The 144,179-nt window shown below is 48.9% G+C and overlaps 1 protein-coding gene across 1 annotated transcript; it reads left to right on the top strand.

Annotated features, from left to right (window-relative positions):
• The first annotated feature begins 64,118 nt into the window (after window positions 1-64,118).
• On the top strand, window positions 64,119-141,903 carry LOC123448450 (ubiquitin C-terminal hydrolase 12-like). Its single transcript, XM_045125347.1, has 32 exons — window positions 64,119-64,269; window positions 64,454-64,529; window positions 64,668-64,818; window positions 65,084-65,241; window positions 67,633-67,898; window positions 67,974-68,192; window positions 68,262-68,370; window positions 68,462-68,577; window positions 69,824-69,922; window positions 88,259-88,368; window positions 89,208-89,282; window positions 104,789-104,867; window positions 104,958-105,104; window positions 105,184-105,264; window positions 105,355-105,474; window positions 105,561-105,683; window positions 106,285-106,362; window positions 106,463-106,551; window positions 106,647-106,755; window positions 106,921-106,989; window positions 107,082-107,192; window positions 122,279-122,334; window positions 122,421-122,598; window positions 122,703-122,804; window positions 122,888-122,959; window positions 123,861-123,926; window positions 124,209-124,274; window positions 126,893-126,976; window positions 127,058-127,174; window positions 127,612-127,686; window positions 127,775-127,861; window positions 141,500-141,903. The coding sequence occupies exons 1-32, from the start codon at window positions 64,240-64,242 to the stop codon at window positions 141,539-141,541; spliced, it is 3,360 nt and encodes a 1,119-aa protein (XP_044981282.1). The 5' UTR covers window positions 64,119-64,239; the 3' UTR covers window positions 141,542-141,903.
• Window positions 141,904-144,179: the final 2,276 nt, after the last annotated feature.

The raw sequence follows: 144,179 nt of genomic DNA, 5'->3' as shown, positions 1-144,179 counted from the left end.
CTGGTTGTGTTTTATTTTTTAAAGAAAAACCTAGTTTATTAATGAGAGGGAGTGAGAGAGTAGGATGGGCTCCTGTTCCATCTTCTTTCTTCTCGTCGTAGCCCAGCCGCCCGTGGCTAGCCTAGCGACAGGGGAGAGCGCTGCGATCCCCCTGCTCTCCCTCTCGTTCCTTGCCCCGCCGCCACTGACGAGAGATCGAGGCTAGGCCTCGATCCTCGCTCTCCTCCCGATCCCCTCGCCCCCTCCTCAACTCCCATCGCCTCCTGCGTGGCGTCCGATGTCCCCAGCCCAAGTCACTGCGAGGCCCTCCATGCCTCGCCTCCTCCCGCCGTGTTCTGCCCCGTGCTCGAGCGCAGTGTCTACCGACCCCCAGTTGCCCCGCAGCCCCTTGGCACCACCGTTCCTGTCCTCCTCCGCCGACCTCCGCGCCGAGTCAACCCGCCGTCATGTCAGTCGCCTCGCGAAGCTTCTTTGCCCAAGCCGACCCTCGTCTACCTGCTAGCAACCTCGACCCGGCCGTCGCCTCGCGCCTTCCGCCCGCTGCGGTGCGTTTCGCCGACCCTTGCAGGCCTGCATCGGTGTCGCCGCCTCGATCCCTGCGTAATGTTCCCCCGCCATGGCTTCACGTTCCTGGCTGAGGCATGCGATTCCACCCATGCAGTAGCCCCAACACCGTCCCACGCTCGTCCTCGCAGCGCCGTGCTTCCGCGCCCGCTCGCCTCCCAATCGTCGCAAGGAGCAGCAACCAGGGCGCTGCCAAGCCCTCTCTATGGCGAGCCTGACCCTGTCCCTAGCCAACACTCGTGCCTCCATGTTTCAGATGCCATTGCAGGCTATGGTCGTTGCTGCCTTTTTCCTGCCACCTGCAGTATCTCTGTAGCGTTTGACCAACCAGGCTGCTGAGGGGTTTTGAATGGCTGCCCGCGCAGTGTCTCGTTGCCCTGCCTTGCTGTTTTTTTGTGTTGCCAAGACCACCGGTACGTTGGTTCATCAAGACCCTCAAGTCCGGCCTCGAACCATCGACCATTCAAGGCTGCCTCGACCATGTACGACTACCGTCACCATGGAACCGACAAGATCGTCGAGTACCAATACTTCCACGACGTCCTCGACGACCCCGAACATCTACGGAACCGTGGACGACTACCATTGGTGAAGACTCATGTACCACTACTTCAACTACCGTCGCGGGAATTGATACGTCCCCAACGTATCTATAATTTTTTATGGTTCCATGCTATTATCTTGTCAAACTTTGGACGTTTTGTATGCCTTTTATTTCTTTTTTGGGACGAACTTATTAACTCAGTGCCAAGTGCTAGTTCTTGTTTTTTCTGTGTTTTTGACCCTTTTCAGAGGAGAATATTAAACGGAGTCCTAACGGAATAAAACTTCCGAAAAGATTTTTTTCCGAAACACAAGATACACAGGGGGCGTGAGAACCAAGGCAGAGGCCACCAGGGGAGGCCACAAGCCCCCTAGGCGCGGCCACGGGGGCCGCGCCTAGCAGGCTTGTGGGCCCCTTGTGGCTCGTCTGCCCTACTTCTTCGCCTATAAATCCCCAAAAAATCCAAAACCATGAGAGAGATCCACGAATATACTTTTCCGCCGCCGCAAGCTTCTGTATCTGCAAGATCCCATCTGGGGCACGTTCTGGTGCCCTGTCGGAGGGGGATTCGGATACGAAGGGCTTCTTCATCAACACCATTGCCTCTCTGATGATGCGTGTTTAGTTCACCATAGACCTTCGGGTCCATAGCTAGTAGCTAGATGGCTTCTTCTCTCTCTTGGATCTTCAATATAAAGTTCTCCATGATCTTCATGGAGATCTATCCGATGTAATCTTCTTTTGCCGTGTGTTTGTCGAGATCCGATGAATTGTGGATTTCTGATAAGATTATCTATGAATATTATTTGAGTTTCTTCTGATCTCTTATGTGCATGATTTCATATCCTTGTAATTCTCTTCGAGTTGTGGGTTTTGTTTGGCCAACTTGATCTATGACTCTTGCAATGGGAGAAGTGCTTGGTTTTGGGTTCATACCGTGCTGTGACCTCAGCCAGTGACAGAAGGGGTAGCGAGGCACGTATCGTGTTGTTTCCTTCAAGGGTAAAAAGATGGGGTTTACATCATTGGTTTGAGTTTATCCCTCTACGTCATGTCATCTTGCTTAAGGATTTACTCTGTTCGTCGCTGTTTGGATAGCCCTTGTCGTCCTGAATCCAACAAGCTTGGGTTTGCTCGATTCGGAGCTCGTATGCGAAAGTTATGGTTGTTTCAGTGGCGAGCGGTAGTACCGCTGGACCAAGCGGTAGTACCGCTGGAGTTGGCGGTAGTACCGCTGGCCCTAGCGGTAGTACCGCTGGCTGGCGGTAGTACCGCCCATGGTCAGCGGTAGTACCGCTCCAGGAGCTTAGTACCGCCTACCTAGCGGTTGTTCGTGGACGGACCTTTTTGCGAAGACTTTCTTGGCGGTGGTAGTGCCGTTGCACTACCAGGAGCCGAGCGGTAGTACCGCTGGAGCCAGCGGTAGTACCGCTGGAGTGCCAGCTCGGGCAGAAAGTGGGGGTAACGGTCTGATTCCTTCCCCCACTATATAAAGGGGGTCTTCTTCCCCCTTGGTCTTATCCATCCGTTGAGCTCTTGTTCTACCTCCATTGTTGACATTCTTAGAGCTTGATTACTCTCTATCCCTCCAATGATTCTTGCCAAAGATTCTTGCTTGTTCTTGAGGGAAAAGAGAGAGGAGATCTAGATCCACATCTCCACCAATCACTTTCTCCTCTATGTGAGGGGAACCCCTTGGATCTTGATCTTGGAGTTCTATGTGAGCTCCTTGTTCTTCCTCTCATATTTCTCCATAGATTTTGTTGTTGTGGAGGGATTTGAGTGTGAGGGACTTGACCACTTCGTGTGTTCTTGCCATTGCATTAGTTGCATCGGTTTGAGTTCCCCACGGTGATACGTGGAAGTGAGAAGTTGAGAAGCTTACTACCTTTGGTACTTAGTACCCTTGATATTGTTCTTCGTGGATGCTTTGGCGTCCTAGAAGCTTGGTGGTGTCTCGGAGCTCAATCATTGTGGTGTGAAGCTCCGGGAAGCGTCGGGGTCTCCAATTAGGTTGTGGAGATTGCCCCGAGCAATTTGTACGGGTACCGGTAACCGCCCCCAAGGGTTACCACGTGTACGGGTTCGGTGACCGCCCCAAAAGTATTTTTACTTGACAAAAACTCTTTTCTTTTCCCCTAGCTTTAAATCCCAAAGCTGGTTGCGTTTTATTTTTTAAAGAAAAACCTAGTTTATTAATAAGAGGGAGTGAGAGAGTAGGATGGGCTCCTGTTCCATCTTCTTTCTTCTCGTCGTAGCCCAGCCGCCCCTGGCTACCCTAGCGACAGGGGAGAGCGCTACGATCCCCCTCGCTCTCCCTCTCGTTCCTTGCCCCGCTGCCACTGACGAGAGATCGAGGCTAGGCCTCGATCCTCACTCTCCTCCCGATCCCCTCGCCCCCTCCTCAACTACCATCGCCTCCTGCGTCGCGTCCGATGTCCCCAGCCCAAGTCACTGCGAGGCCCTCCATGCCTCGCCTCCTCCCGCCATGTTCTGCCCCGTGCTCGAGCGCAGTGTCGCCCGACCCCCTGCTGCCCCGCAGCCCCTTGGCGCCGCCGTTCCCGTCCTCCTCCGGCAACCTGCCGCGCCGAGTCAACCCGCCGTCATGTCAGTCGCCTCGCGAAGCTTCTTTGCCCAAGCCGACCCTCGTCTACCTGCCAGCAACCTCGACCCGGCCGTCGCCTCGCGCCCTCCGCCCGCTGCGGTGCGTTTCGCCGACCCTTGCAGGCCTGCATCGGTGTCGCCGCCTCGATCCCTGCGTAGTGTTCCCCCGCCATGGCTTCACGTTCCTGGCTGAGGCATGCCATTCCACCCATGCAGTAGCCCCAGCACCGTCCCACGCTCGTCCTCGCAGCGCCGTGCTTCAGCGCCCGCTCGCCTCCCAACCGTCGCAAGGAGCAGCAACCAGCGCCGCTCCCAAGCCCTCTCTATGGCGAGCCCGACCCCGTCCCTAGCCAACACTCGCGCCTCCATGTTTCAGATGCCGTTGCAGGCTATGGTCGTTGCTGCCTTTTTCCTGCCACCTGCAGTATCTCCTTAGCCTCTGACCAACCAGGCTGCTGAGGGGTTTTGAATGGCTGCCCGCGCAGTGTCTCGTTGCCCTGCCTTGCTGTTTTTTTGTGTTGCCAAGACCACCGGTACGTTGGTTCATCAAGACCCTCAAGTCCGGCCTCGAACCATCGACCATTCAAGGCTGCCTCGACCATGTACGACTACCATCACCATGGAACCGACAAGATCGTCGAGTACCAATACTTCCACGACGTCCTCCACGACCCCGAACATCTACGGAACTGTGGACGACTACCATTGGTGAAGACTCGTGTACCACTACTTCAACTACCATCACGGGAATTGATATGTCTCCAACGTACCTATAATTTTTTATGGTTCCATGCTATTATCTTGTCAAACTTTGGATGGTTTGTATGCCTTTTATTTCTTTTTTGGGACTAACTTATTAACTCAGTGCCAAGTGCTAGTTCTTGTTTTTTCCGTGTTTTTGACCCTTTTCAGAGGAGAATATTAAACGGAGTCCAAACGGAATAAACCATCCGAAAAGATTTTTTTCGGAAACACAAGATACACACGGGGCGTGAGAACCAAGGCAGAGGCCACCAGGGGAGGCCACAAGCCCCCTAGGAGAGGCCACGGGGGCCGTGCTTAGCAGGCTTGTGGGCCCCTTGTGGCTCGTCTGCCCTACTTCTTCGCCTATAAATCCCCAAAAAATCCAAAACGACGAGAGAGATCCACGAAAATACTTTTCCGCCGCGGCAAGGTTCTGTCTCTGCAAGATCCCATCTGGGGCACGTTCTGGTGCCCTGTCGGAGGGGGATTCGGATACGAAGGGCTTCTTCATCAACACCATTGCCTCTCTGATGATGCGTGAGTAGTTCACCATAGACCTTCGGGTCCATAGCTAGTAGCTAGATGGCTTCTTCTCTCTCTTGGATCTTCAATATAAAGTTCTCCATGATCTTCATGGAGATCTATCCGATGTAATCTTCTTTTTCCGTGTGTTTGTCGAAATCCGATGAATTGTGGATTTATGATAAGATTATCTATGAATATTATTTGAGTTTCTTCTGATCTCTTATGTGCATGATTTCATATCCTTGTAATTCTCTTCGAGTTGTGGGTTTTGTTTGGCCAACTTGATCTATGACTCTTGCAATGGGAGAAGTGCTTGGTTTTGGGTTCATACCATGCGGTGACCTCAGCCAGTGACAGAAGGGGTAGCGAGGCACGTATCGTGTTGTTTCCATCAAGGGTAAAAAGATGGGGTTTACATCATTGGTTTGAGTTTATCCCTCTACATCATGTCATATTGCTTAAGGCGTTACTCTGTTCGTCGTTGTTTGGATAGCCCTTGTCGTCCTGAATCCAACAAGCTTGGGTTTGCTCGATTCGGAGCTCGTATGCGAAAGTTATGGCTGTTTCAGTGGCGAGCGGTAGTACCGCTGGACCAAGCGGTAGTACCGCTGGAGTTGGCGGTAGTACCGCTGGCCCTAGCGGTAGTACCGCTGGCTGGTGGTAGTACCGCTCATGGTCAGCGGTAGTACCGCTCCAGGAGCTTAGTACCGCCTGCCTAGCGGTTGTTCGTGGACGGACCTTTTTGCGAAGACTTTCTTGGCGGTGGTAGTGCCGTTGCACTACCAGGGGCCCAGCGGTAGTACCGCTGGAGTGCCAGCGGTAGTACCGCTGCAGCCAGCGGTAGTACCGCTAGCTGGCGGTAGTACCGCTGGAGTGCCAGCTCGGGCAGAAAGTGGGGGTAACGGTCTGATTCCTTCCCCCACTATATAAAGGGGGTTTTCTTCCCCCTTGGTCTTATCCATCCGTTGAGCTCTTGTTCTACCTCCATTGTTGACATTCTTAGAGCTTGATTACTCTCTATCCCTCCAATGATTCTTGCCAAAGATTCTTTCTTGTTCTTGAGGGAAAAGAGAGAGGAGATCTAGATCCACATCTCCACCAATCACTTTCAACTCTATGTGAGGGGAACCCCTTGGATCTTGATCTTGGAGTTCTTTGTGAGCTCCTTGTTCTTCCTCTCATATTTCTCCATAGCTTTTGTTGTTGTGGAGGGATTTCAGTGTGAGGGACTTGACCACTTCGTGTGTTCTTGCCATTGCATTAGTTGCATCGGTTTGAGTTCCCCATGGTGATACGTGGAAGTGAGAAGTTGAGAAGCTTACTACCTTTGGTACTTAGTACCCTTGATATTGTTCTTCGTGGATGCTTTGGCGTCCTAGAAGCATGGTGGTGTCTCAGAGCTCAATCATTGTGGTGTGAAGCTCCGAGAAGCGTCGGGGTCTCCAATTAGGTTGTGGAGATTGCCCCGAGCAATTTTTACGGGTACCGGTAACCGCCCCCAAGCGTTGCCACGTGTACGGGTTCGGTGACCGCCCCAAAAGTATTTTTACTTGACAAAAACTCTTTTCTTTTCCCCTAGCTTTAAATCCCAAAGCTGGTTGTGTTTTATTTTTTAAAGGAAAACCTAGTTTATTAATGAGAGGGAGTGAGAGAGTAGGATGGGCTCCTGTTCCATCTTCTTTCTTCTCGTCGTAGCCCAGCCGCCCCTGGCTACCCTAGCGACAGGGGAGAGCGCTGCGATCCCCCTCGCTCTCCCTCTCGTTCCTTGCCCCGCCACCACTGACGAGAGATCGAGGCTAGGCCTGGATCCTCGCTCTCCTCCCGATCCCCTCGCCCCCTCCTCAACTCCCATCGCCTCCTGCATGGCGTCCGATGTCCCCAGCCCAAGTCACTGCGAGGCCCTCCATGCCTCGCCTCCTCCCGCCGTGTTTTGCCCCGTGCTCGAGCACAGTGTCGCCCGACCCCCTGTTGCCCCGCAGCCCCTTGGCGCCGCTGTTCCCGTCCTCCTCCGGCGACCTGCCGCGCCGAGTCAACCCGCCGTCATGTCAGTCGCCTCGCGAAGCTTCTTTGCCCAAGCCGACCCTCGTCTACCTGCCAGCAACCTCGACCCGGCCGTCGCCTCGCGCCCTCCGCCCGCTGCGGTGCGTTTCGCCGACCCTTGCAGGCCTGCATCGGTGTCGCCGCCTCGATCACTCCGTAGTGTTCCCCCGCCATGGCTTCACATTCCCGGCTGAGGCATGCCATTCCACCCATGCAGTAGCCCCAGCACCGTCCCACGCTCGTCCTCACAGCGCCGTGCTTCCGTGCCCGCTCGTCTCCCAACCATCGCAAGGAGCAGCAACCAGCGCCGCTGCCAAGCCCTCTCTATGGCGAGCCCGACCCCTTCCCTAGCCAACACTCGCGCCTCCATGTTTCAGATGCCGTTGCAGGCTATGGTCGTTGCTGCCTTTTTCCTGCCACCTGCAATATCTCTGTAGCCTTTGACCAACCAGGCTGCTGAGGGGTTTTGAATGGCTGCCCGCGCAGTGTCTCGTTGCCCTGCCTTGCTATTTTTTTGTGTTGCCAAGACCACCGGTACGTTGGTTCATCAAGACCCTCAAGTCCGGCCTCGAACCATCGACCATTCAAGGCTGCCTCGACCATGTACGACTACCGTCACCATGGAACCGACAAGATTGTCGAGTACCAATACTTCCACGACGTCCTCCACGACCCCGAACATCTACGGAACCGTGGACGACTACCATTGGTGAAGACTCGTGTACCACTACTTCAACTACCGTCGCGGGAATTGATACGTCTCCAACGTATCTATAATTTTTTATGGTTCCATGCTATTATCTTGTCAAACTTTGGATGTTTTGTATGCCTTTTATTTCTTTTTTGGGACTAACTTATTAACTCAGTGCCAAGTGCTAGTTCTTGTTTTTTCCGTGTTTTTGACCCTTTTCAGAGAAGAATATTAAACGGAGTCCAAACGGAATAAAACTTCCGAAAAGATTTTTTCCGAAACACAAGATACAGAGGGGGTGTGAGAACCAAGGCAGAAGCCACCAGGGGAGGCCACAAGCCCCCTAGGCGCGGCCACGGGGGCCGCGCCTACCAGGCTTGTGGGCCCCTTGTGGCTCGTCTACCCTACTTCTTCGCCTATAAATCCCGAAAAAATCCAAAACCACGAGAGAGATCCACGAAAATACTTTTCCGCCGCCGCAAGCTTCTGTCTCTGCAAGATCCCATCTGGGGCACGTTCTGGTGCCCTGTCGGAGGGGGATTCGGATACGAAGGGCTTCTTCATCAACACCATTGCCTCTTTGATGATGCGTGAGTAGTTCACCATAGACCTTCGGGTCCATAGCTAGTAGCTAGATGGCTTCTTCTCTCTCTTGGATCTTCAATATAAAGTTCTCCATGATCTTCATGGAGATCTATCCGATGTAATCTTCTTTTGCCGTGTGTTTGTCGAGATCCGATGAATTGTGGATTTATGATAAGATTATCTATGAATATTATTTGAGTTTCTTCTGATCTCTTATGTGCATGATTTCATATCCTTGTAATTCTCTTCGAGTTGTGGGTTTTGTTTGGCCAACTTGATCTATGACTCTTGCAACGGGAGAAGTGCTTGGTTTTGGGTTCATACCGTGTTGTGACCTCAGCCAGTGACAGAAGGGGTAGCGAGACACGTATCGTGTTGTTTCCATCAAGGGTAAAAAGATGGGGTTTACATCATTGGTTTGAGTTTACCCCTCTACATCATGTCATCTTGCTTAAGGCGTTACTCTGTTCGTCGCTGTTTGGATAGCCCTTGTCGTCCTGAATCCAACAAGCTTGGGTTTGCTCGATTCGGAGCTCGTATGCGAAAGTTATGGTTGTTTCAGTGGCGAGCGGTAGTACCGCTGGACCAAGCGGTAGTACCGCTGGAGTTGGCGGTAGTACCGCTGGCCCTAGCAGTAGTACCACTGGCTGGCGGTAGTACCGCCCATGGTCAGCGGTAGTACCGCTCCAGGAGCTTAGTACCGCCTGCCTAGCGGTTGTTCGTGGACGGACCTTTTTGCGAAGACTTTCTTGGCGGTGGTAGTGCCGTTGCACTACCAGGGGCCCAGCGGTAGTACCGCTGGAGTGCGAGCGGTAGTACCGCTAGCTGGCGGTAGTACCGTTGTAGTGCCAGCTCGGGCAGAAAGTGGGGGTAAAGGTCTGATTCCTTCCCCCACTATATAAAGGGGGTCTTCTTCCACCTTGGTCTTATCCATCCGTTGAGCTCTTGTTCTACCTCCATTGTTGACATTCTTAGAGCTTGATTACTCTCTATCCCTCCAATGATTCTTGCCAAAGATTCCTGCTTGTTCTTGAGGGAAAAGAGAGAGGAGATCTAGATCCACATCTCCACCAATCACTTTCTCCTCTATGTGAGGGGAACCCCTTGGATCTTGATCTTGGAGTTCTTTGTGAGCTCCTTGTTCTTCCTCTCATATTTCTCCATAGATTTTGTTGTTGTGGAGGGATTTGAGTGTGAGGGACTTGACCACTTCGTGTGTTCTTGCCATTGCATTAGTTGCATCGGTTTGAGTTCCCCACGGTGATACGTGGAAGTGAGAAGTTGAGAAGCTTACTACCTTTGGTACTTAGTACCCTTGATATTGTTCTTCGTGGATGCTTTGGTGTCCTAGAAGCTTGGTGGTGTCTCGGAGCTCAATCATTGTGGTGTGAAGCTCCGGGAAGCGTCGGGGTCTCCAATTAGGTTGTGGAGATTGCCCCGAGCAATTTGTACGGGTACCGGTAACCGCCCCCAAGGGTTGCCACGTGTACGGGTTCGGTGACCGCCCCAAAAGTATTTTTACTTGACAAAAACTCTTTTCTTTTTCCCTAGCTTTAAATCCCAAAGCTGGTTGTGTTTTATTTTTTAAAGGAAAACCTAGTTTATTAATGAGAGGGAGTGAGAGAGTAGGATGGGCTCCTGTTCCATCTTCTTTCTTCTCGTCGTAGCCCAGCCGCCCCTGGCTACCCTAGCGACAGGGGAGAGCGCTGCGATCCCCCTCGCTCTCCCTCTCGTTCCTTGCCCCGCCGCCACAGATGAGAGATCGAGGCTAGGCCTCGATCCTCGCTCTCCTCCCGATCCCCTCGCCCCCTCCTCAACTCCCATCGCCTCCTGCGTGGCGTCCGATGTCCCCAGCCCAAGTCACTGCGAGGCCCTCCATGCCTCGCCTCCTCCCGCCGTGTTCTGCCCCGTGCACGAGCGCAGTGTCGCCCGACCCCCTGTTGCCCCGCAGCCCCTTGGCGCCGCCGTTCCCGTCCTCCTCCGGCGACCTACCGCGCCGAGTCAACCAGCCGTCATGTCAGTCGCCTCGCGAAGCTTCTTTGCCCAAGCCGACCCTCGTCTACCTGCCAGCAACCTCGACCCGGCCGTCGCCTCGCGCCCTCCGCCCGCTGCGGTGCGTTTCGCCGACCCTTGCAGGCCTGCATCGGTGTCGCCGCCTCGATCACTCCGTAGTGTTCCCCCGCCATGGCTTCACGTTCCTGGCTGAGGCATGCCATTCCACCCATGCAGTAGCCCCAGCACCGTCCCACGCTCGTCCTCACAGCGCCGTGCTTCCGTGCCCGCTGGTCTCCCAACCATCGCAAGGAGCAGCAACCAGCGCCGCTGCCAAGCCCTCTCTATGGCGAGCCCGACCCCTTCCCTAGCCAACACTCGCGCCTCCATGTTTCAGATGCCGTTGCAGGCTATGGTCGTTGCTGCCTTTTTCCTGCCACCTGCAGTATCTCCGTAGCCTTTGACCAACCAGGCTGCTGAGGGGTTTTGAATGGCTGCCCGCGCAGTGTCTCGTTGCCCTGCCTTGCTATTTTTTTGTGTTGCCAAGACCACCGGTACGTTGGTTCATCAAGACCCTCAAGTCCGGCCTCGAACCATCGACCATTCAAGGCTGCCTCGACCATGTACGACTACCGTCACCATGGAACCGACAAGATCGTCGAGTACCAATACTTCCACGACGTCCTCCACGACCCCGAACACCTACGGAACCGTGGACGACTACCATTGGTGAAGACTCGTGTACCACTACTTCAACTACCGTCGCGGGAATTGATACGTCTCCAACGTATCTATAATTTTTTATGGTTCCATGCTATTATCTTGTCAAACTTTGGATGTTTTGTATGCCTTTTATTTCTTTTTTGGGACTAACTTATTAACTCAGTGCCAAGTGCTAGTTCTTGTTTTTTCCGTGTTTTTGACCCTTTTCAGAGAAGAATATTAAACGGAGTCCAAACGGAATAAAACTTCCGAAAAGATTTTTTCCGAAACACAAGATACAGAGGGGGTGTGAGAACCAAGGCAGAGGCCACCAGGGGAGGCCACAAGCCCCCTAGGCGCGGCCACGGGGGCCGCGCCTACCAGGCTTGTGGGCCCCTTGTGGCTCGTCTACCCTACTTCTTCGCCTATAAATCCCCAAAAAATCCAAAACCACGAGAGAGATCCACGAAAATACTTTTCCGCCGCCGCAAGCTTCTGTCTCTGCAAGATCCCATCTGGGGCACGTTCTGGTGCCCTGTCGGAGGGGCATTCGGATACGAAGGGCTTCTTCATCAACACCATTGCCTCTCTGATGATGCGTGAGTAGTTCACCATAGACCTTCGGGTCCGTAGCTAGTAGCTAGATGGCTTCTTCTCTCTCTTGGATCTTCAATATAAAGTTCTCCATGATCTTCATGGAGATCTATCCGATGTAATCTTCTTTTGCCGTGTGTTTGTCGAGATCCGATGAATTGTGGATTTATGATAAGATTATCTATGAATATTATTTGAGTTTCTTCTGATCTCTTATGTGCATGATTTCATATCCTTGTAATTCTCTTCGAGTTGTGGGTTTTGTTTGGCCAACTTGATCTATGACTCTTGCAATGGGAGAAGTGCTTGGGTTTGGGTTCATACCGTGCTGTGACCTCAGCCAGTGACAGAAGGGGTAGCGAGGCACGTATCGTGTTGTTTCCATCAAGGGTAAAACGATGGGGTTTACATCATTGGTTTGAGTTTATCCCTCTACATCATGTCATCTTGCTTAAGGCGTTACTCTGTTCGTCGCTGTTTGGATAGCCCTTGTCGTCCTGAATCCAACAAGCTTGGGTTTGCTCGATTCGGAGCTCGTATGCGAAAGTTATGGCTGTTTCTGTGGCGAGCGGTAGTACCCATGGCCCTAGCGGTAGTACCGCTGGCTGGCGGTAGTACCGCCCATGGTCAGCGGTAGTACCGCTCCAGGAGCTTAGTACCGCCTGCCTAGCGGTTGTTCGTGGACGGATCTTTTTGCGAAGACTTTCTTGGCGGTGGTAGTGCCGTTGCACTACCAGGGGCCCAGCGGAAGTACCCTGGAGTGCCAGCGGTAGTACCGCTAGCTGGCGGTAGTACCGCTGGAGTGCCAGCTCGGGCAGAAAGTGGGGGTAACGGTGTGATTCCTTCCCCCACTATATAAAGGGGGTCTTCTTCCCCCTTGGTCTTATCCATCCGTTGAGCTCTTGTTCTACCTCCATTGTTGACATTCTTAGAGCTTGATTACTCTCTATCCCTCCAATGATTCTTGCCAAAGATTCTTGCTTGTTCTTGAGGGAAAAGAGAGAGGAGATCTAGATCCACATCTCCACCAATCACTTTCTCCTCTATGTGAGGGGGACCCCTTGGATCTTGATCTTGGAGTTCTTTGTGAGCTCCTTGTTCTTTCTCTCATATTTCTCCATAGCTTTTGTTGTTGTGGAGGGATTTGAGTGTGAGGGACTTGACCACTTCGTGTGTTCTTGCCATTGCATTAGTTGCATCGGTTTGAGTTCCCCACGGTGATACGTGGAAGTGAGAAGTTGAGAAGCTTACTACCTTTGGTACTTAGTACCCTTGATATTGTTCTTCGTGGATGCTTTGGCGTCCTAGAAGCTTGGTGGTGTCTCGGAGCTCAATCATTGTGGTGTGAAGCTCGGGGAAGCGTCGGGGTCTCCAATTAGGTTGTGGAGATTGCCCCGAGCAATTTGTACGGGTACCGGTAACCGCCCCCAAGGGTTGCCACGTGTACGGGTTCGGTGACCGCCCCAAAAGTATTTTTACTTGACAAAAACTCTTTTCTTTTCCCCTAGCTTTAAATCCCAAAGCTGGTTGTGTTTTATTTTTTAAAGAAAAACCTAGTTTATTAATGAGAGGGAGTGAGAGAGTAGGATGGGCTCCTGTTCCATCTTCTTTCTTCTCGTCGTAGCCCAGCCGCCTCTGGCTACCCTAGCGACAGGGGAGAGCGCTGTGATCCCCCTCGCTCTCCCTCTCGTTCCTTGCCCCGCCGCCACTGACGAGAGATCGAGGCTAGGCCTCGATCCTCGCTCTCCTCCCGATCCCCTCGCCCCCTCCTCAACTCCCATCGCCTCCTGCGTGGCGTCCGATGTCCCCAGCCCAAGTCACTGCGAGGCCCTCCATGCCTCGCCTCCTCCCGCCGTGTTCTGCCCCGTGCTCGAGCGCAGTGTCGCCCGACCCCCTGTTGCCCCGCAGCCCCTTGGCGCCGCCGTTCCCGTCCTCCTCCGGCGACCTGCCGCGCCGAGTCAACCCGCCGTCATGTCAGTCGCCTCGCGAAGCTTCTTTGCCCAAGCCGACCCTCGTCTACCTGCCAGCAACCTCGACCCGGCCGTCGCCTCGCGCCCTCCGCCCGCTGCGGTGCGTTTCGCCGACCCTTGCAGGCCTGCATCGGTGTCGCCGCCTCGATCACTGCGTAGTGTTCCCCCGCCATGGCTTCACGTTCCTGGCTGAGGCACGCCATTCCACCCATGCAGTAGCCCCAGCACCGTCCCACGCTCGTCCTCGCAGCGTCGTGCTTCCGCGCCCGCTCGCCTCCCAACCGTCGCAAGGAGCAGCAACCAGCGCCGCTGCCAAGCCCTCTCTATGGCGAGCCCGACCCCGTCCCTAGCCAACACTCGCGCCTCCATGTTTCAGATGCCGTTGCAGGCTATGGTCGTTGCTGCCTTTTTCCTGCCACCTGCAGTATCTCCGTAGCCTTTGACCAACCAGGCTGCTGAGGGATTTTGAATGGCTGCCCGCGCAGTGTCTCGTTGCCCTGCCTTGCTATTTTTTTGTGTTGCCAAGACCACCGATACGTTGGTTCATCAAGACCCTCAAGTCCGGCCTCGAACCATCGACCATTCAAGGCTGCCTCGACCATGTACGACTACCGTCACCATGGAACCGACAAGATCGTCGAGTACCAATACTTCCACGACGTCCTCCACGACCCCGAACATCTACGTAACCGTGGACGACTACCACTGGTGAAGACTCGTGTACCACTACTTCAACTACCGTCGCGGGAATTGATACGTCTCCAACGTATCTATAATTTTTTATGGTTCCATGCTATTATCTTGTCAAACTTTGGATGTTTTGTATGCCTTTTATTTCTTTTTTGGGACTAACTTATTAACTCAGTGCCAAGTGCTAGTTCTTGTTTTTTCCGTGTTTTTGACCCTTTTCAGAGGAGAATATTAAACGGAGTCCAAACGGAATAAAACTTCCGAAAATATTTTTTTCCGAAACACAAGATACACAGGGGGCGTGAGAACCAAGGCAGAGGCCACCAGGGGAGGCCCCAAGCCCCCTAGGCGCAGCCACGGGGGCCGCGCCTAGCAGGCTTGTGGGCCCCTTGTGGCTCGTCTGCCCTACTTCTTCGCCTATAAATCCCCAAAAAATCCAAAACCACGAGAGAGATCCACGAAAATACTTTTCCGCCGCCGCAAGCTTCTGTCTCTGCAAGATCCCATCTGGGGCACGTTCTGGTGCCCTGTCGGAGGGGGATTCGGATACGAAGGGCTTCTTCATCAACACCATTGCCTCTCTGATGATGCGTGAGTAGTTCACCATAGACCTTCGGGTCCATAGCTAGTAGCTAGATGGCTTCTTCTCTCTCTTGGATCTTCAATATAAAGTTCTCCATGATCTTCATGGAGATCTATCCGATGTAATCTTCTTTTGCCGTGTGTTCGTCGAGATACGATGAATTGTGGATTTATGATAAGATTATCTATGAATATTATTTGAGTTTCTTCTGATCTCTTATGTGCATGATTTCATATCCTTGTAATTCTCTTCGAGTTGTGGGTTTTGTTTGGCCAACTTGATGAATGACTCTTGCAATGGGAGAAGTGCTTGGTTTTGGGTTCATACCGTGCGGTGATCTCAGCCAGTGACAGAAGGGGTAGCGAGGCACGTATCGTGTTGTTTCCATCAAGGGTAAAAAGATGGGGTTTACATCATTGGTTTGAGTTTATCCCTCTACATCATGTCAAGTGGATAGCCCTTGTCGTCCTGAATCCAACAAGCTTGGGTTTGCTCGATTCGGAGCTCGTATGCGAAAGTTATGGCTGTTTCAGTGGCGAGCGGTAGTACCGCTGGACCAAGCGGTAGTACCGCTGGAGTTGGCGGTAGTACCGCTGGCCCTGGCGGTAGTACCGCTGGCTGGTGGTAGTACCGCCCATGGTCAGCGGTAGTACCGCTCCAGGAGCTTAGTACCGCCTGCCTAGCGGTTGTTCGTGGACGGACCTTTTTGCAAGGAATTTCTTGGCGGTGGTAGTGCCGTTGCACTACCAGGGGCCCAGCGGTAGTACCGCTGGAGTGCCAGCAGTAGTACCGCTGCAGCCAGCGGTAGTACCGCTAGCTGGCGGTAGTACTGCTGGAGTGCCAGGTCGGGCAGAAAGTGGGGGTAACGGTCTGATTCCTTCCCCCACTATATAAAGGGGGTCTTCCCCCTTGGTCTTATCCATCCGTTGAGCTCTTGTTCTACCTCCATTGTTGACATTCTTAGAGCTTGATTACTCTCTATCCCTCCAATGATTCTTGCCAAAGATTCTTGCTTGTTCTTGAGGGAAAAGAGAGAGGAGATCTAGATCCACATCTCCACCAATCACTTTCTCCTCTATGTGAGGGGAACCCCTTGGATCTTGATCTTGGAGTTCTTTGTGAGCTCCTTGTTCTTCCTCTCATATTTCTCCATAGCTTTTGTTGCTGTGGAGGGATTTGAGTGTGAGGGACTTGACCACTTCGTGTGTTCTTGCCATTGCATTAGTTGCATCGGTTTGAGTTCCCCACGGTGATACGTGGAAGTGAGAAGTTGAGAAGCTTACTACCTTTGGTACTTAGTACCCTTGATATTGTTCTTCGTGGATGCTTTGGCGTCCTAGAAGCGTGGTGGTGTCTCGGAGCTCAATCATTGTGGTGTGAAGCTCCGGGAAGCGTCGGGGTCTCCAATTAGGTTGTGGAGATTGCCCCGAGCAATTTGTACGGGTACCGGTAACCGCCCCCAAGGGTTGCCACGTGTACGGGTTCGCTCACCGCCCCAAAAGTATTTTTACTTGACAAAAACTCTTTTGTTTTGCCCTAGCTTTAAATCCTAAAGCTGGTTGTGTTTTATTTTTTAAAGAAAAACCTAGTTTATTAATGAGAGGGAGTGAGAGAGTAGGATGGGCTCCTGTTCCATCTTCTTTCTTCTAGACGTAGCCCAGCCGCCCCTGGCTACCCTAGCGACAGGGGAGAGCGCTGTGATCCCCCTCGCTCTCCCTCTCGTTCCTTGCCCCGCCGCCACTGACGAGAGATCGAGGCTAGGCCTCGATCCTCGCTCTCCTCCCGATCCCCTCGCCCCCTCCTCAACTCCCATCGCCTCCTGCGTGGCGTCCGATGTCCCCAGCCCAAGTCACTGCGAGGCCCTCCATGCCTCGCCTCCTCCCGCCGTGTTCTGCCCCGTGCTCGAGCGCAGTGTCGCCCGACCCCCTGTTGCCCCGCAGCCCCTTGGCGCCGCCGATCCCGTCCTCCTCCGGCGACCTGCCGCGCCGAGTCAACCCGCCGTCATGTCAGTCGCCTCGCGAAGCTTCTTTGCCCAAGCCGACCCTCGTCTACCTGCCAGCAACCTCGACCCGGCCGTCGCCTCGCGCCCTCCGCCCGCTGCGGTGCGTTTCGCTGCCCTTGTAGGCCTGCATCGGTGTCGCCGCCTCGATCCCTGCGTAGTGTTCCCCCTCCATGGCTTCACGTTCCTGGCTGAGGCATGCCATTCCACCCATGCAGTAGCCCCAGCACCGTCCCATGCTCGTCCTCGCAGCGTCGTGCTTCCGTGCCCGCTCGCCTCCCAACCGTCGCAAGGAGCAGCAACCAGCGCCGCTGCCAAGCCGTCTCTATGGCGAGCCCGACCCCGTCCCTAGCCAACACTCGCGCCTCCATGTTTCAGATGCCGTTGCAGGCTATGGTCGTTGCTGCCTTTTTCCTGCCACCTGCAGTATCTCCGTAGCCTTTGACCAACCAGGCTGCTGAGGGGTTTTGAATGGCTGCCCGCGCAGTGTCTCGTTGCCCTGCCTTGCTGTTTTTTTGTGTTGCCACGACCATCGGTACGTTGGTTCATCAAGACCCTCAAGTCCGGCCTCGAACCATCGACCATTCAAGGCTGCCTTGACCATGTACGACTACCGTCACCATGGAACCGACAAGATCGTCGAGTACCAATACTTCCACGACGTCCTCGACGACCCCGAACATCTACGGAACCATGGACGACTACCATTGGTGAAGACTCGTGTACCACTACTTCAACTACCGTCGCGGGAATTGATATGTCTCCAACGTATCTATAATTTTTTATGGTTCCATGTTATTATCTTGTCAAATTTTGGATGTTTTGTATGCCTTTTATTTCTTTTTTGGGACTAACTTATTAACTTAGTGCCAAGTGCTAGTTCTTGTTTTTTCCGTGTTTTTGACCCTTTTCACAGGACAATATTAAACAGAGTCCAAACGGAATAAAACTTCCGAAAAGATTTTTTTCCGAAACACAAGATACACAGGGGGCGTGAGAACCAAGGCAGAGGCCACCAGGGGAGGCCACAAGCCCCCTAGGCGCGGCCACGGGGGCCGCGTCTAGCAGGCTTGTGGGCCCCTTGTGGCTCGTCTGCCCTACTTCTTCGCCTATAAATCCCCAAAAAATCCAAAACCACGAGAGAGATCCACGAAAATACTTTTCCGCCGCCGCAAGCTTCTGTCTCTGCAAGATCCCATCTGGGGCACGTTCTAGTGCCCTGTCGGAGGGGGATTGGGATACGAAGGGCTTCTTCATCAACACCATTGCCTCTCTGATGATGCGTGAGTAGTTCACCATAGACCTTCGGGTCCATAGCTAGTAGCTAGATGGCTTCTTCTCTCTCTTGGATCTTCAATATAAAGTTCTCCATGATCTTCATGGAGATCTATCCGATGTAATCTTCTTTTGCCGTGTGTTCGTCGAGATCCGATGAATTGTAGATTTATGATAAGATTATCTATGAATATTATTTGAGTTTCTTCTGATCTCTTATGTGCATGATTTCATATCCTTGTAATTCTCTTCGAGTTGTGGGTTTTGTTTGGCCAACTTGATCAATGACTCTTGCAATGGGAGAAGTGCTTGGTTTTGGGTTCATACCGTGCGGTGACCTCAGCCAGTGACAGAAGGGGTAGCGAGGCACGTATCGTGTTGTTTCCATCAAGGGTAAAAAGATGGGGTTTACACCATTGGTTTGAGTTTATCCCTCTACATCATGTCATCTTGCTTAAGGTGTTACTCTGTTCGTCGCTGTTTGGATAGCCCTTGTCGTCCTGAATCCAACAAGCTTGGGTTTGCTCGATTCGGAGCTCGTATGCGAAAGTTATGGCTGTTTCAGTGGCGAGCGGTAGTACCGCTGGACCAAGCGGTAGTACCGCTGGAGTTGGCGGTAGTAACGCTGGCCCTGGCGGTAGTACCGCTGGCTGGTGGTAGTACCGCCCATGGTCAGCGGTAGTACCGCTCCAGGAGCTTAGTACCGCCTGCCTAGCGGTTGTTCGTGGACGGACCTTTTTGCAAGGAATTTCTTGGCGGTGGTAGTGCCGTTGCACTACCAAGGGCCCAGCGGTAGTACCGCTGGAGTGCCAGCGGTAGTACCGCTGCAGCCAGCGGTAGTACCGCTAGCTGGCGGTAGTACCGCTGGAGTGCCAGGTCGGGCAGAAAATGGGGGTAACGGTCTGATTCCTTCCCCCACTATATAAAGGGGGTCTTCTTCCCCCTTGGTCTTATCCATCCGTTGAGCTCTTGTTCTACCTCCATTGTTGACATTCTTAGAGCTTGATTACTCTCTATCCCTCCAATGATTCTTGCCAAAGATTCTTGCTTGTTCTTGAGGGAAAAGAGAGAGGAGATCTAGATCCACATCTCCACCAATCACTTTCTCCTCTATGTGAGGGGAACCCCTTGGATCTTGATCTTGGAGTTCTTTGTGAGCTCCTTGTTCTTCCTCTCATATTTCTCCATAGCTTTTGTTGTTGTGGAGGGATTTGAGTGTGAGGGACTTGACCACTTCGTGTGTTCTTGCCATTGCATTAGTTGCATCGGTTTGAGTTCCCCACGGTGATACGTGGAAGTGAGAAGTTGAGAAGCTTACTACCTTTGGTACTTAGTACCCTTGATATTGTTCTTCGTGGATGCTTTGGCGTCCTAGAAGCATGGTGGTGTCTCGGAGCTCAATCATTGTGGTGTGAAGCTCCGGGAAGCGTCGGGGTCTCCAATTAGGTTGTGGAGATTGCCCCGAGCAATTTGTACGGGTACCGGTAACCGCCCCCAAGCGTTGCCACGTGTACGGGTTCGCTGACCGCCCCAAAAGTATTTTTACTTGAAAAAAACTCTTTTGTTTTGCCCTAGCTTTAAATCCTAAAGCTGGTTGTGTTTTATTTTTTAAAGAAAAACCTAGTTTATTAATGAGAGGGAGTGAGAGAGTAGGATGGGCTCCTGTTCCATCTTCTTTCTTCTCGTCGTAGCCCAGCCGCCCCTGGCTACCGTAGCGACAGGGTAGAGCGCTGCGATCCCCCTCGCTCTCCCTCTCGTTCCTTGCCTCGCCTCCACTGACGAGAGATCGAGGCTAGGCCTCGATCCTCGCTCTCCTCCCGATCCCCTCGCCCCCTCCTCAACTCCCATCGCCTCGTGTGTGGCGTCTGATGTCCCCAGCCCAAGTCACTGCGAGGCCCTCCATGCCTCGCCTCCTCCCGCCGTGTTCTACCCCGTGCTCGAGCGCAGTGTCGCCCGACCCCCTGTTGCCCCGCAGCCCCTTGGCGCCGCCGTTCCCGTAATCCTCCGGCGACCTGTCGCGCCGAGTCAACCCGCCGTCATGTCAGACGCCTCGTGAAGCTTCTTTGCCCAAGCCGACCCTCGTCTACCTGCCAGCAACCTCGACCCGGCCGTCGCCTCGCGCCCTCCGCCCGCTGCGGTGCGTTTCGCCGACCCTTGCAGGCCTGCATCGGTGTCGCCGCCTTGATCCCTGTGTAGTGTTCCCCCGCCATGGTTCACGTTCCTGGCTGAGGCATGCCATTCCACCCATGCAGTAGCCCCAGCACCGTCCCACGCTAGTCCTCGCAGCGCCGTGCTTCCGCGCCCGCTCGCCTCCCAACCGTCGCAAGGAGCAGCAACCAGCGTCGCTGCCAAGCCCTCTCTATGGCGAGCCCGACCCCGTCCCTAGCCAACACTCGTGCCTCCATGTTTTAGATGCCGTTGCAGGCTATGGTCGTTGCTGCCTTTTTCCTGCCACCTGCAGTATCTCCGTAGCCTTTGACCAACCAGGCTGCTGAGGGGTTTTGAATGGCTGCCCGCGCAGTGTCCTGTTGCCCTGCCTTGCTGTTTTTTTGTGTTGCCAAGACCACCGGTACGTTGGTTCATCAAGACCCTCAAGTCCGACCTCGAACCATCGACCATTCAAGGCTGCCTCGACCATGTACGACTACCGTCACCATGGAACCGACAAGATCGTCGAGTACCAATACTTCCACGACGTCCTCGACGACCCCGAACATCTACGGAACCATGGACGACTACCATTGGTGAAGACTCGTGTACCACTACTTCAACTACCGTCGCGGGAATTGATACATCTCCAACGTATCTATAATTTTTTATGGTTCCATGTTATTATCTTGTCAAACTTTGGATGTTTTGTATGCCTTTTATTTCTTTTTTGGGACTAACTTATTAACTCAGTGCCAAGTGCCAGTTCTTGTTTTTTCCGTGTTTTTGACCCTTTTCAGAGGAGAATATTAAACGGAGTCCAAACGGAATAAAACTTTCGAAAAGATTTTTTCCAAAACACAAGATACACACGGGGCGTGAGAACCAAGGCAGAGGCCACCAGGGGAGGCCACAAGCCCCCTAGGCGCGGCCACGAGGGCCGCGCCTAGCAGGCTTGTGGGCCCCTTGTGGCTCGTCTGCCCTACTTCTTCGCCTATAAATCCCCAAAAAATCCAAAACCACGAGAGAGATCCACGAAAATACTTTTCCGACGCCGCAAGCTTCTGTCTCTGCAAAATCCCATCTGGGGCACGTTCTGGTGCCCTGTCGGAGGGGGATTCGGATACGAAGGGCTTCTTCATCAACACCATTGCCTCTCTGATGATGCCTGAGTAGTTCACCATAGACCTTCGGGTCCATAGCTAGTAGCTAGATGGCTTCTTCTCTCTCTTGGATCTTCAATATAAAGTTCTCCATGAACTTCATGGAGATCTATCCGATGTAATCTTCTTTTTCCGTGTGTTTGTCGAGATCCGATGAATTGTGTATTTATGATAAGATTATCTAGGAATATTATTTGAGTTTCTTCTGATCTCTTATGTGCATGATTTCATATCCTTGTAATTCTCTTCGAGTTGTGGGTTTTGTTTGGCCAACTTGATCTGTGACTCTTGCAATGGGAGAAGTGCTTGGTTTTGGGTTCATACCGTGCGGTGACCTCAGCCAGTGACAGAAGGGGTAGCGAGGCACGTATCGTGTTGTTTCCATCAAGGGTAAAAAGATGGGGTTTACATCATTGCTTTGAGTTTATCCCTCTACGTCATGTCATCTTGCTTAAGGCGTTACTCTGTTCGTTGCTGTTTGGATAGCCCTTGTCGTCCTGAATCCAACAAGCTTGGGTTTGCTCGATTCGGAGCTCGTATGCGAAAGTTATGGTTGTTTCAGTGCCGAGCGGTAGTACCACTGGACCAAGCGGTAGTACCGCTGGAGTTGGCGGTAGTACCGCTGGCCCTAGCGGTAGTACCACTGGCTGGCGGTAGTACCGCCCATGGTCAGCGGTAGTACTGCTCCAGGAGCTTAGTACCGCCTGCCTAGCGGTTGTTCGTGGACGGACCTTTTTGCGAAGACTTTCTTGGCGGTGGTAGTGTCGTTGCACTACCAAGGGCCCAGCGGTAGTACCGCTCGAGTGCCAGCGGTAGTACCGCTGCAGCCAGCGGTAGTACCGCTAGCTGGCGATAGTACCGCTGGAGTGCCAGCTCGGGCAGGAAGTGGGGGTAACGGTCTGATTCCTTCCCCCACTATATAAAGGGGGTCTTCTTCCCCCTTGGTCTTATCCATCCATTGAGCTCTTGTTCTACCTCCATTGTTGACATTCTTAGAGCTTGATTACTCTCTATCCCTCCAATGATTCTTGCCAAAGATTCTTGCTTGTTCTTGAGGGAAAAGAGAGAGGAGATCTAGATCCACATCTCCACCAATCACTTTCTCCTCTATGTGAGGGGAACCCCTTGGATCTTGATCTTGGAGTTCTTTGTGAGCTCCTTGTTCTTCCTCTCATATTTCTCCATAGCTTTTGTTGTTGTGGAGGGATTTGAGTGTGAGGGACTTGACCACTTCGTGTGTTCTTGCCATTGCATTAGTTGCATCGGATTGAGTTCCCCACGGTGATACGTGGAAGTGAGAAGTTGAGAAGCTTACTACCTTCGGTACTTAGTACCCTTGATATTGTTCTTCGTGGATGCTTTGGCGTCCTAGAAGCTTGGTGGTGTCTCGGAGCTCAATCATTGTGGTATGAAGCTCCGGGAACCGTCGGGTCTCCAATTAGGTTGTGGAGATTGCCCCGAGCAATTTGTACGGGTACCGGTAACCGCCCCCAAGGGTTGCCACGGGTACGGTTTCGGTGACCGCCCCAAAAGTATTTTTACTTGACAAAAAGTCTTTTCTTTTCCCCTAGCTTTAAATCCCAAAGCTGGTTGTGTTTTATTTTTTAAAGAAAAACCTAGTTTATTAATGAGAGGGAGTGAGAGAGTAGGATGGGCTCCTGTTCCATCTTCTTTCTTCTCGTCGTAGCCCAGCCGCCCCTGGCTACCGTAGCGACAGGGGAGAGCGCTGTGATCCCCCTCGCTCTCCCTCTCGTTCCTTGCCCCGCCGCCACTGACGAGAGATCGAGGCTGGGCCTCGATCCTCGCTCTCCTCCCGATCCCCTCGCCCCCTCCTCAACTCCCATCGCCTCCTGCGTGGCGTCCGATGTCCCCAGCCCAAGTCACTGCGAGGCCCTCCATGCCTCGCCTCCTCCCGCCGTGTTCTGCCCCGTGCTCGAGCGCAGTGTCGCCCGACCCCCTGTTGCTCCGCAGCCCCTTGGCGCCGTCGTTCCCTTCCTCCTCCGGCGGCCTGCCGCGCTGAGTCAACCCGCCGTCATGTCGGTCGCCTCGCGAAGCTTCTTTGCCCAAGCCAACCCTCGTCTACCTGCCAGCAACCTCGACCCGGCCGTCGCCTCGCGCCCTCCGCCCGCTGCGGTGCATTTCGCCGACCCTTGCAGGCCTGCATCGGTGTCGCCGCCTCGATCCCTGCGTAGTGTTCCCCCGCCATGGCTTCACGTTCCTGGCTGAGGCATGCCATTCCACCCATGCAGTAGCCCCAGCACCGTCCCACGCTCGTCCTCGCAGCGCCGTGCTTCCGCGCCCGCTCGCCTCCCAACCGTCGCAAGGAGCAGCAACCAGCGCCGCTGCCAAGCCCTCTCTATGGCGTGCCCGACCCCGTCCCTAGCCAACACACGCGCCTCCATGTTTCAGATGCCGTTGCAGGCTATGGTCCTTGCTGCCTTTTTCCTGCCACCTGCAGTATCTCCGTAGCCTTTGACCAACCAGGCTGCTGAGGGGTTTTGAATGGCTGCCCGCGCAGTGTCTCGTTGCCCTGCCTTGCTGTTTTATTGTGTTGCCAAGACCACCGGTACGTTGGTTCATCAAGACCCTCAAGTCCGGCATCGAACCATCGACCATTCAAGGCTGCCTCGACCATGTACGACTACCGTCACCATGGAACCGACAAGATCGTCGAGTACCAATACTTCCACGACGTCCTCGACGACCCCGAACATCTACGGAACCATGGACGACTACCATTGGTGAAGACTCGTGTACCACTACTTCAACTACCGTCGCGGGAATTGATACGTCTCCAACGTATCTATAATTTTTTATGGTTCCATGCTATTATCTTGTCAAACTTTGGATGTTTTGTATGCCTTTTATTTATTTTTTGGGACTAACTTATTAACTCAGTGCCAAGTGCTAGTTCTTGTTTTTTCCGTGTTTTGACCCTTTTTAGAGGAGAATATTAAACGGAGTCCAAACGGAATAAAACTTCCAAAAAGATTTTTTTCGAAACACAAGATACACAGGGGGTGTGAGAACCAAGGCAGAGGCCACCAGGGGAGGCCACAAGCCCCCTAGGCGCGGCCACGGGGGCCGCGCCTAGCAGGCTTGTGGGCCCCTTGTGGCTCGTCTGCCCTACTTCTTCGCCTATAAATCCCCAAAAAATCCAAAACCACGAGAGAGATCCACGAAAATACTTTTCCGCCGCCGCAAGCTTCTGTCTCTGCAAGATCCCATCTGGGGCACGTTCTGGTGCCCTGTCGGAGGGGGATTCGGATACGAAGGGCTTCTTCATCAACACCATTGCCTCTCTGATGATGCGTGAGTAGTTCACCATAGACCTTCGGGTCCATAGCTAGTAGCTAGATGGCTTCTTCTCTCTCTTGGATCTTCAATATAAAGTTCTCCATGATCTTCATGGAGATCTTTCCGATGTAATCTTCTTTTGCCGTGTGTTTGTCGAGATCCGATGAATTGTGGATTTATGATAAGATTATCTATGAATATTATTTGAGTTTCTTCTGATCTCTTATGTGCATGATTTCATATCCTTGTAATTCTCTTCGAGTTGTGGGTTTTGTTTGGCCAACTTCATCTATGACTCTTGCAATGGGAGAAGTGCTTGGTTTTGGGTTCATACCGTGCGGTGACCTCAGCCAGTGACAGAAGGGGTAGCGAGGCACGTATCGTGTTGTTTCCATCAAGGGTAAAAAGATGGGGTTTACATCATTTCTTTGAGTTTATCCCTCTACATCATGTCATCTTGCTTAAGGCGTTACTCTGTTCGTCGCTGTTTGGATAGCCCTTGTCGTCCTGAATCCAACAAGCTTGGGTTTGCTCGATTCGGAGCACGTATGCGAAAGTTATGGCTGTTTAAGTGGCGAGCGGTAGTACCGCTGGACCAAGCGGTAGTACCGCTGGAGTTGGCGGTAGTACCACTGGCCCTAGCGGTAGTACCGCTGGCTGGCGGTGGTACCGCCCATGGTCAGCGGTAGTACCGCTCCAGGAGCTTAGTACCGCCTGCCTAGCGGTTGTTCGTGGACGGACCATTTTGCGAAGACTTTCTTGGCGGTGGTAGTGCCGTTGCACTACCAAGGGCCCAGCGGTAGTACCGCTGGAGTGCCAGCGGTAGTACCGCTGCAGCCAGCGGTAGTACCGCTAGCTGGTGGTAGTACCGCTGGAGTGCCAGCTCGGGCAGAAAGTGGGGGTAACGGTCTGATTCCTTCCCCCACTATATAAAGGGGATCTTCTTCCCCCTTGGTCTTATCCATCCGTTGAGCTCTTGTTCTACCTCCATTGTTGACATTCTTTGAGCTTGATTACTCCCTATCCCTCCAATGATTCTTGCCAAAGATTCTTGCTTGTTCTTGAGGGAAAAGAGAGAGGAGATCTAGATCCACATCTCCACCAATCACTTTCTCCTCTATGTGAGGGGAACCCCTTGGATCTTGATCTTGGAGTTCTTTGTGAGCTCCTTGTTCTTCCTCTCATATTTCTCCATAGCTTTTGTTGTTGTGGAGGGATTTGAGTGTGAGGGACTTGACCACTTCGTGTGTTCTTGCCATTGCATTAGTTGCATCGGTTTGAGTTCCCCACGGTGATAGGTGGAAGTGAGAAGTTGAGAAGCTTACTACCTTTGGTACTTAGTACCCTTGATATTGTTCTTCGTGGATGCTTTGGCGTCCTAGAAGCTTGGTGGTGTCTCGGAGCTCAATCATTGTGGTGTGAAGCTCCGGGAAGCGTCGGGGTCTCCAATTAGGTTGTGGAGATTGCCCCGAGAAATTTGTACGGGTACCGGTAACCTCCCCCAAGGGTTGCCACGTGTACGGGTTCGGTGACCACCCCAAAAGTATTTTTACTTGACAAAAACTCTTTTCTTTTCCCCTAGCTTTAAATCCCAAAGCTGGTTGTGTTTTATTTTTTAAAGAAAAACCTAGTTTATTAATGAGAGGGAGTGAGAGAGTAGGATGGGCTCCTGTTCCATCTTCTTTCTACTCGTCGTAGCCCAGCCGCCCCTGGCTACCCTAGCGACAGGGGAGAGCGCTGCGATCCCCCTCGCTCTCCCTCTCGTTCCTTGCCCCGCCGCCACAGATGAGAGATCGAGGCTAGGCCTCGATCCTCGCTCTCCTCCCGATCCCCTCGCCCCCTCCTCAACTCCCATCGCCTCCTGCGTGGCGTCCGATGTCCCCGGCCCAAGTCACTGCGAGGCCCTCCATGCCTCGCCTCCTCCCGCCGTGTTCTGCCCCGTGCTCGAGCGCAGTGTCGCCCGACCCCCTGTTGCCCCGCAGCCCCTTGGCGCCGCCGTTCCCGTCCTCCTCCGGCGACCTGCCGCGCCGAGTCAACCCGCCGTCATGTCAGTCGCCTCGCGAAGCTTCTTTGCCCAAGCCGACCCTCGTCTACCTGCCAGCAACCTCGACCCGGCCGTCGCCTCGCGCCCTTCGTCCGCTGCGGTGCGTTCCGCTGACCCTTGCAGGCCTGCATCGGTGTCGCCGCCTCGATCCCTGCGTAGTGTTCCCCCGCCATGGCTTCACGTTCCTGGCTGAGGCATGCCATTCCACCCATGCAGTAGCCCCAGCACCGTCCCACGCTCGTCCTCGCAGCGTCGTGCTTCCGCGCCCGCTCGCCTCCCAACCGTCGCAAGGAGCAGCAACCAGCGCCGCTGCCAAGCCCTCTCTATGGCGAGCCCGACCCCGTCCCTAGCCAACACTCGTGCCTCCATGTTTCAGATGCCGTTGCAGGCTATGGTCGTTGCTGAGTTTTTCCTGCCACCTGCAGTATCTCCGTAGCCTTTGACCAACCAGGTTGCTGAGGGGTTTTGAATGGCTGCCCGCGCAATGTCTCGTTGCCCTGCCTTGCTGTTTTTTTGTGTTGCCAAGACCACCGGTACGTTGGTTCATCAAGACCCTCAAGTCCGGCCTCGAACCATCGACCATTCAAGGCTACCTCGACCATGTACGACTACCGTCACCATGGAACCGACAAGATCGTCGAGTACCAATACTTCCACGACGTCCTCCACGACCCCGAACATCTACGGAACCGTGGACGACTACCATTGGTGAAGACTCGTGTACCACTACTTCAACTACCGCCGCGGGAATTGATACGTCTCCAACGTATCTATAATTTTTTATGGTTCCATGCTATTATCTTGTCAAACTTTGGATGTTTTGTATGCCTTTTATTATTTTTTTGGGACTAACTTATTAACTCAGTGCCAAGTGCTAGTTCTTGTTTTTTCTGTGTTTTTGACCCTTTTCAGAGGAGAATATTAAACGGAGTCCAAACGGAATAAAACTTCCGAAAAGATTTTTTTCCGAAACACAAGATACACACGGAGCGTGAGAACCAAGGCAGGGGCCACCAGGGGAGGCCACAAGCCCCCTAGGCGCGGCCACGGGGGCCGCGCCTAGCAGGCTTGTGGGCCCCTTGTGGCTCGTCTGCCCTACTTCTTCGCCTATAAATCCCCAAAAAATCCAAAACCACGAGAGAGATCCACGAAAATACTTTTCCGCCGCCGCAAGCTTCTGTCTCTGCAAAATCCCATCTGGGGCACGTTCTGGTGCCCTGTCGGAGGGGGATTCGGATACGAAGGGCTTCTTCATCAACACCATTGCCTCTCTGATGATGCGTGAGTAGTTCACCATAGACCTTCGGGTCCATAGCTAGTAGCTAGATGGCTTCTTCTCTCTCTTGGATCTTCAATATAAAGTTCTCCATGATCTTCATGGAGATCTATCCGATGTAATCTTCTTTTGCCGTGTGTTTGTCGAGATCCAATGAATTGTGGATTTATGATAAGATTATCTATGAATATTATTTGAGTTTCTTCTGATCTCTTATGTGCATGATTTCATATCCTTGTAATTCTCTTCGAGTTGAGGGTTTTGTTTGGCCAACTTGATCTATGACTCTTGCAATGGGAGAAGTGCTTGGCTTTGGGTTCGTACCCTGCGGTGACCTCAACCAGTGACAGAAGGGGTAGCGAGGCACGTATCGTGTTGTTTCCATCAAGGGTAAAAAGATGGGGTTTACATCATTGATTTGAGTTTATCCCTCTACATCATGTCATCTTGCTTAAGGCGTTACTCTGTTCGTCCCTGTTTGGATAGCCCTTGTCGTCCTGAATCCAACAAGCTTGGGTTTGCTCGATTCCGAGCTCGTATGCGAAAGTTATGGCTGTTTTAGTGGCGAGCGGTAGTACCGCTGGAGTTGGCGGTAGTACCGCTGGCCCTAGCGGTAGTACCGCTGGCTGGCGGTAGTATCGCCCATGGTCAGCGGTAGTACCGCTCCAGGAGCTTAGTACCGCCTGCCTAGCGGTTGTTCGTGGACGGACCTTTTTGCGAAGACATTCTTGGCGGTGGTAGTGCCGTTGCACTACCAGGGGCCCAGCGGTAGTACCGCTGCAGTGCCAGCGGTAGTACCGCTGCAGCCAGCGGTAGTACCGCTAGCTGGCGGTAGTACCGCTGGAGTGCCAGCTCGGGCAGAAAGTGGGGGTAACGGTGTGATTCCTTCCCCCACTATATAAAGGGGGTCTTCTTCCCCCTTGGTCTTATCCATCCGTTGAGCTCTTGTTCTACCTCCATTGTTGACATTCTTAGAGCTTGATTACTCTCTATCCCTCCAATGATTCTTGCCAAAGATTCTTGCTTGTTCTTGAGGGAAAAGAGAGAGGAGATCTAGATCCACATCTCCACCAATCACTTTCTCCTCTATGTGAGGGGAACCCCTTGGATCTTGATCTTGGAGTTCTATGTGAGCTCCTTGTTCTTCCTCTCATATTTCTCCATAGCTTTTGTTGTTGTGGAGGGATTTGAGTGTGAGGGACTTGACCACTTCGTGTGTTCTTGCCATTGCATTAGTTGCATCGGTTTGAGTTCCCCACGGTGATACGTGGAAGTGAGAAGTTGAGAAGCTTACTACCTTTGGTACTTAGTACCCTTGATATTGTTCTTCGTGGATGCTTTGGCGTCCTAGAAGCTTGGTGGTGTCTCGGAGCTCAATCATTGTGGTGTGAAGCTCCGGGAAGCGTCGGGGTCTCCAATTAGGTTGTGGAGATTGCCCCGAGCAATTTGTACGGGTACCGGTAACCGCCCCCAAGGGTTGCCACGTGTACGGGTTCGGTGACCGCCCCAAAAGTATTTTTACTTGACAAAAACTCTTTTCTTTTCCCCTAGCTTTAAATCCCAAAGCTGGTTGTGTTTTATTTTTTAAAGAAAAATCTAGTTTATTAATGAGAGGGAGTGAGAGAGTAGGATGGACTCATGTTCCATCTTCTTTCTTCTCGTCGTAGCCCAGCCGCCCCTGGCTACCCTAGCGACAGGGGAGAGCGCTGCGATCCCCCTCGCTCTCCCTCTCGTTCCTTGCCCCGCCGCCACTGACGAGAGATCGAGGCTAGGCCTCGATCCTCGCTCTCCTCCCGATCCCCTCGCCCCCTCCTCAACTCCCATCGCCTCCTGCGTGGCGTCCGATGTCCCCAGCCCAAGTCACTGCGAGGCCCTCCATGCCTCGCCTCCTCCCGCCGTGTTCTGCCCCGTGCTCGAGCGCAGTGTCGCCCGACCCCCTGTTGCCCCGCAGCCCCTTGGCGCCGCCGTTCCTGTCCTCCTCCGGCGACCTGCCGCGCCGAGTCAACCCGCCGTCATGTTAGTCGCCTCGCGAAGCTTCTTTGCCCAAGCCGACCCTCGTCTACCTGCCAGCAACCTCGACCCGGCCGTCGCCTCGCGCCCTCCGCCCGCTGCGGTGCGTTTCGCCGACCCTTGCAGGCCTGCATCGGTGTCGCTGCCTCGATCCCTGCGTAGTGTTCCCCCGCCATGGCTTCACGTTCCTGGCTGAGGCATGCCATTCCACCCATGCAGTAGCCCCAGCACCGTCCCACGCTCGTCCTCGCAGCGCCGTGCTTCCGCGCCCGCTCGCCTTCCAACCGTCGCAAGAAGCAGCAACCAGCGCCGCTGCCAAGCCCTCTCTATGGTGAGCCCGACCCTGTCCCTAGCCAACACTCGCGCCTCCATGTTTCAGATGCCGTTGCAGGCTATGGTCGTTGCTGCCTTTTTCCTGCCACCTGCAGTATCTCCCTAGCCTTTGACCAACCAGGCTGCTGAGGGGTTTTGAATGGCTGCCCGCGCAGTGTCTCGTTGCCCTACCTTGCTGTTTTTTTGTGTTGCCTAGACCACTGGTACGTTGGTTCATCAAGACCCTCAAGTCCGGCCTCGAACCATCGACCATTCAAGGCTGCCTCGACCATGTACGACTACCGTCACCATGGAACCGACAAGATCGTCGAGTACCAATACTTCCACGACGTCCTCGACGACCCCAAACATCTACGGAACCGTGGACGACTACCATTGGTGAAGACTCATGTACCACTACATCAACTACCATCGCGGGAATTGATACGTCTCCAATGTATCTATAATTTTTTATGGTTCCATGCTATTATCTTGTCAAACTTTGGATGTTTTGTATGCCTTTTATTTCTTTTTTGGGACTAACTTATTAACTCAGTGCCAAGTGCTAGTTCTTGTTTTTTCCGTGTTTTTGACCCTTTTCAGAGGAGAATATTAAACGGAGTCCAAACGGAATAAAACTTCCGAAAAGATTTTTTCCGAAACACAAGATACACAGGGGGCGTGAGAACCAAGGCAGAGGCCACCAGGGGAGGCCACAAGCCCCGCGCCTAGCAGGCTTGTGGGCCCCTTGTGGCTCGTCTACCCTACTTATTCGCCTATAAATCCCCAAAAAATCCAAAACCACGAGAGAGATCCACGAAATAACTTTTCCGCCGCCGCAAGCTTCTGTCTCTGCAAGATCCCATCTGGGGCACGTTCTGGTGCCTTGTCGGAGGGGGATTTGGATACGAAGGGCTTCTTCATCAACACCATTGCCTCTCTGATGATGCGTGAGTAGTTCACCATAGACCTTCGGGTCCATAGCTAGTAGCTAGATGGCTTCTTCTCTCTCTTGGATCTTCAATATAAAGTTCTCCATGATCTTCATGGAGATCTATCCGATGTAATCTTCTTTTGCCGTGTGTTTGTCGAGATCCGATGAATTGTGGATTTATGATAAGATTATCTATGAATATTATTTGAGTTTCTTCTGATCTCTTATGTGCATGATTTCATATCCTTGTAATTCTCTTCGAGTTGTGGGTTTTGTTTGGCCAACTTGATCTATGACTCTTGCAATGGGAGAAGTGCTTGGCTTTGGGTTCATACCCTGCGGTCACCTCAGCCAGTGACAGAAGGGGTAGCGAGGCACGTATCGTGTTGTTTCCATCAAGGGTAAAAAGATGGGGTTTACATCATTGGTTTGAGTTTATCCCTCTACATCATGTCATCTTGCTTAAGGAGTTACTCTGTTCGTTGCTGTTTGGATAGCCCTTGTCGTCCTGAATCCAACAAGCTTGGGTTTGCTCGATTCGGAGCTCGTATGCGAAAGTTATGGTTGTTTCAGTGGCGAGCGGTAGTACCGCTGGACCAAGCGGTAGTACCGCTGGAGTTGGCGGTAGTACCGCTGGCCCTAGCGGTAGTACCGCTGGCTGGCGGTAGTACCGCCCATGGTCAGCGGTAGTACCGCTCCAGGAGCTTAGTACCGCCTGCCTAGCGGTTGTTCGTGGACGGACCTTTTTGCGAAGACTTTCTTGGCGGTGGTAGTGCCGTTGCACTACCAGGGGCCCAGCGGTAGTACCGCTGGGGTGCTAGCGGTAGTACCGCTGGAGTGCCAGCTCCTTGTGTTTGAAAAATGGGAACTTCTATTTTGCAAACTTCAAGATTTGTTTGAAACAGGAACAACGATGTTGAGACATTGCATTTTCATCTTGGTTTTGTTTCCAGTACAACCAATTTTTCATTTGGATTGGTGTATTAAAGAAAGTTACAACAAAAATAGCTTGTCCCCTGTTCATGTTCATGTTATAGAAAAAAATGCTTGTTCATGTTCATGTTCATTTTTGCAGGGCATGTTTGTTCCACAGATGCATCCATGAAAATATAATTGTTGTATCAATGTTACCGAAAAAAACATAAATCTTACATGAAGGATCTTTCACTTGGGGATTTTGTACACCAACAAAGTATGTCATATGTGTATTTTTCAGATCATATATTCATGTGTTGTTTTTGCGATGAAATGATGAACAAGCTTACAGGAACATGTATTCATAGATAAAAAAGGATCATGTTACAGAGACATAAAATGGATGTTTTTGGTTGCCATTGAAAAGATTTATCATGCAACAAAGTGCTCCCATACACGAAAATGATAAACCAGAAACACGAGAACACACATGAGTAAGCCGCATCAAAACAAGTAAAAATGCTTTGAAACACACATCAGGATTAGGTAACTAGCATTCTTATTTGTCATGTGTACACTATATATAGATGTGCTAAACATCGGAACATTAATGACAAATGGTTGCATCAATAAAAGCTCCAACATACAAAACAGAAGAGGGGAAAGGGGGCATGCCCCGGCATTGCACGTACTTCTCCAAAAAGCTCTAGTTACATGATGCCCCACATTTACTAGAGAACTCGGTTACAAAACATGTCGCACACACATGCCCCCCCCCCCCTCCAAAAAAAAGAGAGGCCTAAAACTAGTAGCTAGGTCTTGTTGCGGTCGACAGTTGACTTCAATCTACGAGTCTTTCAGCAGCTTTTGGAACTCCTCCTATGAGCTGAGGGTGTTTTGCGGGTATTTGAAAAGCTTCGCTGCAATGTACTTCCGAAAGTTGAGCAAGGAGTTTGTGTCGTGATCATACACAACAACAAAAAACACATATTTAGAAACTGCTAGCAAGGGGGAAAGGCACTCCAAGAAAAAGATGATTTCACAAAATAAATGACTAGTGTTGCAGAGCGTTTTCTTTACTATTAGTGTTGCACAGTGTCCTATACTACTGATGTTTCAAGGGTTGCAAAAAAAGATGAGTCCACGTCATACTGTATTGAATGGCCTCAACCCCTTGGCAGTTCAATTCTCCATGTATAGAGTAGCAAATATGCCACAATCAAATATGCCACGAAAAAGAACTTGGAGAAAAATGAGATCACAAAAATGAGGTGAAGTTGTAATAAAAAAGTATAGTTGCGGAAAAAACTAAGTTGTTGACTGTTGTGGGTAGCGTGACGAACTAAAGCGCTCAATTCCATGGATTTCTTTCTCTGACCAGAGTTTTCATGTTCTCTGTCTAGAATGTAAGACTGATTGGTACTGAAACATTGATTTTAAAAAACATGGTGAAAAAAGCAGAAAGCGATTGCTACCCCATACCAAATTGCAACAAGGCTTCTCGAGGTTGGTGACATAGTTAATGTCTTGACTGTTGGAGACGAACACATTGAACTGTTTTAGCATCAAGTTTACGACAATGACTACCCAATGGTCTCGTTCCACAATGGTGAAGAACAACTGCAACATAATTAATAAAGCAAATGATATAAGGACATAGTTGCGCAGCAAGGTAAAAACTTTGATGCACCGTATACAAAATAGGTGAACAAAAAGCCTTACTTGATCAAATTTGGCAATGTCGTTCTTCTCACAGGCCCCTGTTGAAATCTCTAATGCAAGAATTTTCCCTGAATGAACTTGGGTCCACACAGAGTTTTGACTATATATAGAAGCAAACAAACAAACAAAGAAGGTGAAAAGGAATGTGGTTGTCATCTAAAACCTAATATGTTGCGTTGCAAAAACTCAAGTGACAACAATAGGGGGAAATATGATAGTCAACTCACAACAACATTGTAACAGCCCCAGTGCATTCCTCCCTCATTTGTAACTCCTTTCCTGTTTGGCAACCTTGTGGTGCATGTGAATGGATGAGAGACTTGGTGATGTTGTCATTTCATGTGCATCAAGCATCATGCATATCATTTTATTTCCTTTTGTCTCCCTTGTTTGATCTTGGTGTGGTGGTGTCACCTTGGTGCTGTATGTGATTACATGTGTACTCGTGATTGATCCGTGGAATGTGGTGTGGGTGCAACAAGAGCCCTTCAAAAACCTTAGTTGCACCATGTCCAAAACCCTTTCTTTTCAAATACCTTAGGCAGATTTGAAGTTTAGGTTTTTGTCACGCCCAAGATGCGACCCTATCCTCAATTTGGCACGAAGGCCTCGTCAGGGATAGAAGCGCATCTCGTCTTGTCGCAAGAATGGATATCGTTACAAGTACATGTACTGAAAAGAAGAGATATCTATATATAATTGGCTTACACTCGCCACAAGCTACATCAGAGTCACATCAGTACATTACATAATCATCAAGAGTAAGAGCAGGGTCCGACTACGGATGAAAACAAACGAGAAAAATAAGAACGACGTCCATCCTTGCTATCCCAGGCTGCCGGCCTGGAACCCATCCTATATCGATGAAGAAGAAGAAGAAGAAGCAACTCCAAATGAACAATCAACGCGCTCGCGTCAAGTAACCTTTACATGTACCCGCAACTGGTGTTGTAGTAATCTGTGAGCCACAGGGGACTCAGCAATCTCATTTCCAAAGGTATCAAGACTAGCAAAGCTTAATGGGTGAGGTATGGTTAAGTGGTGAGGTTGCAGCAGCGGCTAAGCATATATTTGGTGGCTAAACTTACGAGTACAAGAAACAAGAGGGGGAAGATCTACGCATAGCGGACGTGAACTACGGATGATCAAATGAATGATCCTGAACACCTACCTACGTCACACATAACCCCACCGTGTCCTCAATCGGAGAAGGAACTCACGAAAGAGACAGTCATGGTTACGCACACAGTTGGCATATTTTAATTAAGTTACTTCAAGTTATCTAGAACCAGTGTTAAACAAAGTTTCCACGTTGCCACATAACCGCGGGCACGGCTTTCCGAAAAGATTTAACCCTGCAGGGGTGCTCCAACTAGTCCATCACAAATTACCACAAGCCGCATAGAAATCCTCAATCACGAAGCTCGCGATCTCGTCGGATTCCCTAGTGGAAAACCTCAACTCTGAGATTACCCAAAGCATCACCGGAATCCCGACGCACAAGATATCTCGAGTGCCAAACCTCGAGTTTCCTCACGGTGGCCCCGCACAGTGCTCTGTTTTGGACCAGCACCATCAGCACTGGCCCTACCTGTATTATGTAGAATTACTCCACGGGTAGCGCTAACTCCCTATGCATTTCAGTATTATCAAATTATTATGTTGGGCAAATAGTACCAATGTTGGGCCTTGCCAGACCAGCTTTAATCTAAAACGAATTATCAAGGGGGTCCCCATAACAACCCCGATCGTGTTAGGAGCGCTCAATTATGGAACATAACACCGGTAGCCGAAACTAAGGTGGAACAAAGCACCAGGCTAGAAAGGCCGAGCCTTCCACCTTTTACCAAGTATATAGGTGCATTAAATTAATAGCAATTAATATGGTGATATAACAAGGAACCCATGTTTTCACATGGAAGCAATGCACCTGCAACTAGCAACGCTAACACAAGGTTAAGCAAGTGGTAACATAGCCAATCAGTGGTTTGCTAGGTTGAACAGGTTGAAGGTTTTCATGGCATTGTTGAGAGGCTGATATTTAACATGTGGTAGGCAACGAGACATAATCGATAGAAACGGTAATACTAGCATGGCAATGATAGTAATGGTATCTGGGGAAATGGTCATCTTGCCTGAGATCCCGCTTGGAAGAAGAATGCCTCCGTGAAGCAGACAAACCGACGTAGTCAAACGAGTCCTCACAATCCGACACGCTGCGGAACTCTATCGAGACGAAGCAAACCGGAAACACAAATCAACACACGGAATTCACCACGCGATGCACAACACATATGATGCATGAGCAGCTGAATACATGCAAGTCACAATACATGCAAGTCACACACTCAAACACTACACATTAAGTGAAGTTCAATATGCAACGAGTTGCATATTGACGAAACTCCACGTTTATTATTTAGTTCTATCCCGATTAGATACACGGCAATATTAAATGTTGTTAAACATGGCAAGAGGTGAAGCGTAATTAAACTACCTATCTAGGCATTTTAAATGAGGTCGGAAATGACATATAGCATCTCCGAAATGACCTCACATGTTAATTTACAATTCTGTCCAGATCTGAACTAACACATTTAATTAGTTGTTAAAAAGCAAAACAAATAGTTTCACGTGATTCTACGCGTTGATACAAGCAATTTACACATAGAGAACATCTCCAACGGAGCTACGGATCAAAAGATACAAGCACCGCAAGATATGATGGCATGAATGCAATATGTGTGCAATGATGGTCACGAGCACTTCAAAACATACAACCAGCAAGAGAAAATGAAACTACACAATATTCTAAGCAAGTTTCATGTAGGACACGATCAAATCGGACGCGTCAAGTTTTACGGTTCAAAAACTACGAGCAAAACAAGAAAACACTACAATCTGCCAAAATCAGCCACATAGCATTTTCTACGCCCCCACAACTACGGGCTACACAACTCCGTTAAACTCAAGCAAGGCATGACACGAAAGAGGGCAAGAAGCACTACTACAAACAACTAACACCTACTAGCATGGCAGCAAGGAACACTAGGGAAAGAAGTCACAAAATGGCTTCCCACACACTATTTCAGACTTAATGAAAATTACACCTCATGGAAGTGCGGTTTTTGATCTGAAGCCATATTGACAGCAGCAAAACCTATATCTACAGGACTCCAAATGGCATGAAAATTCATAGCATTCTAGAGAAACACAAGGGCTACAACTAACTCCATTGGACCAACCTCAAAAGAGCTACATATCAAAAGATACAAGCAAGACAAGACAGCAACAAAATATAACAGATTCCAGACTTAGAAATATTTCAGCACCTCCAAATCAGCACTATTTCTAGCAACTTGAGAGCAAGCAAACCACACCTAAACATGCATATCTATTGCAACCAAAAATACCATGGGCTAGACAAAACATCCAAGAACAACTCTCTAGTTCACAACTCCTTCAAACGAAGCACGGAATAAATCCTACGAATTAAACAAAAGGGCATCACGGCAAAATATCGCGCGAACTAACTTACTCAAAAGCTAAAACTAATTGCACAGAAAAATCCATGGATTTTTCTACCCCGAAAACATATAAACTATGTGGGGTAGCACAACGAAAATAATGCCACACATAAATGCGAGAGAACGTCCTAAACACGGAAAATAAACTAGCGGCAAATCCCTACGTGCAAAAATACCATCGGCTACTTTAAAATACATGGCAAATGGGTCCCTAGAGCATGAACGTTTCTAATACGGCATTCGGGCTATACGATCTTGCGTGAAAAAATAAATACGACGTCTATCCTATCTAGACAGCACGTAAACTAGGCGTTAGGCACACTAAACGACGTCAGACGATTATGCATGTTGCAAAAACGGATTCTACGCGAGAAACTACACAAAAACCATATATTACTCGCTTCGTTCCGACTTACGGATAATAATCTACGGGCGTTTATATATTCGTCTATTTACTGGAATTTAATTATATCGCAAAAAAATAGGAAAAAGGCTAACGGGCCGAATCTACACATGGGCCAATGGGCAACACGCTAAATGTCGCCCGGGGCGAGGGATAGGCACTGGAGCTCACCTTGGGCTCGGCCCGGTCGGAGGACGCTGCTGGGCCGGCTGAAGAGGCGAGCCAGACTGCGGGAGCCGTTGGGCCGTGGCGCTCGAGGCCCAGGTGGCTGTCGTGCTCCTCCTGCGCGAGCAGGGAGCCGGCCACGCACATAGACCGTGCCGGCTGGCGGTTCCCGGCAGGGCTCGACGCCACGGGAGGATCGAAGGCGGCGGGATCCAGCCTAGAGATCGAGGGAGCGGCGAGATCAAGCGGATCTGGGCGCAGATCGGCGAAGCGGCGACGACCAAGCTGTTGCAGGCGCGTCACGGCGAGGTGGGTTCCAGCAACGGCGGCTCCGGCCGGCGATGGTGCTCCGGCGAGCCGCTGCGGGGGTCGGGGCACCGAGGCGGCCGGAGGATGGAGGCGCCGCGGCTCTCGGGTCAGGAGGCGCACGCGGGAGGAGCTCGGGGCAGGGAGCTCGGGCCACGGCGGCGGCCGGCCAGATGGGCTCAGATGGGTTTCGGGCGGGCCTGACCTGGGCTCGGGCGGGCCTGACCTGGGCTCGGGCGGGCCCGGCGACCGATGGGAGAGATAGAGCGCTGGGGTGGCGGCTAGGATTAGGTGGGCGGCGCGGAAATCAAGCTGGAGGGGGTTTGTCTGAAAATAAGCACGGGGGTCTATTTATAGGCAAAAGAGGGGGCTAGGTTAGCAGGAATTTCGTTCCGGATCCAACCGTGCGGTCGGATTCGGATGATTCCGAACGCGGGAACGGTTACGGGGCCGTGTAGAGTGGGTAACCGGAGACGAGAGGGAGAACGGGCGGCGCGACAACGAAATTGAAAACACCGATAACCGTCCGACGGTAGACCAAATACGGTGCCGCTACGGTCGACCATTAGGGTACCACACGGCCTCCGATCGCAACAAAATTTGACAGGCGGCCTGGCTACAACTAATTACGACCGCATGCCAAGTTTCAACCCGATCAGAGAAAGTTTTAAACACACTTTTCAAACAGGGTTTGACGATGCCGCGGGCGCGTGCGTGTGCGGTCGGGCTCAGAACGGACAACGACGAGAACCGGAACTAACAACGGTTGCAAGTTTTGAAAACTGGCGGCAACGGGATGCCGATGCAATGCTGATGATGTGCATGATGCGATGATGATGCGACAAAAGAAAATACCCACACGACGAAAATGGAAAGAAAGGGGAATCTACTGGGGCGTCGGTCTCGGGTTGTCACAGTTTTGGCCTAATAAAGATGTTCAAGTTATTTAAGACCCCTTTCAAAGATTTGTGGGTGGCAGCACTTACTTATTTGAAATTATTTTCCTTTTGTTTTTAATTTAAAAACAGGGTTAGATTTATTAAATCAATTTATTTTCTTTACCCTAAAATGTCCCACCTATTTTTTAAATAGGAGGTTCATTTTATATTTCCAAAAGTATTTTTACTTGACAAAAACTCTTTTCTTTTCCCCTAGCTTTAAATCCCAAAGCTGGTTGTGTTTTATTTTTTAAAGAAAAATCTAGTTTATTAATGAGAGGGAGTGAGAGAGTAGGATGGGCTCCTGTTCCATCTTCTTTCTTCTCGTCGTAGCCCAGCCGCCCCTCGCTACCCTAGCGACAGGGGAGAGCGCTGCGATCCCCCTCGCTCTCCCTCTCGTTCCTTGTCCCGCCGCCACTGACGAGAGATCGAGGCTAGGCCTCGATCCTCGCTCTCCTCCCGATCCCCTCGCCCCCTCCTCAACTCCCATCGCCTCCTGCGTGGCGTCCGATGTCCCCAGCCCAAGTCACTGCGAGGCCCTCCATGCCTCACCTCCTCCCGCCGTGTTCTGCCCCGTGCTTGAGCGCAGTGTCGCCCGACCCCCTGTTGCCTCGCAGCCCCTTGGCGCCGCCGTTCCCGTCCTCCTCCAGCGACCTGCCGCGCCGAGTCAACCCGCCGTCATGTCAGTCGCCTCGCGAAGCTTCTTTGCCCAAGCCGACCCTCGTCTACCTGCCAGCAACCTCGACCCGGCCGTCGCCTCGCGCCCTCCGCCCGCTGCGGTGCGTTTCGCCGACCCTTGCAGGCCTGCATCGGTGTCGCCGCCTCGATCCCTGCGTAGTGTTTCCCCGCCATGGCTTCACGTTCCTGGCTGAGGCATGCCATTCCACCCATGCAGTAGCCCCAACACCATCCCACGCTCGTCCTCGCAGCACCGTGCTTCCGCGCCCGCTCGCCTCCCAACCGTCGCAAGGAGCAGCAACCAGCGCCGCTGCCAAGCCCTCTCTATGGCGAGCCCGACCCCGTCCCTAGCCAACACTCGCGCCTCCATGTTTCAGATGCCGTTGCAGGCTATGGTCGTTGCTGCCTTTTTCCTGCCACCTGCAGTATCTCCGTAGCCTTTGACCAACCAGGCTGCTGAGGGGTTTTGAATGGCTGCCCGCGCAGTGTCTCGTTGCCCTGCCTTGTTGTTTTTTTGTGTTGCCAAGACCACCGGTACGTTGGTTCATCAAGACCCTCAAGTCCGGCCTCGAACCATCGACCATTCAAGGTTGCCTCGACCATGTACGACTACCATCACCATGGAACCGACAAGATCGTCGAGTACCAATACTTCCACGACGTCCTCCACGACCCCGAACATCTACGGAACCGTGGACGACTACCATTGGTGAAGACTCGTGTACCACTACTTCAACTACCGTCGCGGGAATTGATACGTCTCCAACGTATCTATAATTTTTTATGGTTCCATGCTATTATCTTGTAAAACTTTTGATGTTTTGTATGCCTTTTATTTCTTTTTTGGGACTAACTTATTAACTCAGTGCCAAGTGCTAGTTCTTGTTTTTTCCGTGTTTTTGACCCTTATCAGAGGAGAATATTAAACGGAGTCCAAACGGAATAAAACTTCTGAAAAGATTTTTTTTCCAAAACACAAGATACACATGGGGCGTGAGAACCAAGGCAGAGGCCACCAGGGGAGGCCACAAGCCCCCTAGGCGCGGCCACGGGGGCCGCGCCTAGCAGGCTTGTGGGCCCCTTGTGGCTCGTCTGCCCTACTTCTTCGCCTATAAATCCCCAAAAAATCCAAAACCACGAGAGAGATCCACGAAAAATACTTTTCCGCCGCCGCAAGCTTCTGTCTCTGCAAGATCCCATCTGGGGCACGTTCTGGTGCCGTGTCGGAGGGGGATTCGGATACGAAGGGCTTCTTCATCAACACCATTGCCTCTCTGATGATGCGTGAGTAGTTCACCATAGACCTTCGGGTCCATAGCTAGTAGCTAGATGGCTTCTTCTCTCTCTTGGATCTTCAATATAAAGTTCTCCATGATCTTCATGGAGATCTATCCGATGTAATCTTCTTTTGCCGTGTGTTTGTCGAGATCCGATGAATTGTGGATTTATGATAAGATTATCTATGAATATTATTTGAGTTTCTTCTGATCTCTTATGTGCATGATTTCATATCCTTGTAATTCTCTTCGAGTTGTGGGTTTTGTTTGGCCAACTTGATCTATGACTCTTGCAATGGGAGAAGTGCTTGGTTTTGGGTTCATACCGTGCAGTGACCTCAGCCAGTGACAGAAGGGGTAGCGAGGCACGTATCGTGTTGTTTCCACCAAGGGTAAAAAGATGGGGTTTACATCATTGGTTTGAGTTTATCCCTCTACATCATGTCATCTTGCTTAAGGCGTTACTCTGTTCGTCATGAACTCAATACACTAGATGCATGCTGGATAGCGGTCGATGTGTGGAGTGATAGTAGTAGATGCAGACACTATTGGTCTACTTGTCTCGGACGTGATGCCTATATGTATGATCATTGCCTTAGATATCGTCATGACTTTGCGCGGTTCTATCAATTGCTCGACAGTAATTTGTTCACCCACCGTAATATTTGCTATCTTGAGAGAAGCCTCTAGTGAACACTATGGCCCCCGAGTCTACTTCACATCATATTTTCAGCCTTACACTTTTACTTCGTTGCACTTTCCGCCTTAAGATCTCACTTTGCAATCAATCTTGAAGGGATTGACAACCCCTTTATAGCGTTGGGTGCAAGCTTGTTTGTGTTTGTGCAGGTACTCTGGACACTTGGCTTGATTCTCTTACTGGATTGATACCTTGGTTCTCAAATTGAGGGAAATACTTACTGCTACTATGTTGCATCACCCTTTCCTCTTCAAGGGAAAAACCAACGCAAGCTCAAGAGGTAGCAAGAAGAATTTTGGCGCCATTGTTGGGGAGGATCAAGTCAAGAATAGGCTCCCTTCAACGTGTCAATCTCTAGCACCGGGGATTATTCTAAGTGAAGCTCATCCAAGTAAGTGTCGCAAACACATCTCTTGCATTTACTTTTTTGCCTCTCGTTTTCCTCTCCCTCACTTCTGAAAAACAAAAAATTTGCAAAAATATTTGCCTTTTTCGTTCGCCCTTTTCTTCCGCTTGCTTTCTGTTCGCTTGTGTGCTTGTTTGCTTGCTGAAGTCACCATGACTGAAAACACCAAACTTTGTGACTTCTCGAATACTAATAATAATGATTTTATTAGTACTCTGATTGCTCCCGACACTAGTGCGGAATCATACGAAATCAATGTTGCTTTGCTGAATCTTGTTATGAAAGAGCAATTCTCCGGCCTTCCTAGTGAAGATGTCGCATCCCATCTTAATACCTTCATTGAGCTTTGCGATATGCAAAAGAAGAAAGATGTGGATAATAATGTGATTAAATTTAAGCTATTTCCGTTCTTGTTGCGAGATCGAGCAAAAACTTGGTTTTCATCTTTGCCCAAAAATAGTATTGATTCTTGGAACAAGTGCAAAGATGCTTATATATCCAAGTATTTTCCACCGGCTAAGATTATCTCTATCTGTAATGATATCATGAATTTTAAGCAACTTGATCATGAACATGTTGCACAATCTTGGGAGAGAATGAAATTGATGATTAGAAATTGTCCCACTCATGGCTTGAGTCTTTGGATGATTATACAAATCTTCTACGCTGGTTTGAATTTTGCTTCTAGAAATATCTTGGACTCCGCCTCCGGTGGAACGTTCATGGAAATCACATTAGGAGAAGCCACAAAACTCCTAGACAACATCATGACAAACTATTCTCGGTGGCACACTGAAAGGTCACCTACTAGTAAAAAGGTACACGCTATAAAAGAAATTAACTCGTTGAGTGCTAAGATGGATGAGTTAATGAAATTGTTTGCTAGTAAAGGTGCTCCTTTAGATCCAAATGATATGCCCTTGTCTTCTTTGATTGAGAGTAGCAATGAGAGCTTGGACGTTAATTTTGTTGGTAGGAGTAATTTTGGCAACAACAATGCTTTTAGAGGAAACTATATTCCTAGGCCTTTTCCTAATAATCCCTCTAATAACTTTGGCAACTCCTACAACAATGCTCATGGAAATTACAATAAATTACCCTCTGATCTAGAGAGTAATATCAAATAGTTTATCAACTCGCAAAAGATTTTCAATGCGTCCATAGAAGAAAAACTACTAAAAATTGATGATTTGGCTAGGAGCGTTGATAGAATGTCTATTGATATTGATGCTTTGAAAGTTAGATGTGCTCCTCCCAAGATCAATATGGATGAAACTTTGAAAGATATGTGTGTTTCCATGAATGAGAGTAAAGAAAGAACCGCCCAAATTTGTGCTAGACATGAATGGCTTCAAAAGGCGTGTTCTCGTGATGAGAATCACGAAGATCTTAAAGTGCTTGGTGCGACTCCCATTGAATCCTTGTTTTCTAGTGTCAAACCTAATGATGATGGGGTTGGATATGAATCCACCTTGGTTGAAAAATGCCCCAATGATTCGGAGTCTATCTATCCTGATGCTAAAAGCATTAAAAGTGGAGTAGAGGATATCAAATCTTTGAGTAGTAATTAAACTACTACTTTGGATTTCAAGGAATTCAATTATGATAGTTGCTCTTTGATTGAATGTATTTCCTTGATGCAATCCATGTTAAACTCTCCTCACGCTTATAGCCAAAACAAGGCCTTTACAGATCATATTGTCAATGCTATGATAAAATCTCTTGAAGAGAAACTTGAGTTGGAAGTTTCTATTCCTAGAAATATTCATGATGAGTGGGAACCTACTATCAAAATCAAGATCAAAAACTATGAATGCAATGCTTTGTGTGATTTGGGTGCTAGTGTTTCCGCGATTCCAAAGTCTTTATGTGATGTTATAGGCTTTAATGAGATTGAGGAGTGCTCTCTTAATTTGCATCTTGCGGATTCCACTGTCAAGAAACCCATGGGAAGGATCAATGATGTCTTATTATTGCAAATAGGAACTATGTACCCGTGGATTTCATTGTGCTTGATATTGATTGCAATCCTAAATGTCCTATCATTCTTGGTAGACCTTTCCTAAGGACTATTGGTGCTATCATCGATATGAAGGAAGGGAATATTAGATTTCAATTTCCTATAAAGAAGGGCCTGGAGCATTTTCGTAGAAAGAAAATAAGATTGCCTTATGAATCCATGATGAGGGCTACTTATGTTTGAGCACCAAAGACGACGATACGTGATTCTATCATCTTATGCCTAGCTAAGGGTGTTAAACAATATCGCTTGTTGGGAGGCAACCCAATGAATTTATCTTTGATTTTTTGCTTTCTATTTTGTTGCGTCCACACCATCATAATACAGTTATGATTGTGTCTTTCGTGTTTCTTTTTGTGTTTGAGCCAAGTAAAACCTTTATGACTAGTTTGGTGATGGCTGTTTGATCCTGCTGGAAAAAGACAGAAACTTTTCGCTCACGAAATTATTTTTCATTTTTATACATAAAGAGCTTTTGAGTTGATTCTTTTTGCTTCTGATTTATATGCCATTTCTCCAAACAGTAGTAATTTTTCAGAATTTTTGAGATACCATAAGTATATGAAGTATACAGATATCTACAGACTGGTCTGTTTTTGACAGATTCTGTTTTTGTTGTGTTGGTTGCTTGTTTTGATGATACTATGGATATTATCAGGGGGTAATAGCCATGGAAAAGTGAGAATACAGTAATCTAACACCAATATAAATAGAAATCAAGTTTGCTACAGTACCTAAAGAGGTGGTAGTTTGTTTTCTTGTGCTAATGTTATCACGAGTTTCTGTTTTAGTTTTGTGTTGTGAAGTTTTCAAGTTTTGGGTGATGTTCTCATGGACAAAGGGATAAAGAGTGGAAAGAGATCAAGCTTGGGGATTCCCAAGTCATCCCAAGACAAATTCAAGTACACCAAAAAGCCTAAGCTTGGGGATGCCCCGGGAAGGCATCCCCTCTTTCGTCTTCAATCCATCGGTAACATTACTTGGAGCTATATTTTTATTCACCACATGATATGTGTTTTGCTTGGAGCGTCTTGTATCGTAGGAGTCTTTTATTTTTGTTGTGTCACAATCATATTTGGTGCACATATTTTGAGAAAGACATGCACTCATCGTGAATTTGCTAGAATACTCTTTGAGCTTCGCTTATATCTTTTGAGTTAGGCAATTTAGCTCACTTGTGCTTCACTTAGATCTTTTAGAGCAAGGCGGTGTCATATTTTGGAGAAATAAGAACCCTCGATCTTCACTTATATATTTTTGAGAGTGATCTCTCTGGGTAACTTGGTAGTTGACTTGTGCTATGAAAGTAGTCCCAAAGGTGATAGGCACCCAAAGACGATACAATGAAACTTCCATCTTCTTGTGCATTGATTAGAAAGAGAAGTTTGATTCCTCTCAATTAGTTTTGATACATGGATTTGGTGATATTAAGAGTTATGTTAGTAGGGTGTTGTGAATCTAGAAATACTTGTGTTGAAATTAGTGATTCTCGTAACATGCACGTATGGTGAACCGCCATGTTAGGAAGTCGGAGCATAATTGATCTATTGATTGTCATCCTTTGTGTTGCGGTCGGGATCGCGCGATGGTTAACACCTACCAACCCTTCCCCTAGGAGTATGCGTTTAGCACTTTGTTTTGATTACTAACAAAAACTTTCGCAATAAGTATGTGAGTTTTTCATGACTGATGTGAGTCCATTGTATAGATGCACTTTCACCTTCCACCATTGCTAGCCTCTCTAGTGCCGCGCAACTTTCGGCGGTACACAAACCCACCACATGCCTTCCTCAAAACAGCCACCATACCTACCTACTATGGCATTTTCATAGCCATTCCTAGATATATTGCCATGCAACTCCCACCGTTCCGTCTCATGACTTGTGTTGTCACTCTCATATTGCCATTGCATGATCGTAAGATAGCTAGCGAGATGTTTCAACGTCATACGCCAAGCTAGATCGTTGCACATCCCGGTACACTGCCGGAGGCATTTCCTATAGAGTCATCATTGTTCTAGCATTGAGCTTTTAGTAAATTAAAGTGTGATGATCATAATTATTAGAGCATTGTCCCACGTGAGGAAATAAAAAAAAGGCCAAAGTTGCCCACAAAAAAAATATGGAAAGTGGCCACAGAGCCCAAACAAAAAAAGAGAAAAAGAGAGAAGGGACAATGCTACTATCTTTTTCCACACTTGTGCTTCATAATAGCACCATGTTCTTCATGATTGAGAGTCTCTTGTTTTGTCACCACCATATGCTAGTGGGAATCTTCATTATATAACTTGGCTTGCATATTCCAATGATGGGCTTCCTCAAAATTGCCCTAGGTCTTCGTGAGCAAGCAAGTTGGATGCACACCAACTAGTTCTCCTTTTGAGCTTTCACATACTTATAGCTCTAAGTGCATCCATTGCATGGTAATCCCTACTCTCTCACATTGATATCTATTAATGGGCATCTCCATAGTCCTTTGATACACCGAGTCAATGTGACCATCTCCTCCTTTTTGCCTCACAACCTCCACCACACTCTATTCCACCTATAGTGCTATATCCATGGCTCACACTCATGTATTGCGTGAGAGTTGAAAAAGGTTTGAGAAAGTAAGAGTGCAAAAACAATTACTTGGCCAATACCGGGGTTGTGCATGATTTAAATTAGTTGTGTGGGGATGATGGAGCATAGCCATACTATATGATTTTGTAGGGATAACTTTCTTTGGCCTTGTTATTTCAAAAGTTCATGATTACCTTGCTAGTTTGCTTGAAGTATTATTGTTTTCATGTCAATAGCAAACTATTGTTTTGAATGTTATGGATCTGAACATTCATGTCACACGAAAGAAGTTACAAAGGACAAATATGCTAGGTAGCATTCCACATCAAAAATTCATTCTTTATCACTTCCCTACTCGAGGACGAGCAGGAGTTAAGCTTGGCGATGCATGATACGTCTCCAATGTATCTATAATTTTTGATGGTTCCATGCTATTATCTTGTCAAACTTTGGATGTTTTGTATGCCTTTTATTTCTTTTTTGGGACTAACTTATTAACTCAGTGCCAAGTGCTAGTTCTTGTTTTTTCCGTGTTTTTGACCCTTTTCAGAGGAGAATATTAAACGGAGTCCAAACGAAATAAAACTTCCGAAAAGATTTTTTTCCGAAACACAAGATACACAGGGGGCGTGAGAACCGAGGCATAGGCCACCAGGGAAGGCCACAAGCCCCCTAGGCGCGGCTAGGGGGCGCGCCTAGCAGGCTTGTGGGCCCCCTATGGCTCATCTGCCCTACTTCTTCCGCCTATAAATCCCCAAAAAATCCAAAACCACAAGAGAGATCCACGAAAATACTTTTCCGCCACCGCAAGCTTGTGTCTCCGCAAGATCCCATCTGGGGCACGTTCTGGTGCCCTGCCGGAGGGGGGATTCGGATATGGAGGGCTTCTTCATCAACACCATTGCCTCTCCGATGATGCGTGAGTAGTTCACCATAGACCTTCGGGTCCATAGCTAGTAGCTAGATGGCTTCTTCTCTCTCTTGGATCTTCAATACAAAGTTCTCCATGCTCTTCATGGAGATCTATCTGATGTAATATTCTTTTGCGGTGTCTTTGTTGAGATCCGATGAATTGTGGATTTATGATCAGATTATCTATGAATCTTATTTGAGTTTCTTCTGATCTCTTATGTGCATGATTTCATATCCTTGTAATTCTCTTCGAGTTGTGGGTTTTGTTTGGCCAACTTGATCTATGATTCTTGCAATGGGAGAAGTGCTTGGTTTTGGGTTCATACCGTGCGGTGACCTCACCCAGTGATAGAAGGGGTAGCGAGTCACGTATCGTGTTGTTGCCATCAAGTGTAAAAAGATGGGGTTTACATCATTGGTTTGAGTTTATCCCTCTACATCATGTCATCTTGCTTAAGGCGTTACTCTATTCGTCATGAACTCAATATACTAGATGCATGTTGGATAGCGGTCGATGTATGGAGTGATAGTAGTAGATGCAGACAGTATCGGTCTACTTGTCTTGGACGTGATGCCTATATGTATGATCATTGCCTTAGATATCGTCATGACTTTGCGATGTTCTATCAATTGCTCGACAGTAATTTGTTCACCCACCGTAATATTTGCTATCTTGAGAGAAGCCTCTAGTGAACACTATGGCCCCCGGGTCTACTTCACATCATATTTTCAGCCTTACACTTTTACTTCGTTGCACTTTCCGCCTTCTGATCTCACTTTGCAATCAATCTTGAAGGGATTGACAACCCCTTTGTAGCGTTGGGTGCAAGCTTGTTTGTGTTTGCGCAGGTACTCTAGACACTTGGCTTGATTCTCCTACTGGATTGATACCTTGGTTCTCAAACTGAGGGAAATACTTACTCCTAATGTGCTACATCACCCTTTCCTCTTCAAGGGAAAAACCAATGCAAGCTCAAGAGGTAGGAGGAACCACTACTTCCACGACGTCCACGATGACCCATGTACAATTACACCGTGACGACTCGGACCGCTCCAAGATGCATGCTTCAAAGGTATAATCGTTGGGACGATGCCGTGGACAGAATGCATGTGATGTATGAGTGAACCGTATGCTTGCGCCATTTATGACCGTGCGTTGCACTTGTCCCTCTTTTTCCGTGCCCCGACACATGGGAACCCGGTAATCGGGATCACCCCACCACGCTTGGGCATGACACGCACACGCTCACAATTAGTTGGCATCGGTAACCCGTCAAGTTATCGGGATCGAAACTTTGTCGTGGCATCGTTTCCGTTTTGCCGCCATGGTCCCCCTTCATTCGCCATGGCGACACGTGCTTCATGTTCTGCTTGCCTGTGTTTTCATAAAATTGCATGCATGTGGCATTCATGGCATAATATCATGTGTTGCACGTATCTTTTAACCGTAGCTCCGTTCCAATGTGCTAAATGTGTAGACCGGCTAGTATGTCGTGTAGGATCACATGCTTCACCCCTTTCCATGTGTAACACTATTTAATATTGTCATGTACCTAAACGGGGGTGAACTAAATAATTAAACTGAAGTTCCGCCAATATGCAACTCGTTGCATATTGAGCTTCACTTAATGTGTAGCGTTTGACTGTTGTGAATTGCCATGCCTTGCCTTGCATATTTGAAACTTATCATGCATCATATTAGGAGGTGCATCATATTGTGCTTTTGTGATGGTGTTGCCGTGTGTTGATTCTTGTTTCCATTTTAATTTGTCTTGTTAGAGTTCCGCAAGCGTGTCGGATTGTGAGGATCCGTTCGACGATGTCGATTCGTTTGCTTCATGGAGTCGTTCTTCTTCCAAGTGGGATCTCAGGCAAGATGATCATTTCCCTAGATACCATTACTACCATTGCCATGCTAGTTGTTTCGTTTCTACCATTATGTCTTGTTGTCTACCACATGTTAAATATCAGCCTCCCAACATTGCCATGAAAACCTTCCACCTGTTCACAACCTAGCAAACCACTGATTGGCTATGTTACTGCTTGCTTAACCATTGGATAGCGTTGCTAGTTGCAGGTGCAGTGGCTTCCATGTACAAACATGGGTTCCTTGTTATATCACCCTATTATTGCTAATTAATTTAATGCACCTATATACTTGGTAAAAGGTGGAAGGCTCGGCCTTTCTAGCCTGGTGTTTTGTTCCGCCTTTGTCGCCTTAGTTTCGGCTACCGGTGTTATGTTCCATAAATGAGCGCTCCTAACATGCTTGGGGGTGTTACGGGGACCCCCTAGATTCTCGTTTTGGGATAAAGCTCGTCTGGCAAGGCCCAACATTGCTACTATATTTGCCCAACATAATAATTTTGTTAATACTGAAAAACATAGGACGTCATGAACCCGAGGAGTAATTCAACATAATACATGGAGGGCCAGTGTTGATGGTGCTGGTCCAAATCAGAGCAGCTTATTAACGCTACCCGGGGCAACTCGGCGTTTGGCGTGGTAACCATAGCTCATCCATCGTGTCGTGAGAACTAGATACGCGGCTCCTATCGGGATTGTCGACAAGCGGGGCGGCCTTGCTGGACTTGTTTTACCTTTCTCGAGCGTCTTGTGCGAGGGATTCCAAGGATTTTTTGGGTCATCTCGAGGTTGAGGTTTTCCAATAGGAACCTGAGGAGATCACAGGTTTCCCTGATCGAGGTCATTCCATCGCAGCATGTGGTAGTTTGTGATGGACTAGTTGGAGCACCCGTGCACGGTTAAATCTTTTGGAAAGCCGTGCCCGCGGTTATGTGGCAGCGTGGAAACTTTGTTTAACATCCAGTTATAGATAACTTGAAGTAAGCTTAATTAAAATGTGCCAACTGAGTGTGTAACCGTGATTGTCTCTTTCGTGAGCTCCTTCTCCGATCGAGGACACGACGGGGTTATGACTGACCTAGGTAGGTGTTCAGGATCATTCATTTGATCATCAGTAGTTCTCGTCCGCTATGCTTAAATCACCCCCCTCTTATTCTTGTACTCGTAAGTTAGCCACCTCAAATAAATGCTTAGCCGCTGTTGCAGCCTCACCACTTAACCTTACCTCACCCATTAAGCTTTGCTAGTCTTGATACCTTTGGAAATGAGATTGCTAAGTCCCATGTGGCTCACAGATTACTACAACACCAGTTCCAGGTACACATAGAACGTTAATATACGCGAGCACGTTGGTTGTTCATTTGGAGTTTCTTCTTCGTCGTCGTCGATCTAGGATGGGTTACAGGCCGGCAGCCTGGGGTAGCAAGGATGGACGTCGTTATTTTATCGCTTGTTTTTCGTCCCTAGTCGGCCCCTGCTCTTCTTCATGATGATTGTATGAAATGCACTGATGTGACTCTGATGTAGCTTGTGGCGAGTGTAAGCCAACTCCTTTTACTCATCTTTTCAGTACATGTACTTGTAACGATATCCATTCTTGCGAAACGACGAGATGCGTTTCTATCCCTGTCGAGGCCCTCGTGCCAAAATAAGGATAGGACCGCATCTTGGGCATTACAAACATGTTTTGAGAATGCAAACTTCCTTGGCTTGCTTGAGCTGTACATGTGCTCAATGTTGAAATTTTCAATATAGAGTGACATCACCTCATTGTTCACATGAGCCTTCTTTTTGAGCCCGCTCTTGAAATGTTTGAATGAAATGTCGAAACCACATATCCTTATAAATGAAGGGCTATTTGTTGCAAGATAGAATAAAAACTTGGTTACAAGTTGTGAAACTACTATTTGTTTTTTTCTCTCAACACACAAAAAGCCCAAAAAATACTTACACATGCTCGCCTCGGGGTAGGTCCTTTATCTTGTAATTGGTACAGCGGTACCTCTGGTATATCGCATTGTCCATCGCATCAATTTTTATCTTCTTCATTTTCGGCAACTTTGTTGTAGTTTGTTCAGTTGGTGCAGCTCTCTTAAGTGTGCGATTCTTCTTATCATGGCCTCGCCCACTGCTGACTTAGACCACCACCTCCTCTCTTGTTTCATCAATACCTGCTTCTGCCAAGAAAAGGAAAAACAAAAACGGAAAGAACTAGTGAGTAATAGTTTTGAATAATGCATGTGCTAAGTTTCAAAAAAGAAAGGAGGATATGTTGCGTAAATGCAAATTTGCGGGAATGACTTATAAAACACATGTGGGGCGTGTTGATACTTGGGGAAATGTTGTGAGTGGAGTGACATCATAAAGAGGACCAGGTGAAGTGGCAGCAGAATGGTCATCAAACAAAGGGCTCCTCGCTCGAATCTCCAAGAAATATTCAATATCATAAGCAGGCGATTGTGGAGGTGATTCAACTTGTGGCGGATCCTAAAACAACAAAGCTTCGAGGCTACCGGGTTCAAACAATCCAAATGAAGGACGGTCTTCAAGTGTTCCTAGCCTCCTAACCAAATTCATGCATGTGTAGAATGTGCTACGAGGCGACATTCATTCAAATATTTTTTTCCTTGTTGCATATATGTGATCATTTCCATTGTTGTGATAATTTCCATTGTTGCGCTCACTCTCACTCTTGTTGGGTGGTTGGGAAACATTTGTTTGATCAACTACCACTTCTAGATCAACACTCTTTGTGCCATTCGGTTGCTTAGCTTTCTACAGAGACGATACAATGATCGTGGCTTCAGCGGTTGCTGCAGTTTATTCCATGTCGTTAGTTTGCTTGGGATGCCGCATAGATGAAATAGTGACAATTGCATTGGTAGTTGGTGTAGCACAATCCTGTTGCTTCTGCTGCCGAGGAGACGAGTCACTAGCAGTTGCATCACACATGCCAGTAGCAGGAGCTTCTGGTAAATCAAAAGTGACATCTGGGCCTTCATATTTTTCTTCATCACTCCTGGATCCAGCTTTGGATGCCTGAGACAACATCAGGCCCATTCATTTGCAGTAGATGCCCTCCAACAACCTCCCAAATGAGCTCAATGCACCTTTAATTTCTGTAGCATGGATCTTTTTATGCTTGTTGAATATGACACGCATATGTGGGGGTAGCTAGAATGCATAGAAACAAAAAATAGAGAACGGGGAAAACAACATTAGCTACATAGATTTCATATTTTCTGTCAAGCAAAAAGATACAATGCGGGGAAAAGGAGAGTTGCAAAAAAGAAATGCTATATGGCTCACCTCTAACTCCTCAAATGTGGGTAGCGGATGCAACCACTCCTCCAAAGAGCCGCACATATCATCATCACCACCCTCCGTGTTATCCTGATGTGGCTCATGCACATTCCCCGCTGTGCCATCAACATCACCCATACAACCCTTTTTTGGCTCTTGCGCGCCACCAGCACCATCCACATCTGTAATCTATGTTGCGGACGCACCAGCTCCACCTTGGCCATTTATCTCTGGCGGCTCCTCTGTCATACTAGCTCGGTTGGATAACTGGGCAAGCTGGTTTACGTGTGACAGAAACTTGGCTATTGCGTAGGGTGTAATGGAGCTGAATTGCATTTCGGAAAACAAAACACAGGGAAATACACATGAAAAAATGTGACAAGAATCCAGAGTTGCAATTGCATCAAATAAAACAGAAGGTATTGTTTCCAAAATATGAAAAAGGGATACTTACAAGGCACTTTCCGAAACCATCTTCTAGGGTGTCAATTGCGACAAGAGCGGTGAAATCCAATTCCTTGACAAAACAAGCCCGTGGCACAAAATAATCAATGGTATGATCAACTATGCATCCTCTTGGAATGTCAATGTGGTCCATGTAAATTACCTGCAAAAAAGAAGACACATAAGCCACTATAAAAGCAGGATGCTTCGGAAAACAAGAAAAGGGGATTGTTACAGGAATGAAGGGAAGTAACGGAAGCATTGGTAGATAACCGCCAATCAGGAATTTCAGTTTACCGTCATTCCTCTTATCCCGTTATTTCTTAACTTCCCTCATCACATCAAACAGAATATGCTCATCCCACTCAAACTCATGGACAACACTCGTGTCTTGTAAGCTGTAAAGATAATCCAGTGGCACCATATTTCCTGTCCAAGGAGCTAGGACCAACGAAAGGCAAAGTAAAATCCATGACCTATCAATGGTCTCATCATCGTCATCACAAGCATTTGATAGAACAGAAACCGTGGTGGTTATTGGAGTCGTCTCACCATCCAAATAAACTTCGCGGAAAACCGTTTTCCCCCTTTTGTCGAATTCTGGCGACTTCCTACTAGATGGTACATTAGATATCTTCTTAACCATATCCCTTGTGAAGCGGATTTTCTTGCGGTCATTTAACCCGTGAGACATACGAAATCAGTACATGTTTCGAAAAGATAAAATCGAAGGGTTTTATGTAACACAGAAAAATAAAAGCAAGAAAAACAAGACATACCTGACCAGCGTGTAATGCCACAAGAGTGTAACTTGCCATATTTGGAACCTTCTGTATGTGGGACCATTTTGTCATTGCAATGAGAGATCAATGCATGTGTTACTTCATGTGATGTCCCCTTGTCTTGTTTTCCCTTTGCATTCATGCATCCATTCATCCATGCCTATTTGTATTTGTTGTTCTTGTGATCCATGTATGTGGTGTGTCATGTGATGTTGTGATGTTGATATATGAAATGATGTGGGTGTTGTTTGAAGTAGGAAGCATCTATGTTAGTTTGCAATAGGATTCAAAAACTTCCCCCCTCTCTATTTATCTCAAGCCCAAGATTCTTTTGCTCCATCCCTGTTTCAAAAATGCCCATGCTTTAGTATGAATTGTGGTGGATGTGATGCTATGTATTTATTGTTTTGAAACTATGTTTTAGTGGTGCTAATATTCATAAAACAGATCAAGTAAATTATGTTTTGTAAATATTTATTTGTTCCAAATATTCCTTTTCCATTTTATTTAAATAGGTCATAATTCCTTATGACCAAGGGCATTTTTGTTTTATTTTTAGCCTCAACAGTTTTCCCTGTGCATTTAGTTTTGTCTCTGTTTGTTTTAAATAGGAAAACCCACTGTTTTCCTTTTTCCTATCTTGTGCATCCAGGTGGGCTTCCTCCCACTAGCCGGCCCAACCTCCCTCTCGAGCGTGGCCTCCCTGTAGACAGCGTTCTCCTTCCTCCTCCTCTTCCGTCAGTTTCGTCAGAGGGAGCCGAGACAGCAAGCAACGTCGTCATGGACGTTAAGGAGCGCGTCCCTCGCCTCCTCCTCCTCCATAAATATCCCTTGGCGTCCGTGCAGAGCCTAGGGTTCCTCCCTAGCACCGCCACCTCTTTCACCATCTCCTCCTCCCTTTGTGTCGTCGGCAGCAGGTAAGAGGGCGAGCTCCTCCACCATGGCAGTGACTTGATGAGGTCCTCGCCGTCGCTGTCATGGCTCTGCGTCCTCTCCAACCCCTCGGCGAGCACGTGGGACCTTCAAGGAACCCGTTCCCGCAGCTAGGAGGAGCGGATCTGCACTGCTTCCCCTACGTCGACGGCGTCTGCTTCCTCTCTGTCGATCCCCTCCGCCGCGTCTTCTTCCACTCCTTCCTCTACCTCCTCTCCGGCAGGCACGACGTCCTCGTCCCGTGGGTGAGCAAGCTTCTTCTTCCCCTTCCCTGCCGGCAGATCTAGCGCATAGGGTCGTGTCTTCGCCATGATAGTTTCTGTGGAGAGCTAGGGAAGCATGTATGATATTTTTGCTTGCCTCCAAACAGTAGGTTTCCTAAAGTATTTTGCTAGCTTGGTAGAAATGCATGTGTAGGTATTTGTGTGCTATTGTAGGTGGAGCTATACCATGTATGTGTGTGTGTGTGTTTAGCATGTGTGTTTTGCACTAGGCTAGTAATGCATATGTGTATGTGAAAGCTTCCATGATGTGCATGTGTGTGGGGCATCACCCAAGGGAGTGTAGTTGTTGTATGTGGAGAGTGCTTGTGTGGTGCAGGTGCCCATGATCTTGTGTGGTGTGTGGGTCCCCCCCCACATACCTTGTGAGTAGTGTATGTGATCTTGTCGTGTGTGTGTGTGTGTGTGTGTGCTTGATGTATGTGTATGTGTGGTGGTGTGCTAAGGAACATGAACATGAGGTCTACCCCTCATGTGCACCTATAGAGTGATGAGAGTGTGCAAGTGCTTGTGTAGGTGATGAGCTAGTGGGAACACATATGATAAGCACTATTTATCTCTATGTGATTCCATGTAGTTTTCCATTTCAAGTTTGTGCCCATTTGTTCTATGCAAGTGCCTAGGTATTATATATGTTTTTGGGGTAGAATCATCCCAGGAATCCAATGGTGGAATCGGATTTCCCTTTGGAACACTTTCTGGGAATGTCATATTTCTGTTTTGTTCAATGTTTAGAGCTTGGTTCCATGTGATGTGATGAGCCCAAGAGGTCGATTCCTTGTTGTGGCAGTAGAGGGTGAACCCCTCTACAACATGGTGGTGTTGTTTCATGCTTAGGAGTTTATATGTGCAAGTTGTGCCTAGTCAAAGTAGGCATGTGGCTGCAAATTTCAGTTTAGTGAAAATCTGTGATTTTCACTAAGTCTGAGAAACTGCTATTATTTTCTTCCCTTGTATTTGTGCTTGCAAAAGTTCATGTGTTGGGAATCAGCCCCTGCAATCAACTAAGAAGTTGTAGCTTTTGTGTTTGTCTAGATCTCTGTCAATTTTCATTCCATTTGGCTTCCTGTAGATATTGTTTTGGGTGCTGTCAAAATGCTTCAGAGCATAAACAGCTAGTGAGAATCTGAGAATTTCACTAAGTCCCTGAAAACTGATATTTTTGTCCAAGTTAGCAGTTGTAGAACTTTCTGTGTGGAACTCCTTTGATTTATGTTTTTGCTCATGCTTGTAGAGCTTTTGGATAGCTTCTCCCACGTATCTTATTTGGCACATTTGGGTGGCTGTAGGTGCTTTGCATGTAGCTCTCAAACTACTATGATGCTATTTAGGACAAAATGTATAGTTTTGATGTTTTGATGCTTGTGAGTGCATAGTTGATGGTGTGATGATATTACTTGCACCACCCCATCCATACTTTTTTGTTTTGTGATATGGCAACCTGGGAATACAAGAAGTATGCCATTTGAGTGTGATGTGATGGATTTGATTCGTAGGACTCCATTTCTTGTTTCGTTGTTTCCGGTTGATCCGTAGCTCCGTTCATAACGTTCTTTATATGTTTTTGCATCGTTTTCGCGTGACGCATCTGTTCATGTCATCCTCATGCATGTCAAGATAGCTTAGAGTGCAGTTCTGTCCAGAAGTTTGTATTTTCTTCTCATGCATGTGCAGGTGGCTAGAATAGAGATGCATGTTCATTTTCATATCATGCATCATGTGCTTGTTGCATATTGTTGTGATGTTGTTCATTGGATGCTATTTTTATGTTGGATAGCACCGGGATCGTAGAACGAGTACGTGGATCCGGGAGAGTACGTGCAGGACGAACAAGAGCAGTTCCAAGCTGAGGACATCACAGGCAAGATGATATGACCTTGATTCCATCTCTAGACTTGTTATGTTAGATTCACGTTTCCTTCGTCTTATGCTCGCTGCCTACCACTGAATAATTGCCTCCTGATATTGCCATGAAACCCAAACACTTTCCTCTCCTAGCAAATATTGAATTGCTAAGTAGACTTGCTCAGCTTCTAATGTTAGCGTTGTAGTTGCAGGTGCATTGTCTCATGTGATAACATGAGTTTGATATCATTATGTTAAATTTGTTATTTAATTAATGCACCTATATACTTGGTAAGTAACGGAAGACCTAGCCTTTTGCCGGGTGTTTTGTTCCATTATTGCCGCCATAGTTTCCGGCTACCGATGTTTGATTCCATAATTAATCGCTCCTAACACGTTCGGGGTTGTTATGGGGACCCCCTTGATAAATCATGTAGTGTTAAGACTTGTCCGGCAGGACCCAACATTGGTGTTAATTTGCTAATCACTTAATAATAATCTGCATAGGGAATAGCTACCCCGAGGAATTTAATCAACAACCCGGGCCAGTGCTCCTCATGAGTGTTAGTCCAACCTGGTCTGCCTGCGGGGCCACCACAAGGAAACTTGGGGTTTGGTTCTCGTAGCTAGTTCCATCCGTCGTGTCCTCAGACTGAGATACGCGGCTCTTATCGGGGCCGTCGACACGACGGGAGGTCCTGCTAGTCTTGTCTTACCTTAGCGATATATCTTGCGTATAGGAATCCCGGTGAAGCTTTGGTTCTCCCCAGAGTTGAGGTTTTCCTCTAAGGAATCCGACGGGATCACGAGATTCGTGATAGAGGATTACTTTGCGGCCTGTGACCGTTTGCGATGGACTAGTTGGAGCACCCCTGCAGGGTTTAATCTTTTGGAAAGTCATGCCCGCGGTTATGTGGCAACTTGGAATATTTGTTAACATCCGGTTATAGATAACTTGAACCTAATATAATAAAATTGCCAACTATGTGCGTAACCGTGACTGTCCCCTTCGAAGACCTCTCTTCGAACGGGAACACGGTGGGGTTATGATTGACGTAAGTAGGTGTTCAGGATCACTTCTTGATCAGCTAGTCTTCGTCCGCTAGTATAGACCACCATGAACAACTTGTGCTACGTAAGTTAGCCACCATAAAGCTTAGGATGGTGCAACCTATACACTGAACCTTCCTTACCTAATAACTTGACTAGTTCTGGCACCAAGGTCATAGATTGTTGAGTCCCCGTGGCTCACAGATTACTTCAACACACCAACAGGTACATGTACGCCCGACACAGGTGATCCCGATGGCACGCAGCTGGCGTGGCAGTACGATGAGGAGAACGACCGCCTGTACGTGAACTATCCAGAAGACTGAGGCCTGGTCATGATCATGGGCAAGCATGCAGGGTAGCATAGCCTTTTCTCATGTTATGTAGTCCGTAGAGAAACTACCTTGTGTGAATAAATGTGTGATGTAAACTCTGATATTATCTATGAGATGGCAGATGATTCCCTATTTGTCATTCTATTATTATGTATGTGCTATGTTACCGTGCTTGCGAAACGCTTAGATGCGCTTCTTTCCATTTTGGGGCCTCGTTCCCTAAATCGGAAAGGACCGCATCTTAGTCGTTACACAACCGCTTCTTGGTATCAATCCTCATGACTATGAAATCAACAAGCGCTTCTGGAGGAGGAGGCAAAGGATAGATATGAAGCAATTCCCCGAAAGAGGACTTGCTTATGACATCCCTCTTTTCCCCTTTATTAGCGTTCGCTATCTCGCATGGCCGCTTCGCCGACCATCGGGTTTGGTAGATACCCATGCTACCAAAAAAATGGAAACATTAACTACTTCAAGCAGTCATAACTGAATTTCAGAGAAAAAGAATACCTAATTGCCATGTGATCAAAAGCTTCAGGAAATGCCATATTAAAACATGAAACAAAGTTCAAGCACATATATAAAATCAGATGCATAAGCTTGCATAAGTTGCAAGAAAATGCAGTAGAAAAAAATAACCCATAAAATTCAATAGCATACACTAAAAATGAGTAGCATTGATAATTACAGCAGCATTCATAAAAAATCCAGTAGCATAAAAGTTCAGGTGCTACAAAAAACAATAAAAAGCCACCGGTTACAAAAAACTATGAACTAGAGAAGCTATAAGCTACAAAAATTCAGAAAACTCCTAATTTCCAATTGGTTTCAATTCCAGTGATGTATGACTGTATGATTTGCAGTGGTTGCAGTGGATAGAGTGTACAAAAACCGAGGAGCACGTGTTCTACTATTTCTGTAGGTACTACTATTTCTGAAGTGATGTATGACAGTTTTGATTCTTGTAGGATCTACTATTTCTGCAGCCCTGGTGATTCCTACAACTAATATTGTTGGTGCAACTGTAGTAATTCATGTAGGTACTACAAAAAATCCTGCAAAAACCATAGTCCTGAAATGCAACCACTACAAAATCCTGCAACTGTGAAGATTCCTGTAACTACTACAAATCCTGCAACCACAACCCTGGAGCACATGTTCCCTGACGTATTGGAATGATCATTATCTCATCTATCTATCTATCTATGTGCCAGCATTGCATCCTGGATGATCAAATCGGGGAGTAGAGTAGTGGTTTCGACGCACACAAGTTTTAACCGGTTCCTACAAATCCCTCGGCTTGTGAGTTGTGAGGATCGATCGACGCTATTGTCAGCTCATCTTCCCCTGCCTTGCCAACCAGAGATTCACCCGAGTATGTTTTGATCTATGCTTCTTCCATGAAGAAGCACGTGCAGATTTAGCCGGGTAGAGCGTGCACAATCTCTGATGAGCAAAAATTCAGCGGAGGCGAGCGCCGCGCGTCGGCCAAGTCGGGAAGGAAGGATGCAGTGCTAAAAGTGCATGTTATGCCCCTAATCGACTTTTGGTGTTAATGACAACACATACATATGAAACTAATCCTATTTGTTGAGTGTATCTCAGGATGGCAAGTACTTTAGTAGATTGAGAATTATGTGCCAAGGTGGTCTGAGAAGATCGGGATTCATATGTCAAGAAGGCTCGGGATTGAGAAAAATGATGTAGACTATCCTTTTAAGTTTACTATTCTTGAGTATAGGGATCCCGCACTATTAAGAGGGGATCACAGGTTTTGCGATGAATTTGCTCATACCACATCTTCACTATTCTGCTCAATACCACATCTTCACTACTCTGCTCTTATCTCAAAACAGGACTAATGCCTCGGACTTCCGGCTCCCTCCGGATGTCCGAGGGCCGGTCGAGGGTCGGACGACCGACAAGCTTCGGAAATCTGGAGCTCTGCACCAGAAGAACTTGAGCCATATAACTCGGACTTCCGGCTCCCTCCGGACGTCTGAGAGCCGGTCGACCGACCAGCTTCGGAAATCCGGAGCCCTGCACCAGAAGAACGTGAGCCATATAACTCGGCCTTCCGGCTCCCTGCGGACGTCCGAGGGCCGGACGTCCGTCCCCTTTCGAAAATCCGGAATCTCGCACCAGAAGAAGTTGAGTCGAATAACTCGGACTTCCGGCCTTCTCCGGACGTCCGGTCCCTGTTCAACTCACAGTGATTCCAGACATATCTACAGCCCTCGGACGACCGACCCCTGTCGGACGTCCGACCCCTTGTGGACGCCCGGACATCCGTGAACTGCCGGATGTCCGAACCCTGTGTGTCTTAAAGTGTCCCCAACGGCTGTTTTACACTCCCCACTATATATACCCCCCTCCCACTTCGTGAGAGCGTGTCCAACACAGCAAGAACACATGCAAGAACACATACAAGAACACCTTTCTTCTCACTCACTCTTGTCTACACTAAATCTTAGATCCCAAGAGCATTTGTGAGTCCATTTGAGTGTTGTTCCAATCAAAAGATAGATCGTCTCCTTCTCCTCCTTCCCACCAAAGTGATTTGTGATTTGAGCAAGTTTTGAGCAATCCCCGTGATCTTGTTACTCTTGGAGGTTGGAGACTCCTAGGCGGTAGGAGTCCTCCGAGAGGAATCAAACCATTGTGATTTCCCCCGGAAAGTTTGTGAAGGTTTGGAAGCCACCTCAAGGCTTACCACTAGTGGTTGATAAACGCCTTCGTGGAGTTATATCAAAGGGAGAATAGGGTGAGCCTTCGTGGAGTTGGTGTGCCTTCGTGGTAACATCCGCCCCTCTAACGGTGACGTAGCTTCCCTCCAAGGAAGTGAACATCGGGATACATCCTCGTCTCTCTTGGAGTTTCGGTTATTCCTAACCCTAACTCTCTACTTGTGTTAATCCTTATTACGTACTTGTATTTGATTATTGTTTATCGGTTGCCTTACTTCACTCTAAATAGCTTACTCTTTGTCATAGCAATTATTAGGCCTACGCTCATTATTACGTACTTGTGTTAATCCTTATTACGTACTTGTATTTGATTATTGTTTATCGGTTGCCTTACTTCACTCTAACAAGACCACCTTTGCCTAAAATTGCTAAGTAATTATTAAAATTTGCAACTGTACCTATTCACCCCCTCTAGGTCCATCTCGATCCTTTTCAAGTGCCGCACGTGCTGAAATGGCAACAACAACAACAATGTCGGCCAAGTCGGCAAAATAATTTGGGGAAGGAGGAGAACCGTACCTTCTTGGGTTGGCACCGACCACCTCGTCACGGCGTTGGGTTAGCCCCGCCCGCGCCGCCGCCGCCCTCTGAGATCCGCCGCTCTCCCAGATCCGGTCGTCTCCGCCTCCCTCCGCCGAGTGCGTAGCTGTGGAAACAGGCCCAGCTTCATCTTCAAGATTGTTTTCCTGAAACAACGAACCCGTTTCACGAAACGACCACGACTAGGTTGCTGCTACGTTGGACGCAGGCACAATCTCGTTTGTCAGATCGAGGTAAAATCAACAGGCGAGCGGCCGGTGCATCAATCACGCAGATCAGCCGGTAGGAGGTAAGATTTTTTGATTAAGTAACCGTTTTTAGTGAAAGTTTAGGGGTATATACAATTGATTCTTTGCACGACTTCGATACTTGCGGCACCGAAATGAAATGGGCACCGTTCTGCGTCGGCGCACCGGCGCGAGCGCCCCCGTCGGTCGACACGCAACTCTACGATGCAACAACTGCTAGCCATCAGATCCATTTGTCTCTTCGTCAATCTCTTGCATCGTCTTCCTCTGGAAAGTTACAGCATCACGAGCGTCATTGACCCCGCCCGTAATCTCCCGTGAGGCGACTAAGTTCGAAGCAGCACAACACACCCCGTGCTCGCCGGAGCCGCCACTCGTCGGCGTGCTCACCAGCACGCTCGTCGGAGCCACTCGTCGGAGCCGCTCGTCGGCGTGCTCGTCAGAGCCGCTCGCCGGAGCTCGTCGCCGCTCGTCACAGCACCCTCATGCCCCCCCCGTCGCTCGTCGCTTGTCGCCATCGACGCCGCCAGTTTGAAGCTTTTCTCACTTTCGTTGAAACCTTTTCCGTGTCGCTTGAAGCTTTTTCCATGTTGTTTGAAGCTTTCTGCTGGTTGTAGCAAAAATGTCAGACTTTCCTCGTTGGTTTGTGGTTGAAGCTTTTCAAACATATGATTGAAGCTTTTGTGTCAACGATTGCAGCTTTTTGTGTTTATCTGTCGCAGGTTGAAGCTTTTTATATCGTCGGTTGCAAGAAATCAAATGAAGAATATAACAAATTTGTATAATGGTTGTAGCATTTTTCCATCATGGTTGCAACTCGCCATGCCAGTGTTTGTAGCAAAGAACAAAACGGTTTGCAACAAAACAGAATTACGGATGTAACAATTTTGTATAATGCTTGTAGCATTTTTTCATCATGGTTGTAGCTCGCCATGCTAGTGCTTATAGCAAAGAACAAAACGGTTTGCAACAAAACATAATTACGGATGTAACAAATTTGTATAATAGTTCTAGCATTTTTTCATCATGGTTGCAGCTCGCCATGCCAACGCTTGTACCATAATTTTCGTCAATGCTTGAAGCTTTTTTTTCATGCTGGTTGAAGCTTTTTTATGCCGTTTGAAGCTTTTTCACACCAATTGTAGCTTTTTTAATAGATGCATACGCACATATCCGTCCATGGCAAGGGGCAGCCATGGCATCTCCCCTGTGGCTCGGCTCGAGCACCGACGATGGTGGTTTTGCAGCAGCGCCAGCGAAGGGTACGAGGGCGTACGGCGGCGCCTGCGGGGGAGGTGGGGGGCGGCGACGGTGGCCTGCACAAAGGGAACGTCAATGAAGGTACGAGGGCGTGCGGCGGCGCGTGCGCGGGGGGAGGGGCGACGACGGCCTGCGCAGAGGGGATGCACGCGACGACTGCGACTGCGCAGGGAAAGGGGGCGACGATGACCTGCGCAGAGGGGATGCGCGCGATCCACCCAGATCGAACGAACACGGTGCGTCCGGCCGAATCGGCCGTCGCGTAGTGTATAAACATTTCCCAAATGAAATCAAGAGGCTCCATGCTGCGGCCACTCCCCCTTCCCTCATAAGAGCATCTTCAACAGTCTGTATGTTCAATCGTTGGTATAAGTGTCTATATCAACAACCAAGAGCACATCATATAAGCTCTTTAATGAAGTGTATGTTAATCGTATGTAAAATAACTAAGCGGGTCCATTAAACATGGAAGAAATGACCATGCTTGCCTCGGAGCTTGTGTCTGAACCATTGCTTCAAGTTCATACGATTTTATTCTCCCTCTTCTTTTATTATGCGTCATGTCATCAAAATCATCTACTACTATGTGGCAATTTTACCAACGATGATCATACAACTATTGGAGATGCCCTAACCCAACTCCCATCTGCTCCGTTGCTAAAAAAAAAACCCCCCTCCCATCTGCTCCGCGTCGCCGCATCCTCTGCAGCCCTTGCCTCCGCCGTCTCCGGCTCCGCCCGCCTCTCTGCGGCCGCGTCCAACTATACCCACGGTTATTACGACGCCGATATGACTATCATGACTCCCGCCCCTCTCGAGGTACGCGCGCATGCACCCTCATCCTCCTCGCCATTGTCCGATCTCCCCTCCTCGCGGCTGCACTTCCCCGTGGCCCCGCCCTTGGTGCCCCGCGATCGGGTGGGGCTACATAGCATCTAGGGTTTATCGCCTCCCCTCCCCGGGGGATCTAACCCGACTTGTTGTTGCTTCTCCTACCTCGCAGCAGGCGAACGACGAGTTGCTTGTTCCCCACCAGGGGCTAGCCACCGCCGCTGGAGACACTGCGCAGCCCATGGAAGGTATTGTGTGCGCCCCTAGCTCTATCTCGATGGTGCTTTGTTTCATCCTGATTCGCAGCGTGATTCGGGAATGTGTGGTGCTGGGTGTGCCCGTTTGGATTGTTCGTAATCCTGGGCATCTGATGTCTATGGTAGCAGTGGTGGCACAGACGGAAGCGGCAAGCACAGCCGAGAGCCAGCCTTCTGAGGACCCGCAGACATCGCGGTTCTCTTGGACAATCGCAAGTTTTACCCGGCTCAACGGGAAGAAGCACTACTCTGACGTGTTTGTCGTCGGTGGGTACAAATGGTGAGCTCTTATGTCTCTTTATACGTATTCGGCTGTGTTGGCACTGCGGTGTATTATGATAATCCAGCCTACGTAACCAGCTTTTGCCTAGTTTGGTGTTTGTTTAACCAACTTATCTCTAGTTCCCTGTATTTTTGCACAGCCGATTATAAAATAAGCACAGCTCAGCACAATTCGGCAACCACAAACTCAGCCTTATACTAGCTGCAGCTGCAGTGACTTTTCAGAATGTTTTAACTTGGTAACGTCTATGGCTTTGATACAGGCGTGTTCTTATTTTCCCCAAGGGGAATAATGTGGAGCACCTGTCAATGTACTTGGACATCGCTGACTCGGCCAATCTCCCATATGGTTGGAGCCGTTCTGCCCAGTTTAGCTTATCTGTTGTAAACCAGATTGATCAGAAGTATACGACACAAAAAGGTGTATTCTTTCTTCATGCTGTACATAATCCTGCATTACGTAGATTTACACTTAAACTTGAGTAAACTGTAAAGGAGTGCTAGCACTATTCTAGTCTCCACTAAACTGTCTATGTATACAAAACTACTACTCCTATTGAAGAACTCCAGGGTTTCCGTAGCATAAAGTAGCAATCAATCTCATTTAGATGCTGTTCTGTCTTAAAGAATGAATTCCTCACAGGCTCACAATTTCAATTTTAACGTAGTTTTGTTTAGATTTACTGTTTGAACACTCGGTCACATGTTGCTTCACTCCCCAAAATTAAGTCTGGGTTGTGACCCTCATGCTTGCAAATGCCATGCCACATCTTTTGTTTGTTCATATTTATAGCTACTCCCAACAACAACAACAACAACAAAGCCTTTAGTCCCAAACAAGTCGGGGTAGGCTAGACGTAAAACCCATAAGATCTCGCGACCAACTTATGGTTTTGGCACATGGATAGCAAGCTTCCACGCACCCCTGTCCATGGCTAGTTCTCTGGTGATACTTGAGTTCTTCAAATCTCTCTTTACGGACTCCTCCCATGTCAGATTCGGTCTACCGCAACCTCTTCTGACATTATCAGCACGCTTTAGCCGTCCGCTATGCATTGGAGCTTCTGGAGGCCTGTGCTGAATATGCCCAAACCATCTCAGACGATGTTGGACAAGCTTCTCATCAATCGGCGCTACCCCAACTCTATCTCGTATGTCATCATTCCGGACTCGGTCCTTCCATCAAAACATGCGCATCTCCGCCACACCCAGCTGTTGCACATGTCGCCTTTTAGTCGGCCAACACTCAGCGCCATACAACATTGCGGGTTGAACCCCCGACCTATAGAACTTGCCTTTTAGCTTTTGTGGCACTCTCTTATCACAGAGAATGCCAGAAGCTTGGCGCCACTTCACCCATCCGACTTCAATTCGATGGTTCACATCTTCATCCATATCCTCATCCTTCTGCGACATTGACCCCAAATATCGAAAGGTGTCCTTCTGAGGCACCACCTTCCCATCCAGGCTAACCCTCTCCTCCTCCTCGTGCCTAGTAGTATTGAAACCGCACTTCATGTACTCGGTTTTTGTTCCACTAAGACTAAAACCTTTCGATTCGAAGGTTTGTCTCCATAGCTCTAACTTCCTCTTGACCCCCGTCCGACCATCATCGACCTGCACCACATCGGCCGCAAAGAGCATACACCATGGGATATCTCCTTGTATATCCCTTGTGACTTCATCCATCACCAAGGCAAAAAAATAAGGGCTCAAAGCCGACCCCTGTGCAGTCCTATTTTAATTGGGAAGTCATCAGTATCGCCATCACTTGTCCGAACACTTGTCAAAGCATTGCCGTACATGTCCTTGATGAGGGTAATGTACTTTGCTGAGACTTTGTGTTTCTCCAAGGCCCACCACATGACATTCCGCGGTATCTTATCATAGGCCTTGTCCAAGTCAATGAACACCATATGCAGGTCCTTCTTTTGCTCCCTGTATCTCTCCATAAGTTGTCCTACCAAGAAAACCATGGTCGACCTCCCCGGCATGAAACCAAACTGATTTTTGGTCACGCTTGTCATTCTTCTTAAGCGGTGCTGAATGACTCTCTCACATAGCTTCATTGTATGGCTCATCAGCTTAATTCCATGGTAATTAGTACAACTCTAAACACCCACCTTGTTCTTGAAGATTTGTACTAATATACTCCGCCTCCATTCTTCTGCATCTTGCTTGCCCGAAATATGAGGTTGAAAAGCTTGGTTAGCCATACTATCGCTATGTCCCCGAGGCCTCTAAATGTGTGGAGCCTGCGATTTGAACCCCTGCCCCCCTGGGATGGAATGTGTTCATAGGTACTCCTCCATTCCAGAATATAAGGTACATCAGTTATGGTGCTAGTCAAACTTATATTACCTCCATCCCAAAATTCTTGTCTTAGATTTATTTAGATACGGATGTAACTAACACTAAAACGTGACTACATACATCCGTATCTAGACAAATCTAAGACAAGAATTTTGGGATGGAGGGAGTATATGATTGACAAAAATTATAGAATAAAACATCAACATTTACAATACAAAATGAATAAAATCTGAAAATACTTTTGTGATGGATCTAATGATATTAATTTGGTACCGCTGATATTGATACTTTTTTCTAAAACTTGTCAAACATGCAAATTTTTGACCTTTGAAAAAACTAATACACCTTATATTTTGGAACGGAGGGAGTTATTAGGAAGGATATTTGAACTTGATCTACTGATTATGAGTACTGCTGTTTGCTCTTCTTTCTATTTGCCAATGTATAATTTATATGGTATAAATGTAGCTCTAATGCACTATTCTTCTCTGTCTGACAGATACTCAACATCAATTTAGTGCACGTGAGAGTGATTGGGGGTTCACTTCTTTTATGCCTTTGAGTGAGCTATATGATCCAAGTAGAGGATACCTTGTGAATGATACTATTGTTGTGGAGGCACAGGTTGCTGTCCGCAAAATGGTTGACTATTGGACATATGACTCAAAAAAGGAAACAGGTTATGTTGGTTTGAAAAACCAAGGAGCAACCTGTTATATGAACTCTCTTCTACAAACATTGTACCACATACCATACTTCAGAAAGGTCCTCTTTATGCATTGTAACGTTCTAAGCATTATTATTTTCTGTACTATTCGACTAACTGAGGTTTTCTCGCAGGCTGTGTATCATATGCCAACCACCGAAACCGACATGCCATCTGGAAGTATTCCCTTGGCGCTTCAAAGCCTTTTCTATAAGCTCCAGTACAGTGACAACAGTGTAGCTACAAAAGAGTTGACGAAATCTTTTGGATGGGACACATATGATTCCTTCATGCAGCATGATGTGCAAGAGCTCAACAGAGTTCTCTGTGAGAAACTTGAAGATAAGATGAAGGTAATGAATTTAGTATAGGGCTTCCTATATGGAGCACACAGGCTTCTATTAACTTAGCTTTCTCCCTAGGGAACTGTTGTAGAAGGAACAATCGAGCAATTATTTGAAGGTCACCACATTAATTATATTGAGTGTATAAACGTGGACTATAAATCTAACAGGAAGGAGTCCTTTTATGGCACATAACTACACATTATCTTCGTACCAGGTTCCCATTAGCTGTGTTTTGATCTTTATAGCTGAGATAATACAATATTGTTTCCTTGCAGACCTTCAACTTGATGTTAAAGGTTGTCGTGACGTGTATGCGTCGTTCGATAAATATGTTGAGGTTGAGTGTCTCGAGGGTGATAACAAGTATCATGCAGAGAATCATGGTTTACAGGTACACACAGCACATATTCTGCTTTCCATTAAGCTGTAATCTGAAACTTGAATTGGTGCTTTTATGAAGATCTTGATTGGAACTGTGTCATATGAATCTGCATTCTGTACACAAGCTCTGTTCAGAAGTAGATGATGTTTTGGAAAGAATGCATTTAAATGTCTGTAACATGCAAAAAGTTATTTAGATTGTTCAGATGGAAATAGTAACTATATTTTTCATAAAATATGTTCACATTTTTATAGCTTTTTAACATATTCGCATTAAAAGAAGCGAAACACTATATATCACCCGACGGATCGCAGCCTCGCGTCCGCCGTCTTCTCTGCACAACACGTGTCCCATGACCACCACCACTCGTTATTGCAACTGGCTCATTCTTGCAATCTCTCTTATCACAACAACGACCATGTTGCAGGATTTAGATCCTGGAGAGAAGGCGTGTCTCGTGCTCCTTTCAAGCTCCAGTCGAGTCAGCCGCCTCCTCGCGCTACTCCGAGGTCCCGTCGAGTCGCCGCCTCCCTATGTTGCTCCGACTGCTGCCATCGGCGCTCGTGCTGACTAGCACGCCAACGAGCTTCTCTGGGACCTAGTTTCCCCGTCGAGCTGTCATCTCCCCGTGTTGCTCTAACAGCCGCCGACGCGTGGCACCGGCAAGCACATCGACGAGCTTCTCCGGCAAGCTCCTCCATTGAGCTTCTTTGACGAGTTGCACACAACTAGCACTAGAATGCTCTTTGCAACATGTACGATGTTGCAAAAGATTTTCTGTAACACGAGCTCTCTTGCAAAAACTACGGTAGAAAACAGTAAGCAAGATTTTCTGCAACACATCTTCTGTTGCAAATATTTTCTGCAACATTACCTTTGTTTCAAAGACTTCTCAGAAGAAAAATGAACGTCCCGAGGTATTTGCAACAAACGTCTTGTTGCAGAAAGCCTTCTGCACCACCACTATTCTTGCAAAGGGGTGGTTGCTTACATGTATAGATCAAACGGTCATTAGTGTGTCCATCTAATGGTCAGCGAGGCAGCGGATCTTTTGTGATTATCCGCCGGTCTATTTATGTGTGTCCCTCAAAAGAAACAGTCACAATTTCATGTTTGAGACACTTCGCATGTCGAAAACGCCATCTATTTATGAGCACAGGGGTACCTTCCATTAGTTTGAGAAATGCAGTTTCTCTTATTCTCTGATTTATTTTGGTATTGTCTTGGTGACTGGATTTCAATCTTGATATTTCAGGATGCAAAAAAGGGTGCTCTCTTCCTTGATTTCCCCCCTGTTTTGCAACTTCAGCTGAAGCGTTTTGAGTACGATCATATGAGAGATACCATGGTTAAGGTAGGGACTGTCATACCTTGCTGTTTCTTTTATCTATTCTTTTACTTATATAGTTTTCTACGTTTCGAAGCAGTTGCATATTCTTTATATTATTCATGTACATAATACCTGTTCTGTGGAAGTAACAAATGATGTGATTTGGACATTTTTTATGGAATACTGGAACCGTAAGAATCACCAATTGTTTCCATAAACACATTATCTTTGAAGCAGCACAAGGTTGTGGAGCAGCTCCTCCACCTTTGCTGCTAGAAAGTGTACATCACAAGTGTTGAAAGAAATACTTCAATGTGGTGCGATAGATATCCCTCTAGAGGTGAATATAGCCTGATATGGCAGCAGGTCAATAAAAAACTACAGGCTTTGTTGTTGTTATTGTTGGTGTTGTTTAAAATACACAATCTGTAAACGGCAGCCTGGTGCATGTACCTCCCGCTTGCACAGGGTCCGGGGAAGGGTCCGACCACTTTGGGTCTATTGTACACAACCTTTCCCTACATTTTTGCAAGAACACACAATCTATAGTTGAGTGAAATGGACCATTCGTGAATCTTATTGAACCATTGCATCGTACTCCCTCCGTCTCGAAATAAGTGACTCAACTTTGTACTAACTTTCTGTTAGAGTATATATAATATAGCCGTGTACCCTTTTGTACTTATCCCATTGTATAAGGGGTTTCCTGCATATATTCCACACCTGTACATGTATATATTGTTAGGAATAAGCAACTTGTATTCCCATGAGGCCATAGGCCAGTATATATACATGTACAGGTGGTGGACTATATGCAGGAAACCCCTTATATATTGGGATAAATACAAAAGGGTACATGACTTATATTATAACTCTAACACCCTCCCTCAAACTCATGGTGGATGAACAACATTGAGTTTGGAGAGATAAAAGCCATGTTGTGCTCTAGTCTGGGCCTTCGTCAGGAAATCCGCCAACTGTAACTCGGAAGGCACATACTGAAGAGCAATAACCTGATCCTGCACAGCAGCGCGCACATAGGAAGCATCAACGCCAATATGCTTGGTGAGCTCATGCTTCACAGGGTCGCGCGCAATGCTAATAGCACCTGTACTGTCAGATAAGAGTAGAGTCGGTGTAGTGACAGAAACACCAAAATCCTGAAGTAACCACTGTAACCAAGTCACCTCTGCCGTCAAAAGAGCCATCGCTCGCAACTCAGCCTTTGCACTCGAACGGGAAACTGCAATCTGTTTCTTCGTCTTCCAGGCAATGAGAGAACCACCAAGAAAAACACAGTAAGCAGAAAGTGAACGGCGATCTGAAGGATCACTAGCCCACGTAGCATCCGAATAGGCCTGAAGCTGTAAAGAACTGGAGCGAGGAAAGAATAGACGGTGAGAGATCGTGCCCCGAAGATATCGGAGAACACGGAGGAGATGACTATAGTGAACCGATGTGGGAGCAGAGACGAACTGACTCAGAATATGAACCGGATAAGAGATATCCGGACGAGTGACAGCCAGGTAAACAAGACTGCCAACAAGATGACGATAACGCGTCGGGTCAGGCAGGGGATCACCATCAGTAGCGCATAGGTGAACATTGAGCTCCATAGGAATCTCAACAATGCGCTCATCAGTAAGAGCAGCACGAGCAAGAAGATCCTGGATATACTTTTCCTGGGATATAAAGAAGCCATCAGAGGTAGAAGAAACTTCAATCCCAAGAAAGTAGCGAAGAGGTCCAAGATCAGACATAAGGAACTGCTCACTAAGACGGGCCTTGACAAAGGCAATATACTCGGGGTCATCCCCAGTGATGACCATATCATCAACATAGAGAAGAAGAAGAGTCCGACCACGAGGAGAAAGGTGAATAAACAATGCTGGATCATGAACACTGGGTGAAAAACCAGCGGCAGTCACCACAGAGGCAAAACGCTCAAACCAGGCACGGGGGGCTTGCTTAAGGCCATAGAGAGCGACGAAGACGACATACCATGCCATCAGGAACAGAATACCCAGGTGGTGGTTGCATGTACACCTCCTCACGCAGCTCACCATTAAGAAAAGCATTCTTAACATCAAGCTGAGAGATAGTCCAGTGGCGTGTAGAGGCCACGGCAAGAAGTGTACGAACAGTGGTCATATGAGCCACAGGAGCAAAAGTTTCGTCATAATCACGACCATGCTCCTGCTGAAAACCACGAGCCACAAGACGAGCTTTGTGACGCTCAAGAGAACCATCAGAGCGAGTCTTAACCTTGTAACCCACTTACAAGTGATGGGACGAACTTCGGGAGGAAGGGAAACAAGATCCCACGTACCAGTGCGTTCAAGAGCAGCAATCTCCTCTGCCATCGCAAACTGCCATTCAGGATGAACAACAGCCTGATGATAAGTAGTCGGCTCAAGAACAGCAGCACCAGCGGTGGAAAATCCAAAGCGATCAACAGGCGGACGAGGACGAGAACGCAAACCATAAGTAGGCTGAGATGAGGATGACGACACATCCACAGAGGCATCCACAGAACGTGAATGACGAGTGTAACACTGAGGAAAAGATGGAACAATGGAAGGAGGAATCGCCAAGGTAGAATCGGGGAGTGACGACGAAGAAGTCACCGGAGAGGAAGGTGTAGACTCCGGTGACATGCTAGACGAGGAGACCGTGGAAGATGGTGGCGACAAATCGACTGGAGATGGAGAAGCAGAGGGAGCGGAACGAATAGGCAAAGGCTCGACAGGTGTGATAGGTGTGTCAGGAAAAGTGAGAAAAGAGACATCCTCCACTGAAAAGGTCGAGGAAGATGGGCGTGGGTAGAAGGGACGAGACTCATCGAAAGTCACATCCCGAGAGATACGCATCCGACGACCGATAGGATCCCAACAACGATAGCCCTTATGCTCATCACTATAGCCTAAGAAGACACACTCAACAGACTGAGCGGTCAGTTTGGTGCGTTCGCGGGGGGCAAAAAGAACATAGCAAACACAACCAAACAAGCGAAGGATCGAATAATCAGGAGAACGATCAAAAAGACGCTCGAAAGGAACACCACCCTGTAGAGCAGCGGAAGGCTGGAAATTGATGAGATAGGTGGAGGTGGAGACGGCCTCAACCCAAAAATGAGGCGGGAGAGAGGCAGCAATCATCAATGCACGAGCCGTCTCAAGAAGATGACGATGCTTGCGCTCAGCCACACCATTCTGAGCATGAGCACCAGGACAAGAGAATTGAGAGAGAGTCCCTTGCTCAGCAAGAACACCACGCAACATCTTAGAGATATACTCGCCAGCGGAGTTAGCACGAAACACACGAATGGGAGAAGAGAACTGAGTATGAACCATGGCAGCAAAACGCTTATAAATGGACAACACCTCACTACGAGAAGTCATGAAATAAAGCCATGTGTAACGAGAGAAGTCATCTATGAAAATAATATAGTATTTATGACCCCCTTTCGAAGCGAAGGGAGCCGGACCCCATACATCGGAATGGACTAAATCAAAAGGACGCTTAGACACTGACTCACTATGTGGATATGGTAACTGAATCTGCTTGCCAAGACGACAACCCTGACACTCTAAGGAGGCATCTCCTGAGACAGACCCCAGAAGACCTCGACGAACTAACGATGACAAACGAGAACCACACAGATGACCAAGTCGATGTTGCCACTGCTGGAAAGAACCAGTAGCCGAGGCGACCAAATCGGAAGAACTGGCGATAGAGTGGGCAGCGGAAGGAACATGAAGCCAGTCCAACTCCCAAAGACCCTCAGAATCACGGCGGCGAGGACCAACCCCAACCAGAGTGTGCGTGCGATGGTCCTGGACAGAACAAGAGTCAAGGTCAAGGATGACACGACAACCAGAATCAGCAAGTTGACCAGCGGAAAACAAATTCATGGTAAGTCGAGGAACATGAGCAACATCAGGAACAGAATAAGGAGTGGTAAGAGTGCCTCTACCAACGACAGGAAGGGGAGTACCATCAGCGGTGAGGACATGAACAGGAGAATCAAGCGATCGAAGAGAGGACAGAGTGGAAGAATTAGAAGTCATATGAAAGGAAGCTCCAGAGTCCAGAACCCATGGGGATGTACCTGACTGTGTAGAAGGTGGTTGCTCAGTGCGGGAAGCCTTAGTCACAGAACCAGCAGTACCCGTTGAGGAAGAACCTGAAGCAGCGAGCAGACGCTTAAGTCTCAGAATATCCTGCTCAGTCAAAGCGATGGCTGAAGCTGTCGAGGTAGATGACGAAGTCGCTGTAGATGATGACCGCGCCTTGCGCAAGTGTTTCTTCTTCGTGTAGCAGTGGGACTCAATATGACCATCATTGTTGCAGTAGTTACAATGTGGACGGGGGCGACCTGAGCCGCCAGAAGGAGTGGGCAAGAGCGGCGGAGCACTCGAGCGAGAAGGGGTCGGTGCAGCAGGTGGCGTAGAAAAAGTCCGAGCAGCGAGCACCGAGGGAACCTCCAGCAAACCAGCACCACGTAAGCGAGTCTCCTCAGCACGAATCTCAGAAAGCGCCTCCATGAGAGAAATACGGCCACGAGCAAACAACTGAGCACGCCAGGGCTCAAACTCCTTACGGAGCCGAGACAGGAACTCGTAGACGCGATGAAACTCCAAGTCGGCCTGGACAGCCTGGCAACAGGGGCAAGTACGACAACCAGCACTGCGGAGAGAATCAAGCTGCCGCCAGATAGCAGAACTCTGTGCATAGAAGTCATCAACAGTAGAGTCACCCTGTTGAAGAGCATGCTCCTGACGGACCACAGAGGGCTCATAGCGCTGACGAAGGCGAGTCCACATCTCAAACACAGTAGGAAGGCCCAGAAACTCAGAGGCAAACTGAGGCAGAACGCTAGCAGTGAGAACAGCTGCAGCACGAGCATCATCATCAAGCCACTGGGTGTAAGCAGACAGAGCACCATGATATATCTGAAGAGCCTCCTCATAAGCCAAAGACCTTCTCATCATAAGCACGGATATCGTCCTCATCAGCAAGCTTAGCCGCATGCTTGGCAGCCTGAGTAGCATCCGCAGGAAAAGCTGGTGGGGTCGGCGGAGTGGGAGCCACGGGAGGAACCTGACATGGCGGACAACAGACCTCACCAGAAAGGAAACCCCATAGGCGGATGCCACGCATGTGAATGCGCATGAAGCCAATGAACTCGGTGTAATTAGTGCCATCAAAGATCACCGGACAACGAGGAACAACAACGTAACCGGATGAAGCAGACATTTTTTTTTAGAACTCACGGGAGTTGCAGATCAGAGAGGGCCGGCGGGAGCAAAACAGACGACGAGGCAGCGACTTGCGTCCCGATCGAAGTCAAAGCAGGAGGAGACGCTCGATCTGGATCCCGTCTGGATTTGGATCTACAGCAGGAATCCCGTCTGGATTTGGAGCAGCAGCAGGTGGAGGCACTCGATCTGGATCCCGTCTGGATTTGGATACGAGACGGCTTCTCGCTGGAGGGTGCCTTCACGTGAGATTGATTGCTCCAACGTGAGAGAGATTGATGGGATCCTGGTTCCTGTGCGTGCAAACAGCAACAGGAACACAACAGACAGCGGCGTAGAGCAACAAGAACTAGTACTGCTCGAGCCTGGTGGCTTCACGTGGAGATTGACACGAGACGGAGCCTTCTCACCAGAAGCTAAAAAAAGAGGTGCCAGCCTTCCCAGAGAGCGATCCGAGACGGCTTCTCGCTGGATCCTGGCGGATCGAGGCTGGGCGAGATCCAGGAGCGGATGGGCGCCTGAAGTCCGGGAACCGCCGCGAGAGCAGAGTCGGTTCTGGACGGGATCCGGTGACGAGGATGATGAGGAGGAGCGGATCAACAACACGAGTCGCGGCGTGCAAAAGTTAACCTAGCTCTAATACCATGTTAGGAATAAGCAACTTGTATTCCCATGAGGCCATAGGCCAGTATATATACATGTACAGGTGGTGGACTATATGCAGGAAACCCCTTATATATTGGGATAAATACAAAATGGTACATGACTTATATTATAACTCTTAACATATATATCGGCCTATGACCTCATGGGAATACAAGTTGCATATTCCTAACATGGTATTAGAGCCCTAGGTTTTTTTTCGCACGCGCAACTCGTGCTTTTCCTCCTTCCCGACGCTCGCGCTGTAGCTTCTCTCGCCGAAGCTCGCGCTTAGCTACCTTGGGCTGGCGCTTTCTTCTTCCCGACCGCGTCCTGCTCGTGCTGCAGCCTCGGCGTCTCCAGATCGAAGGTTGCCTCGTCTCCAGCTCGCGGCCGCATCGGCTCCTCCCAGTCTCGACGTCTCCCGAAGCCGGATCAAGGCTCTGCTCCCGTCCCCGCCCTCCACCCAGGCCGCGTTGGCTCCTCCCAGTCTCGGCGTCTCCCGCCGTCGGATCGAGGCTTTGCTCCCGCCCCCGCCCTCCACCCCGGCCGCTCGGCTCCTCCCAGCCTCGGTGTCTCCCGCCGCCGGATCGAGGCTCTGCTCCCGCCCCCGCCCTCCACCCTGGCCGCGTCGTGCTCTCCAGATCAAAGCCAGGATCGCGGCTCCTCCCAGTCTTGGCGTCTTCAGATTGGATCAACACTCCAGCCGGGCCGCTTTTTGCTCTCCAGATCGAAGGTTCCCGTGCCGCGCCGCCTTCTGCACTCCCGATCGGATCGGGTGTTCACCTGATCGTTGACCTTGCCGGATTTTGCTGCTGCTGTTGCTGGCTCTCGCCCGATCCGCCTGTTATGAGTGCTAACTGCGGTTAGCATCAGGCGCCTCTTCTGTTTGCTTGGTGATTGCTAGCTAAAAAAAATAATAATAATAAAAAATGGTGCGTTTCGCTTGTCCATCCGTGAAGTTTGAGGGTGTTTCCTACCCTGCTTCCGTCTCGCCCATGCGTCGTCTCTCGGTTCAGCATGGTGCTCGTTCGTCTGTGATGTCCTTCTGTTTGCGGTCTTTCGCCGACTGTGTGGGTCGCTCTTCCATGACTCTTGCGATTTCCACACATGGTGATTGTCGATCTACATCGACTCCTTCCGTGACTTATACCGGTGATTGTCACTCCGCCGACTGTGTAGGTCGCTCTTCTACGACTCCTGCGACCTCCACTCCTGGTGATTATCGATCTACATCGAGTCTTCCTGTGACTCCTATCGGTGATTGTCACTCTACATCGACTCTTTCCGTGACTTCTACCGGTGATTGTCACTCTACACCGACTCCTCTCATCGACTGTATTGGTGCATATGACTTCACCGACACATGCCTTCCCTTGGTGCTTGGGGCTTGTCTGTGTGCGCCCTCGTCTCCTTCATCGGCTCTTGTGGGTGCTACTGGTTATGCTACACGGCGCCATCTAGCAGCTTCCATAGGCGGTGGTGGCTGCTCCTCTCCCGATGCTACTACTCCACCTACTTCAGCTGTGTACTTCACCGAGGACGAGATTACGCGACTTCGCACCTTGCTGCTTGTCTCCGACTCTCTATTGTCGGGTGCGTCTACATCGACATCTTCCGTTGCGGCCCTGACTGAGCAGGAGATTGGGCGATTTCGATGTCTGCTTGCTCCATCTTCTGGTTCTTCATCGACAGGTTCTGTTGGTTCTGCTACCGACTCTTCTGGCATTGTGAGACCACCTTCTACACAAGCAGGTACATCTCCGTGGATTCTTGATACTGGAGCATCTTTTCATATGATTCATGATGCATCAACTCTGTCATCTACTCGACCTCTTGATTCTCCTTTTCATGTTCTTGCTACTGATGGTACTTCTCTCCTGGTTACTGGCCGAGGCACTCTTAGCACTTCATCTTTTCATGTCCCCGATGTTGCTCATGTTCCTCGGCTTACCATGCAGCTCATTTCTGGTGGTTAGATTGTTGACTCTGGTTGTCGGGTCATTCTTGACTTTGACTCATGTTCCGTTCTGGACTGTCACACTTACCATGCAGATCATTTCTGGTGGTCGGATTGTTGACTGTGGTTGTCGGGCCATTCTTGACTTTGACTCATGTTCTGTTCTGGACTGTCACACTGGTGCTCTTCTTGGTGCTGGCCTCCGGCGCCGTGACTCTCAGGGTCTCTGGGAGCTTGACTGGCTTCACCTTCCATCCGCTGCCATCGCAGCCAGTCTCTCCACCTCTGTTGCCTTGTCTATCAGCTCTTTTCAGCAGTGGCATCATCGTCTGGGTCATTTATGTGGTTCTCGTCTCTCATCCTTAGTTCGACATGGTCTTCTTGGATCCGTTTCCGGTGGTGTGTCTTTAGACTGTCAGGGTTGCCTGCTTGGTAAACAGGTTCAGTTACCTTATCCTCATAGCGAGACTGTGTCTCAGCGTCCTTTTGACCTTGTTCACTCTAGTGTTTGGGGTCCAGCTCCCTTTGGCTCGAAGGGAGGCCATCGCTACTATATTATCTTTATAGATGATTTCTCTCGACACACGTGGATATATTTCATGTCTTCTCGTAGTGAGGTCTTATCTATCTATAAGCGTTTTGCTGCTATGGTTCACACTCAGTTCTCTATGCCTATTCGTGTGTTCCGTGCTGACTCTCCTGGAGAGTATATCTCCAAGATGTTGCGTGGATTTCTCGCTGAGCAGGGTACACTTGCTCAGTTCTCTTGTCCTGGTGCTCATGCTCAGAATGGTGTGGCTGACCACAAGCATCGTCACCTTCTTGAGAAGGCTCGTGCGATGATGATCGTTGCCTCTCTTCCGCCTCACTTTTGGGCTGAGGCTGTCTCCACTTCCACCTATCTCATCAACCTTCAACCATCCGCTGCCTTACAGGGTGGCGTTCCTTTCAAGCGTCTCTTTGATCGTTCTCCCGATTACTCGGCGCTTCGTTTGTTTCGTTGTGTTTGTTATGTTCTTCTTGCCTCTTGCGAACGCATCAAACTGACCGCTCAGTCTGTTGAGTGTGTCTTCTTAGGCTATAGTGATGAGCATAAGGGCTATCGTTGTTGGGATCCTATCGGTCGTCGGATGCGTATTTCCCGGGATGTGACTTTTGATGACTCTCGTCCCTTCTACCCGCGTCCATCTTCCTCGACCTTTTCAGTGGAGGATGTCTCTTTCCTCACTTTTCCTGACACACCTATCACCCCCATCGAGCCTTTGTCTATTCGTTCTGCTACCTCAGCTTCTCCACCTCTTACTGATTTGCCACCACCATCTCCCACGGTTTCCTCACCTAGCATGTCAACGGATTCTGCACCTTCATCTCCGGTGACTTCTTCGTCTCCACCCCCCGATTCTACCTCAGCGATTCCTCCTTGTATTCTTCCATCTTTTCCTCAGTATTTCACTCGTCGTTCACGTAATGTGGATGCCTCTGCGGATGTGTCATCCTCCTCGTCTCAGCCTATCTATGGCTTGCGCCCTCGTCATCGTCCGTCTGTTGATCGCCTTGGATTTCCCACCGCTGGTGCTGCTGTTCTTGAGCCGACTTCTTATCGTCTGGCTGTTGTTCATCCTGAATGGCAGTTTGCGATGGCAGAGGAGATTGCTGCTCTTGAACGCACTGGTACGTGAGATCTTGTTTCTCTTCCTCCCGGTGTCCGTCCCATCACTTGTAAGTGGGTCTACAAGGTTAAGACTCGCTCTGATGGTTCTCTTGAGCGTTACAAAGCTTGTCTTGTGGCTCGTGGCTTTCAGCAGGAGCATGGTCGTGATTACGACGAGACTTTTGCTCCTGTGGCCCATATGACCACTATTCATACACTTCTTGCCGTGGCCTCTGCACGCGACTGGTCTGTATCTCAGCTTGATGTTAAGAATGCCTTTCTTAATGGTGAGTTGCGTGAGGAGGTGTACATGCAACCACCACCTGGGTATTCTGTTCCTGATGGCATGGTATGTCGTCTTCGTCGCTCTCTCTATGGCCTTAAGCAAGCCCCCCCGCGCCTGGTTTGACCATTTCGCCTCTGTGGTCACTGCCGCTGGTTTTTCAGCAAGTGCTCATGATCCAACATTGTTTGTCCACCTTTCTCCTAGTGGTCGGACTCTTCTTCTCTATGTTGATGACATGATCATCACTGGTGATGACCCCGAGTATATTGCCTTTGTCAAGGCCCGTCTTAGTGAGCAGTTTCGTATGTCTGATCTTGGACCTCTTCGCTACTTTCTTGGGATTGAAGTCTCTTCTACCTCTGATGGCTTTTTTACTTTTTTATATCCCAGGAAAAGTATATCCAGGATCTTCTTGCTCGTGCTGCTCTTACTGACGAGCGTATTGTTGAGACTCCCATGGAGCTCAATGTTCACCTCCGTGATACTGATGGTGACCCCTTGTCTGACCCGACGCGTTATCGTCATCTTGTTGGCAGTCTTGTCTATCTAGCTGTCACTCGTCCGGATATCTCTTATCCGGTTCATATTCTGAGTCAGTTTGTCTCCGCTCCCACCTCGGTTCACTATAGTCACCTCCTTCGTGTCCTCCGATATCTTCGGGGCACGATCGCTCACCGTCTATTCTTTCCTCGCTTCAGTTCTTTACAGCTTCAGGCCTATTCGGATGCTACGTGGGTTAGTGATCCATTCAAATCGTCGTTTACTTTCTGCTTATTGTGTTTTTCTTGGTGGTTCTCTCATTGCCTGGAAGACGAAGAAACAAACCGCAGTTTTCCGTTCGAGTGCAGAGGCCAAGTTGCGAGCAATGGCTCTTGGCAGAGGTGACTTGGTTACGGTGGTTGCTTCAGGATTTTGGTGACAGTACAAGTGCTATCAGCATTGCGCGCGATCCTGTGAAGCATGAGCTCACCAAGCATATTGGCGTTGATGCTTTCTAAGTGCGCGCTGGTGTGCAGGATCAGGTTATTGCTCTTCAGTATGTGCCTTCTGAGTTACAGTAGGCGGATTTACTGACGGAGGCCTAGACTAGAGTGCAACATGGCTTCTATCTCTCCAAACTCAGTGTTGTTCATCCACCGTGAGTTTGATGGGGGTGTTAAGAGTATATATAATATATCCATGTACCCTTTTGTACTTATCCCATTGTATAAGGGGTTTTCTGCATATATTCCACACCTGTACATGTATATATCGGCCTATGGCCTCATGGAAATACAAGTTGCATATTCCTAACACTTTCGTACAAAGGTTAGTACAAAGTTGAGTCACTTATTTTGGGACGGATGGAGTATTTGTTAACATAAATTTATTGGGTAGACATAGAGCGAATCTTATTGAACCATTGCGTTGTGTAGTTAAAACAAATTTATTGGATAGATACAAAGCTTTTCAACCTCAATTTTTGGGCAAACAAGATGCCGGAAGAATGGAGATGGAGTATACTTTACCAATTTTCAGGAACAAGGGGAATGTTCGAAGTACTAGTTATAACCTTATAGGGGTAGGCCCAGTATTTGAAGAGTGTGTATTCAAAATTTGAAGGCTAGTTTAAGACTAAAGTACTTTTTTTGGGTGTATAACTAAGTATAGCACTATATTGTACTAATTGTTTAATATATACTCCCTCTATCCCAGAATAAGTGTCTCAACTCTAGTACAACTTTGTACTAAAGTTAGTACAAACTTGAGACACTTATTTTGGGACGGGAGTAAATGATATAGCATAATGTAGTAGAACCGTAGAATTGACCATACCTTGAAATCGTTCAACATATAGAATTACTTATTATTCAACATATTAATGTTGCAATCTACTCCTAATATATAGAGGATAGAAAGTAGCAAAGTCTCGCGTGTAAAGAATTCATAATTCATTGCAAACATGTATTTTATTTAGATATACTAAACTAAGAAATCAACTAGCCAAGTTAACTTATTGTTGTATGAAATGAGAAGAGCGACCCCAATCAGACCTTGAAGCGGTTGAACGTTTGGGATTGGAATTGGAAACCAGTGATCCTTCGTTATCTTCTACTGCCGACTAACGATGGAGTAAAGATGAAGCGAGGTTGGTGGGCTGGGAGATGGATGTCGCTAGATGCCTGCGCCGTGTCGCCGTGCGCGCGTGTGGTGAGGCGACGGGGATCTGGCTTGCTGCCATTCCATACCATGCAAACAAAATTAGGGAGGCAATGGTTCGGCTTGTGTGATATGTTCTTCTTTCCTAGGCTATGATGGTGATCAATGGATGTGTTCGTGCATGCAGACCCTACGTGCGTGTTGTGCACTATTGCATGGACTTGGGCCAGTGGGCCATGTCAGGGTGGTGAGGGAGAACACGAAGGTGGGTTGTCTTTCTTTTGGGATGAAATCCTTGGCAGAGCTTGTTTTCCTTTGCATCTATTCTGTTTCACATGATATGCACTATTTTTACATAGTATTTTGCCAAAATAACGGGTATTCAACTGAATACCCATGAATTGTAGTGGGTCCATCCCTGACTAGTTATCGTGGAATTAAGCTGATGAGCCATACAATGAAGCTACGGGTGAGAGTCATTGAGCACCGCTTAAGAAGAATGACAAGCGTGACCAAAAATCCATTTGTTTTCATGCCTAAGAGGCCGACCATGGAAGCCATTTTCTTTGTACGACAACTTATGGAGAGATACATGGAGCAAAACAAGGACCTTCATATGATGTTCATTAACTTGGAGAAGGCCTATGATAAGATACTGTAGAATGTCATGTGGTGGGCCTCGGAGAAACACAAAGCCCCAACAAAGTACATTACTCTCATCAAGGACATGACATGTACGATAATGTTTTGACAAGTGTTCGAACGAGTGATGGTGACACTGATGACTTACTGTTTAAAATAGGACTGAACCAAGGGTTAGCTTTGAGCCCTTGTCTTTTTTTGCTTTGGTGACGGATGAGGTCACAAGGGATATACAAGGAGATATCCCATGGTGTATGCTCTTTGCGAATGATGCGGTGGTAGTCGATGATAGTCGGATGAGGGCTAATAGAAAGTTAGAGCTATGAGGACAGACTTTGGAATAGGAAGGTTTTCGGCTTAGTAGAAGTAAAACTAAGTACGTGAGGTGCGGTCGTCGTTGTCATCGTCGGGTGTTAACCTAAACACGAAATATACTGGACATTCTTACCCTCTCCACCCTCTTTAAATTGATGGATAGTAGAGACATTTCATCAAACATCTTTGAGAAACCTATGTATCTTGAATCAACAGTGGTCATAATTTTGTAGCCATGGAGCATAATACATCACTTGCTAAATAGATGAAACCAAAACAGGCATGTATTGTCATTCTTATGCAAGTGCATGCATGTATTGTCAGATGCCGAATTAATATTGTCAGATGCCTTTGTCCAAGTGCTATTTGTAGGCAGTATGTGGAGGGAACAAAATCTAAAGAAAATTAGAGATGGAAAGGTCTTCAGTGAGAGAACAACCATTTATCGATCGAACACCATTGAGGTCAATGGAAGGAGAAAGAGTATCTGCAAGTTGTGTGTATGGTGCCATGACATCCAGCTTTCGCCAATGTTGGCTCTTTGTTTAGGGATCTCGATGACATGGATTCAAATCAACAGGTGGTTTAAGCAATTCAAAAACAAAGAGAGGAAATCTGTAGACTCATTTATAGCTTGTAGTACCTTGACATGGATTCAAATCGACAGGTGGTTTAAGCAATTCAAAAACAAAGAGAGGAAATCTGTGAACTCCTGTATAGCTTGTAGTACCTTGACATTAGTGTGCAAGTGAAGGTTGTCAAGCACTCTTTTGATGCACCTAATTAAATAATTAATTCCAAGGTCTTGATAATGCTCTAGGTTTGATACCCTCAAAAGCTATCTTGCATGCAGAGGCTGTATAGAAAAGTTGCTAGGGCATGTTTTGTTCAACCAATTGTGAGTTCTCCTCGACGCGAAGCCCACACAGAAGCCTTGTACACAATCAACCATGTGCATGCCACAACTAATCGACCGCATCGGTCTGATAGGAGGGCAGGTGTTCGAGACGAGTATCGGCGCTCTTAGGCGCATGCTAGGTGATGTAGGGCAAACCCTAAGGTTTGGCCCAATCTTCATGACTGGAGGTGAATTCGGGGAAAATCATGAAGAACACATGGGGAAAACACGAGGAAAACACTATTGAACAAGATCCACACCAATATGATCCACACCAAGATACTGCTCATACTATAAATTCAACACAAGATACACATGAATCGAATAACAAAGGAAATAATTAGGCAGTTTATCCAAATCTCTAGGAGGGATGGGTCTTGAGAGGTGATTAGATCCTAGCTTGGTAGCAAGACCTACTAACAGAGAACCTTGCATGGTTGTGAAGATCTCCCAAGGAAAAAAAGTCCCTTTGGATTAGCAAGACCTCCACATCCCTTGAGAGGCTAGCTTGGTTGGGCCATAGGGCAAGATTGGAGAATTTGGCACCAATCCTACAAGACAACCAAATATGGAAGACAATATCACGAGATGATGCACAACGCAAGATGATACACACGATATGATACTCATTACAATTAGGGGTGGGCATTCGGTAGAAACCGAAAATTCGGTTTTTACTATTCGGGTAATTCCTGTGTGTTTGAGTCTTACCATAAGCATGCTCCTACTCACAAGGGCACTATACAAACTGCCGATGGTACCAATCAACCTGTCGTAGGGGTTGGCACAGTCAAATGCACTTCAGCCATCTCCTTATCGTCAGTTTTGCATGTGCCAGCTTTTCCTGTCAATTTGGTCTCTTTCAGTGCTCTCATTGATCAAATAGACTGTCGTGTGATCCTTGACAAGTTCGGTTGTTTGATTCAGGAGCGACAGACGAGCCAGACGGTTGGGACTGGCACCAGGCGTAGGGGGCTCTGGTACATGGACCAGGAGGTGCAACCGGACTTGGTGTGTGCTGCGACCATGGAGGACAAGGAGAAGCAGGCGATGATCCATCATTGTAGAATGGGTCATGTATCTTTTGATAAGATGAGTAGAATCTTTCCGGATGTTATGCGTGGAATAGGCAAGGGCAAGTTGACATGTGATGCTTGCGAATATGCAAAACACACGAGCCTCATATGTGAGTAAGGGGCTTAGGAGCATATCTCCTTTTATGCTCATTCATTCGGATGTATGGACTAGCCCAGTAGTGTCAATGAATGGAAAGAAGTATTTTGTTACCTTTATTGACTGCTATTCTCGTATGACTTGGATTTACTTGATGCGTCACAAGGATGAGGTGTTTAGCTGTTTTCAGAACTTCCATGCTCTTGGAAAGAACCAGTTTCAGGTGCAGGCCAACGTGCTCAGGACTGACAATGGTACAGAGTATGTGAACCATATTTTTGGGGATTTCATGGCTAACCAAGGGATTCTTCATCAAACTTCATGTCCGGACACCCCACCTCAGAATGGAGTGGCCGAAAGGAAGAATCGTCATATTCTTGAGGTTGCTCGGTCATTAATGTTTACCATGAATGTGCCTAAGTTCTTATGGGATGAAGCAGTTATGACAGCCACGTACCTGATCAACCGGACACCTTCCAGGATATTAGGTATGAAATCTCCGTCTGAGTTGCTCATTGGAGATAATAAGTTTGTTGTTTCCCCAAAGTTGTTTGGCAGTACTTGCTTTGTTCGTGATCACCGACCATCTGTTGGAAAGCTTGATCCTCGGGCAGTGAAGTGTGTCTTCCTGGGATACTCTTCTAGTCAGCAGGGGTATAAATGTTGGTCTCCCTCTGAAAAACGCAGGTTCGTGAGTATGAATGTTACCTTCAGGGAGTCCGAGCCATTCTATGGTACGCCGACTGATCTCAGTCTGCTATTTGCAGAGCTTGACCACCTACATCAGGTGCACGATGGTCAAGAGGGGGAGAAGGATGTGTCTCATACTCAGGGTGATTCTGTGGGCAATAACACTGCTAATGATGTGCAAGTTCAGGTCCAACCAATAGTGGGAACAATTCCGGTTAGTACTCTCACTGATGATGATGTGCAGGTTCATGTCGAGCCAACCGTTGATACACTTAAGATTGGTGCTCTTCGGGTTCCTGTTCGGGATCGATGGCAGACGAACACCCTAGTGTACTCTCGACGGCAACCACATGTGCAAGGGGAGCAGCAAGGCAGTGAGGCAAGAGTGCAGGGGGAGCAACAAGGCAATGAGGCAAGAGTGCAAGGGGAGCAGCAAGGCAATGAGGCAAGAGTGCAGGGGGAGCAGCAAGATAGTGAGACGAGCTCATCTGATACAGTGGAGCTGCCCATTGCATTGCCAAAGGCTACACGTGAAGCGGCAAGAAAGGGTGAAGTAGCAAGGAAGGCTCTACCGAAGGATGATGCTTGTGATGATCTTGATATTGGCAATTTTGTGTCTTATAAGGCTTTGTCACCCACATATAAGGCGTTTGTTGCCTCCCTTCAAACTGTGTCAATTCCAAAGGATTGGAAGGCTGCAAAGCAAGATCCGAGGTGGCGTGAAGCGATGATAGAAGAGTTGGAAGCACTAAGGAAAAACAAGACATGGGTGCTAACCACATTGCCGGCAGAAAAGAAAACAGTGAGTTGTAAGTGGATCTATACAGTGAAGCAGAATCCTGAAGGGAAGGTGGAACGGTATAAGGCCAGATTGGTCGCCAGAGGACATAGTCAAACTTATGGAATTGACTATGATGAGACGTTTGCTCCCGTGGCAAAGATGAACACAGTAAGGATATTGGTCTCTTGTGCTGCAAACTTTGGGTGGAAGTTGCATCAATTAGATGTCAAGAATGCCTTCTTGCATGGTGAGTTTCAAGAAGAAGTGTACATTGAAATACCACCAGGTTTTGGTACTTCAGAGACTACGGGGAAGGTATGCAGGCTGAAGAAATCCTTGTATGGACTGAAGCAATCACCAAGGGCCTGGTTTGATAGGTTCAGGCGTGCTGTCCGTGGTATGGGGTATGGTCAGTGGAACGATGACCACACGATGTTCTACAAGCACTCTGATCGGAAGATCACCATTCTTGCTGTTTATGTGGATGACATTATCATCACTGGAGATGATGAGGAGGAAATAGAGAGATTGAAGGGTTGTTTGAGCAAGGAGTTTGAGGTAAAGGATTTGGGTAACCTAAAATACTTTCTTGGCATTGAAGTGGCTCGGACAGAGAAGGGAATCTCTTTGTGCCAACGAAAATACACCTTGGATCTCTTGAGTGACGTGGGCATGATGGGATGTCGTACTGCCCCTACTCCGATTGAACAAAATCACCAAGTGACAGCACAATCAGGAGAGCTAGTGAATAAGGAAGAGTATCAGAAACTGGTTGGAAGGTTGTTGTACTTGTGTCATACCAGGCCTGACATTACGTATGCTACGGGGGTGGTGAGCAGATACATGCATGAACCAAGGAGTGGGCATCTTGATATTGTGCACAGAATCCTGAAATACCTGAAGGGGACTCCGGGTAAAGGGTTGTGGTTTGGGAAGAGTGGACATCTTGAGGTGGATGGCTATAGTGACTCTGACTGGGCCAGTTGTCAAGATGATAGAAGATCAACTTCTGGTTACTGCGTGTTTGTGGGAGGAAATTTGGTATCATGGAGAAGCAAGAAACAGCCGGTTGTGTCTAGATCAACAGCAGAAGCTGAGTATAGAGCATTATCTCAAGGGTTGTGTGAGATGCTCTGGGTGAAGTACCTACTGAGCGAGTTGAAACTTCTGAGGAAGGGGTCCTTGAAGGTGTGGTGTGACAATCAGTCAGCTATAGCCATCGCTAATAACCCAGTTCAACATGATAGGACAAAGCATGTGGAAATTGATTGGTTCTTCATTAAGGAGAAGCTTGATGCCGGGGTCATCAGCCTTACTCATGTCAGTTCTGGGCAGCAGTTTGCAGATTGTTTGACAAAGGGTCTGGGAACAAAGGATTGTAACTTGGCATGTGACAAGATGGGAATGATAGATATCTACCACCCATCTTGAGGGTGAGTGTTGAACCGGCATGGCCCAGCCCATCAAGTTATCTCTTAGGGCCCAGACCCATGTAGTGGGACTGACCTAATAGGAGGCTCCCAGCCATCCCGTTCCCAGATAGAGCCGCCACACACGAAACAAAGCTGCTGGAGGTACTCCTCTCTCCCTCCCGTACTCCTCTCTCCCTCCCGTTTCAACAGTTTCTATGTGACTGGTTTCTATGCAATCTGTACAGTACCTATTTACTGACATATGCGAAAAATAGATTTCACATTTCCTTTCATTTTCCTTGTTAGACTTGATTGAGAAGAAGCTAGCACAATGTTAATTCAAGAAGACATTACTTCAATTTAACTTTGGAGATTATTAAACATTAAGATGCTCTTGAGTCTTGATTCACTTGAGAATGAAGAAAACGTGCAGCTGACCAACTATTATCTTCTTCCACATGTTAAAAGATTAACTTTCCAGTTCTGAGCTTTTCATGCCTGCTTTTGCAGATTAATGACCGCTATGAGTTTCCTTTGCAACTTGATCTGGATAGAGATGATGGCAAGTATCTTGCTCCAGATGCAGATAGAAGTATAAGAAACCTTTATACTCTCCACAGGTGATTACTTTATTGTTATGCATTCAGTTGTAGGAACTTTGGATTGTTTGAAGTTGAAGTTGAGTAATTTGCCTATCACAGTTTCCCAATGGTTTAATATAGTAGTCTGGGGACTCACATTACAAGAGACATTGTAACACTAATATCTGTTTCTTTCATCTAGAACCTATTCATGAGCATAGGTTATTAGTTGCTATGCTTTAGTGGACAAGGACTTGAACGGAGGCAAATGTTTTGTTATATATGACGGAAGTGTGTTCCTGAATGCTGATTCATACTACTTAGTCAACTATAAGAATCTGTCCACTGAGCCGCCTCCTGAGAATCTGCCAGGCATAAAAGAAGATCTTGTCATTTGAATTTCATATTTGTTAGTAATGTTTGTGAAAATGTGTTTGTGCAAATTTTACAAATGCAAATTTAAGTAATTACTTCCTCTGATCCACATTACTTGCCGCTCAGACGGATATATCTAGACACATTTCAATGCTAGATACATCCGTTTGAGCGACAAGTAAATATGGAGTACTAGTTACTGGGCATGGTGTTTTCTTGGAAACCAGGCGGTAGTGCTTTTTTACGGAGCCAACAAGTCTAGTTCCAGTAAAAGCGAATTTAGTTAAATTGTGTTCCTAACCAGATGAGATCTTAACTATCTTAAGAAAATCTGGTTTGGACAATACTTGGGATCCAAACAATGAAACAACCTGTTGATGTATTTGTATAAACCAGTTTCTTGCAGACCAACCTTTTGTGTCTAATACTAGTGTGCAAATAAGTGTCATGAATTCCTCGCTACATCTTCCTTCTGTACTAACGTTGTTTATTTGCTTTCTCAGCGTTCTTGTTCATAGTGGACGAGTACATGGTGGTCACTACTATGCATTTATACGACCAACGCTAGCAAATCAATGGTTATTTCTCTAATGACTTTTGTGGTCCTCTAGTACCACAATTTACTCATTTAGTTGCTTCTCGTTTTCTTATTCATGGCCACTTGATGGGTAGCTGAATATACATAGATATACACATGTCTCAATTTGACAACATAAACTAGCTTACTAGGACATGTATTTGTTAGATGCTTCGCTACCATCCCAAGTTGGTATCCAAAGTATTCATGTAAATTGTTGTGCTTACAGATGAGAATAGTGATAATCTTGGGTATAGTTTGTAAATTTGTGCAAGTATTTGTTAATTCAACCAAGTTGCTCTCTTTCCATCTCCCTCATCCAAGTTTTCATGAGATAACTGTTTCCGGGGTTTCCTGTAAGCGATGACTAGTCAGCTAGCATGAACTCCATTAACTTTTTTTGGAATACATTGTCATGACTTGTTCCAATAGGTTTGGAGTATGAGATTCACTTGGCAAGTTACATACTTTAGGCACTCTGACTGCACCCAGACATGATAAACTCGTTCTAGACTGGTATCCTAAGTTACACTTTTGGTGGAATTCGTCGCCAATGGCGTGAATTGAGAGTTAGAGAGAAGAACAGTTTTGCCAAGAATACATGAGATTTGTGTACACCCAGACATGATAAACTCGTTCTAGACTGTGGTATCCTAAGTTACACTTTTGGTGGAATTCGTCGCCATTGCGTGAATTGAGAGTTAGAGAGAAGAACAGTTTTGCCAAGAATACATGAGATTTGTGTATCTCATTCAATAGACGAAGATAATTTTACCCGTATGAGGTTTTATTCGGGTTTATTTCCTTGTAGGGTTATGTATTTGAGACCAAGGGTGTGTTTTAGATATTTTGTTGATGATGCCTAGCTAGGCAAGAACTTCTAGCCAGCACGAGGTAGAGCCTACAAGAGCAAGGGAAATTATTTGGTTCATTTTACCATCGACAAGTTAATTATAAAGATCTGGGCATATGTTCAACGATGGATTTTTTTATTTGTTAGCATGACAAAGTTTATGTAGCATTCACTTGATTCTTGTAGACCCATTGTTATGTGGGCTAGCCCATCAAACTGGAGCCTTGTCCTTCAATTAGAGTTATAGGGCCAATTCTGTTGGGGCTTATGAATGGCCGCCAAAATAAGCTGCCCCCTACACAGCTTATTAAGCTGCCAGAATCAGTTGAAGGTAGGGGCCCTATAACTTATTTTGACTATTGACTATAAATGTATTGCCTAGTCTCTTCCATCAGGTTGCATTGGCTAGAGCATGCACTTCTACATGGTATCAGAGCCAAGAGGTCTCGAGTTCAAGACCCGGCTGACGCAATTAAATTGCAGTCCACTTTTGGTCCATGTTTAGGCCTGAGGAAGCCACACGTGAGGGGGAGTATTGACGTATAAATGTATTGCCTAGTCTCTTCCATCAGATCGGTCTATTGGTTGCATTGGCTAGAGCATGCACTTCTACCAGCTTATTAGTTTAGAGATCTTATTAGAGTTTGAGTAGATTTACCAGCTTGTCGGTCAGGTCTTACCCTCTCAAGCAGGGAAGAATATTGTTGTTTACTTTTATCCGTTTTTCAATAATTAGGGTTATGTCAGTAGTATATCCTTTCAGTTTGGTGTCAAAGATCAAGACCGTGGAGCAGATGAAGATCATCATGAAGCAATTTGGAGGCCTTCACATGAGCGAATGACCGGGCTCTCCTTGCTTAGCTGGTGCTGCGCTTGAGGGTGCTTGAGCAACTCTTGCCGCCCTGTCCCCACCACCATATTTCGTGGCCGCCACAGCCGCCCATGATGCCAACCCTGCATCCCAGGCCCTCCGCCCGGTGATGACATGCCCCCGGTACTTCCCCTCACTAGCAGTGCCCTTGGTGCCCCATTCTAAAGCGGGGAATCGCCACCGCAGCTGTCGTCGGGCCTCCACCTAGCAACAGATTGCTCATCCCTGCATATCTGTCGTCGCAACACAACCCTGTGATGACTCCTACCTACCACCACCATCCGTCGGTCCTCTTTGGGCACCTCCAGCCATCTTACTCATCACTGCTGCCCCCTAACGTCAATCTGGGCCATTTCGCCCCCCACCTTATAGGTCCAATCCTACTCCAAATCCCACTTGCCTTATAGCAGAGTCCATCTGCTTTATCAACTTCACCCGCTAACCGATATCATATGTTTTTACGGCCACGGCCCCCTCCATAACCCATTTGTGCATCCACCCACTAAAGGCAACCGATAATTTGCCGTCAGCATTTCGTCGGGCAGACGACAAAGAATGACTGACGACAAAAACATACTTCTCCGTCCGTTATTTCTTTACAGACGACAAAGCATGTCTTTGCCGTCTGTCATTTGTTTACAAACGACAAAAACATACTTTGCCGACTGCGGAAAAAACACAGATGACAAAGTATGTCTTTGCCGTCTGAATTTTTTTTTTGAAGGCAAAGACATGCTTTGTTGTTTGTCTTTTTTCCGCAGACGGCAAAAAGGAAACACATTCCAGATTGATCCCACGGGTCCATGACGTGGCACACATCCATTCCAGCAGCGGATCGATCCCCACACACATCCACCCAACCAGTGGATCGGTCCCACACACCACCCATGCCCGCACCCACAATGCACACATACCCACGCCTGCACCCACACTCGGCCCCAACCGGCGCGGGCGGGCAGGGTGGCAGAGACGGTGGGCGTGGCAGCCAGCGGCCGTGGCGGCAACAATGGTGGGCAGGGTGACCGTGTTAGGTAGGGCGGCAACGGTGGCAGGCAAGGCGACCAACGGCGACGGGCAGACGGGTAGGACGCCCAGAGCCGCTCGTTTTATTCGCCGGGCACCTCTTCCCTTCCTTGGCTCCTTCTCTCCCTGTGGCGGCTGGCCTTGTTTCTTTCTCACTCGGGCAGCTCCTTCTCTCGCTCCGACTCCTCGTTCTCTCCCTCCCTCGACTTCTCCCTCCAGCAGCGGCGCGGGCGTGCGAGCATGGCATGGCCGGCCGGCGATCTGTAGAGCATGTCCGGGGAACGGCAGTAGGAACAACATAGCACTTTCTCAGAAAAAATGGAACAACAAAGCACGTCCGGGAACAATAGGGACACACGTCAGTTTTTAGCTGGCTACATCAGCATGTTTCTAGCTGGCTACATTAGCATGTTTCTAGCGCTCATGTACCGCAATAATGAGCCATTAACACCGTCCTAACAATGGTTTCTATACATAGCAGGGCTGCCTGACGGTCTTAGCATTGATGTTGAGCTTCAACGACCGTCTGACCTCCACACAACCATCTCCATGTCCCTCCAACAATGTCCACACTAGCCTTCTTGGCATACAGGGCTGTTGTGCCCCTCCGATTCTCATACGGTCAACTCAACTCTCACACCTTCCTCGCCCGCACCACTAGCACATGTCTTGCCGTCAAGCACTCCAGAGCAAACCTTGCCACAACAGGTTTGGGGCCCCAAGCCAGCTGAGTTCGCACAATGTCTTCATCAGGGTTTGAACTGCGACGAGATTTATGGTCAGGGTAATCGGTGTGCACGGTTCTTCTTTATTGAGGCTGACGACTCTGACCACCCCCTCCTAGTAAAGCAATGAAGAACATTGTCATTTAATTTTATCTACTTTTCAGTAAGTAGGGTTATGCAGTTCATTTAATTTTATCTACTTTTCAGTAAGTAGGGTTATGCAGTAGCATTGTTCATGACATGGACTGATCAATCAATTAATTGGCTGATAAATCCCTTCTCAATGGGTCACTTAGTAGCCGATTAACTGGCCGACTCGCCTATTAATCCTCTATCGCCATTTTTTTTCTTTCGAGAAAACGCAGTGAGATTCATGCGTTTCTTTGTATTGAAAAGGTAGAGTTTATGTTACAATCCTCCTAGGAGGGACAATACTGATGATGATTACACATAGTTGGTGCACGTCCTCTATCGCCATTCGATCGAGCCAGTTAACTCGATTTCTGCGGGAGAGCCAATGCAGCTCTCCTGGTAGGGCAAGGATCTTGTAGCCCATTTTTGCTAGTTTGCTTGGCAAAGCTAGTAGTTTATTTTCTACTCCATCCTAAACAGACGGCATACAGTTTGAGTGATTTCGTCCTGATTTAAGTGGCATGTTTGTAGATACCCTGTAATCTTCTTGATTTACCCTTCATGCGCTTGGCTGGGAGTAATTATCAGCATTGCGTGCGGGGAATTAAAGTGCCAACCGAGCGCATGCATACATGAAGCAGCACAAGGTTGTGTTGGAATAGCCCCACCTTGTTGCTACGAATAGTACAACACAAGCGTTTAAAGGAACTATTTCAATGTGCTGCGCTAGATATCACTCTAGAGGCAAATATAGGCCGATATGGCAGCAAGAGTTCAATTCAAAAGAACTAGAGCACAAGATGTAATCGAAGATCTTAGATAAGAGCTCTATTACAATTTACAGGTAGTGGCGTACATAATCTGGTTCCAAAATAGAGGCGAGGACCTCTATTTATAGGCTTTGGGAAACCTTCACACCTAAACTTTTACTTATAGCTAGAATACTCTAGAAAACATTACTTAAGATACAATGTTCCACTAATAGCTAGAAGACTCCAGAAAACAGTTAGCTAAAGCTAGGACAACAAGCAAATACTAGAAGAGTAGAAGTATCTAGAAGTAGGCAAATGGATTTGACTTCTGATTTCCTTTTTATTCTTCTTCCCTCTTTGTTCCTCATCATTCTCCTTCGGTTGTTTGGAACTCGGACCTTGAGTTATCTTCATAGAGCGCTTCTTCTGGGTGATAGAGTTAAGTGCGCAACATCAGATGTGTTGGATATACCCATCTGGGTAGAAGTATCTAGAAGTAGGCAAATGGTTTTGACTTCTGATTTCCTTTTTATTCTCCTTCCCTCTTTGTTCCTCATCATTCTCCTCTGGTTGTTTGGAACTCGACCTTGAGTTATCTTCATAGAGCGCTTCTTCTAGGTGATATAGTTAAGTGCGCAACATCGAATGTGTTGGATATACCCATCTCGCTTGGAAGATCTATCATATTAGCATTATCATTTATCTTCCTCAGAATAGAGAAGGCCCATACCTGTTAAGCTTCATGCACTGCGGACGCAACCAAAAGTCTGTATTGATGGAAAGGGCTAGGCAATCCACATATACACTTGAACACCCCCTCTCACGTGTGACATGGAAAGTCAACACGTGAATAGACTCTGAGGTATGGCTCAGGAGGCCTATACGTCGACAAAGGGATCAACAACAATTTTTTGGATAAACTGCGAAAGCCATGACTTGAACTTGAGACCTTAGGACCCGATACCATGTTAAGATTCATACACTAGCCAACACAACCAAAAGTCCAAACGGATGGATATGACTAGACAATTCACATATACACTTCAACAATACCTTCGCTGCCTAAGCTTCCTTTTAACACCTAAAGGCAGTCTTTCTTTTGAAGGTAGACCATCACCTTATCAACAACTTGAAATGATTTCAGCCTCTTGCACTCAACAAATTGTATATATTCCTGATTTTGTACTTTTGAAACACAAGAATTTCTTCAGATAACTCTGTGTCATTATCAGCAAAGGAGAATGCTGATTTTGAGTTTCCCCTTGATGGTAGCTTCACCGGGTCCACTACATGTGTTGGAGCGTTAGTGTAGACAATGGAAAAGGGATTCCTTCCTTTGGATATATGCTTGGAGTTGTCCTAGGAGAACTCTGCAAGTGATAAAGCCGAATCCCATTGTCCCTCTCTTTCTCCACAAATGCAACCGATCAGATCACACAATAATTTGGTCACCACTTTCGTTTGTCCATCTATTTGTGGATGGGTAGTGTTAGAAAATTTTAATTCAGTGTCGAATTGCGTCCACAAAGTGAGCCAAAATGCAACAAGAGACTTGCTATCACGGTCTGAGACGATGTACTTTGGAGCGCCATGAAAGACCGACCACTTCTCGAAAGAATAGGTCCCATGATGAGCATCTGTTGTCTTGCGGCATGGAATGAAATGAGCCATTTTAAAGAATCTGTCCATGACCACAGACACAACATCACTCCCTCATTTTGTTCTTGGCAAACCAAAGACGATGTCCATAGTGATATCCTCCGACGGAGCAACATGAACAGGCAAAGGCATATATTGTGTTCTGGACTTGTCCTTTCTAGGTTTGACATACGGGGCACCGCTGAACAAACTTTTCTACACCTCTCTTTAGTTGTGGCCAAAAGTAACGAGCCTCTAGGTTAGTGATAGCCTTGTCGCGTTCAACATGGCCACCAAGATCACCTGAACCGAGGTTTCTAATCAGTTTATCAAGTAGTGAACTTGGGATGCACAAACAAGCATTTTTGAAGAGATAGCCATCTTGCTCCAAATAGTCGTAAACTAATGGCCGTTCCCTTATGTGCTTGACCCAAACATGGCCAAAGTCTTGATCATCCTCATACAACTCCTTTATTAGATCCATGCCCAGAAGTTCAGCCTCAAAAAATATGAAGAGACATGCACGCTGACTCAAAGCATCTGCTACTAAATTGGTTGCTCCAGATTTAGGCACAATGAGACACTTAAACCTCTCCAGATATGTTGTCCATCTTGCTAGTATATGATCACCATGCTTTTGATTTCTAAAAGGCTTCAAAAATTGATGGTCAGTGTACACCATGAGCTCTTTAGGCAGCAAATAAACTTGCCAAGTTTTTAAAGCTTGAGAAACTGCATACAATTCTTGCTGATAAGTACTCTATTTCTGAAGCAGCACAAGGTTGTTGAGGAGCAACTCCACGTTGCTATTGCTTCAACATGCTGCGCTAGATATCGCTCTAGAGGCGAGTGTAGGCCAATATGGCAGCAGGAGTTCAATCCAGAACTCCCAGAGCACAAGTTCTAAGAACACCAAGTTCTATTATAGGTAGTGGGGGTACATAGTCTAGTTACAAACTAGAGGTGAGTACATCTATTTATAGGGTTTTGGGAAGCCTTCACATACTTCTACTTATGGCTAGAACACTCTAGAAAACATTACTTAAAATACACCATTCTACTCATGGCTACTCACAACTAGAGGACTCTAGAAAACAGTAGGTAGGGTAGAAAAGAAAACAAATACTACACTAGAGTGGAAGCATCTAGAAGTAGCCAACCAAATCCACATACAATTTTTCCCCTCATGTGGATGAGCAGTGTTAGAAATTTGTCCATCTGTTTGTGGAAGCATCTTTCGTTTGTCCATCTGTTTGTGGATGAGCAGTGTTAGAAATTTTTAATTCAGTGTTGGATTCTTTCCACAAAGTGAGTCAAAATGCAGCAAGAAACTTGCTATCACGGTTTGAGACGATGGACCTTGGAACTCCATGAAATCTTAGCCACTTCTCGAAAGAATAGGTTTGCCTCATGATGAGCATCCATTGTCTTGCGGCATGGGATGAAATGAGCCATCTTAGAGAATCTGTCCACGACCATAAACACGACATCACTTCCTCGTCTTGTTCTTGGCAAGGCCAAGACGAAGTCCATATAGATGTCCTCCCATGGAGCAACAGTAACATGCAAAGGCATGTATAACCCTGTGTTTTGGACTTGGCCTTTGCAGGTTTGACATATAGGGCATCGTTAAACAAACTTCCCAGCATCTCTCTTTAGTTGTGGCCAAAATTAGCGAGCTTCCAGGTTAGCGATAGTCTTGTCGCGTCCAACATGGCCACTAAGATCACCTACATGGAGCTCTTTTGCATGGAGCTCTTTAACCAGATTGTCATGTAGAGAACTTCTTGGAATGCACAAACGATCATTTTTGAAGAGATAGCCATTCTGCACCAAACTTGACATGGGAGGAGTCCGTTAAGAGAGACCTGAAGGTTTGGAATATCGACAAAGACTTAGCCATGGACAGGGGTGCGTGGAAGTTAGCTATCCACGTTCCAGAGCCATGACTTGGCTTCGAGATCTTATGGGTTTCAACTCTAGCCTACCCCAACTTGTTTGGGACTGAAAGGCTTGGTTGTTGTTGTTGTAGCCATTCTGCACCAAATAGTCATCACCTAACGGCTGGCCCCTTGTGTGCTTTACCCAAACATGGCCAAAGTCTTCGTCATCCTGATACAACTCCTTTATTTGATCCATGCTTGGAAGTTCAGCCTCAAAAGAAGTCAAGAGGCATGCACGACGACTCAAAGCATCATCCACTCGGTTAGTCGTTCCAGATTTATGCACGATGAGATAGTTAAACCTCTCCAGATATGCTGCCCATCTTGCTAGCATGCGATCAACATGTTTTTGATTTCTAAAATGCTTCAAGGATTGATGGTCAGTGTAAACGACAAACTCTTTAGGCAGCAAATAGACTTCCCAAGTTTTCAAAGCTCTGAAAACGGCATACAATTTTCACACGAGGTTCTCCTCTCGCCCTGCGTTCTTCTTGAACGCGATGCCACTATGCACCGGCTCCTCCTTTCAGCTTGTACTCGACCAAAGGAACTCTACGATCGCTCGAAACCTCCATGACCTCGAAGAAAGTCTTCACTTCATATAACCAATCAAGGCGCCCTTCGATATCAATATTTCCATTAAAAGTTGGGATCTCAGCTTTCACCTTGTATGTATCCTTTGTATATGTAGGGTTGTGTACTCTCCGATATGCATAGAGACCAGGTTCTTCAAGGACATCATCAGATTCTTCACCTTCAAAAGCTTCAACCTAAATTGGCCTTCTTGAAGTACGTTGAACTGCATGTTGTTGTGGTAGTCTTGCTCCAAGATTACCTCCCCTTCTTCGTCGTTGAACATCTTCTTTAGATGAATTTTCCTCTGGCAGCAGGGGGAACACCCTTTCTTACCATCTCAATTAGCTGGTCAATCTCCGATTAAAATCTTCACGCAGCTCTTTGATTCACCTGAAGCAGCACAAGGTTGTGGAGGAGCAACTCCACTTTGCTGCTACAATGTGTACAACACAAGTGTTGAAGGAACTACTTCAACGTGCTGCACTAGATATTGCTCTAGAGGCGAGTGTAGGCCAATATGCCAGCAGGAGTTCAATCCAAACTCCCAGAGCACATGATCTACTCCAAGATTTTAGATAAGAACACCAAGTTCTATTATTGATAGTGGGGTACATGGTCTGGTTACAAACTAGAGGTGAGGACCTTTATTTATAGGGCTTTGGGAAGCCTTCACATACTTCTACTTGTGGCTAGAACACTCCAGAAAACATTACTTAAAGTACACCATTCTACTCATGGCTACTCACAACTAGTGGACTCTAGAAAACAATAGGTAGGGTAGAAAAGAAAAGAAATACTACACTAGAGTGGAAGCATCTAGAAGTAGCCAACCAAATCTAACATGAATTTTCTTTTCTCATCTAGTGTTCCTCACCAGTTTGATTTCATGCCTGGAAGGTTGGGAGGTCGACCATGGAAGCCATTTTCTTGGGATGATAACTTATTGAGAGATATAGGAAGCAAAATGACGTGCATATGGTGTTCATTGACTTTTAGAAGGCCTATGATAAGACACCACAAAAGGTCATGTGGTTGGCTTTGGAGAAGCACAAAGTCTCATCAAAGTACATTACCCTCATAAAGGACATGTACGATAATGTCGTGACAAGTGTTCGAACAAGTGATGGCGACACTAATGACTTCCTGATTAAAATAGGACTGCACCAGGGGTCAACCTTGAGCCCTTATCTTCTTGCCTTGGTGATGGATGAGGTCACAAGGGATATACAAGGAGATATCCCATGGTGTACGATCCGCAGCTCCGATGACCAGCGGTGTACGATCCGCGGTGGCCATGTCCGACAGCGAGACCGGCAAGAAGAAGGAAAGCTCGCCAAGCTCGCCGCCGCTAGCGCGTCTCACCGGAGGCGGCAACGGCGAGTTCCGAGTGGTGGAGCGGGTGGTGCGTGAGGAGTCCGGGACGACCATGATGCTCACCCGCACCAACTACATGGAGTGGGCCTTGTTCATGCAGGTGAAACTGCAGGCCTGCGGGCTCTAGGCGGCGGTGAACGCCGTCACTGATGACGAGCGCGACGATCGGCGTGCGCTGGCCGTCATCCTCACCAACGTGCCGCCGGAGCTGATGCGGGTGCTGGCGGCCAAGGATACCGCCAAGACCGCGTGGGAGACGATCAAAACCCTGCGTATGGGCAGCGAGCGTGTCCGGGAAGCCAAGGCGCAGGTGCGGCGCCGTGAGTTCGAGGAGCTCAGGTTCAAGGATGGCGAATCCATTGAGGGCTTCGCGCTGCGCCTGACAGGGATCGTCGCCGACCTGGATCTGTACGGTGACCCCGTTACGGAAGACAAAGCTGTGCAGAAGTTCCTACGGGTCGTGCCCCGCAAGTACCGGCAAATGGCGATGGCCATCGAGTCTCTCATCGACCTCAAGACAATGACCGTTGAAGAGCTGGCCGGACGACTCTCGGCTTGCGAAGATCATTACAATCTGGACGATGCCCCCCAGTCGGGCGGTCGTCTCCTGCTCACTCGCGAGGAGTGGCTTGCACGCGAGCACCAGTACGGTGGCGGCGCGACGTCACACGGCAACGGTGGCCCCTCCTCCGGTGGTGGAGGTGGCAAGAACAAGTCGCCGGGCAAGCCCAAGCAAGCGAACGGCGGCAAGCCCGGAGGCGCGGGTGGTTCCGGCGGGAAGAAGAAAGGCAAGTTCCACTACTGCAACAAGCCGGGCCACTGGAAGAAGGAATGCCGCACCAGAATCAAGGAAGAAGAGGAGCAGACCAAACAGGGCCAAGCACACCTTGTCCGAGATGGGGATGAGCACCACGAAGGCCTCATGATGGCCAGAGTCACCATGTCTGTCACCAACAGACTCGTGGCGCCCCAGCAAGTTCACCTGAATGAAGAGCAGGTGCGTCCGTAGATCTCACCGCCAGAGCTGTGGTACTTCGATACGGGAGCCACAAGCCACATGACGGGGGACAGGGGCATGTTCAGCACTCTGGACGAATCCGTGCAGGGCACTGTGAAGTTCGGAGATGGGTCTCATGTCGCAATCCGTGGAAGAGGTTCGGTGATCTTTAGAGGGAAGAGTGGCAACCAACGCGCACTGTCAGAGGTTTACTTCATCCCAAGTCTGCGCAACAACATCATATCTGTTGGTCAGCTAGATGAAGGGGGGTGCAGGATCCAGATTCATGAGGGATCGATGACAATCCATGACACCAGTGGCCGCATGATGGCTCATGTCAGGCGTTCGAGCTGTCGCTTATACACGGCCGTGCTCACCATTGACACGCCGGCGTGTTTGCTGATGAAGAACGACGACGAGACCTGGCGTTGGCACGCAAGGATGGGCCATCTCCACTTCAGGGCACTGCGTGCTATGTCTACCAAAAACATGGTACGTGGGATGCCACCGATCGACCGCGTCGACGAGTACTGCGACGGGTGCGCCCTCGGCAAGCAACACCATGCACCATTTCCTCAGGTAGCAACATACAGGGCCGAGCAAGGTTTGGAGCTTGTCCACACGGACTTGTGTGGTCCAGTCAACCCTCCCACCGTCGGAGGGAACCGGTATTTCCTGCTCGTCGTTGATGATTTCAGTCGCTATATGTGGCTGTCAGTACTGAAAACGAAGGATGAAGCGTTCAGCTGTTTTAAATGGATTCAGGCAATCGCTGAGACTGAAGGGAGATGCAAGCTGCGGGCCTTTCGGTCCGACCGGGGAGGTGAGTTCAACTCCGGTGATTTCATGGAGTACTGCGAGAAGCTCGGCGTCAAGCACTACACCACTGCACCATATTCGCCGCAACAAAATGGGGTCGTCGAGCGGCGGAATCAAACCGTGGTTGAGATGGCGCGATGCTTGCTCAAGAGCATGGCCATGCCAGCAACCTTCTGGGGAGAGGCTGTTAGAACAGCAGTCTACATCCTGAACCGGTCCCCCACGCGCAGCCTCGATGGTGTCACGCCCTATGAGGCATGACACGGCCGTAAGCCCAATGTGCAGCACCTGCGCACTTTCGGCTGCACGGTTCATGTGAAGAAGCTGGGCCCAGGGACGACGAAGCTATCCGATCATCAACGCCAATGGTCTTCATCGGATACGAAGAAGGAGCCAAATGCTACCGAGTGTACAATCCAATGACCAAGAAACTGCAGGTAACTCGTGATGTTCTGTTTGAGGAAAGCAGGCCATGGAATTGGGATGAGCCGGACACATCTGCTGCGATGCCCGCGCCGCCTACGTTCACGGTGGTCTACGCCACTGGACCTGGAGAGCACAAGCTGGACACCGGCGGCGCCACACACCAGCAGGCGAACAGTGACGCGGGGCACCCTCCACACCAGCTCTAGGGTCACCGCGGTCACCCATGTCGCCGGGCTCTGGGACTCCACAGTCCCACACGATCCCGACTCCAGCGACAGATGAGGATGTTTCTGCTACACCTGCTGCAGTTCGTAGCATGGGCTGGGCCACGCCGCCAACACACGACGATGCGCGAGATACAGACTCCGGGCCTGTTCGTTATCGGCGCCTCGAGTACTTGCTCGACGAGACCGAGAGCGAAGCGGTGCAGGAGTCCTCCGAGCGCTGTTTGCTCAGCGCCGAAGAGCCGCGCAACGTCGGGATGGCACTCGGGGACGCAGCGTGGAAGGCCGCCATGGACGAGGAGGTGCACTGCATCGAAGAGAACAAGACCTGGCAATTGTGCACACTCCCGGCAAGACATAAGGCGATTGGTTTGAAATGGGTGTTTAAGGTGAAACGAGATCCCGCCGGCAACATTGTCAAGCACAAAGCTCGCTTGGTGGCTAAGGGCTATGCACAGCGAGAGGGGGTGGACTTCGATGATGTCTTCGCACCGGTGGCCAGGATGGAAACAGTCCGTGTTCTTCTTGCACTTGCCGCACATTCGCAGTGGGAGGTGCATCACATGGATGTGAAATCAGCTTTTCTGAATGGGGAGCTCAAGGAGGAGGTCTATGTAGCTCAGCCACCCGGGTACGAGGTCACCGGAGAAGAATCTCGGGTACTGAAGCTACAAAAGGCACTGTATGGCCTTCGACAGGCTCCAAGGGCATGGTACGCGAAGCTTGACGAGTCGCTAACCTCACTTGGTTTCATCCGCAACCCTTTGGAGCATGCTGTGTATAGGCGAGGTGATTCTACTTCATATCTCCTGGTTGGGGTCTATGTTGATGATCTCATCATCACAGGGACGGAGGTGTCCGCCATAGTCAGCTTCAAGGATCAAATGCAGCGGCTGTTCAAAATGAGTGATCTTGGTTTGCTGAGCTACTACCTGGGGATTGAAGTGTCACAAGAAAAGGGGAAGATCACGCTGCACCAGAGCAGTTACGCCGCCAAGGTACTGGAAGCTGCTGGTATGAGCAATAGTTACAGCTCTGCAACTCCCATGGAGTGTCGCCTGAAGCTGAACAAGGAAGATGGAGGCGAGCCTGTTGATCCCACCATGTACCGCAGTGTGATTGGCAGCCTGCGTTACCTTGTCAACACTCGCCCAGACATTGCCCATGCTGTCGGCATTGCAAGCAGATTCATGGAGAAGCCTAGCTCGCACCATTGGGCGGCTGTGAAGCAGATTTTAAGGTACATCAAAGGAACTTTGGATTATGGGTGTTGTTACAAGCCTGGTAATGGGGAAGTAGCTTTGCTAGGGTATAGCGACAGTGATCATGCAAGTGACAGGAGATCGAAAGAGCACCTCCGTGCAAGTTTTCTTCATCGGTGAAAATCCAGTCACTTGGTGCTCCCAGAAGCAAAAGATCGTGGCCCTGTCCTCCTGTGAAGCTGAATACGTTGCGGCAGCAGCAGCAACATGCCAAGGGCTGTGGCTGTCTCGACTGGTTGGTGACTTGTTGGGCAAGCCGGCAGAGAAGTTCAGACTCCTGTTGGACAACCAGGCCGCCATTGCTCTCAGCAAGAATCCTGTGTACCATGACCGTAGCAAGCATATTGACATCGGGTTTCATTTCATTCGTATTGTGTGGACACTGGTCAGGTGGAGATCAGCCATGTCCGCTCTCAAGAACAGCTCGCCGATACTCTGACAAAGTCGTTGGGGAGGGTGAACTTCATTGAGACGAGGAAGAAACTTCGGATGATCAAGATGGATGCTGGGTGCTGAGCTTAAGGGGGTGAAATGTAGGACCGGACTAAGCTCATCACTAGGTTAGATCGCAATCATTTTTCTGTTGTAATAAGGCGCGCACGCTGGTTCTGTCAGCTGCCGCTCGTAGACAGGTTCAGGGGGTGCTAGCGCACGTCCCGGTCTCTTTTCGTTTTGCTTTGATCTGTTCTCCCGTTGGATTAGCGCATGACTCGCAGCTGTGGGATGGCGCAGCGACGTGCGGATCGTGAGCGAGCCAGCCGGGAGTTAGTTAGCAGGTTAGTTAGGGACTTTGTAATCGACAGATATACAGGGTCAGAAATAACAGAAAAGTCGCAAGGTTTGGCGACGGCAAAAACCTCTCTCTCTCGCACGATCTCGTTCTAGCTCGGTTGATCTCGCTGGTTTGACACCAACAGCCCCCGTGCATAGGGGACGGCTAAAGCGTGCTGATAATGTCAAAAGAGGCCGGGGTAGACAAAACTTGACATGAGAAGAGTCCGTAAAGAGAGATCTGAAGGATTGGAGCATCACCAAAGAACTAGCCATGGACAGGGGTGCGTGGAAGCTTGCTATCCATGTGCAAGAACCATGAATTGGTCGCGAGATCTTATGGGTTTCACCTCTAGCCTACCCCAACTTGTTTGGGACTAAAGGCTTTGTTGTTGTTTGTCGTTTGGTTGTGGTGTGGAACATAGGAGACGTTGAATCACACATACCACCTCTTCATCTTTCTTCTTGGCAAACCTCTTACCCTCTACGTCTTCAGATTCGTATTCTTCCTAATTGTCTTCACCATCATGGATAGATGTGTTGACAAATTTCCTCAGTGGGCAACATTGACTTCTGATTTCCTTTTTCTTTTCCTTCTCTGTTCTTCATCAATACAACATTGCCTCCTCTGACCAAGCCATACAGTTGCTGTGGAGGGCCTTACGCATGGGAGAGAGAGGAAGTGTGCTGCTCGTGGATCCTGCATCAGTTACAGTTGGATAGTGGTGGTCTCGTCCAACATTGTATTCATCTGCTCCCTCTTTGGTCTATGTGCAAAAATTCCTGCACAACGTATTGCGGGGCGAAGGGAGTAGCAAACACCCATCCTTGCTAAGCAAGGCTAGCCTAGAATCCAAACTCACCCAAAGATTGTTCCGTAAGGATCTGGGTATTGTCAATGAGTCAAGAGCGACAACTCAGTCTTTCTCGCCCAAAATGCCTAATCCTTAGTCTGTCTCCCCTTACCAACGCCATAATCCTCCTTACGTGTATGAGCTTTTTCCAAGTGGTAGTTGTCCTGATGGCAAGAATGTTTACACAAGTATGTTTCTGATTTCCACATCTTTGCAAGCAGTTTCCAATTGTTGACAGATTTTGGAAAATATTATTTTGTGTAACAGGTATAAATTTGATGATGAGCGTGTAACAAAAGAAGATACTGAAAAGGCCTTTGAAGAGCAATATGGGGGTGTGGAAGAGGTATGTTATATTTCACACCGATATTGAACGATTAATGTTTGTTCTACTCATCACCATCATCTACATGGCTCTCTCTTTTTGATTATGCAGTTACCTCAAATAAACCCTGGATTCAACAACACTCCATTCAAATTCACGAAATATTCAAATGCCTACATGCTTGTATACATCCGTGAGAGTGACACAGAGAAAATAATGTGTAATGTTGATGAGAAGGACATTGCTGAACATTTAAGGGTATTTAGAATATTATATTTCCCCCTTCATTTTGATAACACTATTGTGGTATATTTTAATGATGAATGTGGATTCACAGATAAGGTTGAAGAAAGAACGAGAAGAGAAAGAACATAAGAAGAAAGAAAAAGCTGAAGCCCATCTCTATACCATCATAAAGGTCAGGATCTGCTTCTTGTAGTGTTCATCATAGCTTGGATTTTCCTTTTAAGTTTGTTGCTCACAGAGCTCATTTTGAAACTGTATCCAGATTGCCCGGGATGAGGATTTGAAGGAGCAAACTGGTAAGGACATATATTTTGATCTGGTGGACCATGAAAAGGTCCGTAGCTTCCGAATACAGAAGCAATTGCCATTTAGTACTTTCAAGGTAACATGTCCTTGGAACTCCATGCAAGTTGTTATTGTTGCTAAAGATTAGTATTTTGTAATCAACTGCTACAAACTGTTTAATAGGAGGAAGTTGCAAAGGAATATGGCATCCCAGTACAGTTTCAGCGCTTCTGGCTGTGGGCTAAGAGGCAAAACCATACATACAGGCCAAATCGCCCATTGAATCCTCATGAAGAAACACAATCTGTAAGTTGGATTGTTCGAAAAGTGAAGCTTTAACGTGTTATCTCCTTTTGGCTGGCTTAGGTCCAGTTGACTGTTACTTCTAATCGTGGGCTTAGACCTACTATCAAATGCTATCAATGCAGTATGCTTTGCTGTGACATAATATAGAACTCTTACGAGGGGAATAACATAAATAAAGTGAAAATCTTTGGTCATTCCAAGGACTCGCCCAACTTCCAAATGGTGCTCCTTTTGGATTTACCACCAACCAAACTTAAAATTACAGCAGTGTGTAGTGTGCGGATACTTGGGAAAAAGTAAGACCTTTATAGTTTGGAGTTCTTGAGTGTAAAACATCGTATAGTTTTTCTTCAGTGTGTTCTATTATATATGTATTCATAAATTTTGTTGTGCAAAGCTGGTTATTTCCATGAACCATTTCAGTAGCTCAATCCAGTGTGAAGAACAATGTAAAATCCTGTTGTGTTGTTTAGATGACTCTAGAAAAATTTGTGAAGAACAATGTAGAATCCTGTTGTGTTGTTTACATTTTGTTATCTTTCTACCAGCTTTGCTTCAATTATATGCCAATAGTCCAATCACTATGTTTTCTTCTGCACAGGTGGGGCAACTGAGGGAGATATCAAATAAGGCACAGAATGCTGAACTGAAGCTGTTTTTGGAAGTGGAATTTGGACTGGTAACTGGAGTTGCTCGCTTCCTTTTCTGTATGTTATTTATTTTAGAGTGTGACGTGGACTGGATTCAGGTTGCTTAACTACATCTGATTACTGATGTAGGATTTGCAGCCGCTTCCTCCTCCTGAGAAGAGCAAGGAAGATATTCTTCTTTTCTTCAAACTGTACAATCCCGAAAAAGAAGTGCTTTGGTAAATTCTCTTTGAATTGCCCTCTTCATCATTATTTCATATATATAACTGTAAATTTCCTTATGCTTACATGTTACATTCTTCAACGGGTGTAGTTTTGTGGGGAGGCTCTTTGTAAAGGCCTTGGGGAAACCTTCAGATATTCTGAGAAAACTAACTGAAATGGCTGGGTTTACCCCGGATGAAGAGATCGAGCTATACGAGGCAAGCGTTAAATCGACGATTTGATACATTTATACATTCAATGTCAAGATGACAAAGCTTAGTTTTTTGTGCTTTACTTACAATAGTCATTTTGAGGTTTATCAAGTTAAATGGTGATAACCTTACGTGACGATTGTATTTGAGTCGGTTCAATTTTTAATACAGGAAATTAAGTTTGAGCCAAATGTAATGTGCGAACATATTGACAAGAAGCTTACTTTCCGTGCTAGTCAGGTTTGTCAATGGGTGTTTCTTCGATTTGAGAAATGCAGAACTAGAATTAAACTGCTTACTTATTAATTCCCCAAATTTCACAATATTGTTAGCTTGAAGATGGGGACATAGTCTGTTTCCAAAAGTCACCTAAAGCAGACAGTGGTACTCAAGTGCGCTATCCCGATGTCCCTTCATTTTTGGAGTATGTTCATAATAGGCAGGTATAGCATCATATACTCAACTCAATTTTCATTTTATATGCTATTATGCTATGTTGGTCATTCCCAAGAAAGCTTTCGAGTTATTTGCAGCTTTCTTTTTCACTTCACTTTTTTTTCTCTCGAGAAAATTCAAGAGATTTTGCGTTTCATTGCATTGAAAAGAGAGAGAGAGTTGTTACAATCCTCCTAGGAGGCAATTACAAGTTCAGAAACAGGAAAATCAGTGAACATCCCATGTTTGGGGGGTGATGGCTCTAAGCCCTAAAGCACCAGTGCTTGCCGAGAGAGCGGCCTCGTCTTTGATCTTCGTAAGCAGGGTATCCTCCGATGGTTGTCCTCCATTGAAAACGCAATCCTTGCGTTGTTTCTATAACATCCATGGGTCGAGGAGGGTCATGGTGCCCAGGCCTTTGCGCATGGGAGTTGGGGTAGATTCTCGTGCTGATTGCCACCATTCAAGTAGAGAGGGCTCGCTGGCCGGAGGGGCGCATGGGATCTGCAGCCAGCACATCGCTTCATGCCAGATCTGTCTGGCGAAGGGGCAGGCGAGGATGAGGTGGCGCATGGTCTCAGGTGCCTGGTCGCAGAGGAGGCATCGCACGGGGTGTTGCAGCCCTCGGTGGGCAAGCCGGTCTACGGTCCAGCAACCGGTCAAGGTGGGCAAGCCAGTGGAAAAGCTGGGCAAGTTGTGGATCCGGCGAAGGTGGCGGCGTATGCAGATTTGGCGGAGTAGAGCCGTTTGCGCTCCATTTCCATGTGAGGCGATTCGGCTTAGCAGAGAAAGCCGGAGGTATTGCCTGATTTCATGGATGCCCACCGTGCCCTGGATGTCTTGCGCCCAGTGGTTGGCCACAAGCCCCTCTGCGACCGTCCTGATCTTGCGTCGGCGCTTGGGGATGCACGTGTATAGTAGCGGGACGATCTCACGAATGGAGCGCTCGTCGATCCATCGGTCCTCCCAGAAAAGGGCCTCTCTGCCGTTCCCCAGCTGCATGGTCTAGGCCCGCCCATGCTCTAGTGGTGTTTGCGAGGCCGGTGCGTGCAAGGTCGCGGATGCCAAGACAACAATCGGTCGGGCAACACGTTGCCAGTTGACGTGGCAGTGCCCACCATTAGCCTCTGCGCGCCCTGCCCATAGGAAGCCGCGTTGGATCTTCTCGAGGGCCTTGAGGGTCTTCTTGGGGGTTGCTAGCACTAGCAACCGGTGTATAGGAATTACACCGAGGATGGCTTTCACGAACGCGAGGCGGCTGGCCTTGCTCATGAGATGCGCCTTCCAGCATGGGAGCATGAGGGCGGTCTTGTCAACCACGGGCTGCAGCTGGGCAGCGGACGGCCGCCATAGCGTAAGGGGGATACCCAAGACGATGGGGCAGCCCAGCAGTTCCACGACGTGCGTGGCCGCATCTGCCTCGTTGCGAATCAGAGTGGCCGTGCTCTTTGCGAAGTTAACCTGGACGCCGGAGGCTCGCCCAAACAATGGAAAGATAAATATTCTAATGCAACAATAATTCAAATAAGAACAGTACAATCCAAACATAAAGTTTTCAAATCGGGAGGCATTTGCTTTCGGTCATCCGGAGGTACTCGTCCCCGGAATCTGCAACCATGCCATAGGCAAGCATCCTCGTTGCAGCCGTGCACTTCTGGTAACCAATGGTTCCAATGGCATCCACCGAAGACGACCCCATGAACTCCTCATCCATCGAAGATGACTCCATGCACTCGTTATAGAAGTCTCCTTGTCCGAATCCATTGTGTTTGCTGCTTCAAAGTAAACAACGAGCACACATTTTTTTTCCGGCAATGGCATTACGCCGAACACTTGCCGAGCGTGGTGCCACCATGGACGGCGACGACAGGGGTCTGAGGATACCGGGGCTGCTGCTGTATCCATGGTGGATCGGCGGCTCAGCCCAAGGCAGGAAGGCACCACATGATAGTAATCTTGGGTCCCACTACGTTGATGGATAAGTCTATGTACTAGGGTCTTTGTGGGGCTGCAGCACATGGTCCTTGTGGCTGTTAGGATAGAATCCTTGACCATCAAGGACTGGCAGTTAGGATAGCATCTTAGACTAGCATCTTAGCATATGCTTGGCTTGCTAGCAGCCTATAACTATGTATCCCCAACCCCTCAAGTTGGCATGGCATTGGGTGAGAAATAAACCAACGAAAATTGTCCCAACTCTCCTAGTGTCATCCACAACTATCAATGCTCAGGCTCAAAGGTCTATCAAGTGGTATCAGAGCCTTCTTATCTTTTACCCTGAGCATTTCCTGCTGACCTCTCTCACCGGGAGCTGAGCAGCCTAAGCCGGTAGCAGCAGCTGCTTCGACTGCCCCTGGTTACCTCCCTCCCTCCGGACTGTCGAGCAGCAGCTCGTCAGAAACAACCTCCTCTTCACGCAACAGCCCCCCTGCAGCGAGCCATGTATGCTGGTCGCTCTCAGCACACGGCTACCTCGAGCATACGGCGCCGGCAGGAGGCCGAGCGCGTCGTGGAAGAGGAGCGTGAGCGAGCAGCTGTAGCAGCCGTTGCTGCGGCAACAAGGGTGTCGAGGCTGGCTGCAGCGGAGCTGCCAGCAGCTAGAGCGGAGGTAGAAGCAGCCAGGGCGGAGGTAGAAGCAACAACAGCAGCGGAGCAGCACGTGAGGCTACGGCGGATGCCAAGGCACTCCGCGGCGGCTCTGGCAGCTCCAACGGCTCCGCGCCTTCGGACGACGGCGCCGACGCAGACCGTGCCAAAGTGGCGCAAGAGCGGACGACGCAGTGTGCAGCCGAGCTCGCCCGCGCTCCAGGTGGAGGTGCGCACGGCGACGACGGCTGCAACGACCAGGACCGCGGCCTCTACGAGGTCCGGATTGTGGTCAGGGATGTTGGTCCCAGTGTTGGGTGGCCTACCCTCACTAAAACCAACTACGTCGAGTGGGCCGCGATCATGAAGATCAGGCTCCAGGTGCGGCGCCTGTGGGAGGCAGTCCAGGACAGCAACGTCGACCACCAAGAGGATCGACGAGCGCTGGACGCCCTCATCGCCGCACTCCCGCCCGAGATGTAATTCTCGCTTTCCAACAAGCGGACTGCCAAGGAGGCTTGGGACGCCATCATCGCGGCACGCATCGACAGCGACCGTGCTCGCAAGTGCACACTGCAGGCACTTCGTAAGGAGTGGGAGAGCCTGGCCTTCAAGCCAGGTGAGGACGTTGATGACTTTGCTCTCCGTCTGAACACTCTGCTGCAGAAGATGGTGAAGTTCGGCGATGCCACCTACACCGAGGAGAGAGCTGTCGAGAAGCTTTTCCGGTGCATTCTCGAGAAGTACAAGCAGATGGCTCGCTCGATCGAGTCTTTGCTGGACCTCTCCACGATGACGATCGAGGAGGCGATAGGTCGCCTCAAGGTCGTCGACACCGACGAGCCACAACCTCCCTCGGGGCCCATCACCACCGGTGGGAAGCTGCTCCTAACTCGGGAGCAGTGGGATGCCAGCCTTGGTGGCATGCCGGGTGGGCGCGAGCAGCGCAAGGCGCGAAGAGGCCCCCCGGGCAAGGCACAAGGACGTGCCGAAGGTGACGCCCGCGGAGGCGCCAAGGACGGCGCCGCTGGCAAGCCCAAGCCGGCACAGGACAACAGTTGCCACAACTGTGGCCGGCTTGGCCATTGGTCCAATGAGTGTCGACAACCACGACAAGGCCAGGCTCACGTCGCACAGGCGGAGGAGGAGGAGACGGCTCTGTTCATGGCGCATGCAAGCATCGAGCTACCTTCAGCGACACCAGTCGCAAAGGCTCTCCTCCACCTCGACGAGCCAAAAGCACACGCTCTTCTCAGCGATGGCTCCGGGAAGGACAAGACTGCGGGGTGGTGCCTCGATACCGGCGCCACCCACCACATGACCGTTCGAAGGTAATTCTTCGCCGAGCTCGACTCCGACGCGCGAGGCTCCGTCAAGTTTGGCGATGCCTCTGCTGTGAAAATTAAGGGCGTCGGCTCCGTCATCTTCACCATGAAGATGGGAGAGCACCGACTGCTCACCGGTGTCTACTACATCCCCGTGCTAAGGAACTCCATCATCAGCTTGGGACAGCTAGATGAGAACGGCTCACGCGTGCTGATTGAGCATGGGGTCCTACGCATCTGGGATCGCCAAGGTACCCAGAGGTGAAAATCGATTCTACGTCCTTGATGTGTAGGTGGCACAACCGGTCTGTCTTGCTGTCCGTCGGGACGACGAGGCGTGGCAATGGCATGAGCGCTTTGGGCACCTTCATTTTGAGGCCCTGAAGCGTCTAAGTGCCAAGGAGATGGTGCGAGGCCTGCCATGCCTCGACCATGTGGAGCAGTTCTACGACATCTGCGTGCTGACGAAGTAGAGACGACTCCCCTTTCCCCAGCAGGCGAGTTTTCGGGCCAAGGAGAGGCTGGAGCTCATGCATGGAGATCTGTGCGGCCCGGTGACGCCAGCCACACCAGGAGGTCGACGCTACTTCCTGCTGCTTGTCGACGACCTCTCTCGCTACATGTGGGTGATGGTCCTTGGCAGTAAGGGAGAGGCGGCGGACGCCATCAGGCGTGCGCAGGTTGCTGTGGAGGCGGAGTGCGGCAGCAAACTGCGCGTGTTGCGCACTGACAACGGTGGCGAATTCACGGCGGCTGAATTCGCGACGTACTGCGCTGATGAGGGCATCCAGCGCCACTACGCGTCGTACAGCCTGCAGCAAAACGGCGTCGTCGAGCGGCGCAACCAAAGGGTAGTGGGGATCGCTCGGGCTCTCCTCAAGCAGAGAGGGATGCCGGCTGTTTTCTGGGGAGAGGCGGTGCTAACGGCCGTCTACATCCTCAACCGCTCGCCTACTAAGGCACTCGATGGCAGGACGCCGTACGAGGCCTGGCATGGGCGGAAGCCGGCGGTCTCCCACTTGTGGTTCTTTGGCTGCCTTGCGTTCGCCAAGGAGCTCGGCCACATCGGCAAGCTCAACGACAGGAGTACTCCGGGGGTCTTCATCGGCTACGCGGAGGGCTCAAAGGCCTACCGCATCCTCGACCCAAAGACATAGCGTGTGCGCACGACGCGAGACGTCGTGTTCAACGAAGGGCGAGGGTGGAAATGGGACAAGGCGGTGGACGACGGCTCGACGCCGACGTATGACGACTTCGTTGTCGAGTACGTCCACTTCAAGGAAGCCGGGGGAGCAAGCAGCTCCTCTTCGCCAAGCACGTCTACCCCAGCTCCCAAAACTACATCGACTCCGGTGCCTGCTACGCCGACGGCACCACAACCGGCGACGCCGCATACTCCAGCCCCGGCAGTCACCACTCCGGGCTCGTCTTCATCAGCACCAGCTCACGCACAACACAACCCGATGAAGTTCGCTTCCCCGCTCACTCACGACGAGGAGCGCATCGACGCGTATCATGGCGGCGAACCGCTGCGGTATCGTACGATGGATAATCTACTCGGCGACCAACCGGTGCCGGGACTGGTGCCACGCGACCTGGAGGCGCAGCTACAACTCGCGTGTGAGGACGGCGAACCTCACTCCTTTGCAGAGGCCGAGAGAGACGCGGTATGGCGCGCCGCGATGCAGTTGGAGATGGATGCGGTCGAGCAGAACCGCACCTGGGAGCTCGTTGAACTCCCTCGTGGTCACCGCGCAATCACCCTTAAGTGGGTGTTCAAGCTGAAGAGGGATGGAGCCGGTGCCATCATCAAGCACAAGGCTCGCTTGGTGGCCCGAGGCTTCTTGCAGCAGGAAGGAGTCGACTTCGACGACGCTTTCGCTCCCGTGGCACGGATGGAGTCCGTGCGACTTCTCCTTGCGCTAGCTGCCCAGGAGGGCTGGCGTGTCCATCACATGGATGTCAAGTCGGCATTCTTCAACGACGACTTGAAGGAGGAAGTCTACGTGCATCAGCCACCGGGATTTGCGATCCCCGGCCAGGAGGGCAAGGTAGTCCGCCTGCGTAAGGCTCTCTACGGCCTACGACAGGCACCTAGGGCGTGGAACGCCAAACTGGACTCCACGCTAAAGAAGATGGGCTTCGAGCAAAGCCCGCATGAGGCGGTCGTCTACCGACGGGGCAGTGGAGGAAATGCCTTGCTGGTGGGCGTCTATGTTGACGACTTGGTGATCACCGGCATCAAAGATGCAGAGGTGGCAGCGTTCAAGGAAGACATGAAGGCCACCTTCCAGATGAGTGATCTGGGGCTCCTTTCCTTCTATCTAGGGATCGAGGTGCACCAGGATCACTCCGGGATCGCGCTTCGACAGTCCGCCTACGCCAAGCGCATCGTTGAGCTAGCTGGGCTCACCGACTGCCACCCAACTCTCACTCGATGGAGGAGAGGCTGAAACTGAGCCGCGACAGCACGACGGAGGAAGTGGACGCTACGCAGTACCGACGCCTTGTGGGGAGCCTTCGCTACCTCGCCCACACACGGCTGGACTTGGCATTCTCCGTCGGCTATGTCAGTCGGTTCATGGAGCGACCGACGTTGGAGCACCAGCATGCAGTGAAGAGGATCATCCGCTATGTGGCAGGGACCCTCGACCACGGCCTCCACTACCCTAGGTGTCCGGCGGCGGCACACTTCGCCGGGTACAGCGATCACGCCGGCGACATCGACACCAGCAAGAGCACGAGCAGGATCCTCTTCTTCCTCGGCAAGTGTCTCGTGAGCTGGCAATCGGTCAAGCAGCAGGTTGTGGCCCTGTCCAGTTGTGAGGCCGAGTACATAGCGGCCTCCACCGCCTGCACTCACGCGCTCTGGCTCGCTCGACTGCTTGGTGATCTCCTCGTCCGAGACACCAGAACGGTGCAACTCCTGGTGGACAGCAAGTCCGCCCTGGCCCTGGCAAAGAACCCCGTTTTCCACGAACGGGACAAGCACATCCGACTGAGGTATCACTTCATCCGCTGCTGTTTGGAAGAAGGGAGCATCGAGGCGAGCTACATCAACACCACGGACCAGCTCGCAGACCTGCTCACCAAGCCTCTTGGGAGGATCAAGTTCCTCGAACTCTGCTCCGGGATTGGGATGATTCGACTCTTTCACAAGACGACGTACAAGACTTGGGGGGAGAATGATGGATAAGTCTATGTACTAGGGTCTTTGTGGAGCTGCAGCACATGGTCCTTTGTGGGGCTGCAGCACATAGTCCTTGTGACTGTTAGGATAGAATCCTTGACCATCAAGGACTGGCAGTTAGGATAGCATCTTATACTAGCATCTTAGCAGCATCTTAGACTAGCATCTTAGCATATGCTTGGCTGGCTAGCAGCCTATAAATATGTATCCCCAACCCCTCAGGTTGGCATGGCATTGTGTGAGAAATAAACCAACGAAAATTGTCCCAACTCTCCTAGTGTCATCCACAACTATCAATGCTCAGGCTGAAAGGTCTAACATATGTAGCAGCGCTGCACGCGTACCCTCCTGTGCGGTGGCCACCAACCACTCCAGCAAATTGCTTTTGTGCGCATGTGTACCCGCGATTGAAAATAGTCAGTGCTAGTATGCCTCAGCCCTCAGGCATGCAGCGTCCGTGTAGGCCTGTAGTTTATGCATGTGATCCCCAGGAAAAACATGGAGTTGGCGGCATGCAAAAAATTAGTCAAACAGAAGTGCATGCACGGAAGGCATCGTAAGTGAAAAGAAAGAGCATACAGTGGCTGTGCAAGATACTGTAAATGTAGCAGCCACCATTCACAACCCACCGCTAGCTACATAGTACATCTGTTGAGTAATTGTATCAATTTTAGTTAGTTTCCTAATAACAATAACTTAATTACCAGATTACAAGTGATTAGTTGTCAGATTACAAGTAGTTGCCTTATTAAGCATGCTTAGCCGCCAGATTACGACATACTCGGTTGTCAGATGACACAAGTCTCTGAAACGTCCTATATTAGTTTACAGAGGGAGTACTTAGTTACCAGATTATAGGTACTTAACTGTCAAATAATTTAGTTGCCAGTTTACAGGTACTCAATGGCCATTTTTTTCCTAAAAACTTGGTTACTAATTTTAACTTAGTTGCCTGTTTACAGGTACTCAATGACCATTTTTTTTCCTAAAAGACTTAGTTGCCAAATTTAAATCTTAATAAAACTTACTTGCAAGTTTAAAGGTATTAGATGGCCATTTTTTCTTAAAGAACTTAGTTGCCAGTTTTAAAAAATAGAACTTAGTTGTCAGATCACATATACTTGTTGCTAAAATGTTTAAAAAATGTTGTCAAAATACTCCTACATTAAAGGAGAATCCACGGCACCACTAAAAAAGGAAAATACTTAGTTGCAAGGTTTAAATCTTGGCAATCATATATTATCCTAAATTACTAGGTATTTAACAGGGTCCATTGGAAAACAAAGACTGTAGGAGCCCGTCTAAACACATGCATATCAACCATGTACTAGAGCACACTGTAGCGCAGTGCAGCCGGCCTATAGCGTATTGTACTGTAGATTGTACACTGTAGCCTAGCTTGTAGCTTCAGAGTGTGCAGATGCAGAGAATAGGTATGCATCTTATTAAGCCACCGTTAATTCTAAAACAGAGCGTGCAGATGCAGAAGGATTGCATCTTATTAAGTCGCCGTTACAACAACAACAAAGCCTTTAGTCCCAAACAAGTTGGGGGTAGGCTAGAGGTGAAACCCATAAGATCTCGTGACCAACTCATGGTTCTGGCACATGGATAGCACGCTTCCGCGCACCCCTGTCCATGGCTAGTTGTTTGGTGATGCTCCAATCCTTCAAATCTCTCTTTACGGACTCTTCCCATGTCAAGTTTGGTTTATCCCGACCTCTTTTGACATTATCAGCACGCTTTAGCCGTACGCTATGCACTGGGGCTTCTGGAGGCCTGTGCTGAATATGTGCAAACCATTATTAAACCACCATTAATTCTAGAAAACCCAACGTGTGAGCCGACGCATTGGATGCACTGGACGACACTCATGCATGCGTCCACCAGTTAGATTTTCCCATTAATCTTACTCCATTAAGAGCATCTCTAACCAATCCCCTAAACACCTTTAGAGTTGGATAAATTATCCTCCTCGGCTCGGAAAGTGAGGCCAAGTCTCTGCAATATACCCTCCCGGCACCGTGGAGTTAAAATTTTGCCTCCCTTCTCCCGCCCGAACGGCCACCACTTCCCGCCATCGTCGCCATGATTCCCTGTCGCACCATCGATGCCCCAGGTTTCGGCAGAAATGGAGAGGCAAGACCCTTCTGCCACCACGCTGGCCACCACCGCCGGCACGCCGCCATTCGAAACAACCCACGTGCCACTGCCCGCACCAAGGAAGAGGTTGGGCACCAAAAACCTCCTCTAGGCCACCACATCGGCAACCACCGCCGACAACAAGGTCATAGGCAAGCCCGTTGCGTCTCCGGCAACGAGAGGCCGCCCTCTCGCTGCTACAGCCACCGCAAGCGAGCAATGAAGCCGACTATGGCAGCGTCGACACTCGTTGAGGTGGCGGCGAAGAAGAGGAAGAAGAAGGCGGCTCCGGTGCTTCCTTCACTCCTATACCCCGTCCCCGACCACCCCTGTGCCCGCTCATCCGGTCGCTGCCGCCGTCACCAAGGGCCGTGGCCGCCAAGTGGTCGATGAAATGCGATCAACAACAACAACAAAGCATTTAGTCCCAAACAAGTTGGAGTAGGCTAGAAGTGAAACCCATAAGATCTCGCGACCAACTCATGGTTCTGGCACATGGATAGTAAGTTTCCACGCACCCCTGTCCATGGCTAGTTCTTTGGTGATGCTCCAATCCTTCAGATCTCTCTTTACGTACTCTTCCCATGTCAAGTTCGGTCTACCCCGGCCTCTTTTGACATTATCCACATGCTTTAGCCATCCGCTATGCACTGGGCTTCTGGGGGGCCTGCGCTGAATATGCCCAAACCATCTCAGACGATGTTGGACAAGCTTCTCTTCAATCGGTGCTACCCCAACTCTATCTCGTATATCATCATTCCGGATTCGGACCTTCCTTGTGTGGCCACACATCCATCTCAACATGTGCATCTCCGCCACACCTAACTGTTGCACACGTCGCCTTTTAGTCGGCCAACACTCAACGCCATACAACATTGCAGGTCGAACCACCGTCCTATAGAACTTGCCTTTTAGCTTTTGTGGCACCCTCTTGTCATAGAGAATGCCAGAAGCTTGGTGCCACTTCATCCATCCGGCTTTAATTCGATGGTTCACATCTTCATCGATATCCCCATCCTTCTGCAACATTGATCCCAAATATCGGAAGGTGTCCTTCTGAGGCACCACCTGACCATGAAGGCTATCATCCTCCTCCTCGTGCATTGTAGTATAGAAAGCGCACCTCATGTACTCGATTTTAGTCCTACTAAGTCTAAAACCTTTCAATTTCACGGTTTTCCTCCATAACTCTAACTTCCTGTTGACCCCCGTCCGACTATCATCGACTAGCACCACATCGTCTCCAAAGAGCGTACACCATGAGATATCTCCTTGTATATCCCTTGTGACCTCATCCATCACCAAGGCAAAAAGATAAGGGCTCAAAGCTGACCCCTGATGCAGCCCTATCTTAATCGGGAAGTCATCAGTGTCGCCATCACTTGTTCGAACACTTGTCACAACATTATCGTACATGTCCTTGATGAGGGTAATGTACTTTGCTGTCACTTTGTGTTTCTCCAAGGCCCACCACATAACATTCCGCGGTATCTTGTCATAGGCCTTCTCTAAGTCAATGAACACCATAAACATGTCCTTCTTTTTCTCCCTATATCTCTTCATAAGTTGTCGTACCAAGAAAATGGCTTCCATGGTCGACCTCCGAGGCATGAAACCAAACTTATTTTTGGTCACGCTTGTCATTCTTCTTAAGCGGTGCTCAATGACTCTCTCCCATAGCTTCATTGTATGGCTCGTCAGTTTAATTCCACGGTAATTAGTACAACTCTGAACACCCCCCTTGTTCTTGAAGATTGGTACTAATATACTCCGTCTCCATTCTTCTGGCATCTTGTAAGTTTTTTGGAATTTTCATTTCGGTCGGTGCATTGTTTGGTGTTTGCTTGCGTTGTAAAGTGATGAGCTTGTCGTTGTCTTAGTGCGGATGAACACGTCTGAATTCTTGTCGTCGTTGGCGGAGTCACATATGCTTGGGCTTGAAGATCTGAACTATGACTTGGTGTTTGATCAACAAGAAGAGCATGAGGAGGACTACGAGCCCCAACTTGAGGAGGGGCCCAAAGAGGCTGATGATCCCATGGAGACACAAGCAACCGTGAAGGCACCATCAACATCAAGGACTCACAACTATTGCCTACATGGTGATGTTTCTTTGTGTCATGCTTGGATGAACGTGCCACTTGATGCATTGGTTGGAACAGATCAATCAAAGGACTGGTTTTGTGGTAGGATTGTTGAGTATTACAACACCACCATGGAAGTCACATCAAGCCGCACCAAAGGCTCTCTTGGGCATCGTTGGGGTACCATTCAATACCAATGCAGGTGATGGTCTGATTGTATTGATCAAGTCAACCATGCACCACCGCGTGGGGTGCCAATCATGGAGTATGTGCCTATCATCCAAGGCCTATGCAAGCAACACACCAAGAAGTACGGTCACATGCCCTTCACATTGCACCATTGCTACAAAGAACTTTGCCAAAATGAGAAGTTGATTAGGAGAAACTCCAAGACCACACCGAAGAGATCAAAGGTTAAGCATACCCGTTGAAGAAGATGACAAGGAGGATGAAAATCCCAACAAGAGGCCGGGTGGTTACAAGACTGCAGAAGAGAGGAAGAGGAGAGGAGCCTTCGGCGGCGCCTATAAAGAAGAGCTTGTGGCCAAGATTGGAACCAAGAAAACCTTGCGGCAGAACGCAAAGAAGCGAAGGCGACAAGGAAGAGAATATTGATGAAATAGTTCTTCTCGACATATGTCGGTGCTATGGACCTCTTGATATCTAAAGTGTAAGTTGCCTAACATAGAAAGTTTGGGTAGTTAGGGTATATTTTCATTCTACTAAAGACTAGCCTACCATTTTTTTGGTCATGGCCAAAACATTGGTCCTTGTTTGGATGGTTGCCAACCTTTTGGTATACCAATGCTTCATTGGCAACTCTAGTTCATTATTTCTAGCGAATGTTTTTAGAACCACTAGCTCTAGCTCTCACAGGACTCGAGCTCTAAAAGGATGTGCTTCACACCCACGTACAGAGAGCTACTGCTAGTAGGAAGCTTTATTAGACACCTCAAGTGCTACATGCTTATTATTACAAACAGGATACAATGTCCTTCTATAGGACTATACAGACGAACTATGCTACCATTCTTAATAGGTAAGCTAGGACAGCTCAGTGCAAACTGCAAAGCTTTTACTACTGTCTAGGTCCTGCTGTCTGTCACTTTCTACATCTCAAAGTCAAATCAGACTTTGCCTTTTACTGCTGACAGTTATATCCTGTATCCTGAAGAGTCTAGCTGCTGCTCTTTGCTGACATATGCATAGTAAGCTAATTGGGATGGTTTTCTCATACTGCACGATCACGTCTGCTGCGTACTGGATTCCCTTGACGATTTGGCACACATCTTCTCGTGGGGAGATCACATGGAAACCAACATTCACAGAACATTTCGTGGAAACGGTGTTTGGAAGTTTCAAAAAATCTGAGAAAAATATGGGGTGTTAATATGCTGATGTTCTATTGCCACATGAAATTCCAAGTTGAAACACACGTGATGTCAACTATGGAAAATCAAATTTAGCAATGAATAGTGACATTACTGTTTGACACTATTCAATGCTGATATTGTTATTTCATAGCTCACATCCTGGAATTTGTTTGAACTTGGAATTTCACATGGCAATAAAATATCATCCTCTTGACATCCCCCTTTTTTTTGAGATTTTTTTCGGAACTTCAAAGCATCTTTTCTGAATGCTGATTTCCATATGATATTCGCCCTTTCTCGTGGAGACGAGTAACATGAGAACTGGACGAAAGTAACACAAGAAGTATCTTGTGGACACACCGACAAAGCTAATACAAGATCTTGATTGCACACATGATTTTGTGGACACATCTAGCACAAGAACTCACGAACCCCCCCCCCCCCCCCCACACACACACACACACAATGTCTCGTGGACACAACTTGTTACAGTATATGTGGATTGCACTAGCCCTTTCCATCAGTTTGGACTTTTGATTGCGTTGACTAGTGCATGAAGCTTAACATGGTATCGGAGCTAAGGTCTTGAGTTCAAGTCCCGGTTTTCGCAATTTAAAAAAAATTTGCTGGTAGCCTCCCTTTGTGTCCACGTAGAGGCCTCGAGTCATACGTGAGTTACGCACGCCGTCGCTCTCTTCCGGTTGCACGTGTTGACTTGTCTTCCTCGTCACACGTGAGAGGAGGTGTTACTGTATATGTGGATTGCACTAGCCCTTTCTATCAGTTCGGACTTTTGGTTGCGTTGGCTAGTGCATGAAGCTTAACATGGTATCGGAGCTAAGGTCTTGAGTTCAAGTCCTGGCTTTCGCAATTTATTTAAAAAATTGCTGGTAGCCCTCCTTTGTGTCCACGTAGAGACCTCTTGAGTCATAAGTGATTTTCATGTTAAGCTTCATGCACGAGTCACGTGATGTACCTTTTCATTGCCTTCTTTCTTTGGCTTACGATTCCTTGGAGAAATGCCCATAGTCATCAGAAACATAGGAAAGAACCTTTGCCTCATTGAACTTGCGGCTTTTCTTGCCGGTGCTTTTGCATCTTTCATTCCCGTTGAACCTGGACTCCCGCTCAGTGCGGGTCTGCAGCAAGTGCTCCTTGCCAGCATCACCGGTTCCTCCTAGACGCTCCTCATGTGCTTTCTATCGTCCAATAACCTCTTCCACCGTCATGGTTTTAAGGTCACCAAATCATCCAATAGTCGAAGCAATTTGGAGAAACTTGTTGGTAACAGTGGGAAGAAACCTCTTAACAGCAGAAGTCTCCTCGAACTTCTTGCTGAGTGCCCTGATCTTGTTGATGATGGTCATGCGACTCCGATTCCTTCATGCGCAACCACTAAAATTCTGTCTTGAGAGTCCACGCACTCAGATGTGCAGTATCTTCAGGGCCTCCCAAGTCGCCTTGGTTGTCTCCTTTTTGGACACCGTGCCATTTGATCCTTCTCCTCCGTGGACACTTTAGGATCTTTTGGCTCAACAGCATCCCAAACCTCTTGGGTACACATGGACACCATCTTGATTGACCATGCTAAGTAGTTGCTCTGTATGAGCATAGGGTATTGAAGCGAAACAATATCTCCTTTATCCATACCTCACTCAAGCTAATAAACCTGGCTCTGATACCAATTGTTTGAACCACTGTCTCTAGCTCTCACAGGACTTGAGCTCTAAAGGGACGTGCTTCACACCCACGTAGACAAAGAACTACTATTAGTAGGAAGCTTTATTAGATATCTCAAGTGCTACAAGCTTAGTATGACAAGCAGGAAAATTGTCCTTTTATAGGACTATGCAAACCGGCTATGCCACCTTTCTTAATAACTAGCTAGGACAACTCACTGCAAGTTTTTACAACTGTCTAGGTACTACTGCTGTCTGTCTGTAGCTCAAAATGAAATAAGACTTTGCTTTTTACGGCTGACAGCTACATTCTATATCCTGAAGAGTCTAGCTGCTGCTCCTTGCTGACATGCATTGTTAGCTAACTTTGCATGCCATGATACAACATCTACATAACTGATCATGACAAGATTAATGCTAACAATGTTGGCCAACTCATGGGCAAGGAAAATCTCAACCAAAATCTTGGCTAGCTAAATTTTTGTAAGGCAAACTTTGGGCACATACCGAGCACACCTTAGTTCACCTGGAAATTTTTCTTTTTTTTGTTCTCCAGCTGTTTTTTTTGAGTTATTCTCCTTTTAATGCTTGTTTTACATTTGATTTGTCACAACATGGTATGGACCTGGACAGCAGCATGTCTAGTTTCTCTGGTAGCTTTTGTTTACCGTGTTATATTTTATATTTCTCTGAGTAGCTATTTTGTTTATTGTAGGTTGTGCACTTTCGGTCGTTGGAGAAACCAAAGGATATTGAATTTTGTTTGGAATTGTGAGGGATTTTCCAAACCTTTTTGTCTATTCATTTAAGTTGTCAATTAACTTATATTTTTATTTATTGTTTTCTCATGCGTTAAGGTCAAAGCTTCACACATATGATGATGTTGTTGAGAGAGTTGCCCGCCAGCTTGGATTGGATGATCCAGCAAAAATTCGCCTTACATCCCATAACTGCTATTCGCAACAGCCTAAACCGCAACACATCAGATATCAGGGTGTGGAACATTTATTGGAAATGCTCATCCACTATAATCAGGTTAACCCTTTCACTTGTTTTTTTATTTACCAGTATGAGCATGTTTTTGGCATAACTACAATGCAGATTGCATATGAACTAAAGATACTCCTTGTATGATACAGACATCTGACATCTTGTATTACGAAGTATTGGATATTCCATTGCCGGAATTGCAGTTCCTTAAAACCCTTAAAGTTGCATTCCACCATGCTACAAAGGAGGAGGTTTTTTTACTGAAATCATATGAGATATTCTTTATGTATCCAGGATGCGAAATGAACTTTCTTATGAGATATTCTTTGTTTAGGTTGTTATTCACAGCATCAGGCTTTCTAAGAATAGCACCATTGCTGATGTGATCATTGACTTGAAAACTAAGGTTATTACTTATACAGCACTTTTCTGTCCTTTCCCGACTTTTCTTAGTTTCTGGTTGCGCATTTATACTATTGTAAGTGAAATACACCAATGCATTGTTCTTGGATATAGAATAAGGAGTCTTTTGGGCTTTGGGGTGCATGTCTAACCTCCTGAGAGGTAGGGGACAACGGGAGATCACAATCATTCATCGTTGGAGGCTGATTATGTTTAGCAGGAAATTTAGCCAGCTACTTTTTTTGTTCCGGGTTCAATTTCGGTGAGATTACTTAATATATGCCCCCTCTAATTCCAAAATTTATGAAAAAGTATATGAATCGAGCATGTAAGAATAAATTTTGTATTTGTCTTGTGGAGTGTTGTCGTATATGTCCTAGTCCCTCCGTTCACTATTATAAGATGTTCTGGATATTTCAATATGTACTAGATATGGACTGAAATGAGTGAACATACACTAAAACAGGTCGACATACATTCGATTTAGAAAAAAGTTAGAACATCTTATAATAGTGAACGGAGGGAGTACTAATTTGTAGGCATATTATAAATAAAAATTGTAGTCAAAATCATGATTAAAACTGTGAAAAGGAAAAGCACTTAGATTTTGGAACCGTGGGATTATGCAGTTAGATGTGTAAAGACCCCCTACATATATACCTTTAGTAGTCTCAGTTAAGGCAAGTCTAGTCATACTTGATTCTGTCCCTCAGAACACATGGTCACGCCTATTGGATTTTCTGGTTCTCACATAAACTTTTGCCATTTAGCTTCTACAGGAAAGGGAAGTTGCCTTTCATCTTCACGACCATTCGATCTAGGTTATACAACTGCAAAGTGGTGTGTTCTTGTGGATGGTTTGTGCAATACGAACCATTTCTAAACCTTGTACTACTAATCAACAGGTTGATCTATCCAGTCCCACTGCCGAGCTACGCGTGCTAGAGGTCTTTTATCACAAGATCTATAAGGTATGCATTGGAATCATGTGCTAGTCTTCTATTTTATGTCTTCCTTAAGAACGAGCTTTATTGTTCTTGAGGTTCCTTAATCCTTCTAGAGAAGTAAAATCTTTGAACTACTAATGCACACCCTTTGAAAATGCTCCAGAAGTTAAGTACTCCCTCTGATCCATATTAATTGACGCAACTTTCGTAAAAAGTTGTACTAAAGCTGCAACAATTAATTTGGATCGTAGGGGGTATCATTTTCTTCATATATCATTGTAGCTATTACTAAGTATGCTTTTGTAGATCTTTCCACTTCATGAGAAGATAGAGAATATAAATGATCAGTACTGGACGCTACGTGCTGAAGAGGTCTGTAAGATTAACGATGTTATATGTCGTACCTCTTTTACATCTTTGATATCATATGTTTTACTTGGTAGTTGTCTCATGAGAACTTCGGGCATCTCCAACGTGGTTCCTCAAACGAACCATATCAAATGTCCGCGAACATTTGTCCGGGCGGCTGCCATCCAAACCCAATCCCTCAAACAAGACGGACACCGAGAGGAATCATCACTAGTTCGTCAATTTTACACCAAGCGGAATCATACAACAGAAAAGATTCCTAGAAAACAACCAAAGATTACTCCTACTCCTAGACGAAGAGGTCGATAGCCCTCGCGCCGGAGCTGCCGCCTTGTGCCTCTGGCATCATTTTCATGCTGCTCCAGTGCCTCATTGTCCTAGGTATCGAGGTCCTCAAAGAGCTAGGCATGTCGTGCCTCGTTGATGCGGAGCTGGCGCGCTCACGGTCAATCGTGTCAGCACTTTGCATGGCGAGCACCGCCTGGTTCTGATCGACGACTTCCGGTTTTGCGAGGAGCTCCGCCACGGCAGCGGCATCCGCATGCTTTGCGTTCAGTTGATTGACCATCACAAGAGCGCCTGGTGAAACTGCTCCTCGCGTGCGGCATGGTGAAGAGGCCATCCGCCACACAGCTCGTGGCCTCGATGCCCATCGCCTCCTCCGCCGCTGGCTCCTCCTCATGGTCCTCCACCATCGTCATGGGGTCACCTTGCGCCTTGCTAGAGCTCGGTTGGGACAACCTGGAGGTTGGCCCGCCGCAACGCGGGCCCAATGGCGTCCGTCCATTGTGCGGACCTTTGCTGTGATTTCGGTGCAGCGATTGATCGTCAACATCGTGTACCAATTGTTCTTGGTGCGGACCATGGCGACAACGGCCGTTGGGAATGCTGATGTGGAGGGTCAAAAATTCGAGATAGATCTAATTATACCTTTAGACTTATTTCTGCATTAATAGAGCCGTGATTTCGGCGCAGCGATTGATTGTCAACATCTTGTACCAATTGTTCTTGGTGCGGACCATGGCGACAACAACCGTTGGGAATGTTGATGTGGAGGGTCAAATTTCGAGATAGATCTAATTATACCTTTTTACTTATTTCTGCATTAATAGAGCAGACTAGTAAAAAAAACCTATTTAGGATGCAAGACTCACCCGTCGAGCAGAGACGAAAGTCGGCCTTAGCGATCCGACGGTGCCGAGTGGAAGGGCCGTCGCTCAACGGATAAAAGTTACTCTAGGGATAACAGGCTGATCTTCCCGAAGAGTCCACATCGACGGGAAGGTTTGGCACCTTGATGTCGGGTCTTCGAGCTTTTTGTATGCCGTATGCCTACTTTTTTTGAAACATTTCCGGCCAACCATTGTGGGTAGAATGCTAGATGCCCGAGTTCGAGTCCCGGGCAACCTGTATAGAAAAGACCCATCAAAGTTTGTTTGGCAAGCTGTTGTAAGTTTTTGATGAAATCTTTAGTACTCTGTATGCCAATTGTTGGGGATCAGTTGGATCTTTGATTGAGTCATTTTTTTTATTGACCTCCTCTCTGGTCTGTGTATTCCTGTAGTAGGTTTTTGTACATGTGTTTTTAGTTTCCCTTTTTATCATCTCGTCCAAGAGAGAAAGTTCTTCCAATTCTATGAATCTTTCTAGAATCCTTTTCTCTTGAATATCAGTTAAGAGAGCCGAGCGGTTCAAGGTGTAGCATTGGAACTGGCATGTAGACTTTTGTTTACCGAGGGTTCGAATCCCTCTCTTTTCGTTTTTCTTAATTCATCAATGTTAAGGATCACAATGTATCAAATCAAATAGCCAAGGGCTTTGCTACGGGTCGCGGCGCGGACGAGTGGAAATGGGAGGCTGGCTAGGGTTTGGAGGATCTCCAACCGGCTTTTAATAGCTGCGGTATGCTTCTTGGGTGGCTTGTCAGCTAACTAGCCATGAATGCTGCAGGCGGAGCGGCGAAAGATCAATGCGGGTAGGCTGGTGGCCGGTGAAGCCGGTGTGAATGCGGAGGCTTCTAGAGTCGGAGAGGCTTTTTTTGGGGTAGAACCAATTTGTTGTTAAGCTTCATGCACTCGCTAACGCAACCAAAAGTCCGAACTGATGGAAAGGGCTAGGCAATCTACATATACACTTCAACACCCCCTCTCACGTGTGACGCGGAAGTCAACAGGTGAATAGACTCAGAGGTATGGCTCAAGAGGCCTATAGTTGAGACAGAGGGGGACGACAACAGTTTTTGGATAAATTCCGAAAGCCAGGACTTGAACTCAGGACCTTAGGCTCTGATACTATGTAAGCTTCATGCACTAGCCAACACAACCAAAAGTCCGAACTGATGGAAAGGGCTAGGCAATCTACATATACACTTCAACAGTTGGATGCCGACGTGGCGGGCGTTCGGATTCCCTCGGAGGCCCCCTGATTTGGATGCGTGGACCGGCCCAGCCCGCTTTGGTGAGCCACGTTGGAGGACTAAAAGTGTTTGGATCGTTTCATTTGGCGGTGATTTGGTGAGCCGCGATGGAGATGCCCTTAAGTTCCAAGTGTCTTCCTGTACCTGCTGTGATGGATTTATGTGCTTTTTTAGTTTTCATATCTATTTTTACCCATTTTCATAGGTTCCAGAGGAGGAGAGAAATCCTAGCCAGGATGATCGCTTAATCCATGTTTATCACTTCGTAAAAGATCCTCTTCAGAATCAAGTATTGCCCTTTCATATTAATGGCAGCATATATTTATGATATTCTTATCCAATCAGATGACACCATTGTTGTGACCAACAGCAGATTCAGAATTTTGGAGATCCTTTTTTTCTTGCTATACATGAAGGCGAGACCTTAGCAGAAGTAAAGGGCCGCATACAGAGAAAACTCCAGGTCCCTGATGAGGAATTCTCCAAGGTGATCTTATTTGTTTCTGTAATAGATGCGATATAAAAGTTGCTGTTTTTTTTCCCTTCATACTGATAGGGTTTTTAATCTTGAAACGATGTGGATATTGTACATTAGACACAAATTTAGAACCATCACCGACTTTGTAGCCAGTTGGTCGTGCTATAGTGAGCTGAGAATAGTTTACGTATCTTTACTCTCAAAATTGATTAATAATATGCTCAATCAATAAATAAAGCACTGCTATCATAATAAAACTGGCGGTGGTTGGCGCTGCAAGCACTGTAGATCTTAATCTATATAGAAGGGGTTGTGAAGCATTGCTTAAGCTTCATGTCCTGTCTGTATCCTTGGTTTTACTGTCTACCTGGAGTTGCATTGCATCGTGCTATGAATATATAGTACAGCTACTGAACTAATATACCTATTCATGCTTATGTCTTCAGTGGAAATTTGCATTCATATCTATGAATCGGCCAGACTACCTACAAGATTCTGATGTTGTATCTGCTCGTTTCCAGGTAAACTGTTGATTTTGGCCTACATGCGTCTATAGTTCTGCTCATACATTTGTTTTCCGTGGTTTCTGACTTCTTTAGGTTTCTACAGAGGAGAGATGTCTATGGGGCTTGGGAACAATACCTTGGGCTGGAACACACTGACACTGCACCCAAAAGGGCCTATACAGCCAATCAGGTATGCAGTTGTTTCGCTGGGAAGTACTACTTAGCAAACTTTGGATGTCAAGTTTTACCTTTAGTCATGCTTGGGCTATATGCTGCAGCCATGCTTTGTTCTCTCATTGTCTGTGTATCAGAGCTTCCCTTGTTATTGAAGGATTCTGTGCAAGCTTTGCACTTTTATCAAACAGTACCTTTTCTTAATTTTCACTCATGCTTGGGGATAGATATGCTGCCAGAGCCCTATACTGTGTAGCCTTGGTACTAGGGCCTGTCCTGAGATTTCAGGGCCCAGGGCAAAACTAAATCCTGGGCCCTTTAATGTAAACATCAAAGTATTAATCGATATATGTATAGGGCCCTTACGGAATTCTTGCCAATAAACACATAAGAGTGCATCCAAAAGCAACATTCATATCAAATAATTTACAGGCGCTTAAAATTTGGTACCCATTAAGAATAGCAGTTTCTGTAATGAATTAAATATGTGCCTATGATCACTCACATTGTTATTGTTGAGATTCTGTCAACTCATCTAGTTTCTTTTCTTTCTCATGGCCGGATGCATACTTTATAGATGGCATGTCTGTGCTGGAATTTAGAGCAATAAGTAATTGAAAACCGGCGCAAAGCTACAAAGTCACAAAATTGGATTAAACCAGTAAAATCTTACCAATTATCATTTTGAACTTTTTTTTTCCGGGAAAACGCAAAGATTTGCGTTTCTTTTCATTGAAAAGGGAGAGGGTTTGAACAGTACACGCCTTCAAGAAGGAGGCTACTCGGCTAAAAAAAAAGGACTACCCAAGACTAGTGAACATCCCAGGTTAGCGGCATGATCGCCCCAAGGCCAGTGGCCCCAGCCCGAACCCAAAGGGAGGCTTCCTCTCTGATCTTTGCCGAAAGCATGGCAGTGGAGGGCTGCTCGCCGTCAAACACACAGGAGTTGCGATGCTTCCAAAGCATCCATGCCGTGAGGAGGGTTGCCGTGGCGAGGCCCTTGCGCATAGCTTTAGGCGTGTCTAGCTTGATTTGCATCCACCAGTCATTCAGGGAGGCCTCTTGGTCTGGCGGTCGGCATGTCAAACGTAGCCAGGAGAGCGTGTCATGCCACACCTGCCGCGAGAAGGGGCAAGTGACTAGCAGGTGGCGCATCGTTTCATGCTCTTGGTCGCAGAAGATGCAGCGTGGATGGTGTTGAAGGCCGCGGCGGTGCAGGCGGTCCGCAGTCCAGCATCTGTCTAGATTGGCGAGCCACTGGAAGAATTTGACGCGTGGCGGCGCCCAGCTCTTCCAGGTCAGCTTCCATGCATCGCTGCTAGTGGACCCGTGGAAGGTGGCGAGGTACGCAGAAGTCCACCTCCAGATTAGCTGGTCCGGTCCCTCGGTGAGAGCAAAGCTTTCAGTTTCACGCCACAGCAGCAGGTATTGACCTATTTCATGGATGCCCAGGTAGCCGTGAATGTCTCTTGCCCAAGCGTGGTTCAGGAGACCTTCCGCAATGGTGCGCTGCTTGCGCCGTTGCTTGGGGATGCAAGCGTATAGCTTTGGCGCGATCTCGCTGACGGAGCGGCCACCGATCCAGCGGTCCTCCCAGAACCTCCCCGTTCTGCCATCCCCACGGCCAGTGTGGTGGAGGCGAAGAACAGGGCCTGCTCATCCTTGGAGAATTGGAGATCGAGGCCGTGCCAGTTCGGCTGAACCAGAGCCACCGCAGCCGGAGGGCGAGCCCCGCGCGCTCCATGTCTTGGACGCCGAGGCCGTCGAGGGAGAGAGGTCGGCTGATGCGCCGCCAGTTGACGTGGCAGCTGCCACCGTTTGCGGCGGTGCGGCCCTCCCATAGGAATCCTCTCTCAATTTTCTCAATGAGCTTGATGGATTTCTTCGGCGGGGCGAAGACGAGGAGTTGGTGGATGGGGATGGCGCAGAGCACCGACTTGACAAGGGCGAGGCGACCCGATTTGTTCATGAGCCGAGACTTCTAGCCGGGGAGCATGCCACCAACCTTATCGACCAGTGGCTGCAGTTGGGCGCTTGTGGGTCGCCGGATGGTGAGGGGGATCCCGAGGTACGTGAGCGGTAGGTCCGCGATATTGCACCCAAGGAGCTCCGTGATCAGGTCCGTGTCTCCCGGATCGCAGTTGAGCATGGTGGCGGAGCTTTTGTTGTAGTTGACGCGCAGTCCCGAGGCTCGACCGAATAGCTCCAGGATCTCCTTGATCGCAGCAATGTCTCTCCGGGAGGGGTGGCAAAAGAGCACCACGTCGTCAGCGTAGAGCGAGATCTCCGGGACGGGGCGGCGCGGGTGCAACTGCTCCAAGATGCCCAGCGACACGGCCCGTTTGATGAGGCGTCCCAGCGTGTCCACGACGAGGACGAACAGTTGAGGCGACAGAGGGTCACCCTGCCGCAGCCCCCGGCGATGCCAAATAGGGGGGCCTGGCTCGCCGTTGATCAGCACCTGCGTGCATGCGGACGACAGCAAGATGGCCAGCCAGTCGAGGAATCTGTCCCCAAAGCCGTACTAACAGAGGACCTCGAACAGGAAGGGCCACGAGACGGTGTCGAAGGCGCGCGCGAGGTCGAGTTTGAGCAAGACTCGGGACGCGCGCAATCGGTGTAGGAGACACATCGACTGCCGGACGAGGACAAAGTTGTCGTGGAGGGAACGACCTGCGATGAAGGCGTTCTGGTTCCTGTTGACCAACTTGTCCAGCTTCGGCGCCAAGCGTAGGGATAGCGTCTTGGCAAACATCTTGGCGACCAGGTGGATGAGACTGATGGGTCTGTAGTCGCCGATGGCCTGGGCGTCCGGGCGCTTTGGCAAGAGCGAGAGCATGGCCTGGTTTAGGCGGTGGAATCCTTTGCTCCGTAGCTGGAACAACTGATGGAAGACGGCGATGATGTCGTGCTTGATGGTGCCCCAGCACGCGCGGAGAAATTCTGCGGTGAAGACGTCCGGCCCCGGCGCTTTGCGCGAGAGCAAGCGCTTGATCGTGTCCCAGATCTCCTCCTCCGTGAATGGAGCGTCGAGGTCTTGGAGATCATCGGCAGGGTCGATCAGGTGCTCCAGGTTGAGCGTGCACTCGCGGGCGGGGGCGGTGCCGATGAGGGTGTCGAAGTGCACGAATGCGGCCTCGGTCATCTCGCTCTGCTTGGTGAGAGTCCGGTCTGCAGTGCCAAGGCTGAAGATCGTGTTCTTCTGTCGGCGGTAGGAGCATTGCTGGTGAAAGAACGCAGTGTTGGCGTCCCCATCTCTTAGCGAGGCGATGCGCGCCCGTTGACGTGCGATGGTCTGCTCCAGCGAGGCGAAGCCCAGGTAGGCCAGCTTCAGGTCCTTGTGCAGCCACCCTTCATGTGGTGACAGTGTACGCTCCTGTTGGGCCTTGTCGAAGCTGAGGATGAGCACCCTGCACAGCGCGAGCTTGTGCCTGACGCTGCTCACTGACCTCGCAGACCAGCTGGTGAGCGCCTTGGCGGTGGCCTGCAGGCGTAGCAGAAGGCGCCGGAAAGGGTCGGCATCATCCACTGACGCCCAAGCATGCGCAACTGTCTCCTGGAATCCGTCAAGGCGCAGCCAGAACTCCTCGAAACGGAAACGATGGTGGGCGGGAGGCATGGGGGAGCAGTCCAGCAGGAGGGGGCTGTGGTCGGAAACCACAGATGCGAGGGAGTGCAGATGGCCTATGCCGACGACATCCTCCCAGTCCGACGTGCAGAACGGCCACGTCGCGGCGCGAAGTTGAGGGACTGGCGACGTGGGCGTTTCCCGGGTGCAGGCAGGGCGACCCTAAGCTGGGCGGTGGCCGCCGCGAGGAAGTCGCCCAGCGTCCAGGAAGTTGGGCGTGACTTCGGTCTCCTCATCGTGATCGGTGGCGAGGCGAAACGATCAGGGGTGGGGCGGGCCCTTTCCGCAGGGAGGGGGCTGGACGTCCTAAGCCCGGAGCAAGGCTCGACGGTGGCGTCACAGCCTAGCCCACCCGAGATGCTGCCTCGGCCCAGCCCGAGGGGGCTGGACGGCGCTAAGGGCATTTGCGGTGGGCTTTCCTCGGGGCCCGGCTCATTGGCGGCGCGATTTGAATCCGCAGAGGCAAGGGCGTGGGCTGGCTGGCCGGTAGCGCAGGTTGGCGGGTCCACGGAACGGAGGGTCGTGCCAGGGGGTGACACCGCCAAAGTGGCGCTTTGCCCCGACAAGGGATCACCCTCGGGGACAGGGGGTGACGCCGCCAAAGTGGCGCTTTGCCCCGACAAGGGATCGCCTTGGGGACCGTAGGCGCTAGAGGCTGCGAGCCAGGGGGCCCCTCGTTGTCTGGTTGCGAATCCGGGACCATGTCGCAGCTGCCCAACGTGGGATCTGGTGGCGAGCAGGTCCGCGAGTCGGGCGTTCCTGGCGAGGCGCAGGACAGCTCCTGCTCGTGCGTGGAAGGCGACAAATGGTGCACAGGAGTTGAGGGCCCCGTATCTGGCGAGGTGGGGCGGCTGGTTGACTGGGAGGCGCCAGCTGTCCCGGCCAAAGGCGATTCGGTCGCAACTTGGACCGTGGGGGGCCAGTTGTCGGGCCTTCTTTTGCCAGACCCGCCTTCCTCTTTTGGCTCGGCGACGAGGACGGCGGGCCCCAGCCTGGCCAGGCCACGGTGACATCACTCTCGCATTGGCGGCGGCACCCGATGGGGGAGGTGGCGGCGCCGTACGATTGCGGGAATCGGCGGTGCGCCAGTCAGCCTCCATGGCGACCCCGTCGGCGCGATGCGAGCCCTTTGCGGCTGACCAGGTCAGGGCGTCGAGGGTCGCGCCGCTGGCCCGACCAGCGGGCGCGGCAGGCGCGTTTGGGCGGCGACGCTTGCGCCCATGGCGACGATCTGGGCCGCGACCATCGGTGCGCCCAGGAGGGGGCGCCCCACCGGTGCCACCGCGACCGCCAGCATGATCCTCCGGCGGAGGCGCCGGCCTGTCCAGCTCCGCCTACACCACCCGGATGGAGACCCGATACGTGAGGGTGCGCACCGCAGGCGCCTGGGAGGGGACGCGTGATGGGATGATCTCCACGATCTCGAGGATGGCGTGGCGGCGGATGGACGCCGGGTCGCGGGCGCGTTCGGAGAGCCGGAAGGTGGCGAGGTCCGTCCTAGAATGCGTCCCCGGATGAAGGCGCTCGACCCAGCAGGAGTCGCCAAGGAGGCGCTCCACGGTGTCCATGTTCCAGGCATGCGCAGGGATGCTGCGAAGCTCGAGCTCCACGCGGTGGTCCAGGCTATCGCAACCGGCGTGGGCGAGTTTGCTCCAGGGGCGGAGGGACAGCGTGAAGCAGGGGCCTTCGATGTGGTGGTCGTTGTAGATACGGTCCTTGATGGCCTGGGAGGTGCAGATGATGAGGAAGTCTTCCGGGTGGTGGATGTGGACCGAGAAGTCGCCGGGGTGCAGCTCGAGGTTGGCGAAGAGCGTGTCCGTGACCTCGTCGGCTGTAACTGGCGGTCTGGACCCGGTGATGGTGGCCACCATCCCGCGCTGCAGCACCGCCTCCTCGATCTCGACGGAGCGGGGGACGAAGACACGCGACGGCTCCACAGGGTCGACGGCGGGTGCCGTGGCACGCAGGGGCTGGCTGGGCCGCGGCGGGGTTTCGCGATGCTGGGGCGGAGGGGTCGCCGGCAGCAGAGCGCGATCCCTGGCCCGACGCTCAGGCGTGCATTCCCTTGACTCGTGGCCGGCGAGGAGGCAGTGCCGGTACCGGACCTTGTTCGTGCAGTTGCGGACGGTGTGGTCGGGGTCGAGGCAGCGGAAGCAGAGGTCGGCTGACTCCTCCGGCATGGGGCTGCGACGGAGGCACGGCACGGGGGCGTCCGCGCGGCGGGAGCGGCGGCGTCACTTGTTCCTCGGCAGCTCCCAGGCACCGCCGGCGTCCGTCGCGTCCATAGCTGCATCATCCACGCGGTGGACCTCCGAGCGGGGCCCAAGGCGGGTTGACGTAGGGGCGTGCGGGGGCGGCCAGAGGCTGGCGTGCCGGCGGCGGAGGCGGGGGAGTGCGTACCACGTCGCGGTAGGAGCGCGAGTCCGAGGAGGAGCTACCCGAGTCTCTCCAGCGATTCCGCGGTGGTGGCGGCTCGTGCCGCAGCCGGCGTCGATGGGGGCCATGACTCAGGGGAGGGTGGGGGCTGGGGTGGGTAGGGGAGGCGGGAGGGCCACCGGCGGGGGGCGTCGGCGACGGTGGGCTCGGCTAGGCTAGGCGGCTGGGGAGCAGGGAGCGGAGCCAAGCCATCCTTCTGACCCCACTGCGAAACTTCATCATTTTGAACTCAGAGGTGATAAATCACAAATCGCAATGATATCTAACCCAAAATATGTAAGAAAGAAATTGGCTAGCTAACTACATTAAGAATTAAGGAGTGGAATGATGGAGGCAAGACGTGCTCTTATGGATCGTATCAGCTAGCAGGTCTTTTATGATAGGCTGGGTGTACTCTGTTGGAAATTCAAGTTTTCCATTTTCGGTCTCGTAGTGGCAGCACAGCCCGGGCGGCTAGCCAATCAACTAAATCTCCGAAAGATGGTGGTAGGTCGATTGGAGTATGAGCTAGATGTGGTATTATTTCAGTCCAAAATATCGCTAGATGCACAACATTAACTTGGTGGCCCGCTCGATCGGGTTTTTTGCATTGTGAGATATGAATGGTTGTAGAAAGGACATTCGGCATACCTGAGGGGCTCCTTGGTTTAGGCGGCCGGGCGGCCGCGGACTAGAAGCTGTATTTTGCGGTAGGAGGCGCTCACCTCCTCCCCCCTCCCCAAAGTGCTCCCGCGGGCGCCCTCGGGAGGAACCCTGGTGCTGCCTCCTCCCGCCCCCCTCCCTAGCCGCCGTCGGGGACGTCGTCGGCCTAAGGTTGTGTGGCGCTGGCGGCGGCGGGGCCGCTTCCTTCCGCGCGCAGATGGTGGCCGTCGCGGGGCGCCCCTCCTCTACTCGATGGTGCCGGCCATCGGTCCGGTCCTGCTTCGCCTCCCACATCCTCCTGGTGTTCTGATGGCCGGCGGTGCCGCCTCCTCCCTTTTCGACGGGACTCGTGGTCCGGAGGCGTCCTAGGACGTGTTGGCGGTGGATTTGTCCCCCTGCCCAGATCTAGACGGTGTGGTGGTTGGCGGTGGAAGGGGTGGCTGGCGGCCTTGTTTAGGTGGTGCGCTGCAGTTGGTGTCCGCCTGCTCCAGTGGGGTGGTGAGGCTCCGGCTGGACCTGTCCAAGGCGTGGTGGCGCTAGGGTTGTGGTGGTGGTGGTGCACGTCCGCTTTACCGACGCTTGGTGGGCTGGCAACGCGGATTGGGGCACCGGTCCGGCGTGGCTATTGCTCCGGTTGTGGGCGGTGGCGGCATGATGGCTCGGCTCTTGTGGAGGCTTCCTCGCCATGTCGGCATCACGACAGCTCGCCGGGCGGCTGGGGCGGCGGCTGGCTTTCCGTTGTCGGCTCGTCTGTAGGCGGCCTGTTTCGACCTTCGGTCCCTCTCCTCGTCGTCTGGTTGCTACCTTCGTCGTAGGTTCGGTCCTCCCCTAACTACGGTCCATCGCTCGTCTTGCGCCCGGCAGTAGGACCGACCTCGTCTCGCGTCGGCGGCAGGACCAACCTCGTCTTGCGCCTGGTAGCAGGACCGTGCTTGTCTCGTGCCCGGTGCTGCTGGACGGGTCGATGGATGCCAGTTTTGGCCGGCCTATTGGGTTTCGGCGTTGGGGACAACCCAGGGGTGCAAAAGGCGGGTCCTTTCCGCTCATATCTTTGGTTGGGGGTAGCAGTGGGTCTCGGGTGAGGCGATGTCCAAGTCTAGGATGCCGGGGCGGCGGCCCTGGTGGTGGTGCCGTGGTGCTCATGGGCAAAGCCTGTGGCTAGGTGTTGCTTGGTGCCCATGGCCATGTGGACGGTGTGGTCGTCGGGTTGTGGCGTTCGGTGGTGGTGAATGTCGGCCGGGGTGAAAGCCTGATCTATCTTTGGACGGACCGGTAGCGGCGTAGCTCCTTCTTGAAGGCGTCGTCGCGGCTTTCAATGCCCGCCTTGAAGCACACGGTTCGTCGTATGCGGCTTAATCTCTTTGCGTTGGCATGTTCATGGTTGAGAATTTTAGGAATAAGCAACTTGTATTCCATGAGGCCATAGGCCGGTATATATACATGTACATGTGGTGGACTATATGCACGAAACCCCTTATATATTGGGATAAATACAAAAGGGTAAATGACTTATATTATAACTTAACACCCCCCCTCAAACTCATGGTGGATGAACAACACTGAGTTTGGAGAGATAAAAGCCATGTTGTGCTCTAGTCTAGGCCTTCGTCAGGAAATCCGCCAACTGTAACTTGGAAGACACATACTGAAGACCAATAACCTGATCCTGCACAGCGACGCACACATAGAAAGCATCAATGCCAATATGCTTGGTGAGCTCATGCTTCACAGGGTCGCGCGCAATGCTAATAGCACCTGTACTGTCAGATAAGAGCAGAGTCGGTGTAGTGACAGAAACACCAAAATCCTGAAGTAACCATCGTAACCAAGTCACCTCTGCCGTCAAAAGAGCCATCGCTCGCAACTCAGCCTCTGCACTCGAACGGGAAACTGCAATCTGTTTCTTCGTCTTCCAGGCAATGAGAGAACCACCAAGAAAAACACAGTAAGCAGAAAGTGAACGGCGATCTGAAGGATCACTAGCCCACGTAGCATCAGAATAGGCATGAAGCTGTAAAGAACTGGAGCGAGGAAAGAATAGACGGTGAGAGATCGTGCCCCGAAGATATCGGAGAACACGGAGGAGATGACTATAGTGAACCGTTGTGGGACCAGAGACGAACTGACTCAGAATACGAACCGGATAAGAGATATCCGAACGAGTGACGGCTAGGTAAACAAGACTGCCAACAAGATGACGATAACGCGTCGGGTCAGGCAAGGGATCACCATCAGTAGTACGGAGGTGAATATTGAGCTCCATGGGAGTCTCAACAATGCGCTCATCAGTAAGAGCAGCACGAGCAAGAAGATCCTGGATATACTTTTCCTGGGATATAAAGAAGCCATCAGAGGTAGAAGAAACTTCAATCCCAAGAAAGTAGCGAAGAGGTCCAAGATCAGACATAAGGAACTGCTCACTAAGACGGGCCTTAACAAAGGCAATATACTCGGGTTCATCCCTAGTGATGACCATGTCATCAACATAGAGAAGAAGAAGAGTCCCACCACGAGGAGAAATGTGAATAAGCAATGCTGGATCATGAACACCGGGTGAAAAACCAGCGACAGTCACCACAGAGGCAAAACGCTCAAACCAGGCGCGGGGGGCTTGCTTAAGGCCATAGAGAGAGCGACGAAGACGACATACCATGCCATCAGGAACAGAATACCCAGGTGGTGGCTGCATGTACACCTCACGCAGCTCACCATTAAGAAAAGCATTCTTAACATCAAGTTGAGAGATAGACAAGTGGCGTGTAGAGGCCACGACAAGAAGTGTACGAAGAGTGGTCATATGAGCCACAGGAGCAAAAGTCTCGTCATAATCAAGACCATGCTCCTGTTAAAAACCACGAGCCACAAGACGAGCTTTGTGACGCTCAAGAGAACCATCGGAGCGAGTCTTAACCTTGTAGACCCAATTACAAGTGATGGGAAGAACTCCGGGAGGAAGGGAAACAAGATCCCACGTACCAGTGCGTTCAAGAGAAGCAATCTCCTCTGCCATCGCAAACTGCCATTCAGGATGAACAACGGCCTGATGATAAGTAGTCGGCTCAAGAACAACGACACCAACGGTGGAAAATCCAAAGCGATCAACAGGCGAACGAGGACGAGAACGCAAGCCATAAGTAGGCTGAGACGAGGATGACGACACATCCACAGAGGCATCCACAGAACGTAAACGACGAGTGTAACACTGAGGAAAAGATGGAACAATGGAAGGAGGAATCGCCAAGGTAGAATCGGGGAGTGGCGACGAAGAAGTCATCGGAGATGAAGGTGTAGAATCCGGTGACATGCTAGACGAGGAGACCGTGGAAGATGGTGGCGACAAATCGACTGGAGGTGGAGAAGCAGAGGGAGCGGAACGAACAGGCAAAGGCTCGGCGGGTGTGATAGGTGCGTCAGGATAAGTGAGGAAAGAGATATCCTCCACTGAAAAGGTCGAGGAAGATGGGCGTGGATAGAAGGGACGAGACTCATCGAAAGTCACATCCCGAGAGATATGCATCCGACGACCGATAGCATCCCAACAACGATAGCCCTTATGCTCATCACTATAGCCTAAGAAGACACACTCAACAGACTGAGCGATCAGTTTGGTGCATTCGCGGAGGGCAAGAAGAACATAGCAAACACAACCAAACAAGCGAAGCATCGAATAATCGGGAGAACGATCAAAAAGACGCTCGAAAGGAACACCACCCTGTAGAGCAGCGGAAGGCTAGAAATTGATGAGATAGGTGGAGGTGGAGACGGCCTCAGCCCAAAAATGAGGCGGGAGAGAGGCAGCAATCATCAATGCACGAGCCGTCTCAAGAAGATGACGATGGTTGCGTTCAACCATGCCATTCTGAGCGTGAGCACCAGGACAAGAGAATTGAGAGAGAGTCCCTTGCTCAGCAAGAACACCACGCAACATCTTGGAGATATACTCGACTGCGGAGTCAGCATGGAACACACGAATGGGAGAAGAGAACTGAGTATGAACCATGGCAGCAAAACGCTTATAAATGGACAACACCTCACTACGAGAAGTCGTAAAATAAAGCCATGTGTAACGAGAGAAGTCATCTATGAAAATAATATAGTATTTATGACCCCCTTTCGAAGCGAAGGGAGCCGGACCCCATACATCGGAACGAACTAAATCAAAAGGACGCTTAGACACTAACTCACTATGTGGATATGGTAACTGAATCTGCTTGCCAAGACGACAATCCTGACACTCTAAAGAGGCATCTCGTGAGACAGACCCCAGAAGACCTCGACGAACTAACGACGACAAACGAGAACCACACAGATGACCAAGTCGATGATGCCACTGCTGGAAGTAAACAGTAGCCGAGGCGACCAAAGCGGAAGAACTGGCGATAGAGTGGGCAGCGGAAGGAACATGAAGCCAGTCCAACTCCGGAAGACCCTCGGAATCACGGCGGCGAGGACCAGCCCCAACCAGAGTGTGCGTGCGACGGTCATGGACAGAACAAGAGTCAAGGTCAAGGATGACACCACAACCAGAATCAACAAGTTGACCAACGGAAAACAGATTCATGGTAAGTCAAGGAACATGAGCAACATCAGGAACAGAATAAGGAGTTGTAAGAGTGCCTTTATTAACGACAGGAAGGGGAATACCATCAGCGGTGAGGACATGAACAGGAGAATCAAGCGATCGAAGAGAGGACAGAGCGGAAGAATTAGAAGTCATATGAAAGGAAGCTCCAGAGTCCAGAACCCATGGGGATGTACCTGACCGTGTAGTAGGTGGTTGCTCAGTGCGGGAAGCCTCAGTCACAGTACCAGCAGTACCCGTCGAGGAAGAACCTGAAGCAGCGAGCAGACGCTTAAGTCTCAGAATATCCTGCTCAGTCAAAGCGATGGCTGAAGCTGTCGAGGTAGATGACGAAGTCGCTGTAGATGATGATCGCGCCTTGCGCAAGTGTTTCTTCTGCGTGTAGCAGTTGGACTCAATATGACCATCATTGTTGCAGTAGCCACAATGTGAACGGGGGCGACCTGAGCTGACAGAAGGAGTGGGCAAGAGCGGCGGAGCACTCGAGCGAGAAGGGGTCGGTGCAGCAGGTGGCGTAGAAAGAGTCCGAGCAGCAAGCACCGAGGGAACCTCCAGCAAACCAGCACCACGTAAGCGAGTCTTCTCAGCACGAATCTCAGAAAGCGCCTCCATGAGAGAAATACGGCCACGAGCAAACAACTGAGCACACCGAGGCTCAAACTCCTTACGGAGCCTAGACAGGAACTCGTAGACGCGATGAAACTTCAAATCGGTCTGGACAGCCTGGCAACAGTGACAACTACGACAACCAGCACTGCGGAGAGAATCAAGCTGGCGCCAGATAGCAAAACTCTGTGCATAGAAGTCATCAACAGTAGAGTCACTCTGCTGAAGAGCATGCTTCTGACGAACCACAGAGAGGTATAAGGCATCAGCAGAGGGGTCATAGCGTTGACGAAGGCGAATCCACATCTCAAAGACAGTAGGAAGGCCCAGAAACTCAGAGGCAAACTGAGGCAGAACACTGGCAGTGAGAACAGCTGCAGCACGGGCATCATCATCAAGCCACTGGGTGTAAACAGACAGAGCACCATGATACACCTGAAGAGCCTCCTCATAAGTCAAAACCTTCTCATCATAAGCACGAATAGCAGCCTCCTCAGCAACCTTAGCCGCATCCTTCGCAGCCTGAGAAGCATCCGCGGAAAGAACCGGTGGAGTCGGAGGAGTGGGAGCCACAGGAGGAACCGGACGTGGCGGACAAAAGACCTCGACAGAAAGAACTCCCTAGAGACGAATGCCATGCATATGAATGCGCATGAAGCCAATGAACTCGGTGTAGTTAGTGCCATCGAAGATCACCGTACATCGAGGGACAGCAACATAGCCCGAAGCAGTAGACATTTTTTTTAAGAATAAGGGCAGCTGCAGATCAGAGTCCTCGAGCAGAGGCGCTTGGGAAGCAGCAGCAGCGGGAAAAGCGTTGGGGGCGGGCGAGAGAAGAGCTGGATCGAGCCGTCCTGGATCGATCTGTAGAGAATCCCGTATCTGTAGCAGGAGGGAGACGTCCTGGATCGGGCAGAGGATCCCGTATCAGGAGGGAGCCGTCCTGGATCGGGCAGAGGATCCCGTATCTGTAGCTAGTGTCCTGGATCGGGCAGAACATCCTGTATTTGTAGTGTAGCAGGAGGGAGCGCAGCGTATCTGTAGCAGGAGGGAGCCATCCTGGATCGATCCAGAGCCGGAGTGGAAGAAAGAGGCGGATTCGATCCCGTCTGGATCGATCCGAGCCGGAGCGGGAGCCGTCCTGGATCACGGGAGAAACGACGAGGCAGGTGCTGGAACGGGATCCGTCCGAGCGGGAGCAACGGGAGCTGGCGACGAGGCAGGCGCTTACTGACGGGAACAGAGAGCGGCGGCTTGAGCGGATCAACAACACGAGTTGCGGCGTGCAAAAGTTAACCTAGCTCTAATATCATGTTAGAAATAAGCATCTTGTATTTCATAAGGCCATAGGCCGGTATATATACATGTACAGGTGGTGGACTATATGCAGAAAATCCCTTATATATTGGAATAAATACAAAAGGGTACATGATTTATATTATAACTCTAACAGAGAACTCCAGTTGCTCTTGTAGTACTAGAGGCAGTGTTGCTGCGCTTAGCGCTTATGTTTCCGGCCTTGGATGTGTGCATGTGTTGTGGTGACGTGCGTTTGTATTTAAGATGTGATTGGTCGTTGCTTTATTGCTTTATATATAAAGCGGAATGAAAACCTTTTTTTTAAGGGCTGGGCCTGCTTGGTAGCAGATCTTCCTTGATTATTGCGTGATTTCGTGCAAGCCTCGCCCAATTCATTCTATTTCATAAGGACATGCATCTTATATATCCTTGCCTTTTTTGATGGTTTTATACACATGCAGAACGGTCACACGCATGAGAAGCCGGTGAGGATATATAATTAGCTCGTCTTTCAACTGCGCTGGTCCCCTGATGAAGGCGTCGGTCTGGGAGTGGAAAATGAGTAGGCTGCAACAGGTGAAAGCAGCAACATGTTTGTCCATTTGGGTGCTATGCATATCTATCGCTTGCTGCAGTTTTGGCTCTTAATGCATGGCCATGACGATTTTTTCAAGGTTCATCATCTTGCCTTTCAGCCAAGGGTGTGCGATATCATGTTTCTGTATATTGGGTGTATAAAGGCCACCCTCGGATAGATGTTGGATGTTGGTTCATTTTCAGAGCGAGTACATATGATTTTGGTAGGTGGCTTGTATACATGGGTATAGTTTTACCAAAAAAGGGTTTCCCCTCTTTGTATTACAAAGCAAGCTGTCGAAACATCCATCAATAGATGCTGGGGCGAAAACAACACAGGCATGCCAAAAAAATTGAAAAAGAAAATACATAAAAACAAATGCCGACAGCGATTGATCGATAAAAAACAAAAACGAAGAAGTGCACCCACCATGGATCTTCCATCAAGCTTCATGACTTCAAAACGCCGGTGTCAATCAACACCTTTAAGAAGGACTACAACGATGATGACGTTGTTGTCAAGGGTTTTCCTCGGTACGTGAGGAAGAGTAGCCCCCAATGCCCTCTAGGAAGGTTTGGCGACACAAAAGTGCTACCGTGTCGGTGTCGGCCGGGCCAACATCAGTTTTCCCCAATCCCAACATGCACCTTGGACGCTCTGTAGCTTATCATCTTTCGCCAACACAGTCTTGAAGCCCCCGCGTCGTCTCCCCATGCCACCGTAGGGAAAGGCGTGCAACAACAACAACCAAGCCTTCCAGTCCCAAACTAGTTGGGGTAGGCTAGAGTTGAAACCCATAAGATCTCGAAGCCAAGTCATGGCTCTAGAACGTGGATAGCTAACTTCCACGCATCCCTGTCCATGGCTAAGTCTTTGTCGATATTCCAAACCTTCAGGTCTCTCTTAACGGACTCCTCCCATGTCAAGTTTGGTCTACCACAAACCCCTCTTAACATTCTTAGCACGCTTTATCTGTTCGCTATGCACCGATGCTTTCGGTGGCCTCTGTTGAATATGTCCAAACCATCTGAGACGATGCTGGACCAGCTTCTCTTCAATCGGTGCTACCCCAAGTCTCTCTCGTATATCGTCATTCCGTACCCGATCCTTCCTTGTGTGGCCACATATCCATCTCAACATGCGCATCTCTGCTACACCTAACTGTTGGATATGTCATCTCTTGGTTGGCCAACACCCCGCGCCATACAACATCGCAGGTCGGATAGCTGTCCTATAAAACCTGCCTTTTAGCTTTTGTGGCACTCTCTTGTCACAGAGTACGCCAGAAGCTTGGCGCCACTTCATCCACCCAGCCTTGATTCGGTGGCCCACGTCTTCATCGATATCGCCATCCTTCTGCAACATCGACCCCAAATATCGAAACGTGTCTCTCTCCGGTACCACCTGCCCACCAAGGCTAACCTCTCCATCCTCGTGCCTAGTAGCACTAAAACTGCACCTCATGTATTCAGTTTTAGTTCTACTAAGCCTAAAACCTTTCGATTCTAGAGTTCGTCTCCATAACTCTAACTTTCTATTAACCCCTGTTCGGCTATCATCGACTAGCACCACATCATCCACAAAGAGCATACACCCTGGGATATCTCCTTGTATATCCCTTGTGACCTCATCCATCACGAAATCAAAAAGATAAGGGCTCAAAGCTGACCCTTGGTGTAGCCCTATTCTAATCGGAAAGTCATCGGTGTTGCCATCACTTGTTCGAACACTTGTCACAACATTATCATACATATCCTTGATGAGGGTAATGTACTTTATTGGGACTTTGTGTTTCTTCAAGGCCCACCACATGACATTTCGAGGTATCTTATCATAGGCCTTCTCCAAATCAATGGACACCATATGAAGGTCCTTCTTTTGCTCCCTCTATCTCTCCATCAGCTGTCGTACCAAGAAGATGGCTTCCATGGTAGACCTCCCAGGCATGAAACCAAATTGGTTTTTGGTCACGCTTGTCAACCTTCTCTAAGCGGTGTTCAATGACTCTCTCCCATAGCTTTATAGTATGGCTCATCAGCTTGATTCCGCGGTAATTAGTACAACTTTGAACATCCCCCTTGTTCTTAAAGATTGGTACTAAAATACTCCGCCTCCATTCTTCGGGCATCTTGTTTGACCGAAAAATGAGGTTGAAAAGCTTAGTTAGCCATACTATCGCTATGTCTCCAAGGCCTCTCCACACCTCGATGGGGATACCATCATGACCCATCGCCTTGCCTACTTTCATCCTTTTTAACGCCTCCTTAACCTCACACTCCTGGATACGTCGCACAAAGCACATGCTGGTATCATCAAAGGAGTCGTCTAGCTCAATGGTAGAGCTGTCAACCTCTTCATTGTAAAGGTTGTCAAAGTACTCCCGCCATCTAAGCTTGATCGCCTCATCCTTCACAAGAAGCTGATCATCTCCGTCCTTGATGCATTTGACTTTGCCGACATCCCTCGTCTTCCTCTCCCTAATCTTGCCCATCTTATAGATGTCCCTTTCGCCTTCCTTAGTGTTTAAACATTGGTAGAGGTCCTCATACGCCCGACCTCTCGCT

Source organism: Hordeum vulgare, chromosome 4H (genome assembly GCF_904849725.1).
Source record: "Hordeum vulgare subsp. vulgare chromosome 4H, MorexV3_pseudomolecules_assembly, whole genome shotgun sequence".
NCBI lineage: Eukaryota > Viridiplantae > Streptophyta > Magnoliopsida > Poales > Poaceae > Hordeum > Hordeum vulgare.
The sequence above is the reverse complement of the archived record's forward strand: the minus strand, read 5'-3'. Positions and strand labels throughout refer to the sequence as shown.

Coding starts and splice junctions, on each gene's coding strand:
- LOC123448450 (XM_045125347.1), top strand. CDS start 64,240: ATGACTATCATGACTCCCGCCCCTCTCGAG. Junction 69,923..88,258: donor TGAGAGATACCATGGTTAAG/GTAGGGACTGTC, acceptor CTGCTTTTGCAG/ATTAATGACCGCTATGAGTT. Junction 127,175..127,611: donor CTGATGAGGAATTCTCCAAG/GTGATCTTATTT, acceptor TTATGTCTTCAG/TGGAAATTTGCATTCATATC.